Source organism: Aulostomus chinensis, chromosome 1 (genome assembly GCF_037954235.1).
Source record: "Aulostomus chinensis isolate RoL2024-O1b breed Wild chromosome 1, RoL_Achi_v1.0, whole genome shotgun sequence".
In the NCBI taxonomy this organism is placed as follows: domain Eukaryota; kingdom Metazoa; phylum Chordata; class Actinopteri; order Syngnathiformes; family Aulostomidae; genus Aulostomus; species Aulostomus chinensis.
The window spans coordinates 57,427,764-57,570,992 of NC_141320.1; the positions used below are offsets into that span (position 1 = coordinate 57,427,764).

Below are 143,229 nucleotides of genomic sequence, written 5' to 3' on the forward strand. Positions count from 1 at the left end.
CAGGAGGTCAAACAGTTTTGTGTTAGGGCCCTGTGGTGCATCGGCACAGAGGATCAGGATCCTGATTTTCCTTACTGCCGGGAGAAATAATGGGTGATCGCAGCGGTAAGCAACTCCGGATATATTGTCTTCACATTTTACAGTAACAAATTTACCACTAATTAAGTCTAACCCTGTATGAATTAATCACTTATTTGTTTACAGAAACCCCTACCGCACCTGAGTGCAAAAACAGGCTCAGTTTAAAGAGGAGACGACTGACCAGGGCGCATGGGTGTGTAACAGGGCGAAATCATCCATTGTGTATGTAAAACACCCACCAAGCAATTTAACACATTTAATTTAAAAAAATACAGACCCTGTGAGAAGAAGCCATGCACAGCTGAGAGAAAGGCAATGAGCCCCAGGCATGATGGGATGTAATTGCGTGCTTTTCAAGCAGTTTTTATCGACACCCTCAGACCTAACAAGTTTTTCTTATTTTCAGTTCATAGATCCTACTCCAGGATTCCTACATATCCATTGGCGGTCAATATGCTTGAAAGACTACCTATTTCCACACCTCACAACATTCTACCCTTGACACTGGAGGGCGCTACCGGGCCCTGGATTACACAACTGTCACCCACAGTGGTGGCACTGGCGGTGCTGGAAGACATTTGTCGGACCAGATCTACAGAAGACGATTTTAAAGATCTGGAGGAAATCTTTGCAACAGAGCTCGAACCAGCACAACTGGCAAGAGCCCCTGAACTTTTAAATGGAGGGCCTCACACCACACCGCCACCGCAATCTCAACAGGTAGTTGCCAGACCTGTACATGAACCTGAAGCCATTGCTTGTAGCAGTATTAACACTCCACACATTTCAGATGAGCAGGAGTTATATAGCCCATCAACATCCTCCAGTGGTTCATACCCCTTTGGAGAATACACATTATACATTATTAAATCACACTGCCTCATACAGATGGAGGGAAGGTCAGTGCTCCTAAAGCTGAGCCCTTGGGCACTGCCATGTTTCTCTTCACCCACACACTGATGTTTCAATCCAGTAATGTGTGTTTATGGAAGGTCATAGTTCCCTTTCACAAGAAACCACCCTTCCTCAACCTTCCCACACCTCCTTGCTCCCACTTCCTTGCTCACTACCACCTCTCCTCCTTGCCCCATCCCTTCTCCTCTCAGAACACCAGCCACACTGCAGGTCCATAAGGAGTAGCTAAGGCGTAGGTTAGTTATCTGCATGTCCAGGATGATGGTGTCAGGAGACTGGTGGTCTTGCTGTGGATGCACTGGTCCTCTGATCATTGCCGACAGAGAAGCCCCACCTGTGGCTCACGTAACGTTAGCTGTAAACAACAATCTTTCCAGTTAACCAGACTCTTATACAGAGGACCCTCTTCAGGAGGTTCGAGATTTAAAAACTCTTTTTCTCTTCCTGTAGTAACAGAATCATATTACAGAGCAACTACGATCATACACGACAGCGCTCCTGCTCTGAAACAGAAGTTAGATGACAAAATAAGGTCACTTGCCAGTGCCAGAGTTCCAGCCAAGAACCAGAGGAATAGGAAAGCATTGCCATCTTTTCACGCGCTCCTCCAGGCACTACAATTGCCAAAACAGCTCCCTTGTTTCACATTTCTGCCTATTTACACAAATATATTTGAGCTGCTGGAACCATAAAGTCACCTGGAGGTTTCAAGTTCCACATCAGCCTCCCATTTGTGATGGGGTTTTATATGCATGTCGACCAGCAGGTGGCAGAAAATGCAAAATACATGGTGTTCATCTGACCAGAGTGGAAACAACATATGTATTAGCTGTGTGTGTGTGTGTGTGTGTGTGTGTGTGTGTGTGTGTTCTACCTTGACGCCACCAACAGAAGGCACAACTCAGGGCCTCTTACAGTTCTACGATGGTCCAGAGAGAACCAGCAGGTCCCAGAGAGACGCTGGTGTGAGTCAACGTGCTCTAATCTGGACCCAACATCTCCATCTCTCAGGTGACACTGATTCATTCGTCCTCGTTTGAAAAAGATGAAGAAGGTTTAGCTGCGAGTGCTTTCTCAACATTGCATGGCTGAGAAGAAGAATATGGATGAGGCTGCCTCCAGCCGTGACAGCGCAGCTCGCCCTATCACAGCCGCAACCTTGAACAACCTTGGTGCTGGATCCTGGCTCTCCATTCGTATGGGTAAACAAGGCGATGCAGGCAGAATCCAAATGTCCCGCTGTGGCCATCACCGAGCATCTCACCCTGATAACGCTCTTAACATAATTAATCATGTTGCAAAATTAATCTCCTGCAGGTAAACGCTGAATACAACCATATCTCTTAACACCTGATGTCTGCAAACAAGCTTTTCAGAACATTTGGACAAAACGCCCCCGGAGCTTTTTCTTTTTGCCTTGAAGGCATTTCTGTGTTTCAATCGTGATTTCAGGCTCCGCTGGGTCAGGCAAGCATTAATCTTCATTTCTACACTTTGGGATTTGTTGTGACAGTCCCCTCTGATTCCACTCCTCTCATCCCCTCTCAAAAATGTAACTAGCAGCACAGCCAGCTGTAAACTTAATGGCAAAATCTAGGAGAGAAGGGAAAAAAAAAAAAAAGCCTGGGCAAAGAGCGTGTAAAGGCATGGGAGATGAGAGGTGGGAATTCCAAAGGGGCCTCTGACTCTTTGAATTAGAAAATGGATGAGACAAATATTCGCAACACTTAAGAGACTCATATAGCGCCGAGGCTGTTCTCCCTGTGGATTCATGGATAATTACATGCCCACTGGAGATGTAAAAAGCTTATATGAGAGGGAATGTAATGAATTGGGATATAAAAGAAGTCATCAAAAGGAATACTTAAAATGGGACCTACAGGAATCAAAAGATTTGCTGGGTAAAATCGACTGCAGCTTCTGAAGCAGCCCTCAGGTTGTAATGTTCTCACTTAAACTCTTTCTCTTATTTGGGATGATTTTGTGCATCAGTATTTTTAATCAGTTCTACGAGCTCACCAGGTGGGTGAGCACTCCGGAAACATGGCTGGAGGGGCTGCAGTAATATCGTGCATCCATTCAGCAGCCCCGTAGAGCTGCGAGGAGTCTTGTTCCTCCTCGAGAAGAAGAAGATTCTGGATTCTGACCTGAAAGGGAAAGAAAACAGAACACCAGCTGGACACTCAGAGCTACAGGTGTGAATGACCCTGAGATCAACCTTTGATGATGCAGAGAAATCACCAGCAGCTGGAGCGTTAGCAACTGCTAACGCTCCAGCTGCTGGTGTGTCAGCTAATCTCGTCTCCAAACTGGTCCAGCAGCAGCCAGGTCCCAAAAACTCCAACCCCCCAGAGAGATCCACCTCCAGCTCTGTAGCGTTGACTCCAACATTGATAGATTAGCAGAGGAGGCCCCTTAGGAGAGTCTGGGCTGCTACCACTACGAAACTACAACTACTAGTCATAGCAGTAGTAGTACTAAAACTAAAACTACTACTACTAGTGCTACAACTATAACGACTACTACTAATATTGCTACTAATGACAATCACCAGAGTGGATTATTCCCCCCCAGAGGAGGCTGGTGGGGCGACACCTCCCTCCCCCTGCTCCTCTCTCCTCCCCCTGCTCCTCTCTCCTCCTTCTCCTGCTTCTCCATGTCGAAACAAATCAGCAGTGATATCATGAGTCCACATGTTTCATTGTGTTGCCCACATGCTGGAATAAATGTGCTCCAATTTGTGTGTGTGAGTGAGTTTATAGGAGTCCTGGAGGTTGCCAGGTGTGTGTGTGTGTGTGTGTGTGTGTGTGTGTGCGCGCGCGCTATTGATGTATCGAGCTGTGGGACTCGGCCTGAGCTAAGTAACCAAATGGAGTCGTCATCAGTCTGAAGCCTCTCATCATCTACGTGGATAGAACAACAAGTTGTGTATTGATCACCAGCACTGGTCCCTGCTGGGGGGGTCACCGGGAGGAGGGGGGGGGGGGGGCTCCTGTTGACTCCCGCTGGCTCTCGCTGTCTCCTGCTGGCTCTCAGAGCTGTAAACACACTGTTGACACCTCACATGACCGTACGCGTCCTGTCCATGTCAGGACGCGTACGTGTCCACTCTTGTGTGCCAGCGGTATATGGCAGCTGTCAGTTAGCGTGTAGCGTCAGTATGACAGTGTTGTGTTTAATGTGCATCATGTATGGGTGGCTGAGGTGTGTGTGTGTGGTGCTGCTGCAGGCAGGTACCAGTCCAGGGCAGCACACTTAAGGAGACACACACATTTCCAAACCTTCCAGGGGAGCTTGTGAGAGAAAGTGGAATATTTATGAGTTATTATTGAACAAAAGAAACACATGTAGTATTGGTAATCATTGATCAGTTGAATGTAATGCTTAGACAGTGAACACCTGCCTCAGTGCAGCTGGGTTCTGGTCTCTGGATTCTGGTTCTCGGGCTCTGGGCTCTTGTCTCTGGTCTCTGGTCCTCGTGCTCTTGGCTCATGCTTCTTGTCTCTGCTCCTCAGGTTCTGGGCTCTGGTCTCTTGTCTGTGGGCTCAGGGCTCTGGTCTGTTGTCTCTGGGCTCTGGTCTCACATCCTCAGCCTCTGGGCTCTGATCCTCAGCCCCTGGGCTCTGTTCTGTTGTCTCTGGGCTCTGGTTTCACATCCTCAGGCTCTTGGCTCTGGTCCTCAGCCTCTAGGCTCTGGTTTCTTGTCTCTGATCCTCAGGCTCACATCCTCAGGCTCTGGGCTCTGGGCTCTAGTCCTCAGCCTCTGGGCTCTGATCTGTTGTCTTTGGGCTCAGATCCTCAGCCTCTGGGCTCTGATCCTCAGCCTCTGGGCTCTGGTCTGTTGTCTCTGGACTCTGGTCTCACATCCTCAGGCTCTGGGCTCTGGTCCTCAGCCCCTGGGCTCTGGTCTGTTGTCTCTGATCCTCAGGCTCACATCCTCAGGCTCTGGACTCTGGGCTCTGGTCCTTAGGCTCTGGGCTCTGGGCTCTGGTCCTCAGCCTCTGGGTTCTAGTCCTCAGCCTCTGGGCTCTGATCCTCAGCCCCTGGGCTCTGGTCCTCAGCCTCTGGGCTCTGGTCTCTGGTCTCTGATCCTCAGGCTCTAACTGCTGCAGGATAGAAGAATGCATATTTCAACACAGTTTAATTCCTAAAATCTCATGTTTATTTCTACTGAATCCAATTCATCCTCACTTTTTTTAAAAATGAGTAAAGCCTACATTTAAATTCGCAGTAAATTCATCTAAATTTTCTTAGCTGTTTTCTGTCCACTGTGAATAATAAAATGTCACATTCTGAACCCTACAGAGCAGTTTAGTCATGTATAACTACTTTTTCTGACTTGTTAGCGCAATGTTATCGATTGTACTTCAAATATTGAGCTGCAAGATGGCTGCCTGGACAGTACCGCTCCAGTTGTGTCTGGCGAGCCAAGCGCAGGACGAGTGACTAATCGGCAAAGTTGACCTCACCAGGCTCTCTTGGAAGATTATAATACAACCGTCGTATCTAACAGTGTACAGTTCAACTAAAGTATCACTGGAGAACTTTGACCTTGGTTTTGTTGACAGAACTATACTGTGAGGTTTGTAGTTTTCAAGCTTGGTGAGTATTAGTGGCCTACATCAAAGGCGTGGAGGTAAATCCTCCTGCTCGCTGGAGGGGCAGCTTCAGCGTCCTTGGAGATCTCCGGTACATCCGTCTTATCCCCCCCCCCCCTCTGCTGCAGCTTTGCACCTGTATGAAGATGTTGCATTCAGCACTGACAAGATGCATTCAGACTCCCATGCATCGCCTTCCCTCTCCCGCTCTCGTTTGAAATACTCATCGACAATGCGAATCGATATCCAATTACAAGCTGCACATTATGGCGCTGGGGCAGGAGAATGGGGAGAGGCCATCCCTTCCTCCTTAAACCAAGGGCTCAATAACAGCTTGGAGATTATTTCTTCACCCGTCATTTGCATGCTGCCCGGCCTTTCGCTCCATCTATTAGCATTTTTAGCCCTAAAGTCAGCGCTTTTCACAAGACAGAGATTTGTCTTGCTGCAGTCCATCACTCAGGCTGAGTGCCCTTCCATCTCCACACAAAGAGGTTCCTCACCTCAAAGAGGTAATAATATCTCCACTGAGGGGAGGTTTGCGTGGCGGGAGTTTAAAGTGCCGCTCTCCCGATCCGCTTGTTAAACACACGATTTGAATTTATGAGAACGAAGCGAATCACAACATGTCAGGATGATGAGGCAGGTCCGTGGCGAGAGAGCCTGCTGTGGATGTGTGTAGTAGTGAATGTGATTACAGTAGAGCGCTCCTCTGTGCCTCATCGCTAAGAAATCACTTCCACATCCACTGCTCTAATTAAACTGGTGGGAGGCAGCGACACCGGGCCACTAACTAGTTCCTAACGTGGGAGCCGGATGTGCTGGGAGCCTCATTCTTCGGGGCCAGGAAGCTGAGAGCAACCCGGCCCTCAGACTGTAGTCTCGGTTACGTCCATGACCCCACATGAGCATGCTGCTGTTGGTTCATGGGCACCACTGATATCAGGCAATAGAACTTTTTTAAATGCTCCTGTATTTATCAGTTAAAGTCCTTGTAGTTTTTGCGCTAAATTACTAGCAACTGACGGCTAACTCTTTTGCAAACACTCCGGATATCATCACCCACAGCAGTATCTGTTTCCAGCTAAAACAAACTAGAGCCCTTCTGGTTCAGTTCTCCTTCTCTGGGGCTCTGAGCACAACCAGCTCGCTCATTCACCGCAGCACCAAATTGGAAGTGTTAGGGTTTGATTTTCGCTCGAGTTGTCTGTAACTATCTTTTCTTTCCCAGCTTTTTTCAGTTTTCTGTGGACTTTTTTCCTCAGCAGACTTCCTGTTGACCACAGACAAGGACGCACTTGGGACATTCTTAGAGAGAAAGTGGAGGAAGAAGTGTGCCTCTTCATGCGAGACTTAAGAGTTAATCTACTCCCCACAATCTTCCTCACAAACCCTCCAACCATCCAGAGAAAGATGGATAAAATCCAAATGTGACTCACCACACAAACAGCAGGGACAGCAGAGGACAGAACACACTCGGCTGGTTTCCATGCGTTTGTACAGCAGAACCAGCAGCTCAAAGGGCTCGGCCAAGGTTCTGAATCTGGACACATCATCATGCTATGAATACTGACAACATCAGTGAAGTTCCTTTAAACATGCTGGTTAAGGGTGGGACAGTGGAGGAACGACCACCAACCAGAGATCATCTCTACTTCCACATTCAGCCTCCTCAGGGTTACAGCTTGTGGTCGGTCAGAGGTGGATCAGCAGCTAAATCTCATACAGAAACAACACAAGAAGAATTCCTAAATGGTTCCAATCCAGTGGTGCAGGTTCTTCAGCTCCTACCCTCTTGTGTGATGACTTGACCCCTCACTAATGTGCTCCACCCTCTATGACTGGAACTCCACAGGCAGGTCAGGACTCCTCAGACCTGGAACATGCAAGAACTGTAGACCACGACTCAAAAAAGTCATGTGAATGAGCCCTCACGTACTGTTTTAACTGTAATCACTTATCAATCATCCATCCATCCACAATTTTCTTCCAATTTTCCTGTTAAGGGTCACGGGGGGGCTGGAGCCTATCACAGCAGCCTTCAGGTGAGAGGCGGGGTTCATCCTGGACAGGTCACCAGTCCATCACAGGGCCAACACATAGAGACAGACAACCATTCACACTCACAGTCACACCTACGGTCAATTTAGAGTATCAATCAGCCTCGTCCCCTCTTGATGTCTTTGGACTGTGGGAGGAAGCTGGAGTACCAGAGAGAACCCACACAGGAACAGGGAGAACATGCAGACTCCACACAGAAAGATGCCCTTCTGGAGCCGGGGCTCGACCCCGGAACCTTCTTGCTGGGAGGCAACAGTACTAACCACTGCACTACCGTGCTGCAATCAATAAGCTTTAACCACAAATCTATTTTCATTCAGGTTAATAATTGTCTACGGTGCTTTCCGCCAGCAGAGAGTTTGTTTTAATGTTGTTTCTAATTCACTCTATTTGATTAGGGAGAAGATAAATTCAGGTCAGATGTCACCCTCAACAGCTATTATCACTTCGCTGAATGTGAGGAAAGCAAAACCATTCTCTGAGGCGGGCTGGCCCAAATCCCTGTCATGTTAATAAGACACACACGCGCACACACACACACACACACACACACACACACACACACACACAGGTGGGTTCTGGCCCCAAATCAGGCTCGCAGGTCAGCTTTGTTTTATTTGTTTATTACCGAACCAAGTCAGCAAGTCATGATGGTGCAACCGTCCCTAGTAAAGTTCGGCTCCTGGTTTGGTCTCCACATTCGGTTCAGTTAATCCCAGCGGTCATCCTGAGAAAACGATAGCTCACCGCAATGATGCTATGAGGGAGAAAAGCTCCGAAACTACTAAATACAGATTTCATATCAATATCAAAATCTTCCTCTGATTCTTGTGTGACAGTATTTTAAAACCATCCTCATTCAAGTGTTGATCAAAACAAGTTCTCTGTTCTGTTGATTTTTTTTTTTTTTTTTCCAGAATACTACCTCATTAGATTCCAGGCTTGTTCCCCTGCTAGCACAGCCTGCAGTACACACATGCACTTCTGCTACATAGAACATAACTTCACACAGGCTGAGAGGTGACAGAAGCTGAGCTGCAACTCCAGTGGTAGAGTTTTGGTGGGAAAAAACTCTTGTCCTGTCTGTTGTTCCTAGCAGCCTCCTGCCCCCTTGATCCTTTTCTTTCCTCGTTCCTTAAAATGTGTCTACCTGTGAAGTATTGTTGTTTCTGAACTTGAAGGTATCACTCTGATCCTGTGTAGTGGTGGAGTCACTCTTCCTGCCGAATAACTCCATACATATCACCAGTTGTTGGATTCTCTCAGTCAGGATTCAGAACTTAGAACAGTAGCTAACCAGTATGAGCCAGTGGTGAACTAGAAATGAGCGACGAGTGAACCAGTGTTAGCCAGGAGTGAACCAGCAGTGAGCCAGGAGTGAACCAGCAGTGAGCCAGGAGCTGACCAATAGTTCACCAATGGTGTACCTGTAGTGAGCCAAGAGTAAAGTGGTAGTGAACTGGTATTGAGCCAGTTGTAAACCGGTGATAAACCAGTAGTGAGCCAAGAGTGAAACAATAGTGAGATATGAGCGCACCTTTGGTGAACCAGTAATGCGCCAGTAGTAAACCAGTAGTGAACCAGTAGTGAGCCAGGAATGAGCCAGGAGTGAACCGGTAGTGAGCCAGGAGTGAACTGGTAGTGAGCCAGGAGTGAACTGGCTGTGAATCAGTAGTGAAATGGTATAAAGCCAATAGTAACCCAGGAGTTAACCAGTGATGAGCCAGCAGTAAACCAGGAGTAAACCAGTTGTGAGCTAGGAGTGCAAAGATGGTGAACCAGTCATGAGTCAGTAGTAAACCAGTAGTGAGCTAGGAGAGAACCAGTAGGGCTGCATGGCTCAGGGATAGTGTGGCTGTCTAGCAATCAAAGGGTCCTAAGTTCAATCCTTGACCACGGTGACCATCTCGAAATGTCCTTTAGCAAGATACTGAACCCATAATAGCTCCTGATGAGTAGGTTGGCGCCTTGCATGGCAGCCTTCACCATCAGTGTGTGAGTGTGTTTGTGTTAATGGGTGAATGAGATGACACTGAAAAGCACTTTGAGTGCCGCTAAGGTGGAAAAGCATATATAAATTGAGTCCATTTACCAGTAATGAGCCAGTAGTGAGCTAGGAGTGAGCCTGTAGTGAACCAGTTGTGAGCTAGGAGAGAACCAGTAATGAGCCAGTAGTGAGCTAGGAGAGAACCGGTAATGAGCCAGTAGTGAGCTAGGAGTGAACCAGTAATGAGCCAGTAGTGAGCTAGGAGTGAACCAGTAATGCACCAGTAGTGAACCAGCAGTGAGCTAGGAGAAAAACTGTAGTGAGCCAGTATTGAAACAGAAGTGAGCTAGGAGAGAACCAGTAATGAGCCAGTACTGAGCTAGGAGTGAACCAGTAGTGAACCAGTAATGAGCCAACAGTGAACCAGTAATGAGCCAGTAGTGAACCAGTAGTGAGCCAGTAGTGAACCAGTAATGAGCCAGTAATGAGCCAGTAGTGAACCAGTAGTGAACCAGTAGTGAGCCAGTAGTGAGCCAGTAGTGAACCAGTAATGAGCCAGTAGTGAACCAGTAATGAGCCAGTAGTGAACCAGTAGTGAGCCAGTGATGAACCAGTAGTGAGCTAGGAGAGAACCGGTAATGAGCCAGTAGTGAGCTAGGAGTGAACCAGTAGTGAACCAGTAGTGAGCTAGGAGTGAACCAGTAATGCACCAGTAGTGAACCAGCAGTGAGCTAGGAGAAAAACTGTAGTGAGCCAGTATTGTAACAGAAGTGAGCTAGGAGAGAACCAGTAATGAGCCAGTAGTGAGCTAGGAGTGAACCAGTACTGAGCCTGTATTGAACCATAGTGAGCTAGGAGAGAACCAGTAAGGGGCCAGTAGTGAACAAGTAGTGAGCTAGGAGTGAACCAGTAATGAGCCAGTATTGAACCAGTATGAGCTAGGAGTGAACCAGTAATGAGCCAGTAGTGAACCAGTAGTGAGCCAGTGATGAACCAGTAATGAGCCAGTAGTGAACCAGTAATGAGCCAGTGATGAACCAGTAATGAGCCAGTAGTGAACCAGTAGTGAGCCAGTAGTGAGCTAGGAGTGAACCAGTACTGAGCCTGTATTGAACCAGTAGTGAGCTAGGAGAGAACCAGTACTGAGCCAGTATTGAACCATAGTGAGCTAAGAGAGAACCAGTAATGAGCCAGTACTGAGCTAGGAGTGAACCAGTAGTGAACCAGTAATGAGCCAACAGTGAACCAGTAATGAGCCAGTAGTGAACCAGTAGTGAGCCAGTAGTGAACCAGTAATGAGCCAGTAATGAGCCAGTAGTGAACCAGTAGTGAACCAGTAGTGAGCCAGTAGTGAGCCAGTAGTGAACCAGTAATGAGCCAGTAGTGAACCAGTAATGAGCCAGTAGTGAACCAGTAGTGAGCCAGTGATGAACCAGTAATGAGCCAGTAGTGAACCAGTAGTGAACCAGTATGAGCCAGTAGTGAACCAGTAATGAGCCAGTAGTGAACCAGTAATGAGCCAGTAGTGAACCAGTAGTGAGCCAGGACTATCATGAACTATAATGTTGGAGCGGTGAGGCTGTGGCAGGAGGGTCTCAGTAGCGTCGGCCCTCCCTCACCATCCTCGGCTGCTCCAGTTGAGGTCTGGTTGTCCCGAGCAGCTGAGCTTTCCTGGATGAGTAAACTCTGGGGTACCCATAGGATCTTTAGCACCTTGGAAAGTGGAACATGGAGATGACTGTGATGCTACCTCAAACGTGTAAATATATTCAAATAAAACAGGTCCCTACAGCCATGCAGTACCTTTTTCCCTACTCAGCTGTACCCCCGTCATGTCACACGCCCCATCACTTTTACAAACACGTTATCATCATATTTCCTCCTGTGTACATCATCACAGCATGTCAGTACTGTTGTACTGCAATACCTTTAAGTACTCGGCAGCAGCGGTGATTAGAGCTCGCCGCGTGTATCCAAATCCTCCGCATATGAACGGAGGACCAGCACCATAAATCCTTTACTCTTGATTGAATAACTGTTAAAGGTCATCTTGGACCTGCGCTGAGCAGCAGAAGGCGTCGGAGACATTTTCCACATTTCCAATAAGTCACCACTGTCAATAGTGAAGGTACACAAGGTTCAGCCAGTCTTTGCTGAGGATTAAGCTGGGTACACTCGGCTGTGGACGGCTCCATCTATCAAGCACTAAAAGTGAAGCAGATATGCATTGGGTCATCCCTCTCCTTGTCACACCGTAGGAGCAGGCCAGCGTGCACATAAATCTTCACCCTGTTTGCCACAAAAAATTAGCTGGATGCTTTGCAACGATCGGCGAGCAACGGCGACATTTATAAGTTGATGATTATAGCTGCTACATCATCTGATTATGCACGTCAGCTGTTGCTCTCCTCCGTCCGCGCATTCCGGGGAAGCAAGTGTTTCCTCCTCCATTCAAAGAAAGCGCGCGCTCGTGTGTGTGTGTGTGTGTGTGTGTGTTTCTCCGCAACCATCCATCCCGTCTTCTTCACTCTGTATTGCTTTGTGCTTTGATGAGTTTGAAGTTGCTCATATTTTGCTCCAACGCTCTTTAGTCATCACCCGGGGACTTTTCGGACCTGCCTCACCACAGGGTGGGGGGGTTTTGTGTGTGTGTGTGTGTGTGTGTGTGTGTGTGTGTGTGTGTGTGTGTGTGTGTGTGGGAGGGGGGGGGGGTGTGTGAGTGATGTGGCAGTCGTTTGGTTCCCATCATCAAACCAGGAACCTTCTGACACAATAAAATACGATTCATACTCCGCGAGGTTGAAGTGCACCATTCAACGCAACAGACAACAAACTGGAAAGGCTCATAAATCCACTTTATGTTTATTGTTGTGGTCTTGTAGGATATCTCTCACACACACACACACACACACACACACACACACACCCCTCAAGGAGTATGTGGGGTAATAAAAGGGAATTCTGACTCCATCTGGATTATTTGTTAAAAATCACCGGGCGCTATGATAAAAACTACATTATCAACATTGTCAGGCAGCACTCGTCATGAGATCTTTGACTTAAACTTCTTCGTTAAAAAAAACAAACAAAAAAACAATGTTCGGTGACTTATTCGACATCCCATTACCTGGAGAAGCAGCGGCAGGATGTGAGGTGAGAGCAGCTGCCGTCCGCTCTGCCCAGCGGTGATGATAAATGGATGACACACATTAGTACCCCTGGCTTTTGTCGTATCTCTCCTGTCTCAGTGCATCCAGAAATAAACGCTGATGTGAGTGTGACGAGCGCTGCCGCTGCGCAGGTCGCGGGCTTCCGGTTCATGTTACACCTCATAATACCCTTAAATAATGACATTGTCGGTTAAAAAAGCGACACGGGCGACCAATCTTGACATGATTTGGCCATATTGTGCACGGCGAACCCCGTACTGACCTCCCTCTACGGCGCGCTGCCTCTGGCGTGATGGCTGACCTCATTATGGCTGCTCTCTTTGGTTTCTCGCAGCGGGTTGGCACTTCTCACGTCTCCCTCAGTCCATTCACAACTCCCTAAGTGGACAACAGGGTTACCTCTGTCTTTGTACTCCAGTAAGCTGCCACCTGCAGAGACGTGCACATTTCTCTCCCTTGGGAAAGAGCATCAGAGAGAGGGGCAGCTCACTGAGCCTGAGCTGTGAATTTGTTCATTTGCAGCAATTAAGCACAAACCTTTTCAACAACTTCATGGCTGTTTCTCCAGCAGAGGCTATTTTAATCTTGAAAGGACCATAAGAAAGCGTGTGTGCAAAGATTAGGCTTCCACAAAAACAGTTAAGAAGGACGTTGTTGCCTGATGTGTGTTTGACTGTAATGCCAAACCCTTTTATTAACGTTTGTTTCGCCGAGACGTGCTTGATTTCTGCAGCTGCCGAACAGAGAGTGAATTATTCATGTTGACGAAATGTCGTTTGGATGCAGCAGACGCTGAAGGTGAGATTGAGCCGCGTCCATGCAACGCAGAGCTTTGCTGTCATTCAGATGCAGCGGCAGCAGTCGGGGGGGATGGGGGGGGGGGGCTGATGTGAAAATGATTAATGTGCATCTGTGAAAGGTGCAATAGTACACCCGTGGGTGTTGATCACAGGCACAGTGCAGAGATATACGCCCAGGAAACTAATTCAACGACACCATGTATATATACGCCATTAAGACACAGCTGTGCAGTAACCAACATCTGGATTCAGCCACATGACGACTACACGCGCCGGTTTTCCAACCATGTGAGATGACAAGTCGACGAGCATCATCAGTCGGGTTAGTCGTCTTTATCCTGACTTCATCACCCTGAAATGTTTCCCTCCCGTCACCGCGACAGAAGCCGAGATTATGACACGTCGTGAGAAGCGGCAACAGCATCGGTAACCTTCAAACCTATCCTGGCTCAAGTCTGCTGGAGGAGGCCCACAGATTAATGCTGGATGACAAATTGGCTCCAGTTGAATCCATCTTATAATAGTTGCTCTAATAGCATATCAAGATTTCCCAATAATGTCAAGTAAATGTGGTCATCAGTAATCTGAATTGAATATTTGACCAGCGGAGGAACATTTACTCATCTGATATTAGATTTCTTTAGGGAACGGAGTCGTCTGATAAATAACATATTTGATCTTCCTCCTCCTCCTGCTGCTGCTGCTGCTGCTGCCTCTGCTCTCGTTCCTCCTCTTGTCTTCTTCTAACCTTTCTGCCTCTCAGTTCAAGGCCGTCTCATTTATCCCTGGAATCAACTGAAAGAAGAAATATACAAAACCCTTGATAATAAACTCCACTTTAAGTTTTGTAACAATTGCTTTTTCCACAGAGAAAATTCAACAGATGAGGCCAAATATCAGCACTTCCTTACTTCAATAACACACCTCATTATTTAGCGAACATGAATCTGGCAAGGATGGCTTACCTTGAAGCTATAAACCTTGCAGCTCTTGAAGAAATTATTTTTGGCCTCCAATCCTCCACATCCTGTGTTGATCTGCTGCCTACAGATTTCTTTCAGAGAGGTTTTAGCTGCTTGGCAACAGATATTTTGCAGATTGTCAATAGTTCACTGCCCTCTGGAGTTTTCCCCCAAAACCCTGAAAACAGCAGTTATCAAACTGCTCTTCTGAGAAAGCTAATCTGGATCCATCAGTGTTGAATAACTGCAGACCCACATCAAACCAGCCATACACAAGCTATAGTTTCGAGAAAGCTGTTTTCCTCTGTAATTGATTTCTTGGCAGAAAATACCTCCTAGTCTTTTAGCCTATTACCAGTACCAAGACTTGTCACAGTTTGGACAGGGATAACTCCTGTAATTTTCCCATTCCACTACTTTTTTTTTTTTTTTTTTTAGATGCAAGCAATGGTTTGGTCCCTCTGGTGTGGTCAAGAACTGGTTCCAATGCCCCCTTCCAGACAGAGACTAATTCATATTCATGGTGACTGTACATCAGTCAGCTCTATTTGGAGTCCCACAAGGATCTATGTTCTGACCTCTATTATTTAACTTGTTCAAGTTACCTGTAACTTCAATGTAAATCCAACAGTTTGTCACTTGCACACAGTTGTATAGTTACTGTTGAACAAATACAATTTTTATACAAATGCTGTATTGGTTCTCATGCATTCTTTGGACATGCTGCCTTAATAACAGCTGAAAAACAATTTAAAGAATTTAAAAGAGGAATTCTCAGAAAGAATGAGCATCATCAGGGTACTGTCTAATAAACCGACAATCTGCTTTATCAAGAATGTTGTGTTTTAAGAAGTGTGTATTTGTGAGGAATGTTAAAGTGTTGAAGATTTTAATCTTTTATTAATACAAATGTACTGCAGTATTTGACTCACACCAGGATTCTTCAGCTTTCGGTTCATTCTTTGCTGTTCAGCCCCTCAATGACTGTATTCCAGACTCTGAGAATATACTTAAATGTTATGCTGTGACACCTCTCATCCTTGGAAGGGCTCAATGGATTTAGAGGACTTTACCTGATACTGTCAGATAACCACTGCAGAAGAGGTGATCAACAGTGGACTGTACTAAAGCACATTTGTCTGCCCTGGGTGGGCTAAAACCACCAGCCTCTCAGTTAACAGCTGAGTACGCTGACCGACTGCACAACACAGACCCCATTTCATTGTTAGTTTTTACACCAAATTTAGTGTTGTGTTTCAACACTTATAACTGGACACCATAAAAACAAAAACAAAAAACAAACACAAGGCACTGCTGGGATTTGAACCCAGGATCATCTGTTTACTAGTCAGCCACTTTAACCAAGTAAGCCACAGCGCCAACAGCACCAAGCAAATTTTTCAAAACCGTGTTTGAAGGAAGACAGACATGCTATCAGTTTGATCAGTCAATGCTTTTGCCATAACTGCCGCAAAGGAAAATTCCTAATTTGCAACATGATTGCTTTATTGTCTCTGATCGAATGTGGTGGCTAAAATGGAAGCAATGTTAAGGGTTACAGAAGGACCGAACAGAGGAAAAGCAGGACAACTGGAATGGTAAAGCAGCAGGTGGAGCACCTCATTAACAATGGCCTATCTGAAATACACAGAAAGAGCACATATCCTCAAACCATTAGCCTTTTGTTCAACATACAAAAGTGGCAACAGACTGAAGCTAGCAAACCACCAACACAACAGGTGATTAGTAGTAGTCTGTTGGAATTCTAAGTAAAGACTGGCACCATCTCTGGGTGGGCTCAAACCACCAATCTCCCAGTTCACAGCCAAGCATGCTGACCAATTACACCATGCAGATGAAGAGTTCTCACTGGGATTTGAACCCAGGAGCTCTTGTTTACTCAACAGACACTGGGACCAGATCAATTCCTCTCCGAATTCTATCAGGTAATGAGGGAGTCATTGAGCCTGTCCTACAGCGCACCTTTAACTAGGTACCAAAGAAACTTAGATACCCCCTCCTGTAGAGAAGCGCTAATTTCACTGATTCCAAAAGAGGGACAGGATAAAATGATCATGGTAAGTTGCTTAATTTATCATCGTCCTCCGCTTATCCAGGTCTGGGTCACAAGGGCAACAGCCTCAGCAAGGAGGCCCACACCACCCCCTCCCCAGCCACGTTCACCAGCTATTCCGAGGGAATCCTAGGCCAGCCAAGAGATGTAATCCCTCCAGCATGTTCTGGGTCAGCCAGAGGCCTCCTCCCAGTGAAAATGCCTGAAAAACCTCCCGAGGGAGGTGTCCTCACCAGATGCTTGAACCACCTCAACTGACTCCTTTGGACATGGAGGAGCAGTGGCTCTACTCTGAGTCCCTCCCAGATGTCTGAGGTTCTCACCCTATCTCTAAGGGAGAGCCCAGCCACCCTGCAAAGTAAACTCATTTTGGCCACTTGTATTCATGTTCTTTCATTATTACCCAGAGCTCATGGCCATAGGTGAGAGTAAGAAGGTAGATTGACCGGTAAATCAAGAGCTTTGCCTTTTGGCTAAGCTCTTGATTTACCACAATGGACCGGTTTATCACTGCACCCTCAATTCACCTGTCAATCTCCCGCTCCATTCTACCCTCACTCTTGAACAAGATCCCAAGATACTTGAACTCCTCCACCTGAGGCAGGACCCCCCCCCCCCCCCCCATCACCCGACCCAGGGTGGGCAGTCCACCATTTTCCAAATGAGGGCCATGGCCTCAGACTTGGAGGTGCTGATTCTCATCCCAGTCGCTTCGCAGTCAGCTGTAAGCTGCCCCAGCAAGACCTGAGGGCCATTGTTTGATGGCGCTAAGAGGACTACGTCACTTGCAATAAGCAGAAATGACATCCTCTTGCCACCAAACTTGACCGTCTCCACCACCTGGCTGCGCCTGGTAATTCGGTCCATAAAACTTATGAACATAACCGGTGAAAAAGGGCAGCCTTGGTGGAGTACAACCCTCACTGGGAACAAGTCTGACTTACTGGCAGCAACACGAACCAAGCTCTCACTCCTTCAGTACAGAGACTTCCACCCCATACTCCCGGAGTACCCCCTCCCCCCAGGATGCCCCTGGGAACACAGTCATAAGCCTTCCACAAAGCACATGTGGACAGAATGGGCAAACTCCCATGCCCCTTCCAGCACCCGAGTGAGGGTAAAGTCCTGATCCACGGGATGCAAACCACATTGCTCCTCGATCTGAGGTTCGACTATCGACCTGACCACTCTCTCTCTCTAGTACCCTGGCGTAGACCTTAACAGGGAGGCTGAGAAGTGTGATCTTCTGATCATTGGAACACACCCTCTGGTCCCCTTTCTTAAAGATGGGTATCACCACTCTGGTCTGCCACTCCAAAGGCACTGCCCCCGATGTCCATGCAATGTTGCAGAGTTGTGTCAACCAAGACAGCCCTACAACATCCAGAACCTTGCAATACTCAGGGCGGATCTCATCTACCCACAGAGCTCTGCCGCCGCAGAGTTGTTTCACTTACTCGGCAACTTCTGCCCTACAGATTAGACGACCCCTACCTAAATCCTCCACCAGCTCTGTTTCATCCATGGAGTACATATTGGTGGTATTGAAGAGTTCCTCAGAGTATTCCTTCCACTGTCCAACTACCTCCCCAGTTGATGTTAGCAGCCTCCAAACACAACTGTAAACAGCATAAAATAGTTAACATCTTTCCCCCCCAGGCAACGGACGGTTTGCAAGAAACTTTTCTGAGCCGATCAATAGTCTTCCTCCATGGCTTCACTGTACCCATCCAACGTCCGAGTTTTTCCCTTCAGCGACAGCCATGGCTGCACACCGCTCAGCCTTCTGGGACCTGTCGGCTGCTTTCGGAGACCCACAGACCAGCTTTGTCCTGTAGGCCTCTGTCTTCAGACTGATGGCTCTACCGCCTTGACCGGCCACAGCAGCCTTGCGGCCACAGCTTGCCACCTCTACAATGGCAGAGCGGAACAGGGTCCATTCAGAATCAGTGTCCCCCCCTGCCCCCAGGATGCAGTTGAAGTTCTGCCAGAGGAGGATATTGAAGATCATCCTGACAGGTTCTTCCACCAGAAATTCCCTGCAGGCACTCGATGCTCACTTGGGCATACCAGATCTGCATGGCGTCTTCCCCTCCAACTCACCACCATATGGTGATCAGTTGACAGCTCAGCTCCTCTCTTCACCAGAGTGTCCAGAACATGTGACTGCAGTTCAGATGATACAACTAAAACAAACATGGTGTTCATTATAAACAAACTGCAACTCACACGGAAGTCCAATAACTGAACACCACTCAGGTACAGGTTGGGTTGGCCGTTCCTTCTAATCTCCTTAGGTCACTCAAACTCCTCCACCATGCTAAGGTGGCTTTTCAAGGAGGGGTGCTTAATTTAGACTTTGAAGGACTAAATTAGCTATTTACAGAACAGCCTCAGGAGAGAGAGAGAGAGTTTGGGGGGGCAGTATTAAAAGGGTGAGGGTTAATTATCTGCAGGCCCAATGATGGCTGATTTTGGTTTATTAATGTTAAATTGAACTGAGTTTGTGACTGCTTCTTTTTAATAAAGCACCAGATCCACTTTTCTATTGATCCGTAGCCTGACAGTGATGGGGGGGGGGGGGGGGGGGAGCTGAGATTCATTCATTCGTTCCACCACCAGGTCAGCTAACCTCCAGCTTTCTACTTATCTATTTTCCAAACTGAAGCAGGTTGATGGAGGAATAATCCAGAACAGGAACAAACAGCAATGAGAGAAGTGGATCCTGGACACACAACAACACACAGATTTCTGCACACAGCAACAAAGAAACATGTCTCTCTTCTGTGTGATGATGGAGGCAGCTGCAGCGAGCGGAGCATCTCAGCTGTGTGTGTGTTTGTGAGTGTGTGTGTGCCAATCAGAGAATATTGTGGGACACAGCTGCCCAAGCACAGGGAATTTCCCTCCTAAAAAAACAAAGCAAAACACCAGAGCACGTAGTATCTGTACCAAATACTTGTTTCATGCAATAACCAGGTGATCCCTAGAAGAAGTCTTCATGAAATTTAAGCTGAAACATGGTCTCTGTGGCACAATCGGTCATTCATCATCCCTTGGTGGTTTAACGCTCAATAGAATATGGATGAATAGAATGTGGTGTCTAAAGAAGAAGCAATGTTTAGGGTTACAGAAAATCAGGACAACTTGAATGTTAAAGGAAAAGGTGGACAATCTGAAAGACGTGAACCAAGCATGTATCGTCCAAATCCTCAAAGGATGATTATCCAAGAGCAGCAACAATCCAATGCCAGCAACTGTCCAGCAGAACAAATGACCAACTGTGGCTTGTCCTAAACACAAGTGAAAAGTATTCACCGTCCCTGGGTGGGCTCGAACCACCAGCCTCCCGGTTAACAGCCGAGCGCGCTGACCGATTGCGCCACAGAGACCCTGGAGCTGTCTTGTTTTTATGAGGACTTTTTTTTTCACTAAATTGAAAGTTTCCATTTATAACCAGACACTGAAAAAAAGGCACCACTGAGATTTCAACCCAGGATGTCCTGCTTTACGAGACAGGCACTTTGACCCACTAAGCCACAGCGCCAACAATGTGGTGCTTTTTTGCAAAACTGTGTTTGAGCTTTGGAAGGCAACGATGCTATTGGTTTCATCACTCTATGGCTGCGTCCAAAATTCCAAACTTCTACATTAATGAGTATGCAAAAACAGGATATGAGTTGGGTTTTTTTTTTTTGTGCATCTGAAACATTAGTATGTACTCAATAGTATGCGCTATCCATACTTATTCCAGACTGATGTACGGTGCAGCACGGTGGTGCAGTGGTTAGCACTGTCGCCTCACAGCAAGAGGGTTCCCAGTTTGTGTCCCAGCTTGGGAATGGTATCTTTCTGTGTGGAGTTTGCATGTTCTCTCTGTGTTTGCATGGCTTCCTCCCACAGTCCACAGACATGCAAACGGGGACTAGGCTAATTGGATACTTTAAATGGACTGTGAGTGTGAATGGTTGTCTGTCTATATGTCTTGGCCCTGTGATGAACTGGTGACCTGTCCAGGGTGAACATGGACTCAATTTTATCTAGTGCTTTTCTACCTTAGAGGCACTCAAAGGGCTTTACAGTGTCATCTCATTCACCCATTTACACACACACTCATACACACTCACACACTGATGGTGAAGGCTGCCATGCAAGGTGCCAACCTACTCATCGGGAGCAATTATGGGTTCAGTATCTTGCTCAAGGGTACTCTGACATGGTCACCTGGGGAAGTGAGGATCGAACCAGCAACCCTTCGGTTGCTAAATGGCCACTCTACCCCTGAGTGTCTGTGCTTCAAAGTCATGGTATGACACCTTTCATATTTGGAAAGGGTCACAATATGAAAGGCTTTTCCAGGATATAGTCACTTGTCATGTATCTTTAACAAAAGAGGTGAACAAGACTAGCAAGCTGAAAAGACTCTGCTCCACAGAGACTCTGTTTCTTCCCCCGTTGAATGAAAACTTTTTACACTAATTTTTTAAACAGGATCTCCTGTTCTCTTAACAGAAACTTTGACCAACTAAGCCACTGTGCCAAGAGCACACAATACATTTTTTAAACTGTGTATAGAACTGGCTTAGCATGTTAGGCGATGGCACTTCAGCAGTGACCAATGTATCCCACAACAACTCAGATAGGCACAGACTTTTATCAAAATAGATAGAAAATGGAGAGATAGAATATGGTGTTTAAAAGGGAAGCAAAGTTTAAGTTAAGAGAAGGACAGGACAGCTGGAATGGTGAAACAACTTTTGGAGTGCCTAATCATCCATCCATCCATCCATTTTCTTCCGCTATTCCCTATTCCTATTAAGGGTTGGGGGGAGGGGCTGGAGCCTATCCCTGCGGCTTTCGGGCGAGAGGCGGGGTTCACACTGGATGGGTTGCCAGTCCATCACAGGGCCAACACATAGAGACAGACAACCATTCACACTCACAGTCAGTTTAGAGTATCAATCAGCCTCGTCCCCAATTGCATGTCTTTGGATGGTGGGAAGAAGCCAGAGTACCAGAGAGAACCCACACAAGCACGGGGAGAACCTGCAGACTCCACACAGAAAGATCCTGGGTTGGAGCCAGGACTCGAACCCCGATCCTTCTTACTGTGAGGCAACAGTGCTGACCATTTCACCACCGTGCCTAATCAACAGTGGCCCATCCTAAATACATAGAAAGAAACCATATGATCCATATCCTTCAGTTACACAGACAAGTGGTGACACATCAAAGACAGCAACTCTCCAGAAGAACAGTCTGACAACTGTCCTGAATACACATAGATCTGTCGTCCGTGGGTGGGCTCGAACCACCAGCCTCTCGGTTAACAGCCGAGCGCGCTGACCGATTGCGCCACAGAGACCATGCTTCTTGCTGTATTCATGAAGAGTTTTGGCATTTAAATTCAGCGTGTAAGGGTTCAGCAGTGATGGCTAGAAAAAAAGAGAAAACAAAAAGGCACTGCTGGGATTTGAACCCAGGCTCTCCTGTTTACAAGACAGGCACTTTGACCAACTAAGCCACAGCGCCAATGGCTTTTAAAAAAAAACAAACTGTGTTTGAAACTTCCAGATTAGCAAGATAGGAGGTGACAGTTTAGTATATAGTGCTCCTGTCATTTAGTGACCAAAGTAGCCCACAACAACTCAAATACACTTTTATCAAAAGATGATATCAGATCGAGGACTACAAATACCAAAAGAAAAGCCTTTCATGTGATTAAAATGTCAAGAACTTTCCCTTCTCAAAAAAAATTCCCACACACTGATAATGAGACATTCTTACTTGTTAGTTATTCTGCCTTGTTACAACTGCAGTATCTGTACTGGACACTTGTTTCAGCCAAGTATTATCGTAGTTTACATTAAAAAAGTGTACTTCGTTGTGTATAAAAAAAATGGGAAAAAGAAGGAAACTTGTGTATAACAGAAGATGAGTGGGAGAACTTGCGTGCGCTCCATGAAAAACCTAAAGTTTCGCCTCACGGAGAGAGTTTTGATGACAAAACCTAATCTGGTTGTTCATTTCTCCTGTTCAGAAGAAATATTGCATCAAATGTTCCAAATTCTGGAGACCGAGTGGATCTTTGGAAGTGGAATATTGCCACACATTCTTGTCTTGTCATTAATAATTCCACGGAGATTCACAGAACCCATTTTCCAAAACGTGCGTCAGGATGACATTCAGTTCAAACTGCAAAACATACCTTTTGTTGCTCTGATATCTGAGAATGTTAACTTCAAGATGAAATATCTGTTTCCATTTGTAAGTGCAGCGGGCAAAGAAGCCATTACGAGAAGGTGGTTCACACCACACGGACCTGCAGTGGATGATTGGACCCACATTATTTATGATGTCTTTAAGATGGAGAGGCGCACTTTCTCGATTAAGACCGCAACAGGACAAGTTTTTGACAAGATGGGAACGATGGATCGAGTAACATGACGCCACTGCCAACATCGTTTGTTGAATAGGAATCGCAGTTTTCATCTTTGCTTTCTCTTTATTACATTCTTCCACATTGTTTTGGTTTTTTGAAAACCAACCTCAATGTTCAACTTGTATCTAAAAATACAATATTACCAGAAATGTAATCCACACTTTCTTCTACATGATCTAGCCTGGAATGACCCCCTTGAATTAAGTGTTATCTGTGATTCATGAACGGCTGGATTGGACGAGACTCGAATGTATTGTATTTATGGAACTTGTTTGAAAGGAAAAAAAAATGTTTTTCAGCTTGGGAATAAAGAAATGCTTCAATCAGTTCAAGGTCATTTCCACATAGTAGCCTTCCCCATTTTCACCAAGGTGAATTTACACTGTGTTTTCAAGGCTCTCTGCATGTCTATGCTTCAGGGTCACGCAGGAACACCTTTCATACTTGAAAAGGCTCGCTGTGTTTGGGACAGGACAGAGAAAAACAGGACAAGTGGAATGATAAAGAAGCAGGTGTACCATCTGATCAATGTTGGCCTATCAGAAATACAAAAGAGCGCATATCGTCCCCGGGTGGGATCAAACCATTATCCTTAACATCCAGAAGTGCTGGCAAATCGCGTAATGAAACCCTCGACGGATTCTATTTTCATATGAAAAGAAAAAAATGATATGTGAGTGCGTGTGTGGGAGAGAGAGAGAGAAAGAGAGAGAGAGAGCTTGGCAAGATGAAATTACCATGAGTTTAATCAATGAAAGGTTTTCTGATCACTTCTACAAAGGTTGATCTGTGAACATTTCAAGACAATGGAGGACAAACCTTCGATCTCGGCTCGAATCTCCAACTCAGTCTTGGCTGTTAAGCATTAAGGGCAGTGTGTATCCCAGGCTCTAAGGTGTCTGTGCTTCGAAGTAATGGCATGACACCTTTCATTTGAGAAAGGCTCACAATATGAAAGGTTTTTCATTGATTTAGTCACTTGTCAAGGTACTTCAACAGAACAAGCACTCAACAGTAGCCTGTTGCAAATACAAGTAAAGATCACTCATCATCCCAGGGTGGGTTTGAACCACCAGCCTCTGAGGTAAAAGCCAAGCGCAATGACCGGTTGCACCACAGAGACACTGCTTTTTCCCTCACATCATGAGGATTTTTTTACATTAATTTAGTGTGTAATGTTACGACACTTCTAATCAATGATTTAAAAAAAATGGCACTGCTGGATTTGAACCCAGCATCTCCTGTTTACATGACAGGCACTCTGACCAACTAAGCCACAGCACCAAGAATACACATCTTTTGTTTAAGCTGCGTTTAGAACTTAGCAGGTGAGGCAATGGTACTTCAGCATGGTGCCCCTGACATTTATGGACAAAATTAGTATCTTGACAAGTACAAATACAACTCAGATAGGCACAGACTTTTATCAAAATAGGTATGGATGGATAGAATTTGGTGGCTAAAAAGGAGTGAAAGGAGAGCAGGATAGCTGGAACGGTGCTACAGCAGGTGGAGTGTCGAATCAAATATGGCCTGTCCAGAATACAGATCCACCTTCAACCAATTATCCTTCTGTTAAACAGACAAGCGTGGTGAAAGACCAACACGAGCAACTTCACAGTAGAACGGAAGTAAAGACCACCAAACGCCCCTGGACAGCCTCTCACTTAACAGCCAAGCACAATGACTAATTGCGCCACAGCCACCATGAACAGCTTGCAGACTAGATTCAGTGTGTTAGCTTTACAAAATTTCAGCAAGACACATGAAAAAAAACAAAACAAGGCTGGAATTCCAATCCAGGATCTCCAGTTTACTCGACAAACACTTGAACCAACTAAGCCACGATAGCAACCGCATGTTAAATTTCTCATAAAACTGTCTTCTCCTGACATTTAGTGACTACTTTAGGAGTCCAAAACATCTCAGACAGACACAAAGTTTGACTGAAAATGACTTAAGATTGCGGGCCTCAAACACCAAAAAGAAAACCGACAAATTTGAGTGATTTGAATGAAAGAGAAGGAGTCTCGCATTATGTTTAAGATATTTTTAATCAGAAGACTGAAATAACTGTGCACAGAACAGCCTCCTACTGAGCTTCTACTGGGACTGATTTGATGAAAATTGACTGTAATGTACAACGAATCCTGACTGCTGGTTCAGTTTCACTGTCAGACCCGTTACGCGTGGAACCCCCAACGGCTTTTTGTTTTCATATGAAAGTAAAAACTTAACTTTTCATTTCAGTGAGTTAGGGTTTTTAGTGTAGGTTTTTGGGAGGGAAAATAACCAATTTGCAACATGATTGTTTTACTATCTCTGAAAGAATGTGGTGGCTAAAAACGAACCAATGTTTAGGGTTGTAGAAGGACAGAACAGAGAAAATCAGGACAACTGGAATGATCAAGCAAGGGTGGAGCACCTCATCAGCTCTGGCCATCTGAAATACATGGAGAAAATATGTCATCCCTGGGTGGTCTTGAAGGATTATGCTTCCAGTTAATGTCCAAGAGTGTTGACATATTGCTGGTAAGGACCCCTGATGGCCTTTTATGTTAATATGAGGAGAACAACTTGATTCTGAGTGTTGTGTTCAATGAGACACAGGTTTGTTCTGGTAACATTGCAGGATAATGGAGGCAGAAGCTGGGACCTCACCTTGAATCTCCATCCTATGATTTATGGGCGAGCACGCTGACTAATAGTACCACAGAGACCAAGAGTCACCCCACTTTTCATGAATAGTTCTGATGCTAAATACAGTGTTTTAAGTTTCACACTTATAACTTAACACCAAAAATAAATAAATAAATAAATAAGTAAGTAAAATAAAAAGGCACCGCTGGGATTTGAACCCAGGATCACCTGTTTACAAGACAGTTACTTTGACCAACTAAGCCACAGCGCCAAGACAGCTTCTGTATTTAAAAAAATATGTTTGGAACTTCTGGCCTAGCAAGTTCGGCAAGGCAACCTCAGCATATGGCGCTCCTGTCATTCATTGACCAAAGTGGCCCACAATCACTGAAATTGGCACAAACCTTCACCAAAAGACAATGAGGTGATAACAAACCCTGATAACAAATGTGCTAATAGCATGAACTTGGGCCTCATACTGAGAGAACTGCAGGAATTACCAAAGACATTTGTTAGGAACTAAATAAAGAAATTTACCAAACTGACTGAACAACAGAGCAGCGAAAGCAACGGGAAACCAAGATATGAGAAAAGGAATATGGCGGAGCGATGACTCATCTTTGATCAAATAAAATACCCCGACACCTTCCCTTCAGAATTCCATCATGGTAACAGGAAGTCATTTAGCCTTTCTCCATTGGAGCATGAGTTGAATCAGTTAAAATAAGGGATGAGGGAGTACACCATTATCTGTACCTGTATCTGTTGAAAGTGAGTTATTTGTTGAACCAGTTTTAGGAAATTAATAGGATTGATCAAAAGTGGCTGCATTTATGACAAGATTATTTTAAAGCCTCTTGTTTGAAAGCCAAACGCAATGACCGATTGCACCACAGAGACTGTGTTTCTCCCCCCATTTCATGAAGACTTCTGATGCTCATTTCATGTGTAAAGTTACAACACTTCTAATCAGTCAATGATAATAACAAAAATGCCCTGCTGCAATTTGAAACCAGGATCTCCTGTATACAAGATGGGCACTTAGACCAACTAAGCCACAGTGCCAAGAGTACCACAGAGACCCTGACTCATTCAATTCATGAATAGTTATTAAGTTAAATTCAATGTGTTTAGTTTCAACACTTTTAACTAGACACCAAAATTAATTTTAAAAAATCAGAAAAAGGCACTGCTGGGATTTGAACCCAGGATCTCCTGTTTACTAGACAGGCACTTTGACCAACTAAGCCACAGCGCCAAGACATACTTGCTCTTTGAAAAATATGTTTGGAACTTTTGGCCTATTAAGTCAGGCAATACAACCTCAGCATATGGCGCTCCTGTCATTCATTGACCAAAGTAGCCCACAATCACTGAAACTGGAACAAACCTTCACCAAAAGATGATTTAAGATTGTGGGTTTCAAATGCCAAAGGAAAACCTGCAAAGATTGAGTTTTTTGGTGAAGGTCACGGAACTACCCACCTATCAGCAAGACTTTTGATGATCTGAACCAGGGTTTCACATTGAGAGAACAGAGGAAATTAAGAAAATACATCAGTCAGGAATGGAAATTTGCAAATATAGAAAAATAACAATTAAGCCGAGGAAAGGATGGAAGTGAAGAATGGAACTGTGAAAATCATCATGGACTCCTGACTTGAAACTAAATCTTGAATTGGACAAAAGAAATACTAAGAGAAGACTGAATACAACTGCCATAAATCATATGACGACACAAGTCAAGGAGGATATTAAGGAGAACATGGACCAGAATTATAATGGCAAAATCTCTTCTGGTACTTCGGGATGCATGTGAATCTGTCCTTTAAGGCTAAAGAACCAAAAACAAGGAAAATTAGACACCAAAAAAATTCATATAAGAAGGCACTGCTGGGATTTGAACCCAGGATCTCCTGTTTACTAGACAGGCACTTTGACCAACTAAGCCACAGCGCCAAGACAGCTTCTGTATTTAAAAAAATATGTTTGGAACTTCTGGCCTAGCAAGTTCGGCAAGGCAACCTCAGCATATGGCGCTCCTGTCATTCATTGACCAAAGTGGCCCACAATCACTGAAATTGGCACAAACCTTCACCAAAAGACAATGAGGTGATAACAAACCCTGATAACAAATGTGCTAATAGCATGAACTTGGGCCTCATACTGAGAGAACTGCAGGAATTACCAAAGACATTTGTTAGGAACTAAATAAAGAAATTTACCAAACTGACTGAACAACAGAGCAGCGAAAGCAACGGGAAACCAAGATATGAGAAAAGGAATATGGCGGAGCGATGACTCATCTTTGATCAAATAAAATACCCCGACACCTTCCCTTCAGAATTCCATCATGGTAACAGGAGGTCATTTAGCCTTTCTCCATTGGAGCATGAGTTGAATCAGTTAAAATAAGGGATGAGGGAGTACACCATTATCTGTACCTGTATCTGTTGAAAGTGAGTTATTTGTTGAACCAGTTTTAGGAAATTAATAGGATTGATCAAAAGTGGCTGCATTTATGACAAGATTATTATAAAGCCTCTTGTTTGAAAGCCAAACGCAATGACCGATTGCACCACAGAGACTGTGTTTCTCCCCCCATTTCATGAAGACTTCTGATGCTCATTTCGTGTGTAAAGTTACAACACTTCTAATCAGTCAATGATAATAACAAAAATGCCCTGCTGCAATTTGAAACCAGGATCTCCTGTTTACGAGATGGGCACTTTGACCAACTAAGCCACAGTGCCAAGAGTACCACAGAGACCCTGACTCATTCAATTCATGAATAGTTATTAAGCTAAATTCAATGTGTTTAGTTTCAACACTTTTAACTAGACACCAAAATTAATTTTAAAAAATCAGAAAAAGGCACTGCTGGGATTTGAACCCAGGATCTCCTGTTTACTAGACAGGCACTTTGACCAACTAAGCCACAGCGCCAAGACATCCTTGCCCTTTGAAAAATATCTTTGGAACTTTTGGCCTATTAAGTCAGGCAATACAACCTCAGCATATGGCGCTCCTGTCATTCATTGACCAAAGTAGCCCACAATCACTGAAACTGGAACAAACCTTCACCAAAAGATGATTTAAGATTGTGGGTTTCAAATGCCAAAGGAAAACCTGCAAAGTTTGAGTTTTTTGGTGAAGGTCACGGAACTACCCACCTATCAGTAAGACTATTGATGATCTGAACCAGGGTTTCACATTGAGAGAACAGAGGAAATTAAGAAAATACATCAGTCAGGAATGGAAATTTGCAAATATAGAAAAATAACAATAAAGCCGAGGAAAGGATGGAAGTGAAGAATGGAACTGTGAAAATCATCATGGACTCCTGACTTGAAACTAAATCTTGAATTGGACAAAAGAAATACGAAGAGAAGACTGAATACAACTGCAATAAATCATATGACGACACAAGTCAAGGAGGATATTAAGGAGAACATGGACCAGAATTATAATGGCAAAATCTCTTCTGGTACTTCGGGATGCATGTGAATCTGTCCTTTAAGGCTAAAGAACCAAAAACAAGGAAAATTAGACACCAAAAAAATTCATATAAGAAGGCACTGCTGGGATTTGAACCCAGGATCTCCTGTTTACTAGACAGGCACTTTGACCAACTAAGCCACAGCGCCAAGACATCGTCTGTATTTAAAAAAATATGTTTGGAACTTCTGGCCTAGCAAGTTCGGCAAGGCAACCTCAGCATATGGCGCTCCTGTCATTCATTGACCAAAGTGGCCCACAATCACTGAAATTGGCACAAACCTTCACCAAAAGACAATGAGGTGATAACAAACCCTGATAACAAACGTGCTAATAGCATGAACTTGGGCCTCATACTGAGAGAACTGCAGGAATTACCAAAGACATTTGTTAGGAACTAAATAAAGAAATTTACCAAACTGACTGAACAACAGAGCAGCGAAAGCAACGGGAAGCCAAGATATGAGAAAAGGAATATGGCGGAGCGATGACTCATCTTTGATCAAATAAAATAACCAGACACCTTCCCTTCAGAATTCCATCATGGTAACAGGAAGTCATTTAGCCTTTCTCCATTGGAGCATGAGTTGAATCAGTTAAAATCAGGGATGGGTGAGTACACCATTATCTGTACCTGTATCTGTTGAAAGTGAGTTATTTGTTGAACCAGTTTTAGGAAATTAATAGGATTGATCAAAAGTGGCTGCATTTATGACAAGATTATTTTAAAGCCTCTTGTTTGAAAGCCAAACGCAATGACCGATTGCACCACAGAGACTGTGTTTCTCCCCCCATTTCATGAAGACTTCTGATGCTCATTTCGTGTGTAAAGTTACAACACTTCTAATCAGTCAATGATAATAACAAAAATGCCCTGCTGCAATTTGAAACCAGGATCTCCTGTTTACGAGATGGGCACTTTGACCAACTAAGCCACAGTGCCAAGAGTACCACAGAGACCCTGACTCATTCAATTCATGAATAGTTATTAAGCTAAATTCAATGTGTTTAGTTTCAACACTTTTAACTAGACACCAAAATTAATTTTAAAAAATCAGAAAAAGGCACTGCTGGGATTTGAACCCAGGATCTCCTGTTTACTAGACAGGCACTTTGACCAACTAAGCCACAGCGCCAAGACATCCTTGCCCTTTGAAAAATATCTTTGGAACTTTTGGCCTATTAAGTCAGGCAATACAACCTCAGCATATGGCGCTCCTGTCATTCATTGACCAAAGTAGCCCACAATCACTGAAACTGGAACAAACCTTCACCAAAAGATGATTTAAGATTGTGGGTTTCAAATGCCAAAGGAAAACCTGCAAAGTTTGAGTTTTTTGGTGAAGGTCACGGAACTACCCACCTATCAGTAAGACTATTGATGATCTGAACCAGGGTTTCACATTGAGAGAACAGAGGAAATTAAGAAAATACATCAGTCAGGAATGGAAATTTGCAAATATAGAAAAATAACAATAAAGCCGAGGAAAGGATGGAAGTGAAGAATGGAACTGTGAAAATCATCATGGACTCCTGACTTGAAACTAAATCTTGAATTGGACAAAAGAAATACGAAGAGAAGACTGAATACAACTGCAATAAATCATATGACGACACAAGTCAAGGAGGATATTAAGGAGAACATGGACCAGAATTATAATGGCAAAATCTCTTCTGGTACTTCGGGATGCATGTGAATCTGTCCTTTAAGGCTAAAGAACCAAAAACAAGGAAAATTAGACACCAAAAAAATTCATATAAGAAGGCACTGCTGGGATTTGAACCCAGGATCTCCTGTTTACTAGACAGGCACTTTGACCAACTAAGCCACAGCGCCAAGACATCTTCTGTATTTAAAAAAATATGTTTGGAACTTCTGGCCTAGCAAGTTCGGCAAGGCAACCTCAGCATATGGCGCTCCTGTCATTCATTGACCAAAGTGGCCCACAATCACTGAAATTGGCACAAACCTTCACCAAAAGACAATGAGGTGATAACAAACCCTGATAACAAACGTGCTAATAGCATGAACTTGGGCCTCATACTGAGAGAACTGCAGGAATTACCAAAGACATTTGTTAGGAACTAAATAAAGAAATTTACCAAACTGACTGAACAACAGAGCAGCGAAAGCAACGGGAAGCCAAGATATGAGAAAAGGAATATGGCGGAGCGATGACTCATCTTTGATCAAATAAAATAACCAGACACCTTCCCTTCAGAATTCCATCATGGTAACAGGAAGTCATTTAGCCTTTCTCCATTGGAGCATGAGTTGAATCAGTTAAAATCAGGGATGGGTGAGTACACCATTATCTGTACCTGTATCTGTTGAAAGTGAGTTATTTGTTGAACCAGTTTTAGGAAATTAATAGGATAGATCAAAAGTGGCTGCATTTATGACAAGATTATTTTAAAGCCTCTTGTTTGAAAGCCAAACGCAATGACCGATTGCACCACAGAGACTGTGTTTCTCCCCCCATTTCATGAAGACTTCTGATGCTCATTTCGTGTGTAAAGTTACAACACTTCTAATCAGTCAATGATAATAACAAAAATGCCCTGCTGCAATTTGAAACCAGGATCTCCTGTTTACGAGATGGGCACTTAGACCAACTAAGCCACAGTGCCAAGAGTACCACAGAGACCCTGACTCATTCAATTTATGAATAGTTATTAAGCTAAATTCAATGTGTTTAGTTTCAACACTTTGAACTAGACACCAAAAATAATTTTAAAAAATCAGAAAAAGGCACTGCTGGGATTTGAACCCAGGATCTCCTGTTTACTAGACAGGCACTTTGACCAACTAAGCCACAGCGCCAAGACATCCATGCTCTTTGAAAAATATCTTTGGAACTTTTGGCCTATTAAGTCAGGCAATACAACCTCAGCATATGGCGCTCCTGTCATTCATTGACCAAAGTAGCCCACAATCACTGAACCTGGAACAAACCTTCACCAAAAGATGATTTAAGATTGTGGGTTTCAAATGCCAAAGGAAAACCTGCAAAGTTTGAGTTTTTTGGTGATGGTCACGGAACTACCCACCTATCAGTAAGACTATTGATAGTCTGAACCAGGGTTTCACATTGAGAGAACAGAGGAAATTAAGAAAATACATCAGTCAGGAATGGAAATTTGCAAATATAGAAAAATAACAATAAAGCCGAGGAAAGGATGGAAGTGAAGAATGGAACTGTGAAAATTATCATGGACTCCTGACTTGAAACTAAATCTTGAATTGGACAAAAGAAATACTAAGAGAAGACTGAATACAACTGCCATAAATCATATGACGACACAAGTCAAGGAGGATATTAAGGAGAACATGGACCAGAATGATAATGGCAAAATCTCTTCTGGTACTTCGGGATGCATGTGAATCTGTCCTTTAAGGCTAAAGAACCAAAAACAAGGAAAATTAGACACCAAAAAAATTTATATAAGAAGGCACTGCTGGGATTTGAACCTAGGATCTCCTGTTTACTAGACAGGCACTTTGACCAACTAAGCCACAGCGCCAAGACATCTTCTGTATTTAAAAAAATATTTTTGGAACTTCTGGCCTAGCAAGTTCGGCAAGGCAACCTCAGGATATGGCGCTCCTGTCATTCATTGACCAAAGTGGCCCACAATCACTGAAATTGGCACAAACCTTCACCAAAAGACAATGAGGTGATAACAAACCCTGATAACAAACGTGCTAATAGCATGAACTTGGGCCTCATACTGAGAGAACTGCAGGAATTACCAAAGACATTTGTTAGGAACTAAATAAAGAAATTTACCAAACTGACTGAACAACAGAGCAGCGAAAGCAACGGGAAACCAAGATATGAGAAAAGGAATATGGCGGAGCGATGAGTAATCTTTGATCACATAAAATACCCCGACACCTTCCCTTCAGAATTCCATCATGGTAACAGGAAGTCATTTAGCCTTTCTCCATTGTAGCATGAGTTGAATCAGTTAAAATCAGGGATGGGTGAGTACACCATTATCTGTACCTATATCTGTTGAAAGTGAGTTATTTGTAGAACCAGTTTTAGGAAATTAATAGAGATTGATCAAAAGTGGCTGCATTTATGACAAGATTATTTTAAAGCCTCTTGTTGAAAAGCTGAACGCAATGACCGATTGCACCACAGAGACTGTGTTTCTCCCCCCATTTCATGAAGACTTCTTATGCTCATTTCGTGTGTAAAGTTACAACACTTCTAATCAGTCAATGATTTAAAACAAAAATGCCCCGCTGCAATTTGAAACCAGGATCTCCTGTATACAAGATGGGCACTTTGACCAACTAAGCCACAGTGCCAAGAGTACCACAGAGACCCTGACTCATTCAATTCATGAATAGTTATTAAGCTAAATTAGATGTGTTAACTTTCAAAACTTTTAACTAGACACCAAAATTAATTTTAAAAAATTAGAAAAAAGGCACTGCTGGGATTTGAACCCAGGATCTCCTGTTTACTAGACAGGAACTTTGACCAACTAAGCCACAGCGCCAAGACATCCTTGCTCTTTGAAAAATATCTTTTGAACTTTTGGCCTATTAAGTCGGGCAATAGAACCTAAGCATATGGCGCTCCTGTCATTCATTGACCAAAGTAGCCCACAATCACTGAAACTGGAACAAACATTCACCAAAAGATGATTTAAGATTGTGGGTTTCAAATGCCAAAGGAAAACCTGCAAAGGTTGAGTTTTTTGGTGAGGGATACGGAACTACCCACCTATCAGCAAGACTATTGATAGTCTGAACCAGGGTTTCACATTGAGAGAACAGAGGAAATTAAGAAAATACATCAGTCAGGAATGGAAATTTGCAAAGATAGAAAATCAACAATAATGCCAAGGAAAGGACTGAAGTGCTAATAGCATGAACTTGGGCCTCATACTGAGAGAACTGCAGGAATTACCAAAGACATTTGTTAGGAACTAAATAAAGAAATTTACCAAACTGACTGAACAACAGAGCAGCGAAAGCAACGGGAAACCAAGATATGAGAAAAGGAATATGGCGGAACGATGAGTAATCTTTGATCAAATCAAATACCCCGACACCTTCCCTTCAGAATTCCATCATGGTAACAGGAAGTCATTTAGCCTTTCTCCATTGGAGCATGAGTTGAATCAGTTAAATTCAGGGATGGGTGAGTACACCATTAGCTGTACCTGTATCTGTTGAAAGTGAGTTATTTGTTGAATCAGTTTTAGGAAATTAATAGGATTGATCAAAAGTGGCTGCATTTATGACAAGATTATTTTAAAGCCTCTTGTTTGAAAGCCGAACGCAATGACCGATTGCACCACAGAGACTGTGTTTCTCCCCCCATTTCATGAAGACTTCTGATTCTCATTTCGTGTGTAAAGTTACAACACTTCTAATCAGTCAATGATAATAACAAAAATGCCCTGCCGCAATTTGAAACCAGGATCTCCTGTTTACGAGATGGGAACTTAGACCAACTAAGCCACAGTGCCAAGAGTACCACAGAGACCCTGACTCATTCAATTCATGAATAGTTATTAAGCTAAATTCAATGTGTTAAGTTTCAACACTTTTAACTAGACACCAAAATCAATTTTAAAAAAATCAGAAAAAGGCACTGCTGGGATTTGAACCCAGGATCTCCTGTTTACGAGACAGGCACTTTGACCAACTAAGCCACAGCACCAAGACATCCTTGCTCTTTGAAAAATATCTTTGGAACTTTTGGCCTATTAAGTCAGGCAATACAACCTCAGCATATGGCGCTCCTGTCATTCATTGACCAAAGTAGCCCACAATCACTGAAACTGGAAAAAACCTTCACCAACAGATGATTTAAGATTGTGGGTTTCAAATGCCAAAGGAAAACCTGCAACGTTTGAGTTTTTTGGTGAAGGTCACGGAACTACCCACCTATCAGTAAGACTATTCATAGTCTGAACCAGGGTTTCACATTGAGAGAACAGAGAAAATTAAAAAATACTTCAGTGAGGAATGGAAATTTGCAAATATAGAAAAATAACAATAAAGCCGAGGAAAGGACTGAAGTGAAGAATGGAACTGTGAAAATCATCATGGACTCCTGACTTGAAACTAAATCTTGAATTGGACAAAAGAAATACTAAGAGAAGACTGAATACAACTGCCATAAATCATATGACGACACAAGTCAAGGAGGATATTAAGGAGAACATGGACCAGAATGATAATGGCAAAATCTCTTCTGGTACTTCGGGATGCATGTGAATCTGTCCTTTAAGGCTAAAGAACCAAAAAAGGCATATAGAGACACCAAAAAAAATTATATAAAAAGGCACTGCTGGGATTTGAACCCAGGATCTCCTGTTTACTAGACAGGCACTTTGACCAACTAAGCCACAGCGCCAAGACATCTTCTGTATTTAAAAAAATATGTTTGGAACTTCTGGCCTAGCAAGTTCGGCAAGGCAACCTCAGCATATGGCGCTCCTGTCATTCATTGACCAAAGTGGCCCACAATCACTGAAATTGGCACAAACCTTCACCAAAAGACAATGAGGTGATAACAAACCCTGATAACAAATGTGCCAATAGCATGAACTTGGGCCTCATACTGAGAGAACTGCAGGAATTTCCAAAGACATTTGTTAGGAACTAAATAAAGAAATTTACCAAACTGACTGAACAACAGAGCAGCGAAAGCAACGGGAAACCAAGATATGAGAAAAGGAATATGGCGGAGCGGTGACTCATCTTTGATCACATAAAATACCCCGACACCTTCCCTTCAGAATTCCATCATGGTAACAGGAAGTCATTTAGCCTTTCTGCATTGGAGCATGAGTTGAATCAGTTAAAATCAGGGATGGGTGAGTACACCATTATCTGTACCTGTATCTGTTGAAAGTGAGTTTTTTGTTGAATCAGTTTTAGGAAATTAATAGGATTGATCGAAAGTGGCTGCATTTATGACAAGATTATTTAAAAGCCTCTTGTTTGAAAGCCAAACGCAATGACCGATTGCACCACAGAGATTGTGTTTCTCCCCCCATTTCATGAAGACTTCTTATGCTCATTTCGTGTGTAAAGTTACAACACATCTAATCAGTCAATGATTTAAAAAAAAAAGGCACTGCTGGGATTTGAACCCAGGATCTCCTGTTTACTAGACAGGCACTTTGACCAACTAAGCCACAGCACCAAGAGTACACAGTAACTGTTTAAACTTTCTTTAGAACTTCTGGTCTACCAAATTAGGAAATGGAACTTCAGCATTGTGCTCCTGACATTTAGTGACCAAAGTATCCCACAACAACTCAGATGGGCACAGACTTTTATCAAAATAGATCGAATATGGATGGATAGAATGTGGTGTTTAAAAAGGAAGCAATGTTTGGGGTTATAGAAGGACAGGACAGCTGAAATGTTGAAACAACATTTGGAGTGCCTAATCAACAGTGGCCTCCCTGAAATACATAGAAAGACAATGTGTCTTCCACATCCGCAAACCATTATCCTTCTGTTACACCAGTGGTCCCCAACCTACGGCCTCCATATTTGACCCGGCCCCCTGAACAATACCTGAGACACATTTTGATTTTTTTTTTCATATATGTGCATTTGTATTTGATCATAAAATTTGGCTTTTGCAATCAAATATTCCTTAGCTATGAACTACTCTCATTATGAACTATACTGTACTATACTTAACTGAATACAAACCACATTGGAGGCTCTCACCAAGTCGTCACTTCAGATCCATCTACACGCAAAATGGAGGAATAAGAATGCCTCTCCAGATGAGAGGCTGTCTGAATCTATGGGGTGAAAGAAGGAACTGAGGACAACTCTCCACCTATGAGTGCCTGCATGGAGCTTCTACTCGCTGACAATCTGGAGATTTAATGCAAGGAGTTAAGGTTGCACCATACAAAGTTAATGGTTTATTCAATTCAATCACTGAAGGTGGCAGCTGAGAAAATCGTCATGGACTCCTTACTTGAAACTAAATCTTGATTTGGTCAAAAGAAATACTTAGAGAAGATTGAATACTACTGCCATAAATCATGGTATTTGAACCCAGGATCTCCTGTTTACTAGACAGGTACTTTGACCAACTAAGCCACAGCGCCAAGAGTTCTTCTGTATTTAAAAAAATATGTTTGGAAATTCTGGCCTAGAAAGTTCGGCAAGGCAACCTCAGCATATGGCGCTCCTGTCATTCATTGACCAAAGTGGCCCACAATCACTTAAATTGGCACAAACCTTCACCAAAAGACAATGAGATGCTAACAAACTCTGATAAAAAACGTGCTAATAGCATGAACTTGGGCCTCATACTGAGAGAACTGCAGGAATTACCAAAGACATTTGTTAGGAACTAAATAAAGAAATTTACCAAACTGACTGAACAACAGAGCAGCGAAAGCAACGGGAAACAATGATATGAGAAAAGGAATATGGCAGAGCGATGACTCATCATTGATCAAATAAACTACCCCGACACCTTCCCTTCAGAATTCCATCATGGTAACAGGAAGTCATTTAGCCTTTCTGCATTGGAGCATGAGTTGAATCAGTTAAATTCAGGGATGGGTGAGTACACCATTATCTGTACCTGTATCTGTTGAAAGTGAGTTATTTGTTGAACCAGTTTTAGGAAATTAATAGAGATTGATCAAAAGTGGCTGCATTTATGACAAGATTATTTTAAAGCCTCTTGTTTGAAAGCGAAACGCAATGACCGATTGCACCACAGAGACCGTGTTTCTCCCCCCATTTCATGAAGACTTCTTATGCTCATTTCGTGTGTAAAGTTACAACACTTCTAATCAGTCAATGATTTAAAACAAAAAAGGCACTGCTGGGATTTGAAACCAGGATCTCCTGTTTACGAGATGGGCACTTAGACCAACTAAGCCACAGTGCCAAGAGTACCACAGAGACCCTGACTCATTCAATTCATGAACAGTTATTAAGCTAAATTCAATGTGTTAAGTTTCAACACTTTTAACTAGACACCAAAATTAATTTTAAAAAATCAGAAAAAAAGCACTGCTGGGATTTGAACCCAGGATCTCCTGTTTACTAGACAGGCACTTTGACCAACTAAGCCACAGCGCCAAGACATCCTTGCTCTTTGAAAAATATCTTTGGAACTTTTGGCCTATTAAGTCAGGCAATACAACCTCAGCATATGGCGCTCCTGTCATTCATTGAACAAAGTAGCCCACAATCACTAAAACTGGAAGAAACCTTCACCAAAAGATGATTTAAGATTGTGGGTTTCAAATGCCAAAGGAAAACCTGCAAAGTTTGAGTTTTTTGGTGATGGTCACGGAACGACCCACCTATCAGCAAGACTATTGATAGTCTGAACCAGGGTTTCACATTGAGAGAACAGAGGAAATTAAGAAAATACATCAGTCAGGAATGGAAATTTGCAAATATAGAAAAATAACAATAAAGCCGAGGAAAGGATGAAGTGAAAAATGGAACTGTGAAAATCATCATGGACTCCTGACTTGAAACTAAATCTTGAATTGGACAAAAGAAATACTAAGAGAAGACTGAATACAACTGCCATAAATCATATGACGACACAAGTCAAGGAGGATATTAAGGAGAACATGAACCAGAATGATAATGGCAAAATCTCTTCTGGTACTTCGGGATGCATGTGAATCTGTCCTTTAAGGCTTAAGAACAAAAAAAGGGATAACGAGACACCCAAAAAAATTATATGAAAAGGCACTGCTGGGATTTGAACCCAGGATCTCCTGTTTACTAGACAGGCACTTTGACCAACTAAGCCACAGCACCAAGACATCTTTTGTAGTTAAAAAAATATGTTTGGAACTTCTGGCCTAGCAAGTTCGGCAAGGCAACCTCAGCATATGGCGCTCCTGTCATTCATTGACCAAAGTGGCCCACAATCACTGAAATTGGCGCAAACCTTCACCAAAAGACAATGAGGTGATAACAAACCCTGATAACAAATGTGCTAATAGCATGAACTTGGGCCTCATACTGAGAGAACTGCAGGAATTACCAAAGACATTTGTTAGGAACTAAATAAAGAAATTTACCAAACTGACTGAACAACAGAGCAGCGAAAGCATCGGGAAACCAAGATATGAGAAAAGGAATATGGCGGAGCGATGACTCATCTTTGATCAAATAAAATACTCCGACACCTTCCCTTCAGAATTCCATCATGGTAACAGGAAGTCATTTAGCCTTTCTGCATTGGAGCATGAGTTGAATCAGTTAAATTCAGGGATGGGTGAGTACACCATTAGCTGTACCTGTATCTGTTGAAAGTGAGTTTTTTTTTGAATCAGTTTGAGGAAATTAATAGGATTGATTAAAAGTGGCTGCATTTATGACAAGATTATTTAAAAGCCTCTTGTTTGAAAGCCAAACGCAATGACCGATTGCACCACAGAGACCGTGTTTCTCCCCCCATTTCATGAAGACTTCTTATGCTCATTTCGTGTGTAAAGTTACAACACTTCTAATCAGTCAATGATTTAAAACAAAAAAGGCACTGCTGGGATTTGAAACCAGGATCTCCTGTTTACGAGATGGGCACTTAGACCAACTAAGCCACAGTGCCAAGAGTACCACAGAGACCCTGACTCATTCAATTCATGAACAGTTATTAAGCTAAATTCAATGTGTTAAGTTTCAACACTTTTAACTAGACACCAAAATTAATTTTAAAAAATCAGAAAAAGGCACTGCTGGGATTTGAACCCAGGATCTCCTGTTTACTAGACAGGCACTTTGACCAACTAAGCCACAGCGCCAAGACAGCCTTGCTCTTTGAAAAATATCTTTGGAACTTTTGGCCTATTAAGTCAGGCAATACAACCTCAGCATATGGCGCTCCTGTCATTCATTGAACAAAGTAGCCCACAATCACTGAAACTGGAACAAACCTTCACCAAAAGATGATTTAAGATTGTGGGTTTCAAATGCCAAAGGAAAACCTGCAAAGTTTGAGTTTTTTGGTGATGGTCACGGAACTACCCACCTATCAGTAAGACTATTGATAGTCTGAACCAGGGTTTCACATTGAGAGAACAGAGGAAATTAAGAAAATACATCAGTCAGGAATGGAAATTTGCAAATATAGAAAAATAACAATAAAGCTGAGGAAAGGATGGAAGCGAAAAATGGAACTGTGAAAATCATCATGGACTCCTGACTTGAAACTAAATCTTGAATTGGACAAAAGAAATACTAAGAGAAGACTGAATACAACTGCCATAAATCATATGACGACACAAGTCAAGGAGGATATTAAGGAGAACATGGACCAGAATGATAATGGCAAAATCTCTTCTGGTACTTCGGGATGCATGTGAATCTTTCCTTTAAGGCTAAAGAACAAAAAAAGGGATAACGAGACACCCAAAAAAATTATATGAAAAGGCACTGCTGGGATTTGAACCCAGGATCTCCTGTTTACTAGACAGGCACTTTGACCAACTAAGCCACAGCGCCAAGACATCTTCTGTATTTAAAAAAATATGTTTGGAACTTCTGGCCTAGCAAGTTCGGCAAGGCAACCTCAGCATATGGCGCTCCTGTCATTCATTGACCAAAGTGGCCCACAATCACTGAAATTGGCACAAACCTTCACCAAAAGACAATGAGGTGATAACAAACCCTGATAACAAATGTGCTAATAGCATGAACTTGGGCCTCATACTGAGAGAACTGCAGGAATTACCAAAGACATTTGTTAGGAACTAAATAAAGAAATTTACCAAACTGACTGAACAACAGAGCAGCGAAAGCAACGGGAAACCAAGATATGAGAAAAGGAATATGGCGGAGCGATGACTCATCTTTGATCAAATAAAATACCCCGACACCTTCCCTTCAGAATTCCATCATGGTAACAGGAAGTCATTTAGCCTTTCTGCATTGGAGCATGAGTTGAATCAGTTAAATTCAGGGATGGGTGAGTACACCATTAGCTGTACCTGTATCTGTTGAAAGTGAGTTATTTGTTGAATCAGTTTTAGGAAATTAATAGGATTGATCAAAAGTGGCTGCATTTATGACAAGATTATTTTAAAGCCTCTTGTTTGAAAGCCAAACGCAATGACGGATTGCACCACAGAGACCGTGTTTCTCCCCCCATTTCATGAAGACTTCTTATGCTCATTTCGTGTGTAAAGTTACAACACTTCTAATCAGTCAATGATTAAAAAAAAAAGGCACTGCTGGGATTTGAACCCAGGATCTCCTGTTTACTAGACAGGTACTTTGACCAACTAAGCCACAGCACCAAGAGTACACAGTAACTGTTTCAACTTTGTTTAGAACTTCTGGTCTAGCAAATTAGGCAATGGCACTTCAGCGTTGTGCTCCTGACATTTAGTGACCAAAGTATCCCACAACAACTCAGATGGGCACAGATTTTTATCAAAATAGATCGAATATGGATGGATAGAATGTGGTGTTTAAAAAGGAAGCAATGTTTGGGGTTATAGAAGGACAGGACAGCTGAAATGTTGAAACAACATTTGGAGTGCCTAATCAACAGTGGCCTACCTGAAATACATAGAAAGACAATGTATCTTCCACATCCTCAAACCATTATCCTTCTGTTACACCAGTGGTCCCCAACCTACGGCCTCCATATTTGGCCCGGCCCCCTGAACAATACCTGAGACGCATTTTGATTTTTTTTTCATATATGTGCATTTGTATTTGATCATAAAATTTGGCTTTTTCAATCAAATATTCCTTAGCTATGAACTACTCTCATTATGAACTATACTGTACTATACTAAACTGAATACAAACCACATTGAAGACTCTCACCAAGTCGTCATTTCAGATACATCTACACGCAAAACGGAGGAATAAGAATGCCTCTCCAGATGAGAGGCTGTCTGAATCTATGGAGTGAAAGAAGGAACTGAGGACAACTCTCCCCCTATGATTGCCTGCATGGAGCATCTACTCGCTGACAATCTGGAGATTTAATGCAAGGAGTTAAGGTTGCACCTTACAAAGTTAATGGTTTATTCAATCCAATCACTGAAGGTGGCGGCTGAGAAAATCGTCATGGACTCCTTACTTGAAACTAAATCTTGAATTGGTCAAAAGAAATACTTAGAGAAGACTGAATACTACTGCCATAAATCATATGACGACACAAGTCAAGGAGGATATTAAGGTGAACATGGATCAGAATGATAATGGCAAAGTCTCTCCTGATTCTTTGGGATGCATGCAAAGTTTTTCTTTAAAGCTAATATGATATGCAGCTGTACTTATCAATGCATCTACATGAAACAAATCAGCCTATTAACACTGGAGGCCTGTCTAAAAGACAGAAAAACATGGATGACCCCTAATTTACTTTTATTCAATTCGGACAAAACTGAAGTTATTGTGCTTGGCCTGGGGGATGTATTGATAGGTAAAGCTTTGTGTCGTTTGCATAGGAGTGAAAATTAATCGAGTGTTTCCTAATCATGTGACCTTGAAGAAGCAGGTATAAGGTGAAGAGGACTGATCCAAGCACAGACCATTGTGGAACACCATACGTGACTACAGGGGTTTCTGAGGGGTTATCATTCATGAGTAACAACTGAGATCGACCTAGTAAATATGACCTAAACCAATTTAGTGCAGTTCCTTCAATGCCAATGACATGTTCCAGTCTCTGTAGAAGGATATGTTGATCAATGGTATCAAAAGCTGCACTGACATCTAATCAGACCGGCACATAGATGAGTCACGAGTGAAGACATTAGTCAGGAACTACATGAAGAAATTTACCAAACTGACTGAACAACAGAGCAGCGAAAGCAACGGGAAACCAAGATATGAGAAAAGGAATATGGCGGAGCGATGACTCATCTTTGATCACATAAAATACCCCGACACCTTCCATTCAGAATTCCATCATGGTAACAGGAAGTCATTTGGCCTTTCTGCATTGGAGCATGAGTTGAATCAGTTAAAATCGGGGATGGGTGAGTGCACCATTATCTGTACCTGTATCATTTGAAAGTGTGTTATTTCTTCAACCAGTTTTAGGAAATTAATAGGATAGATCAAAAGTGGCTGCATTTATGACAAGATTATTTTAAAGCCTCTTGTTTGAAAGCCAAACGCAATGACCGATTGCACCACAGAGACCGTGTTTCTCCCCCCATTTCATGAAGACTTCTGATGCTCATTTCGTGTGTAAAGTTACAACACTTCTAATCAGTCAATGATTTAAAACAAAAATGCCCCGCTGCAATTTGAAACCAGGATCTCCTGTATACGAGATGGGCACTTCGACCAACTAAGCCACAGTGCCAAGAGTACCACAGAGACCCTGACTCATTCAATTCATGAATAGTTATTAAGCTAAATTAGATGTGTTTAGTTTCAACACTTTTAACTAGACACCAAAATTAATTTTAAAAAATCAGAAAAAGGCACTGCTGGGATTTGAACCCAGGATCTCCTGTTTACTAGACAGGCACTTTGACCAACTAAGCCACAGCGCCAAGACATCCTTGCTCTTTGAAAAATATCTTTGGAACTTTTGGCCTATTAAGTCAGGCAATACAACCTCAGCATATGGCGCTCCTGTCATTCATTGAACAAAGTAGCCCACAATCACTGAAACTGGAACAAACCTTCACCAAAAGATGATTTAAGATTGTGGGTTTCAAATGCCAAAGGAAAACCTGCAAAGGTTGAGTTTTTTTGTTGAAGGAGACAGAGCTTCCCACCTATCAGCAAGACTATTGATGATCTGAACCAGGGTTTCACATTGAGAGAACAGAGGAAATTAAGAAAATACATCAGTCAGGAATTGAAATTTGCAAAGATAGAAAAATGACAATAAAGCCGAGGAAAGGACTGAAGTGAAGAATGGAATTGTGAAAATCATCATGGACTCCTGACTTGAAACTAAATCTTGAATTGGACAAAAGAAATACTAAGAGAAGACTGAATACAACTGCCATAAATCATATGACGACACAAGTCAAGGAGGATATTAAGGAGAACATGGACCAGAATGATAATGGCAAAATCTCTTCTGGTACTTCGGGATGCATGTGAATCTGTCCTTTAAGGCTAAAGAACCAAACAAGGCATATAGAGACACCAAAAAAAAATTATATAAAACGGCACTGCTGGGATTTGAACGCAGGATCTCCTGTTTACTAGACAGGCACTTTGACCAACTAAGCCACAGCGCAAAGAATTCTTCTGTATTTAAAAAAATATGTTTGGAACTTCTGGCCTAGCAAGTTCGGCAAGGCAACCTCAGCATATGGCGCTCCTGTCATTCATTGACCAAAGTGGCCCACAATCACTGAAATTGGCACAAACCTTCACCAAAAGACAATGAGATGCTAACAAACCCTGATTACAAACATGCTAATCGCATGAACTTGGGCCTCATACTGAGAGAACTGCAGGAATTACCAAAGACATTTGTTTGGAAGTAAATAAAGAAATTTACCAAACTGACTGAACAACAGAGCAGCGAAAGCAACGGGAAACCAAGATATGAGAAAAGGAATATGGCGGAGCGATGAGTCATCTTTGATCAAATAAAATACCCCGACACCTTCCCTTCAGAATTCCATCATGGTAACAGGAAGTCATTTTGCCTGTCTCCATTGGAGCATGAGTTGAAACGGTTAAAATCAGGGATGGGTGAGTACACCATTAGCTGTACCTGTATCTGTTGAAAGTGAGTTTTTTGTTGAATCAGTTTTAGGAAATTAATAGGATTGATCGAAAGTGGCTGCATTTATGACAAGATTATTTAAAAGCCTCTTGTTTGAAAGCCAAACGCAATGACGGATTGCACCACAGAGACCGTGTTTCTCCCCCCATTTCATGAAGACTTCTTATGCTCATTTCGTGTGTAAAGTTACAACACTTCTAATCAGTCAATGATTTAAAAAAAAAAGGCACTGCTGGGATTTGAACCCAGGATCTCCTGTTTACTAGACAGGTACTTTGACAAACTAAGCCACAGCGCCAAGAGTACACCATGTTGTTCAAACTTTGTTTAGAACTTCTGGCCTAGCAAATTAGGCAATGGCACTTCAGCGTTGTGCTCCTGAAATTAGTGACCAAAGTATCCCACAACAACTCAGATGGGCACAGACTTTTATCAAAATAGATCGAATATGGATGGATAGAATGTGGTGTTTAAAAAGGAAGCAATGTTTGGGGTTATAGAAGGATAGGACAGCTGAAATGTTGAAACAACATTTGGAGTGCCTAATCAACAGTGGCCTCCCTGAAATACATAGAAAGACAATGTATCTTCCACATCCTCAAACCATTATCCTTCTGTTACACCAGTGGTCCCCAACCTACGGCCTCCATATTTGGCCCGGCCCCCTGAACAATACCTGAGACGCATTTTGATTTTTTTTTTTCATATATGTGCATTTGTATTTGATCATAAAATTTGGCTTTTGCAATCAAATATTCCTTAGCTATGAACTACTCTCATTATGAACTATACTGTACTATACTAAACTGAATACAAACCACATTGGAGACTCTCACCAAGTCGTCATTTCAGATCCATCTACACGCAAAACGGAGGAATAAGAATGCCTCTCCAGATGAGAGGCTGTCTGAATCTATGGAGTGAAAGAAGGAACTGAGGACAACTCTCCACCTATGATTGCCTGCATGGAGCATCTACTCGCTGACAATCTGGAGATTTAATGCAAGGAGTTAAGGTTGCACCTTACAAAGTTAATGGTTTATTCAATCCAATCACTGAAGGTGGCGGCTGAGAAAATCGTCATGGACTCCTTACTTGAAACTAAATCTTGAATTGGTCAAAAGAAATACTTAGAGAAGATTGAATACTACTGCCATAAATCATATGACGACACAAGTCAAGGAGGATATTAAGGTGAACATGGATCAGAATGATAATGGAAAAGTCTTTCCTGATTCTTTGGGATGCATGCAAAGTTTTTCTTTAAAGTTAATATGATAAGCAGCTGTACTTATCAATGCATCTACATGAAACAAATCAGCCTATTAACACTGGAGGCCTGTCTAAAAGAAAGGAAAACATGGATGACCCCTAATTTCCTTTTATTCAATTCAGACAAAACTGAAGTTATTGTGCTTGGCCTGGGGGATGCATTTGATAAGTAAAGCTGTGTGTCGTTTGCATAGGAGTGAAAATTAATCGAGTGTTTCCTAATCATGTGACCTTGAAGAAGCAGGTATAAGGTGAAGAGGACTGGTCCAAGCACAGACCCTTGTGGAACACCATACGTGACGACAGGGGTTTCCGAGGGGTTATCAGACACCAAAAAAAATGATATAAGAAGGCACTGCTGGGATTTGAACCCAGGATCTCCTGTTTACGAGACAGGCACTTTGACCAACTAAGCCACAGCGCCAAGACATCCTTGCTCTTTGAAAAATATGTTTGGAACTTTTGGCCTATTAAGTCAGGCAATACAACCTCAGCATATGGCGCTCCTGTCATTCATTGACCAAAGTAGCCCACAATCACTGAAACTGGAACAAACATTCACCATAAGATGATTTAAGATTGTGGGTTTCAAATGCCAAAGGAAAACCTGCAACGTTTGAGTTTTTTGGTGAAGGACACGGAACTACCCACCTATCAGTAAGACTATTGATGATCTGAACCAGGGTTTCACATTGAGAGAACAGAGGAAATTAAGAAAATACATCAGTCAGGAATGGAAATTAGCAAAGATAGAAAAATAACAATAAACCCAAGGAAAGGACTGAAGAGAAGAATGGAAGTGTGAAAATCATCATGGACTCCTGACTTGAAACTAAATCTTGAATTGGAGAAAAGAAATACTTCGAGAAGACTGAATACAACTGCCATAAATCATATGACGACACAAGTCAAGGAGGATATTAAGGAGAACATGGACCAGAATGATAATGGCAAAATCTCTTCTGGTATTTCGGGATGCATGTGAATCTGTCCTTTAAGGCTAAAGAACCAAAAAAGGCATAACGAGACACCAAAAAAAATTACATAAAAAGGCACTGCTGGGATTTGAACCCAGGATCTCCTGTTTACTAGACAGGCACTTTGACCAACTAAGCCACAGCACCAAGACATCTTCTGTATTTAAAAAAAATATGTTTGGAACTTCTGGCCTAGCAAGTTCGGCAAGGCAACCTCAGCATATGGCGCTCCTGTCATTCATTGACCAAAGTGGCCCACAATCACTGAAATTGGCACAAACCTTCACCAAAAGACAATGAGATGCTAACAAACCCTGATTACAAACGTGCTAATAGCATGAACTTGGGCCTCATACTGAGAGAACTGCAGGAATTACCAAAGACATTTGTTTGGAACTAAATAAAGAAATTTACCAAACTGACTGAACAGCAGAGCAGCGATTGCCAAACTGAAGTTATTGTGCTTGGCCTGGGGGATATATTTGATAAGTATAGCTGTGTGTCGTCTGCATAGCAGTGAAAATTAATCGAGTGCCATTGTCTCTTCCTCAGGTGGCACCACTGCAACATAGCCCATCTTCTCCAGTTTCTGGATCTCCTGACAATAGACCTTGGCACGCTGTGGGTCTTTGGCGAGTCTCCTCTCAGTGCTGCGGAGACTTGGTAACACTGCTTCCATAGGAGCTCGAAGGGGAGTGTAATTAGATCGGCGAAGCAGCGGCGTGGCATAACTCTGGACCCCTTCCATGTCGACCCTGACAGTGGATGCCTGGAGCAGGTTCAAGGCTTGCTGATCTTGCTTCGATCTGGTCGCCTGTTTCTCGCTCATATAAGGCAGCGTATCAACTTGCCAAAGTCTTTCGACATTCTTGAAGAGCTCAGAGGTAGGTGAGATGGTTGACGTGAACAGGCATTGCTGTTGGGTTGCAGTAGCTTGGTCAACAGAGGTGGGACCTTGAAGTGCCCAGCCAAGTTTGGTGTGAACTGCGATGCGCCCCCCCAAAGGGCCTAACTGCACGGGTTCAGTGGGAGCCAGGAGATGTGGCATGTCTGATCCAATGAGCAGCAGAGGTTGCGCATGATCTACAGGAGGTAGAGGTAGGTGGCGAAGGTGTTTGTATTTCAGTTGGAGAGTCTTCACTGGATATGAATGCTCTGAGAGTCCCAGGTTGTCAGCGGTGAATGCACGATGTATGTGATATTTCTCTTCAGGTTTAGGAACGGAAGAAACATAGAAGGTGACTGAGGCACCATGAAGCTGTACCACGTCTTGATGAACTGTTCGAATGGTAAGGGTTTCAGACTGTGCTGTGAGGTTCAGGCGTTGCACTGCTTGTGGCAGAATGATACTTCGTTCCGAACCGTCGTCTAATACAGCGTAGGTTTCCAGTACTCTGTCTTGATTATGAAGTAGGACTTTCACAACTTTCAACATCACCTTTGGGGATCTATTTGGTCTATCCAAGTACACCTTTGCAGTCGGAGCGGTCACCATGAGCACGCTCTTCTGTGTTTGCTGAACTGCATCATGCAGTACTGTTAGGTGTTGTTCTTTACAGGTATTGCACGGTCATTTGAGGGTGCAAACCTCGGGCTTGTGAGATTGTCCACACTTCCAACACCGCTGTTCATCTGTTATCCATCTCACAACCTGGTTGGTATTCAGTTTCTTAAACTCTGTGCAGGCATTCAGGAAATGTTCTTTGTTGTCACAGTGTGGACAATATGGTTTGGGTTTGGAGGACTTTGGTGTCATAGACCGTCCTTTGGAGCTTTGGTCGCCAGTGGCAGTGAGTAGAAACGCTGTAGATTTTTCCTTTGATCTGTTGAAGGGATGTTGGTCTTTTCTTTGCGACTTGGGTGCTTCAAAGTTGTAGAGCGAAGCAGCTCGGCCTGCTATACGCTTAGCCTGAGATTTCATCTGTAACCAGGGACTCAAATCGGGTAAAGTGTAAGTTTGGTCGGTACCTGTCTTAAGGATACCTTGGTTCAGGCAGTACTCTACAAACCCGTCGCGATAATTTGGTGGCATCTTGCTCAGCAGTCGGTCGACATGAGATCCACATCTCAGTTCGTAGCCGTTCTGTCCCTCCAGAGTCCTAAGCATGCCTACCAGCGATTGGATGGATAGGGAAAAGGCATCAAAAGCTTCAGAGTCCCCAAATTTGAGGGCTGGGGTGTTCCGGATAGCACCTAGTTCACTTTGAACGAGCTGACGAGGTTGGCCATACTTTTACTGTAAAGCCTGGATAGCTGTTGTATATGGCTTTGGGTCGTCATGTACTCTTTGGCTAGCTGGAGCGCACTCTGTAGCTTCAAGTGTCCCAGGAGTACTTGATATTTGTACTGCTCGTTCAGGTGCAGATGGTTGTTCAGCAGGTTGTCGAGTGCCATCTTCAATAAGGCGAAGTCACTTTCTTTGCCACTCTCAAAGCAAGGAATCATAGGTTTGGGGATGCAAAAGGAGGTGGCGATGAACGGAGACACATCAGCTACCTGTAGTTGTTGTGGACCAGATGAAGGTAGGAATGAAGTGGGGCACATCATTGACTGCACAGGGTAAGTGAAGGCTGACCTGGAAGGCTGATGCTGCAGTGGATGAGCTGAATATGGGATAGGGGCCAGGTCGTAGTTCAAAGTTGCAGAGGCAGACTGCCAGGATACAGGAGGAAGAGAGGACTGTAGCGGTTGAGGGAAAGATGGATACTGCACAGAACATGGAGCAAGGGGGAGTGAAAGCAGAGCTGGCTGTAGTGCAGGAGGACTTGCCACCATTGCTGGAGGAGCAGCTGCAGTCACTGGAGGCTGTGCTAGGGCTGCAGGAGGTAAAGCCAGTCTCACTGGAGGCGGGGCTGAAGTTACAAGAGGTGGAGCTGTATGTAGCGTGTGAGGCGCGGTCACACTCACTGGCGGGGCTAGAAGTGTGAGGTGGAGCTGAATCTACTGGAGGCGCAGCTGTATGTACCACTGGAGGTGAAATCGCTGTGATTGGAGGAGATGTCACATTCACTGAAGGTGCAGCCGAGGGAGACACTGTCATTGGAGGCGGGGCTACGGTTTCTGGAGGTGGGGATACAGGATTATTTGCCTGGCTATGATCTGATGAGTGAGGTGGAGACTTGGCACCATTAGGGTCCTGAGTTTTCTCTTTGAGGATAGAAGTAACCATCTTGCTGATCTCTAGTTCCTTTGCTCTCTTATTTAGCTGTCGTTGCCTCTCTAGCTGTCTAGTTAATGATTCTTGTGTCCTAATGGCTTCATCTTGTAGCTGTTGAGCTTCTCTCGCTTGACTTTGAAGTCATTGACACTTATAGTCTAGTTGTTGATCCTCTTCTATGTGCTGTTTTAGTTCCACAAGCTCCATTTCCTTCACTCGTTCTTCAAGTTGGGCGTTTTCTAACTCTGATAGGATATTGAAGGAGAGTCTGCTCATGGATGATCGTGATGACCTTGTGGACCTGGAGTTGGAGCTCCGCTGAGAGGATCATGTGGTTTGGCTACGTGAACACTTGTCTGAATGAGCTTGCTGCGTGGTGTGGGTTTGTCCCATTGAAGGGAGGGTTGCAACCACATAGTCACTCAGGTGAGTTGGTGGGTGTCCATCACTCTGCGAAGCACGTGATGGTGCACACTCAGCTGGTGTATCTGCCAATTCCATACCTTGGTGGCTCAAAGGGCCATAAACAGGAGAAAGGGGGAATCTCCAAGTATTCTGGTTGAGAGAAGCAAGGTAAGGAGGTTGGTGTTCCTGTTAAAGAGCACGTAAGTGGCAGATATTCCTTTAACATGGTTTATTCTGCGGTCTGTAATCACAATACAGGAAAAAAAAACTAAGTATAAATGAAAATAATAAAGGACTGTATTAATAAGCACAATACTATATTATTCATAAACAGCACCTCACAGGAGGTTCGTGTATATAACTTATATGGATTAGCTTAGTTTATTCAAATAAGCATAAATTAACATCAGTCAACTCTCAGATAGAAAAAAAGTTATCACAGTGTCAGCATTTAAGTATAAAAGTAAAACGTAACGAAACTCACCTTCTGTCATTTACACTCAGAAATAAACCATGGAAATCAATGGACAGAGGGAAAAAAAAACACAACTAACTGCTGCCGGGCACGTATGAAAAGCGAGAACTCGCTGCTAATTAACGTATACGGCACGCGAGTGTGATGCGTTCAATAGCCTCAAGAAAACAATGGTGCATTCAAGAACGTAAGACATATGAAAACTTACCGATAAAACTTATAATTTGAAGTAAACTAATCAAATAAATGAACACAACATGTACTTTTGAACATATATATAAAACAATAAGGAATTGAGGAAGCCATGAAAGGATTGGAGTGGCAGAAACCTGAATACAAACCACATTGGAGGCTCTAACCCAGTCGTTACCTCAGATCCAGCTTCACGCAAAACTGAAGGAATACGAATGCCTCTCCAGATGAGAGGGTGTCTGAACCCATGCAGTGAAAGAAGGTATTGAGGACAACTCGCCGCCTATGATTGCCTGCATCGAGCATCTACTTGCTGACAATCTGGAGATTTAACTGGGAGAAGAGACCATGTCTCTCCTGTACTGGCTTCTCTGCATGGCTCCCTGTTAAATTCAGAATGGAATTCAAAATTCTTCTTCTAACGTACAAAGTCCTCAACAGTCAGGCACCTTCATGTCTGACAGTCCCCTATTATCCAGCTAGAACCCTTCACTCCCAGGATGCGGGGTTACTGGTGGTTCCGGGAGTTTCTAAAAGTAGACTGGGAGCCAGAGCCTTCAGCTATCAGGCTCCCCTCCTGTGGAACAGTCTCCCAGTTGCAGACACATTCTCTGCCTTTTAAGAGCAGACTTAAGACCTTCCTTTTTGATCAGGCTTATAGTTAGGGCTGCGTAGGCTGGCCCTTAAAAATGCTGCTAATCATACTCATATGTGTTACTAACTCGTCTTCTTCTCCAGAGCCTTCGGGCTCCCCGTATCCCAGGAGCAGGCTACAGACCTGAAGAGGCTCAAGCTGCCACCCGTAGCTCCACCTGCTCAAGTCCCTGTCTGTCCATCAGTCTCTTCCCTTCTCTCTCTCTCTTTATCTCTGTCGTTCTCTTTCTTTCTGTATATCTGTCTTCCTCCATGATCTGTCTTTGTTTCTGCCCCACTCTCCTGTTCTCTTTCCCCCCAACCGGTCAAAGCAGAAGGCCGTCCCCATTGAGCCTGGATCTGCTCGACATTCCTGCCTGTTAAAAGGAAGGTTTTCCGCTGTTGCAGGATGTGCTTGCTGATTGAGAATTGTTGGGTGGAGGTTCATTGAAGGAGTGTGGTACTGGACCTGCTCTACTTGGAAAGTGTCATGAGATAACTTTTGTTGGGATTTGGCGCTATACAAATAAAATTGACTTGACTTGACGAGATATCAAAGATATTTGACTTTTATCAAAATAGATATGGATGGATAGAATGTGGTTGCTAAAAATGAAGCAATGTTTAGGGTGAAAGAAGGATAGATCAGCTGGGACGGTGAAATGCCATACTGTATGAACACTGACCAATCCAAAATACATAGAAAGACAACAGAAGACATGCAGTTGGGTACTCGGCTAATTGAATACTCTAAATTGACCGTAGGTGTGACTGTGAATGGTCGTTTGTCTCTATGTGTTGGCCCTGTGATGGACTGGTGACCTGTCCAGGGTGAACCCCGCCTCTCGCCCGTAGCCAATGGGATAGGCTCCAGCCCCCCCCCCCCCCCTCTTTAACAGGAATAAGCGGAAGACAATGGATGGATGTTTAGAACTTCCAACTTAGTAAATTCAGTGTTGGCACTTCAGCATGCTGCTCCTGACATTTCGTGACCAAAGTATATCACAACATCTCAGATAGGCACAAACTTTTATCAGATTTGATAGAATATGGATAGATAGAATGTGGTGGCAATAAAAGAAGAAATGTTTAGGGTTGTAGAAGGACAGGACAGCTGGAATGGTGAAACAACATTTGGAGTCCCTAATCAATAGTGGCCTATCTGAAATACACAGAAAGAGAACATATCTTCCATATCCTCAAACCATAACCCTTATGTTATACGGACAAGTGTGGTGCCAAACCAATGCTAGCTATTCAAAGTATCTGTACTGGAACACTTGTTTCAGCCAAGTGTCTGGCTCATCCTTGTAAGTCTTCATGAACAGAGAAATGACCCGTAGTCTCTGTGCTGCAATCGGTCAGCATACGCGGCTGTAAACCGAGAGGGGCGTGGTTTAAAATCACACAGAGTTAATGAAATCTCTTGCCAATTTGTCACATGACTGACTTATATTTTCAGACAAAATATCATCGCTAAAGAGAAGCAATAGTAGAGAGTAACAGAACAGAGAAAGCCACAGCAACTGATATGATAAAGATGCAGGTCATTGGGTTGTTTTGGAGTTGGGATTGAAAGATTCTGACTGTGTAATAAATGCAGGGAGGTTTTTTTTTATGACCGTAATATTACTATTGCAAATTGGGAGGGAAAATTACCAATTTGCAACATGACTGATTTACTAGCTCTTAAAGAATGTGGTGGCTAAACAGGAAGCAATGTTTAGGGTTGTAGAAGGACAGAACAGAGAAAAACAGGACAACTGGAATGATAAATCAAGGGTGGAGCACCTCATCAGCTCTGGCCATCTGAAATACATGGGGCGAATGTGTTGTCCCTGGGTGGGCTTGAACCATTATGCTTCCAGTTAATGTCCAAGAGTGCCGACAGATTGCTGGATAGGACCCCGATGGCCTTTTATGTTAATGTGAGGAGAAAAACAATGATTCTGAGGGATTTTTTTTTTATGAGACACCAGTTTGTTCTGGTAACATTGCAGGATAATGGAGGCAGAAGCTGGGATCTCAGCTTGAATCTCCATCCTATGATTTAGGGGCGAGCACACTGACTAATAGTACCACAGAGAGCCTGAGTCATCCCACTTTTCATGAATAGTTCTTATGCTAAATTCAGTGTGTTAAGTTTCAACACTTATCACTAGACATTAAAAAAAATAAAATAAAAAATGAAGACACTGCTGTTATTGAACCCAGGATTTCCTGAATACTCGAGAGGCAATTTGATCAACTCAGCCACAGCACTAAAACACCTTTCCTAGTTAAAAATATGTTTGGTACTTACTCTCCGGGCAGAAGTCACTGAGGCAGTTAAGCAACTCCGAAATGGCAGAGCTCTGGGTGTGTTTGAGATCTGGCCTTGGAATCTCAAGGCTCTGGATGTTGTGGGGCTGTCTTGGTTGACACGTCTCACAACATTGCGTGGACATCGGGGGCGGTTTCTTTGGAGTAGCAGACCAGGGTGGTGGTCCCCATCTTTACGAAAGGGGACCAGAGGGTGTGTTCCCACTTTTGGGAGATCACACTCCTCAGCCTGCCTGGAAAGGTCTACGCCAGGGTACTGCAGAGGAGGGGCAGGGCGATAGTCGTACCTCAGATCGAGGGGGAGCAATATGGTTTTCGTCCCAGTCGTGGAACCGTGGATCAGCTCTTCTCCCTCACGAAGAGGCTGGAGGGGGCTGGAAGGGGTGACCATGTCCCCAGGGGCACACTGTGTGGGGTACTCGGGGAGTACAGGGTGGATGGCCCCATATGAAGGACCATCCAGTAATTCTACCGGCAGAGTGAAAGTCTGGTTCATGTTGCTGGCAGAAAGCCAGAGTTGTTCTCGATGAGGGTTGGACTCTTCCAAGGCTGCCCTTTCTCACCGGTTCTGTTCATTATTTTTATGGACAGAAGTCTTTGGCGCAGCTGGGTGGTGGATTGGATCAAGTGTGGTGGTGGGAGGATGCCGTCACTGCTTTTTGCGGATGATGTGGTCCTCTTAGCTCCATCACGCCACAATCTCCAGCTCTTGCTGGGGAAGTTCGCAGCCAAACGTGTGGTGGCTGGGATGAGAATCAGCACCTCCAATTCTGAGGCCATGGTCCTCAGAGAAGGAGGTGCTAGGTTTTAGTGCATACAAAAGGCACTGCTGGGATTCGAACCAAGGACCTCCTGTTTACTAGACAGGCACTTTGACCAACTAAGCCACAGCACCGACACAGTTTGGCTCTTTAAGAAATATGTTTGGAACTTTTGGCCTATTAAGTTAGGCTATACAGACTAAGCATATGGCGCTCCTGACATTTAGTGAACAAAGTATCCCACAACAACTCAGATGGGCACAGACTTTTATCAAAATAGATCGAATATGGATGGATAGAATGTGGTGTTTAAAAAGGAAGCAATGTTTGGGGTTATAGAAGGACAAGACAGCTGAAATGTTGAAACAACGTTTGGAGTGCCTAATCAACAGTGGCCTCCCTGAAATACATAGAAAGACAATGTATCTTCCTCATCCTCAAACCATTATCCTTCTGTTACACCAGTGGTCCCCAACCTACGGCCTCCATATTTGGCCCGGCCCCCTGAACAATACCTGAGACGCATTTTGATTTTTTTTTCATATATGTGTATTTGTATTTGATCATAAAATTTGGCTTTTGCAATCAAATATTCCTTAGCTATGAACTACTCTCATTATGAACTATACTGTACTATACTTAACTGAATACAAACCACATTGGAGACTCTCACCAAGTCGTCATTTCAGATCCATCTACAGGCAAAACGGAGGAATAAGAATGCCTCTCCAGATGAGAGGCTGTCTGAATCTATGGGGTGAAAGAAGGAACTGAGGACAACTCTCCACCTATGAGTGCCTGCATGGAGCATCTACTCGCTGACAATCTGGAGATTTAATGCAAGGAGTTAAGGTTGCACCTTACAAAGTTAATGGTTTATTCAATTCAATCACTGAAGGTGGCAGCTGAGAAAATCGTCATGGACTCCTTACTTGAAACTAAATCTTGAATTGGTCAAAAGAAATACTTAGAGAAGATTGAATACTACTGCCATAAATCGTGGTATTTGAACCCAGGATCTCCTGTTTACTAGACAGGCACTTTGACCAACTAAGCCACAGCGCCAAGAGTTCTTCTGTATTTAAAAAAATATGTTTGGAACTTCTGGCCTAGCAAGTTCGGCAAGGCAACCTCAGCATATGGCGCTCCTGTCATTCATTGACCAAAGTGGACCACAATCACTCAAATTGGCACAAACCTTCACCAAAAGACAATGAGATGCTAACAAACTCTGATAACAAACGTGCTAATAGCATGAACTTGGGCCTCATACTGACAGAACTGCAGGAATTACCAAAGACATTTGTTAGGAACTAAATAAAGAAATTTACCAAACTGACTGAACAACAGAGCAGCGAAAGCAACGGGAAACCAAGATATGAGAAAAGGAATATGGCGGAGCGATGACTAATCTCTGATCAAATAAAATAACCAGACACCTTCCCTTCAGAATTCCATCATGGTAACAGGAAGTCATTTAGCCTTTCTGCATTGGAGCATGAGTTGAATCAGTTAAATTCAGGGATGGGTGAGTACACCATTATCTGTACCTGTATCTGTTGAAAGTGAGTTATTTGTTGAATCAGTTTTAGGAAATTAATAGGATTGATCAAAAGTGGCTGCATTTATGACAAGATTATTATAAAGCCTCTTGTTTGAAAGCCAAACGCAATGACGGATTGCACCACAGAGACCGTGTTTCTCCCCCCATTTCATGAAGACTTCTTATGCTCATTTCGTGTGTAAAGTTACAACACTTCTAATCAGTCAATGATTTAAAACAAAAATGCCCTGCTGCAATTTGAAACCAGGATCTCCTGTTTACGAGATGGGAACTTAGACCAACTAAGCCACAGTGCCAAGAGTACCACAGAGACCCTGACACATTGAATTCATGAATAGTTATTAAGCTAAATTCAATGTGTCAAGTTTCAACACTTTTAACTAGACACCAAAATTAATTTTAAAAAATCAGAAAAAGGCACTGCTGGGATTTGAACCCAGGATCTCCTGTTTACTAGACAGGCACTTTGACCAACTAAGCCACAGCGCCAAGACATCCTTGCTCTTTGAAAAATATCTTTGGAACTTTTGGCCTATTAAGTCAGGCAATACAACCTCAGCATATGGCGCTCCTGTCATTCATTGACCAAAGTAGCCCACAATCACTGAAACTGGAACAAACCTTCACCAAAAGATGATTTAAGATTGTGGGTTTCAAATGCCAAAGGAAAACCTGCAAAGTTTGAGTTTTTGGTGACAGAGACCTGAACCAGGGTTTCACATTGAGAAAAAAGAGGAAATTAAGAAAATACATCAGTCAGGAACTAAGGAAATTCACAAATATATATATATATATAAATATATATATATATTTATATTTATAAAACAATAAGGAATTGAGGAAGCCATGAAAGGATTGGAGTGGCAGAAACCTGAATACAAACCACATTGGAGGCTCTAACCCAGTCGTTACCTCAGATCCAGCTTCACGCAAAACTGAAGGAATACGAATGCCTCTCCAGATGAGAGGGTGTCTGAACCCATGCAGTGAAAGCAGGAATTGAGGACAACTCGCCGCCTATGATTGCCTGCATCGAGCATCTACTTGCTGACAATCTGGAGATTTAACTGGGAGAAGAGACCAAGTCTCTCCTGTACCGGCTTCTCTGCATGGCTCCCTGTTAAATTCAGAATGGAATTCAAAATTCTTCTTCTAACATACAAAGTCCTCATTGGGCACCTTCATCCCTGACAGAGCTCCTAGTCCCCTATTATCCAGCTAGAACCCTTCGCTTACAGGATGCAGGGTTACTTGTGGTTCCTAGAGTTTCTAAAAGTAGACTGGGAGTCAGAGCCTTCAGCTATCAGGCTCCCCTCCCATGGAACCGTCTCCCAGTTTCAGTCCAGGATGCAGACACCTTCTCGACCTTTAAGAGCAGACTTAAGACCTTCCTTGTTGATCAGGCTTATAGTTGGGCTGCTTAGGCTGGCCCTTAGATCTGCTGCTATAGGCTCAGACTGCTGGGGGATCTCCCATGGTGCACTGGGCTTCTCTCTCCTCCTCTCTTTCCTCTCTGTCCTCTTTGTCCTCTGTCCTCCTGTATGTGTCATATATGAATCATACTCACATGTTTTACTTACTCTTCTTCTCCCCGCATCCCAAATCCTGGGTGCTGCTGGAGGAGGCTGTAGACATGAAGAGGCTCAAGCTGCCACCCGTAGCTCCACCTGCTCACATCCCTGTCTGTCCATCAGTCTCTCTCTCTGTATCTCTGTCCCTCTCTTTCCTTCTGTACATCTGCCTTCATCCATAATCTGTCCCTGTCTCTGCCCCCTCTCCTGCTCTCTTTCCCCCCAACCGGTCAAAGCAGAAGGCCGTCCCCATTGAGCCTGGATCTGCTCGAATTTCCTGTGTGTTAGAAGGAAGGTTTTCGTCGCTGCTGTTGCCTGATGTGCTTGCTGATGGAGAATTGTTGGTGTAGATTCATTGAAGGAATGTGGTACTGGACCTGCTCTACTTGGAAAGAGTCATGAGATAACTTTCGTTGTGATTTGGCGCAAAATAAATAAATTTGACTTGAGTTTTCAAGGGTGCAGGAGACCAGAGAACAAGAGGGAAAATAAAGAAGAAAAGGAATCAAATAAATGAGACCAATACAAAAGAGGTAAAAACAGTTAATATTTACACAACAGGAAAACTATGAGGGGAGGAAAAGCCAATTTATAGACTAAATAACAGCAGTCCAATAATTGAGTTGTTAAAATAGAAACACTTGGACCAAACTTATACACTATAATTTCAAAGAATTCTAAAAATATTTTGCATCACAGTTTCATATTCCCAAACACAATTTAACTAAGTAAAAATGGAATAATTCTTGAAGACAATTCAATAAACTGACTGAAAAGCAGAGCAGGGAAAGCAACATGAGTAAAGATAATAGAGAGGGAATCTGATGCAGCGATAACCAACACAGTCCCACGGGCTTTTGTGAGGGCATCAGGTTCTGATAGAGTAATTAAGAACGTGATGCCATCAAGAATATGAAAGAATTTACATGCTGTGGTCAAGACTCACTGTAAAGTTGGTCAATATGTCACATAAGAGTTTCATTCTTAATCCAGGCTCAATTTAGTTTGTAGGCTATTGTTGCAGCATATTCAGTCATTTCCATTGAGGGTAAGACATCACCTGAAGCGACTTTGGCCACAGCATGTCATGACCACATCAGGTATTCAACAGTAGCCTGTTATAAACGCAAGAGAATTCATCATCCCTGGGTGGGTTTGAAGCACCAGCCGACGGGGTTCCACGTGCGCTCAACGACCAACTGCACCATAGAGACTCTGCTATTGATGTCAAAAAGACTGTTTATGGTAATTTAGTGTGTAAAGTTCCCACACTTCTAATCAGTCAATGATTAAAGTAAAGGCACTGCTGGGATTTGAACCCAGGATCTCCTGTTTACGAGACAGGCACTTTGACCAACTAAGCCACAGCGCCGACACATTCACCGACACATAAGATGATTTAAGATTGTGGGTTTCAAATGCCAAAGGAAAACCTGCAAAGTTTGAGTTTTTTGGTGAAGGACACGGAACTACCCACCTATCAGCAAGACTATTGATAGTCTGAACCAGGGTTTCACATTGAGAGAACAGAGGAAATTAAGAAAATACATCAGTCAGGAATTAAAGGAAATTTGCAAAGATATAAAAAACTAAAGAATCCAGGAAGGGATTGAACTGGCAGAAACCAGAAAACAAACCACATTGGAGGCTCTCACCAAGTCGTCACTTCAGATCCATCGATATGCAAAATGGAGGAAAAAGATCGCCTCTCCAGATGCGAGGCTGTCTGAATCTATGGAGTGAAAGAAGGAACTGAGGACAACTCGCCACCTATGATTGCCTGCATGGAGCATCTACTCGCTGACAATCTGGAGATTTAATGCAAGGAGTTAAGGTTGCACCTTACAAAGTTAATGGTTTATTCAATCCAATCACTGAAGGTGGCGGCTGAGAAAATCGTCATGGACTCCTTACTTGAAACTAAATCTTGAATTGGTCAAAAGAAATACTTTGGGAAGATTGAATACTACTGCCATAAATCATGGTATTTGAAACCAGGATCTCCTATTTACTAGACAGGTACTTTGACCAACTAAGCCACAGCGCCAAGAGTACAAAGTATTTGTTTAAACTGTGTTTAGAACTTCTGGCCTAGCAAGTTAGGCAATGGCACTTCAGCATGGTGCTCCTGACATTTAGTGACCAAAGTATCCCACAACAACTCAGATGGGCACAGACTTTTATCAAAAAAGATCGAATATGGATGGATAGAATGTGGTGGCTAAAAAGAGGTCTGTTCCCAATTTGTCACATAATGGACTTATTGTTTCAGACAGAATATCGTAGCTAAAAGGAAGCAATGGTAGAGACTGACAGAACAGAGGGAGCCACGACAACTGGTATGATTGGGACAGAAAATAACCAATTTGCAACATGATTGTTTTACTATCTCTGAAAGAATGTGGTGGCTAAAAAGGAAACAATGTTTAGGGTTGTAGAAGGACAGAACAGAGAAAAAAAGGACAACTGGAATGATAAAGCAAGGATGGAGCACCTCATCAGCTCTGGCCATCTGAAATACGGGAAGCAAATATGTCGTCCCTGGGTGGGTTTGAAGGATTATGCTTCCAGTTAATGTCCAAGAGTGTTGACATATTGCTGGTAAGGACCCCTGATGGCCTTTTATGTTAATATGAGGAGAACAACTTGATTCTGAGTGTTGTGTTCAATGAGACACAGGTTTGTTCTGGTAACATTGCAGGATAATGGAGGCAGAAGCTGGGACCTCAGCTTGAATCTCCATCCTATGATTTAGGGGCGAGCATGCTGACTAATAGTACCACAGAGACCCAGAGTCACCCCACTTTTCATGAAAAGTTCTGATGCTAAATTCAGTGTATTAAGTGTCAACACTTATAACTCGACATAAAAAAATGAAAAATAAAATAAATAGGCACTGTTGGGATTTGAACCCGAGATCTCCTGTTTATTGTACAGGAATTTTGATCAACTAAGCCACAGCACCAAGACATCCTTACCATTTAAAAAATATGTTTGGTACTTTCTCTCCTAGGCAGAAGTCGCCAAGGCTGTTGAACAACTCCGGGGTTGTATGAGATCCGGCCTGGGTATCTTAAGGCTCTAGATGTTGTGGGGCTGTCTTGGTTGACACGTCTCTGCAACATTGTAAGGACATTGGGGCGGTGCCTTAGGAGTGGCAGACCAGTGTGGTGATCGCCATCTTTAAGAAAGGGGACCAGAGGGCGTGTTCCCACTTTTGGGGGATCACACTCCTCAGCCTCCCTGGAAAGGTCTATGCCAGGGTACTGGAGAGGAGGGTCAGGGCGATAGTCGAACCTCAGATCGAGGAGGAGCAATGTGGTTTTCATCCCAGCCATGGAACCGAGGATCAGCCCTTCTCCCTTGCAAGGGTGCTGGAGGGGGCATGGGAGTTTGCCCAACCAGTCCACATGTGTTTTCTTATGACTGTGTCACCAGGGGCACCCTGTGGGGGGTACTCTTGGAGTTTGGGGTGGATGACCACCACATTTTCTTTTGCTTATCCTATTAAGGATTGCAGAGGGGGACGGTGGAGCCTATTCCAGTGGCTTTCGGGAAACTTATACAATATGAATTAAAAGACATCCAAAATTATTTTGCATCACAGTGTCATACTCCCAACCACGATTTAAGTAAAAATGTGAAGAATTCTTAAAGAAAATTCAATAATCGACTGAAAAGCAGAGCAGGGAAAGCAACATGGAACCAAGATATCAGAGAGGGAATCTGATGCAGCGATAACCAACATAGTCCCACGGGCTTTTGTGATGGCATCAGGTTCTGATAGAGTAATTAAGAACGTGATGCCATCAAGAATATGAACAAATTTACATGCTGTGGTCAAGACTCACTGTAAAGTTGGTCTTTATGTCACATAAGAGTTTCGTTCTTAATACAGTTGCAATTCAGTTTGTTGGCTTTTGTTGCAGCATATTCAGTCATTTCCACAGAGGGTAACACATGACCACGTCACCTGAAGCAACTTTTGACAACAGAGTGTATTGCAAGTCATGACCACTACGGGTAACCAACAGTAGCCGATTGTGAATACAAGTAAAGGGCATTCATCATCCCTGGGTGGGCTTGAACCACCAACCTCTTAAATAACAGCCAAGTGCAAGGGCTGATTGTACCACAGAGACTCTGCTTCTGTTAATATTCCATCAAGACTTTTTATGCTAATTTATCATGTAAAGTTACAATGGGTCTAATCAGTAAATGATTAAAGAAGAAGGCACTGCTGGGATTTGAACCCAGGATCTCCTGTTTACTAAACAGGCACTTTGACCAACTAAGCCACAGCGCCAGGAGCAGCTGATAGTTTTTTAAACTTCTGTGTTTAGAACTTCTGGCTTAGTAAGTTAGGCAATGGCACTTCAGCATGGTGCTCCTGACATTTATGGACTAAATTAGTTACTTTACAAGTAACAATATCACACAACAACTCAGATGGGCACAGACTTTTATCAAAATAAAAAGAATATGGATAGATAGAATGTGATGGCTAAAAAGGAACCAATGTTAAGGATGAAAGAAGGATATAACAGCTGGGACGGTAAAACAACAGGTGGAATGCCGTTCGAACAGCGGCCTGTCCAAAATACATAGAAAAAAAATGTATCATATACATCCTCAAACAATTATCCTTCTGTTAAACATCCAAGTGTGGTGACAGACCAATGCTAGCAACTTTCCAGGAGAACTACTTATCAACTGTCCTGAATGCAAATAAAGAGCATTCATCATCCCTGGGTGGGTTCAAACCACCAGCCTCAAGTGTGCTGCCTGATTGCACCAATGAGACTTTGTGTCTAACCCTTTTTCCTGAAGATTTTTCAAACTAAATTCAGTGTGTTGGGTTTCAAAAGTTTCAGCAAGAAAAAAAAAGACATTTATTTCACACTGGCAACCGCGTCGCGAATCTGCCCATCCTTTTTGCAGCATGGTCTGAGGTTTCAGAATGACGCAGAGCAAAGTGGGGGTCAGTTTAAACCCGGTAATATTCCTTCTTTGAGAGTACGCTTATTGCCACCTCCGTTGCTATGTGAATCCAAGCCGTAAATGTGCCGGCTCAGTGTGAGGTGGGCAGACGTGTCAATGATGACGCGAACTCGCAAACATAACACTCGCTGGTTCTGCTGCATCAAACAACTCAGAGAATGTCGAAACCGATACTGCTGGCAGCTGGAATGTCAAACTGCTGTTTTGAAACTTACGGACTGTCATGGGGCTTACTGTTCTGACGCATCATCACACCACCAAGATGAGCACCTGGGGAGCCACGGAGATCAGGGAGCTGCTGACCATCACTGGCAAGAGGACCATGGATAACCACCTCACAGGACTGTGAAGGATGGCTTTTTGTATGAAATAGGTGGCTTGGTTGAAGTGACTATTGATGATGGAATGTCACCAGTAAGTTAAAAAAAGTTAAAAAAAAAAAAAGTACCACCATGTCTGTGACCATAACAGCAGCAGCGGCAGAAGGATGTTGTACTGAGACACTAAGAAGTTTGCCAGACTTTTACGGAGCTATGTATTCTCCTGACGTAAATGTTGTACGTCGCTGTTCACGCACAACTTCCTGCTGCATGTCACGTCACATGTTTAGTAAACAAGTGCTGGCTTTTTTGCGAAAGGGGAATATTACGCCCCCATTTCACACAGACAAGACAACAAATTCCTACCTCTACTTTGCCACATTCTCTGTTCAAAAAGGGCTCAAGGGAAATGTTTCTCCAGAATACAAGTAAAGAGCAATCTACATCCCTGGGTGGGTTTGAACCAGCCAAGTTAACAGCCGAGCCCATTGACCTATTGCACCACATAGACTGTAAATCTAAACTAAGATTTTTCACGAGAATTTAGTGTGAAAAGTTAAGACACTGATAATCAGTCAATGATCAAAAAAAACAGGCACTGCTGGGATTTGAACCCAGGATCTCCTGTTTACTAGACAGGCACTTTGACCAACTAAGCCACAGTGCCACAAGTGCACAACAGTTTTTTTTAAACTGTGTTTAGATCTTCCAGCTCAGCAAGTTAGGCAATGACGCTTCAGCATGGTGCTCCTGACATTTAGTGACCAAAGTATCCCATAACAAGTCAGATGGGCACAGACTTTTATCAAAATAGATCGAATATGGATGGATAGAATGTGGTGGCTAAAAAGGAACTAAAGTTTAAGGTTATAGAAGGACAGGACAGCTGCAATGAACGGTGGCCTAACTAAAACACATAGAAAGAGAACGCATCCTCCATGTCGTCAAACCATTATCCTTCTGTTAAACACTCAATTTTGGTGACAGACCAATGCTAGCAACTCAAAGTATCTCGACTGGAACACTTGTTTCCGCTGAGTATCCGGCTCATCCTATAAAGTCTAAATGAACATAAAGGCAACCTGTAGTTTTTGTGGCGCTATCAGTCAGTGAGCTTGGCTGTTAAAGGAGTGGTTATTGGTTCAAGCCCACCCAGAGAGGATGAATGGTCTTCACTAGTATTGCAGAGAGGATGCTGTTGACTATCCTTGTGAAAGTGAACGCCTTACAATTACTACATATGTTTTAGTCCCTCCAAACCGATATTCAAAGTCATCAAATCCAGGAATTGGACAAACTTACAAGCTACATCTTACAAGCGAAAAGACCTCAAATTGTTAATCAGCGTTTCAAATTAAAAAAAAGAGGAGGTGTGGCACCCCCTTGTTTAAAAGATAATTATGTCAAGCCCAACTAACACATTTGACATGTTTGTGTAATCCAGAATATTGCTAGGTGGAAGGAGATTGAGGAGGTGACATGAAAATATATCCAATTCAAGAACTGATTGGGAAAGGGTTTTATGAATAATTTAACTTAATTTGGGAAACCCGTGGATTGATTTGTCTTTTAGGCTGTGGAATAATGTAACATCCCAGAATAATTCAAAGACAGATAATGGAGAAAGACAGATATACAGAAGGAAAGAGAGGGATAGACATACAGAGGGAGAGAAAGGGAGGAGACTCATGGACAGACAGGGACGTGAGCAGGTGGAGCTACGGGTGGAAGCTTGAGCCTCTTCAGGTCTGCAGCCTCCTCCAGCAGCACCCGGGATCTGGGCAATAGGAGGGGATTGCAGTAATCCAGCCTGGAAGTGACAAAAGCGTGGTAGTTAAAGGACAGATCCGGATCAAAGATAATCCCTAGGTTCCTTACAGTAGTGCTGGAGGCCAGGGTGATGCCATCCAGGGTACCTATCTAATTAGATAGTGTGTCTCTCAGGTGTTTTGGGCCCAGCATAATAACTTCAGTTTTGTCAGAGTTTAATAAAAGGAAATTATGCGTCATCCATGTTTTTATTTCCTTCAGACAGGCCTCCAGTTTAGTCAGCTGATTTTTTTTCACGTTGATGCATTGATCAGTACAGCTGTGTATCATCTGCAATACATTGAGTGTTTCCTTATCATGTGACCTGCAGGAAGCAGATACAGAATGAAGAGGACTGGTCCAAGCACAGACCCTTGTGGAACACCATAACTGACTGTAGTGATTTCAAAGGGATTAGTGTTAGTGAGTAGGAACTGAGATCTACCGAGTAAATATGACCTGAACCAGTTTAGTGAAATCACAGATTCCTCCAAGGCAGAACCTGCATTGGAAAAACAACTGAAGGAGAACAAACAAAATTACCAAAATAATATTCTATTAAAAGTCTTCATGGACTCATACATTTTAAATATAAATGTTTATACTAGACACACAGTAACATCTTTCAGACTTGGATGAACTCAGTGTGTTTTTTAAGTATGTACAATACAACAGGTGATCAATAGTGGCCTGTTCTAAACACAGGCGTAGAACACTCGGCATCACTGAGTGGGCTTGGAACCTCAGCCACTAGGTGAAGAGCCAAGCGCTGACCGATTGCACCACAGAGACTCCTCTGCAGGTTTCACTTTATCAGGAGTTTTCATGCTAAATTTAGTTTGTTCGGTTTAAAAATTATAACAAGACAAAGAAAAAAAGGCACTGCAGTGATTTGAACTGAGGATCGCCTGATTACCTAACAGGCACTTTGCTCGATTAAGCCACAGCACCAAGACCAAAGAGGTTTTTTAAAACAGTAGGAAGACAGAAACGCTTGGGGTTTGCTCAATTAATGCTTTTGCCATCACTTCCATGAAAGAAATTGATGGATTTATTGTCTCTGATACAATGTAGTGGCAAAAGAGAAAGCACTATTTAGGCTTATAGAAGGACACAACAGAGAAAAACAGGACAACTGGAATGATAAAGCAGCAGGTGGGGCATCTCATCAACACTGGCCTATCTGAAATACTTGGAGCAAATATATCTTCCCTGGTGGGCTTGAACCATTATGCTATCATCCAAGAGTGCAAGGATTGCTCAATAGAACAACTGATGGCATTTTATTTTCACATGAAAGGAAACAAAGTTATTCTTATTGTGTTCAATGAGACACAGGTTCATCCTGGTAACACTGCAGGTCAATGGACGCAGAAGCGGAGATCTCAGCTTGAATGTCCATTCTCTGGGTTACAGGCGAGTACTGACCAGTAGTACCACAGAGAGTCATGACACCCTTTTATTTTCACGTGGAAAGACAAAGTTTTTCAGTCTTCGGATCATTGATGCAATGACTTTGCTGCCATAAAAGTCATGAGGACAAAGCAAAACCAATGCTGAGATCTAGCAGTATCTCTGTCTCACCGCTACCTCTTTGCTCTAAAGCCTATCAATGACGGTGTGTATTGCAGGTTTAGAATGTCTGTACTTCAAGCACACACACTCACACCTTTCATACTCGGAAAAAAGTGTGGTACTCAAGTATGTATGACACAACAGATCATCAACAGTCACTGGTCCTAGACACAAGGACAGAGTGTTCATCGACCCTGGGTGGGTTTTAAACACCAGCCTCTCGGTTACAGTGAAACATGCTGACTGATTGCTCCAGAGATGCTTCTTCAGCCCTCATTTTATTCAATTTCATGCTAAATTCAGTGTGTTAGGTTTCAACACAAGAAAAAAAAAAAAAAAAGGCACTGCTGGGATTTGAACCCAGGATCTCCTGTTTACTAGACAGGCACTTTGACCAACTAAGCCACAGCGCCAACTGTCTTTCTGTCTTCTTAGGCGCAATCATTTTGAGCCTAAGAAGACAGAAACGCTACAGGTTTGATCAATCAATGTATTTTCCATAACTTCCACAAAAGAAATTTCCCAATTTTCAACTTGATAGATTTATTCTCTCTGAAAGAATGTGGTGGCTAAAAAGGAAGCAATATTTAGGGTTATAGAAGGACAGAACAGAGAAAAACAGGACAACCGAAATGATAAAGAAGCAGGTGGACCATCTCATCAATGTTGGCCTGTCTGAAATACAAAAAAAGAGAACATGTCATTCCTGGGTGGGCTTGAACAATGATGCTTCCAGGTAACATCCAGTGGTAACAGACCAATCGTGAGATAAAGTAGGAACTCCCCCCTATAAGAGGTGATCAACCGTGGACTGTCATAAACATGAGTAAAGATTATTCATCGTCCCTGGGTGGGCTCGAACCACCAGCCTCTCGGTTAACAGCCGAGCGCGCTGACCGATTGCGCCACAGAGACTCTTGGTTAAGGTAATGTTCATGAAAACTGATTTTCCGAAATGAGTAGGATCCCTGGCAGAAATGTGAACATGGTACTGCAGCTCTGACGAGGCCAAGTAACTAATGAGTAATGAGCGTTATCATGCTTTTTTTTCAAGGAGGGAAAGTTCTTGTTGGTTGTTTGTGTCCCACAACATTTCCGATAGGCAGGCGGCATGTCAGTCACACACACACAGACACACACACACACACACACACACACACACACACACACACACACGCACACGCACACAAGTTTGGATTGAAAGGCCTCATCAGAGTCCGATCGTCTGATAAATTTGGTGAGGTTATTTTATAAGAGCAGGTCAGATAGGACAAGGCCTTGCAACCAATCTCTTGTGGACTCTGGGAACACATCAGACACCACACATCCGACCTGACTTCATCAGGGAGCCAATTGGATGAAGCCAAAATTAGAGTAATATGACACCATTTCTGGTTGTACTCGAGATTCTGGCAACAGCACCCTGAATCATGGAGTGTGAGGACACCGAGGATCAGGGAGCAGAGTATCTGTAATCAAGTCTGAACAAATCGCAGGCATGAATCGCATACTCCTACTTCTCAGGTTCCTTTTGTACCTCAACCATTCAGAGTACATGATCGAGTGTGAGGCTGATGAACCTTTGTAAGGACTTTTAGCATCAATGCAATGGGCCCCTAATGTTTCTTTCATCAGTTTTGAATCCTCATTTCTTCTGGGAATGGGAGTTGGTTATTTCTTCTGCAACCACGTTTTGTCCGATTAAAATCACCAAATAACTCAACAAAACACAACAAGGCAAACATATGGAGCCCAGTGACGGTGGTGCTGGTGAAAGAACAGTAGCCATGCTGGCGTTCAGTACATATCGCCAAAGCTTTTTTGTATTCTCTCAGAATTCAGAGGCGTGTGAGCGGTTGTTGTTGCCAGGATGATGCAAAATGTTGCTGCTGCTGAAGGCATCCTCCCTCCATCCAGAGGGGTCAATCACAATCCAGAGGAAGAGAGAAAAAGCTCCGTTCAATCTTTCCCACTAAATTACCTTGGCAGATATCAAACAGAGTCCTTCACTCCTGCTGAATGATAATTGCAGCTGGCTGCCAGGACCAATACTCTGTGGGTCATCTGCAGAGAAGCTGAAGGAATTATCACCGGCTCTCTCCTCTCCTCTATTCCCACTCTCTCCTTTTACAGACGTTTCCTGGGAGGCTGCTTGGCAATAACAGAACACCCTTTAGTTGAAGGGAATGTCACTCACAGGTGAGGTGAGCACACCATCAGTGGCTTCGTATTTATCATCTCACAGTCCAGCGATTCATCCCCGATATACAGTGGTTAGAAAAACAGCCGTCTCACTGTCACAACCTTTGTAGACCTCCTCAAAGAGCCCCATCCTCTAATTTCTCCACAACTTCGAGATGAACCATTTGATGAGGATGTGAGGCATTTTTTTTCTCTCTTGCTATTTCAATTGATTTCTACTCAGTTGACGCGATACTTAACGTGAGATTCAGAAGAACTCAACGGCGGTTTGAAACCCTTGTGTTACATTCAGAGGGAGACCGTCACTGTGCTAGGTTGTCAATCGGTAAATCAATCTTTATGTATAGAGCACCAAATCACAACAAAAGCCATCTCAGGTCTAGAACCTCACTCTTTAATTCAAATGAAAGGTACCCAACATTCCCCCATGAGCAAGCACGAAGCGACGATGGCGAGAAATAACTCCCTTTTAACAGGAAGAAACCAGCCAGGCTCAGAGTGGGCAGCCATCTGCCTCGACCGGTTGGGGTTGAGAGGGAGAAGGAGAGAGATGGGGGTGAGGGAGGAGAGAGAAACACAGGGCCAGAGTGAGTGAGTCGTTGGTCCAGGACAGGAAGCGATCATCCCAGCATCTACAGCCCCAACGTCTACAACCCCAGGTGAGCTGCAGAGCGAGAGAGCACTGACAACTCTGGGGAAGAGGTTTACGTACATGGATGATTGATACATGAGGATGTTGTGGCTGAAGATGGATATAAACAGAGGGGAGGAGAAAGCTCAGTGCATCATGGGAGTCTTAGTCTATAGCATCATAAACTAGGAGCTGGTCCAGAATCAGCCTGATGAGCCCCAACTATAAGCTTCATCAAAAAGGAAGGTTTTAAGCCTACTCTTAAATGTAGAGAGGGTGTCTGCCCCCTGGACTCAAACTGGAAGACGGTTCTACAGGAGTGGAGCCTGATAACTCAAGGTTCTGCCTCCCATTCTACTTTTAGAAACACTGGGAGCCAAAAGTAAACCTGCATGGTGGGAGCGTAGCACTCTGGTCGGTTCATATGGAACTATGAGCTCTTTCAGAAATGATGGAGCCTGACCATGAAGATCCTTCAAATTGAGGAGAATGATTTTAAACTCTATCCTGGATTTTACTGGAAGCCAGTGCAGCGAAGGTAAGACGGGTGATAGGTCTCTCTTCCTAGTTCCTGTCAACACATGTGCAGCTGCATTCTGGAGCAGCTGTGGAGTCTTTAACCACTTGTTAGTGCAATCTGAGAATAAAGAGTTACAATAGTCCAGCCTAGAAGGAACAAATGCATGGACTAGCTGTGTGTTGTGGTATATGATAATGATCATGTTAAACCACAACCCTCTAAAGGAAGTCCAGGTCCTTCAGGTCACACTGAACACATGTAAGAGAAAAATAACTCTGTCTCAGCGCTTTGCTCAGAATGACCTCCACATTCATCCATGCAGACTCCTTCACCAGCAAAGCTCAGTACCAGAATCAACCCTTCACCCACAACTGCTCCAATATAAGCCCCTCCTCCCGACTTGTCACCATCAGTCACTGCAGTGCTCCTGAAGCTGTCCACAACCTGCCTAGCTTTATGCTAATAAGGCTAAAATACAACTTTTAGGCACTTTTTGCCAACAGAATGGCCACTGAGTCTCTGATCACATGATCAAACATCCATTGTGCTGTGTTATTGTGTTTTAGAGATTCTTGACCCATAACAAAACACTGTTGGCAGAGGTACCCGAGGGTACCCCAACAAGGACCCTGCACGCTTCAGGTCCAAAAGTTCAAAAAACATTTCAGGGTGGGGGGAATAGAAAGTTTACAACTCAATCTGATGCTCGACATGGGTCCAGCTCTGCTTTTTCTCTCTCTTCTCTCCCTCAAACACACACGCACACAATACAACAGAGCACTAATGAGACACATACACACCCTGAAGCCACCTTGTCATCTTTACTACTGTACTGCACTCATATTAACACAGTTCTAGAGAAGACCTTCATCCTTCGCTTCCTCCAGACTTCCAGCAGTCACTGGAGTGTTTCACTACCAGGTTAACGCTTTAGAACTGGGACCTCACGCAGGCCAAGAAGGACACGCCACATGACGACTTCATTGAACAACAGATGAGTCTCATCAAGAGAGACGTCACGCCAAGCTGCTGCTTGGGATTGATTGATGCGACAGCGCTGCTATGAGGAAACAGACCAACACTGATATCAAGTAGCAACTCACCAACAGTAGAGATAATCTAACACAAATAAAAAGCCTTACTCATCCCTGGGTGGGCTTGAACCACCTGCCTCCCGGTTAACAGCCAAGCACGCTAACCAATAGAACCGCAGAGAATACAAGTCACCCCACATTTCTTGAAGATTTTCTAGGCTACATTCTGTGTGTTCAGGTTTAACACTTTTATCCAGACACTGAAAAAAAAAAAGTACCGCGAGGATTTGAACCCAGGATCTCCTGCTTCCTAGATGGGTACTTCGACCAACTAAACCACGGTGCCTAAGAACACAGCCAACATTTTTCAAATCTCTGTTTTAGTTTAGGAAGACAGAAACTCTGCAGTGATATAGCAAGGAATAATTTAGAGTCTCCAGTTAAGCATTAGCATGTTTCTGGTCCATGGGCCTGGTCCACACAGGAGGACCCCATCCAGCTGGCAGGTTTGGCCCTGAACCATTGCAACTTCAGTTAACAGTGCTGGAGGTGTTATGACACAAGTCCTAACCCAACATAAATTGTTCCTGCTCCTGAAGGAAGCATCACTCGTTCCACAGGCAGATATTACAAAGCAGTGCAAACAAAATTGTCTTGGTTCTTCTGGTCACAAAATTTGGATTTTGATAAAAAATATACATGGCAAAATTTAGAGTTAACTTGTGTTCCCAACCCAAAATATGCAGCGGTGTTTCTTCTTTACAATCCCATCACATGGCCTGAGGCAACAGGCCAGATTCAGCCCCTCCATCAGGTGCATTGGCACTAATCACACACACTTAGGTAAACACAGAGCAGATCACATGATGCCACTACTGAGGCCCTTGGTAACCGGGACAAATGAGTTATTAAGACCCATCCCAACCAGGCCCTTGTCCACTCAGCCTCATCACGAGTGCCGCTCCATTACGACTCATATCCACAAACATTGGAGGATCATTGTTAAGGGGGGGGGCGGTGTAAAAGCTTTGGGACACCCACAGAAACGTGAAGATGTCATCACCATGGTTACATCTAGCATGTGTAGCTGCTTTTAGCCAAACATCTTTTAAATCTTAGTCCTTCACCTGATGAGAGGGCCGTAACTGCAAAACATCCACGGAACCACCAGCACAGCCTCACTGTGAAGTATAGGCTGATTTATTGATGATGTTCAAGAGCATTTGGGGACAAAATAATAGTTTTACCATTACCACACATTCCATGATTAAAGCACCATGAGATAAATATGTGTTGTGTTCCTATTAATGAGCACAACTCATATTTCACAACGTAGCAAGTTGGTACTTGAAGTGTAATGATGCTACCTCTATTCCTGGTGTGGTGGATTTGGCATTGACGTCCACTCCCCTAACCCTAACCCTAACCCCTAACCCTAACCCTAAACCCTAACCCTAACCCTAACCCCAAGAATGCAAAGAGGCCACCATTAGACCACTCATTATTCAGGTGAGACATCACTCAAACCAATCAGAGAGACTGGTGTCATTCACCTTTAAACCCCAGGTTGCTCAACACCATTGACCAAAGACCAGCCTCTTCCTCTTGGTCTATGGAGCACATAGCAACCATTAACTTGGGATGTAACATGTTTGGGAAGTAACTTAACAACTGTGAAGGATACGAGGAGGAAGGTAGACCTGAATGCAGAGTGATGTGGAGTCAAAGAACTAAATAAACAGAAACCAAACTCACAGTGACCAAAAGACCAGGAGTAAACCAGCAGGGGGGGGGCAACAAGTGCGGAGGACAACCAGTGTTATGCAGCATAATAAAAGATCTGACAATGACTGAAACACAAATTCAAACTAAAATACTAATGACACAACCAGAAACAGATGGAGAACATGGGGGCAGGGGAGGAGGAGCAACGGGAGCAGGGCTAATGACCTGACCAGACACAGGTGAGACAAAAAGCCGATATAAAAGTGAGAAACACAGACACAGGAGGGAAGTGATAACAAAATAAAACCATCCATCCATCCATTTTCTTCCACTTATCCTGCTAAACACTGCACCACCGTGCCGCCAAAATAAAACCGTTAAGAGGAATCAGAACTAACTAAGGATAATATATGTTCTGCACTATCACCAGGACTGTTGATCTGCTCTTGTTCTGCCATGTTTGCACTGCAAATGCTACGTCACCTCAATCTGTTGATGACACAGCCACCTTGAATCTGGTACTATAATGTGCCTGTGCACCTGGATGCACCACAGCACCACCTAAAGCTGCTATCCACTCTCACATGTATCCACAGTGGGACTTGCACAAGCCTGTTTACAGTTGTACAGTCCATGTATATGTCTTATATGTATAAGTACATGTCCTCATGTCTTTGCAGAGCCTATGTACAGTTATGTCAGTATTAGTCCTATAGTAAGTATAGCAGTGTAAATATGTGTCTATGTATATTTTTCTATTTATATGTGCACATCCCAAGGAGCAGTGTTGCATCTCATTGTACCTGGTATAAGGACAATAAAGGCATTCTATTCTATTCTTTTCTATTCTATTCTATTCTATAATGCTCAAAACCAAAACCACTTAATTACAAACTAAAGGGTCTCCAAAACTAAGAGAGGGTACCTTAACCCAATACGGTCCTGAAGACATGGTGACACTCTAAATGTTTCATTTTTCCTCGCTGAGTTTTTATGTGAGATCTCCAAACACCCAATATGGTTGTGAGGAGGTATTTCTAGTCTGACTCTGAGCCGTGCCCTCCAGAGAGGAACGTGGATGGACGTGAAGCTAAGGGAGCAAAGAGATGGAGGCACATTTCCACAGTGACAGGGACCAGTGGTTACCAGAGGCCCCTGAGAACCTCACAGTGCTGGCCGGAGCTGCCGCCCATGTCATCCGTCTTGATTTGTCTGCACTCACCTTCCAGATTTCACTTTCCACATATTTAGCCAACTTTACATTGAGCTGACAGGATGAAAAGGGACCCTCATTTCAAGCCCGTAATAGGAAGAGAGACCCTCGCTGAATGGCTGAGTCCAGCATCCAGCAGCAGCCCATTCGCCCAGGCCTGAAACCACACGTCTGTGCCTGTTACACATACAATCTATACCCATCAGCTGTCTACCCAGCGGTCCATAGAGAGCTTAGGATCACCTTGTGACATGTAAATGAGGGTCCCTTCGGTGTCACTAGGCTGGAAGCGCTAAATGAGCCTTATGATTTTCCATCAGTGCTGATTGTGACGGCCCCCAACGAATGTCAGGGCCTCAGACAGAGCCGGTCCTTCCCCCCTCTGTCCCCTACTTTTTGTTGGCTGTTTGTAAACTCCAATAAATATTTTTAACATTTTTGAAGTGATAACTCTCTCTGCTAGATAGGTGAACAACGCAACATTATGTGTTGTAGTTGTTTTAACTGGAAACGCATCTGTTAGTATGGGTTCACACCAGCACTCCCCTACGGGACAGTGGATGAAACGAGGGTCTCCCACCCTGATGTCGCAGGTATATGAGTGATAGCAAAGGTCTAAAGGTGCGCATCTGTGTTTATGACGGATATACTCACCTTTGTTCATAGATGGATGACAAAGAGGAACTTAGATGAAGAAAGACAACAACTGAGAGCCCAGACACTGATCCGAGATCACACCAGGGGGGCGGTGCAGGTGGTCTACACTGAAAAACAGATTAATAACATATTATACACAACTTGTCACCCAAAAGCCCAAAACATATTGCGGATAGTAATTGATAGAAATATGTTTCTGCCTGAGCCAATAGCTCTTCAGAGCTAACAGGTTTTTGTTTAATGAGTGCAGTGAAACTCAACTGCTGCACATGCTAAATGACGGCTGAGTCTCAATACTTCACAATCATCTCCAGCTGGAAACAGATGTCCAGCGTCATCTGCAGGCCCGTCATTTATTCTGTGCATTGCAAAAATGGATGACTCTTCGAGAGCTTTTAAGCAGGCTGCCCGAACCCGTCTGGCACACGAGCGGCATAATGACAAGCTTCCTTCTCTCTCAGTAATTCTGTGGGCGGATCATTTCAGCCCAACTGATAGTCATCATTCAGCAGCCTGCTTTGCATTTATCATAGACCTTCAGTCTTTTGCCACTCTGGGATATTTACCCTTGACTTGCTCAATCCTCCTCATTACCCCACCATAACGCACAGATTCCCTTATTCACAGCTCAACCTGCTAAAACTTAAACTTCATTTAATGTAACTGTCTCTTAAATTTCAATGACAGTTATGTTTTGGAATGTCGCTGTGCGTGCCGTGTTTGTAGTTTTCTATCATGGACCAGTTTACTGCCTACATGTGTCTTTGTATGTGCAGTACTTTAATACTTAAAAACTAGTTTTGAGAGGAGTCCATTCATCCATCCATCCTTCGATCACCGATACTGTATATATCCAGTTCAGGGTCATGGGGGGTGGAGCCTATCCTAGATGTCATTAGGTGACAGGCAAGGTTCCATAGACAATAGGCTTCTTCTGCTGCTGCCCCTTACCTACTCTCTCTCTCTCTCTCTCTCTCTCTCTCTCTCTCTCTGTCTGTCTTTCTCTATGTCTTTCTCTCTCTCTCACACACACACACACACACACGGACCACCACCACCACTACCACCATTTCTCCCAGTAATCCTGGATTGTGCCATCCTTTCACTCTCAGTTCCAGCATGGGGATTTTCTGTCCTCCAGGAGACCAGATAGCAACATGTGGTCCCCAGGTTCTGAGAGTACCACATCTGGGAACTAGGATTTTCTGCTGAGGTCTACCCCTTGAGATTGTAGTCCTTAAGGCTAACTGTAGTTTGTCAGCAGCAGGACCATGTCCTAGCTAACAGTTGTCTTCAGCCAATATCTAGTTCAGTGTCTAGTAAGGATCAAGATGTCACTTGGGGAGGTGTTCCAGGTGCTTTCAGCTGGGAGGACAACTTGGGTAAGAAACAGGATCGGGTGGAAGGACTATATCTCCAGGCTGGCCTGGGAGGGCCTCTGGACCATCCAGTCACAGCTGGACCATGAGACTAGGAAAAGAGAAGTTCCGGGTTGCTGTTGGAACCTCCAGGACCTGAATCAACTCCCTTAATATTCCAGGCTTGAATGGCCCAGAGTGACCACACATTATAACATATGACATGAAAACCTGGCCCCCTGAATTCTCCAGGGACTCCAATAGTACTTCTGTGACCATATATAGCTTGCAAGTAAGTGAGCAGGAGTCATTTAGGTATGCAAATGTAGCAGAACCCCTTCATCCTCTAATTGATGGGTATTTTCACATTCACTTAAATACTCCAAACTACAACTGCTGTCATTACATTGTTAGAAAGAGAGCTTTGCAGGCACTCTGGATAACAAATCACTACCTTTCAAGCGTCTGCGAAAACTGATCTGACTGGCTGATATACAATTAAACTCTATTACCAACTCCAGAGGGCTTTAACAAACTCACCTCTCACTGCACAGGATGCGATGAAAGTGCCCAAACACTCTTAGGGAGCTGTTTGCTATGTCAAGGCTAAAATGCTACACTGGTACTATATGTACCATATACTGTTCTTGTGTATATACAGTATAGCCTAAGGTTTAAAGGTGAGGTTTATTGGGGAAAATAATGACCACCCCTTCTGAGTCTCTACATAATCCTGACAGAAACATTTTCCCAGACAAGGGAAGCTTTGTCACATGATATTAAAAGGTTGGTGAATTATGGCACCATCGATAGCTGAACAAATAAGCCAACAAACACTGTCCCTTCAGATCACCTGAGCCGTAGAAGTACATCTGCTCCTGATCCAATCGATTTGATTTCTAATTAGTTTGAAAAATCTCAGTGCAACACCTTACTAAAGCCGTTCGCATCTGACCAGCATCAGGTGGCAACACTGATCCCCTCTGTTCACTCAAGTATGTTCCACTGAGCTGATGCGAACAAACCGGGCCGAGCTGGTTGTCAATAATACATGGAGGTAGCGGATGAGTAAAGTAGGCCACAGAAACCTCATCCCCTGCTCCTTTCTCTCTAAATTTAAACACTCTTGATGATCTTGAATTCAAAAGCCGAGCGCACCTCAGTCCCTGCTGGGGAGAGCATCTTAGAGTGAGACCCTCTATGTCACTGTTTGCCTTTCATCCCTGCTTCCCCAAGGCCCTGCCACTCTCTTTCACTCCCAACTATTGATCTTTAAATATTTATCCTGCAAACATCCACACAGCCTGACCCATATTCCAATTATGAGTGAAATATTCACCTTTTTTGTTAAATAATTGATGACTGCATCCATGTTTCAACACCTTTGTGAACCTTTTGGTGGGGGCACCAACCAGGTTGTTTGAACACGCTTTATTGGCGTGATCAGGCTGGAGGCATCGGCACTTACTCAATGGGGACAAAACAAAGTGAGTGTTTTAATTGGGCCCTTAGCTGAGGGGTGGGGGGCAGGAGGAAGAGTTGACAGTGTGAGCGATGGTGCCCAGAGGTTAGCGTGGTGAACTCCAGCATGCTGAGAGTTTGTATTTTGAGGCGGCTAAGACAGTGTAGTAATAGGAGGGGGGAGATGTGGGTGGGGATGGGGATGACCCTTGCCCCCACCTCTGTAGCTGAAGTCACATGGATCCACCACATGTGTCAGCAGCTAATTAAGACTTGTTAATTCCTCTTGAGCTACACAGTCCCAGCAGACGTGTCAGGTTGTGGTTCCAGGATCAATAGAAGTGTTGGAGCTTTGACTGTAAAATTGAATCTGCCTCTTGGATCAAATCCCTTCTCTTGAGAAATCTGATGAGATTTTGCCTCAACATTATAATGGTGGGAGGGAGGGGGAGAACCAGGCAGCTTTGCTAACGTAGGCTAACGGTAGCAACACCCTCTGCCTCATTTAAACTCTCAAAGGATCTTGATTACACATGTGGACTCAACAAAGAGATGTATCATAGAAGTGTTATAATAATCCCACTGGTTCTTACTACTCGTCACAAAAGCAAACAGAAGGCTATAAAAAAAAAACATACTCGTGAAGTTCAGTCTGTACAGCTGAGGTAGATCTCGGGATGGTCTATGATGCGACAAAACAGAATACGAAGAGCTGAGACTCCAAAGACTGGACTTAGCTGGTGGTGGAGGCAACTTGGGGGGACCAAGCACTTCCAAAAGAGGTACAGCATGAAGGGGATTGTGCTCCAAATAGAGATAGACCCATGTGCTATACAACTATGCTGTGCTACATTTATTGTGTTAGCAATTATGGTTCACATTCCACCCACTCTAAATATGGTTTAGTCTGCCTACATCAGAGACTAAGCCTTTATTTGTTCATTACAGCCACTATTTGATGATCTGCTATTCATAATTAACTGCAAACACAGTCATAATACCACAAGTCAAGTGGAAATGTTTGAACAAGGAAGCAGCATTATGAGTTATTATTGCCAATATAACAACATTGAGAAATTCAAACAGCCGTTGAACACAGCGATATAGAGAGACGTATTGTATAATAAGGAGCAACTCAACCTGTTTACCTTGAGGCAGCTTCTAGTCGGGTCGAGAAGAGTGAAGGGAGGAGTTCGCCCTGACCTACCTCACCTGCATATTACCTCTTCTTTATGGGCCCTTGTAGAGTCACTGGAGTGTGAACAACACACTCCATTATCGGGTCTGTGCTTGGCTGCATACCGCTTCACTATTATGTGCCTTACATTGATATAAGCGGGGGGGGGGGGTAGTCAAGTGCTGTGTTTTACTGATCAGTCCAAAATAGCGGGTTGTTTTAATGCTCCTCAGCCACTTCCTGGTCTGAAGTTCAACATGTAAATACAAAAAAAACATATAAGATGTGTGTGTGTGTGGGGGGGGTGATGAAGGGAAAGTTTAGAGACACTCTACCTCTAAACTTTAACATGTCCTCTTAAATTTTAACAGTAGACAGAAATAACTGTTCATAAAAAAATTAATTGATGCAAAAAACAAATATAGGGTATATATATATATATAGTTTCTGTATATGTGTTTTGATAAAATAAATATACATATAAACACATAGATAGATAGATAGATAGATAGATAGATAGATAGATAGAGCAGAGACAAAATTTAAATGGCCATTTTGACTCTACATTGACAGCTAACGTTCGCTAATGTAGCATCAGCTGGCTCGCTATTAGGGTTTAAAAATGTACACACTATACGTACATGATCATGGCTATGCTAACGTTAGACTTGTTGACTGTTGTAACCGCTGTTACCACAACGTATCAGACACACAGTCAAACATTCATATTCATTCCCTTATATAATCGGCTAAGTCATTTTTTCAAGTTTTTCGGACGACACAAAAAAACTGGTGACAAGACATAAGGAGTTGATTAAAGCAAAACAAAAATTGTCAACAAATGACTTAGGCAATTATTTTAAGAAAGTGAAGATATTGATTATAACATGGTGGCCAGGGTGTGTGCCAGGCAGGTTAATCAGGTGACTGGCAGCACCAACCAACTGAGAGATGATTGACGACTTGCTTGAGAAATGTCCCATACAGACCTCAATCCTGGGGAGAGCATGTGTGAGGCACCCTGGGAGGAGAGGAGCTCCCTGGGGTGAGATGTACCTCTTTCTCTCCTGACATGAAGTATAGAAACTGCCCTCAGAGCGTTCACGTGGTAACCTTGAAAGGTAATGGACTGCAGTGTGAAGCAACTGTAGCAACTTTAGAGCAACTGAAGCAACGCCAATCTGTCATTAAACCCACCTAAAATTCTATTAAAAATTGAATAAATGTGTACAAATTCTTTTATTTATTTGCGTTCCCATGTAATTGTTCATTATCCATCTTAGATTACAGAGGTGTCGTGATCAGCAGAGTGCGTCTTCAAGATATCTCCAACTTTGATGAAGCTCAGTGGAGCGAAAGGTGAGACAGCATGAGGTAAGGTGACCATCATGGAAGGGAATATCATAAAAACAAAAAGAATGATGTTGTTAGTCTAAGAACTCGAGGCAGACATTTTCTTTATTGCTTACTTGATGACCTTTATATGTAGTGACGGGATGGACACAATATGATAACCTCCATAGCAACATCCTCTATGGCAACATCATCCATAGCGACAATACGCCTATGTGTGGTGTCACTATGGATGATGTTGGCTGATGGAATGATGGAGTGACAGAATGACACAATGATAGAGCGACATAGTGATGTAGTGACCAAATGACAGAGTGATGGAACGTTAATGTGATTGAGTGACACATGCTGGAGTGGCAGAATGACAGAGTGAGAAGTGATGGAGTATCAGAATGACAGACTGATGGCGTAACAGAATGACAAAGTGATGGAGTAACACAGGACAGTGATGGAGTGACCGAGCAATTGAGTGATGGACTGTCAGAGTGGTAGTGTCAGAGTGACGGAGTGACAGAGTGATAGTGTCAGAGTGGTGGAGTGACAGTGATGGAGTGACAGAGTGATAGTGTCAGAGTGGTGGAGTGACAGTGATGGAGTGACAGAGTGATAGTGTCAGAGTGATGGAGTAACAATGATGGAGTAGAGTGATAGTGCTAGAGTGATGGAGTGATGGAACTCCCCAAACACAGACTCCTGCCTGCTGCTCTGTGGTCCTCCAGGGCTTCACTGGGCAGCACCAAAGCCCCAGTGCCCTCACAATCTTGGGTTCAACATATTTCAATAATTACAACCATGATTACGAGTGGAACTCTCATGATTTTTAATAAAGACTTCCATCTTTTCTGAAAGTTGTAACCCTTAAAACCACTGAGTGATTTCCTCTGATGAATGAACCACCACTTAGAACATAACAGATCAGTCAGGAGAACCTTCCTCCATAGATCAGTCAGGAGAACCCTGCTACACAGATCAGTCAGGAAAACCTTCCTCCATAGATCAGTCAGGGGAACCCTCCTCCCACACCACTCAACAGATAGGAGTGTCCCGCGATGTAGACCACCTAGCCCCTGGTCATGGCGGGTGCAGCAGAACCCCTTCAATGACCTACCGGTTCCATTAAAGCCTTTATTTGACTGCAGGCCCCCACTGAATCATGGCCGCACTGTCCCTGGTGCAGGGGAAGAGTCCATAGTTGAGGGGAGCAACATTTGCTGCAGCTGGAGAGCCACTGACACCAACACTCACTGGGCAGCAGCCTCATAAATCCTCCCCTTGGAAGGCTCATACACATCTAGAACAATTCCAACCGTAACAGACCTGTATGAACCTCCTGGTCGCAGGATTTATGACAGGATACCTTAAAAAAAATGTAGAAAACCTTCTGTCTACACTCCATATCCCTTAACTGCATTTACATAAACACAGACTCAGTACATGCGCAAGTGTCACACTTGCTGTGACTGTAACCAATAGTGCAGGAACCAATGTCATGGTAGTAGAAGTGCAGACTGTCACTAATACTTCCATAAGAACAGTTGGTCAGGAAGAGGTCAGGGTTCTGGTTCTGCTCTGGTTCAGTATGTGTTCTCCACTTCAGCAGTCTGTGAACCAGTCTATGTTCAGCTGGACCTGCCACCTGTCACCTGTCACTAATGATTCACTGTCCTCTGGTCATATATTACTACAGCCACTGTCACCCAAGTGGCAGGTGGCAGTCCATTGTATTTGACCTTTGTTGAGGGAAGAACTTATCAGAGGTTCTCCTCCTTTGTCTTCTCCTGGGATGTTTGATTCACTACTAATATTTCTGTTCACTTAAGAGTCTTTTACATGATGGATCAGCGTTTCCCTTATTTATGTACCTTTTATGTATATTTGTGTGTGTGTGTGTGTGTGTTTGTGTGTGTGTGTGTGTGTGTGACAGCTTTTGCATGCATCATGTATGCATACACATCTATCATTTTCTCAGTAATTCGATGAGCGTCAGGTGGAACAGGTCCCGTGCCACAGCGCTGACCCACAGACCCATGGAAGGCAGGTCAGTTCTCAGCATATTCATCTCTTTGTCAGAGTTCTGATCCGTCAGCTGCTAATTGGCTATCCTGGGCCTTCCATCAAACATGGCCGCCAGTTAACAGCAATCAGGACGTCACATTAGTGAAGTCAAGGGCAGGACTCATTTAAATTAATGAGGAGTTCACAGTCAGCTGACCCAACACACCTGGGGGGGGGGGGGGGGTTGATGGTGAACAGACACCCAGCAGAAAAGGTTGAGGGAGATGATGAAAAAGAAGGGCCTCTCGCCAGGCGGTGACAGGATATAAAGACAAGGAGGAGGAGGTTGAGCTCCACTCTGACCTTTCCATCATCCTCCCATCGCACTCACTCACACACACACACACACACACACACACACACACACACACACACACACTCCACAATTGGCAATTATCAGATGTGCTGACTTGGTGAGTCGTGGTGAAGCTGTCAGTCACAGCAGACCTCTTGTTAACTGGCTCCACTCTCCTCTCCACTCGCCATGTTCATCAAAGTTGGATCATGAAAGACAATTACCAGTTTCTGTGTTACTAGCTGCTCTAGGGTGTGTGTGTGGGGGGGGGGGGAGGGCAGGGGGCATCCAACCTTCATAGTACCTCTGGAAGCTGGAGGACATGGAGAAGCCAATGTCACTGTCATGAATGTTTGAGTGGACACAGATAGTGACAGAGATGTAAGAACTGGCACAGGTCTACTTATAAAGTGGACAGGTCCAGCTCCGGGTAGACACAGGTCTAGGTCTAGAGTAGAAAGGTCAGACTCTAGAGCAGACACAGGTCTAGAGCAGGCCAGGTCTAGCTCCAGATCAGACACAGGTCCAGAGTAGGAATGGGTGTAGTTCCAGAGCAGACAGTTTTACTTTCAGAACAGTCACAGGTCTAGGTCTAGAACAGAAACCAGTCTACTTCTAGAGCAGGCAAGTGGTAGCTCTAGAGCAGACACAGGTCTAGAGCAGGCAGGGGTCCAGTCCTTGTACAGACACAGTTCTAGTTCCAGAGCAGACACAGGTCTTGCTGTAGGGCAGACACCGGTCTAGGCCTAGAGAGAGAGAGTTCAGGCTCCAGAGCAGACACAGGTCTAGAGCAGGCCAGGTCTAGTTCCAGGGCACTCACAGGTCTCATTCTAGAGCAGACTCAGGTCAAGCTTCAGGGCAAACACAGGTCGAGAGTAAGAACGGGTCTAGTTCCAAAGCATGCATAGGCTTAGCTCTAAAGCAGACACAGGTTTAGCTCGAGAGCAGACATAGGTCTCGTTGTAGAGCAGACACAGTTCTTGTGCTGGTCTGGTCTGTTGGTCGGTCAGTCTGCGAGTGACGCTGGTGGTCTCCAACATCAGTCAAACAGCTGGACCCATCAACCATCCTCCAGACTCTCACTGGTTCTGCACTGGCATCAAACACGAGTCTCATTCACACCAAACTGGTTTGAAAAGTGACACCAGAGCAAAAACTCAACGGGGCTGATTAATGAGCTGGTAAAGCTGGTACATGAGGGCGTGAACAGCTTTGAATCAATTCACGAAACCACGTGACCTCTCAACTGGACTGTCACACTTAATCACAATTCATTCTTAAAACCTGTCATGAGATGTTTAAAGTTTTCTTCAAAGTGGCTCCTCTTTGTGTCCAGAGTCCTCAGAACTGACTATGAAGTTTAATTCTCTCTTAATGCGTCTGTGTGTGAAAGGCTACTAGATATCGCTATGACAGCTGTCTTGTCAATTCAAACCTGTAATCCATCATGGGGGACTGTCGGCGTTCACCGGCGCAGCGTCCTTGTTACTTTGAGCCAATCACTTTGGTAACTCACTGCAGGTCTCAGGTCAAGTGGTGTTTGGATTGCAAATAGCCGAGAAGCAACAACAGAGTTGACTGTGACATTGCTGCTGCAAGAAAATAGTAAATGCAAATGACCCAGCAGTCGAATAAACATTTATTCTCTCTTCTCTCCAAAGAGTGGTTTACACGAGTAAATATCATGAATCTGTAATGCTCTGCACTCACGTCCTTCCAGCTCATGCTTCAGCACCATGTCTCTCAAACAGGATGTTTATATGCAGCTAATTTGCATGAATTATTTGGGGTTTTTTGCAGGTCATTTCATGCCTAGATTATATTTTCAGGAGCATGAAAAGGAAATGTTTGTATACCTTCAAAACTTTCGCGCTGGGTGAATGCTAATGTGATTCATGAGCTTCGGCACTATCTGTTCTTATGCAGCGAACTTGGTTGAGGTAAAAGGAAAATCATAAACTCTTTATGTGTCATAATTTTCAGCTTTTTACCTGTAATAGCTGAGCCATCTTATATAATCACATCTCTGGTGAGAACTGAGACAGAGACTGTCGCCTTTAAAAACCACTGGAACCATTTTGTGCAAAGCCGCATGACGTGTCAAGAGAAAGCCATTAAATTCTGTGGTAGATCTGGATCAGAGGGAAACTGTAATCATCACTTAAATCCCCTGTCATGAAATATTCCACGACACCTGAATATGTCAATATTTGTTACACAGGTTGAACTGCTGGACACACTTCAGTGTTGGTGACCTGGAGACTTGAAGTGAGTGTGCTGACCAGCCCAGGGTTGAGTGATGTCACAGATTTGCCCTTAGAACCTCCCTCTAACAGGATTTTCATCAATCTGACAATTGAAACTTTCATCTATAAATCTGGTGGGGGAAAAAAAAGCCTTTCAGCATCAAAGTCTGCATGATCTTTCTACCGAAGCGCAATTATTCAACTTTTACTTTTCCAGGACATTCTCAGGAAATATTATATTGACCTTTATGAAAGAACTGAACTATTTTGAATGGATTTGTGTATAACAGAAGAGTGGGCTGCTGGCCTTGGCAGCAGTCTCCTCTCTCTTTATGACGTGTGCCTAACAGTTATATGGTTCCCACTGTTCTTCTTCGTCTTCTTCAGCTGCCTGGAAAAACTCAACAACTAAAAACAACCAGTGTTAAAATGCATCATCATCATAACGGATGGTTGAGGTGACTTTCCTGTGTTGACTGGCGGTAATATTGACCAATCCAGTCAGATCTGGATCAGGCCAGTTCATCTAACCCACTAGACCTCCTCTTTAACAGGGTACAGTGTGTAAATATGTACCTCCATCTCTTGAAGCCCTAAAGTTGTCCACCAGGGCTCTATACTCAGTCCCACTCCCTTTTCTGTCTTTATCAATTGAATTTCTCCTACTCAGAGATGTGACATTCATTTATTTGCTGATGATACAGTCTTGTATGCCACTGGTCCAGCTTTTACTAGCACAGCACTTCAGTGGTTTGTTCGGGAGTTCCATTCAACATGGAACCACTCTGGAACAAGTTCAGTTTATTCATAGATAACTGGATAGAAGATGGTCTTCCTGGGGCAGCACGGTGGTGCAGTGGTTAGTAATGTCACCTCACAGAAAGAAGGTTCTGGGTTCAAGCCCCAGCTCCATCACAGGATCTTTCTGTGTGAGTCTCCATGTTCTCCCTGTTCCTGCGTGGGTTCTCCCCGGTACTCCAGCTTCCTCCCAAATTCCAAAGACATCAAGAGGGGACGAGGCTGATTGATACTCTAAATTGACCGTAGGTGAATGGTTGTCTGTCTATATGTGTTGGCCCTGCGATGGACTGGTGACCCGTCCAAAGTGAACCCCGCCTCTCACCCAAAGTCTGCTGGGATAGGCTCCACCTGCCCCCACTACCCTTAACAGGATAAGCGGTAAAAAAAGGGTGGATGGATGGATGGATGGATGGAAGGAAGGAAGGAAGGAAGGATTGTCTTCCTCTCATGTCAGCATGTTAGAGACTGAGGTCCAAGTGAAACCTGGTTCCTCCCTCGTTTACTGCCAAAATCCGTGATTCACTAAATGACTGTACGTCCCTCGTTTTATTGTGGTGATACAGTTTATCCATTTGCTGGAAACACAAAAGCTGGACACAATTCATCATTCTAACCATTTAGATTTGAATGGCCCTGCCATATCTATAAAACTCTTCTCTGTTATACAGCCACTACTTGGTGTCCTGGTCAATATTCTTCTTCCTAAATCAGAATAAATGCCATTACATCCAACTCATATTCGGGCTTTTGTCAACACGGTCTGGTTCTGCAACTGTAGGGATGTACTGATTCATATTTGGTATCGGTATGTGCCTAATACTGGATCAAATCCCTGGATAGAGTATTCCATCCATCCATCCATTTTCTTCCGCTTATCCTTTTCAGGGTCACGGGAGGGCTGGAGCCTATCCCAACAGCTTTCACGCGAGACAAACAACCATTCACACTCACAGTCACGCCTACGGTCAATTTAGAGTCTGGATTAACCTGGTCCCCTCTTGATGTCTTTGGACTGTGGGAGGAAGCTGGAGTACCAGAGAGAACCCACACAGGAACAGGGAGAGCATGGAGACTCACCCAGAAAGATCCTGTGCTGGAGGCGGGGCTCAAACCTGGAACCTTCTTGCTGTGAGGTGACAGTGCTGACCACTGCTCCACCGTGCCACACTGGACAGGATATTGTAACTTCATATCCAGTGATTTGAGCCAGTATCAGTATGTATGGCATATGTGTGTATGGCTCCGCTGGTGTAGCCCAGGAATGTTGCCAAAGACACCAGTTCATAGTATTCGGCAATACTGCAAATACAAGGGCTATCATCAGTGGGTCATTGACTTATTCAACATCAGATTTATCTCTTTCAGTCATAGACATTTATCTAAATGAACATCTTCCAGATTAAGGAAGTAATCTCTCTAACCCAAAACACATTTACAGCATGAAACAGGAGTTTGTATTCACAAGAACATTGGCGGACCACAGAACACGGTGATCTTCCACAACTTAAGTCCGAACAAAAGAAACCGAAACAGTCATTACAGTAACAGTAAAAATTCAACAACACTGATGTTCCCGTGAGGCTTTGAGCAGGCATGATAATCCAAGCCCCGCCCACTTCACACTCTGCCCACACAGAAATTAGCGTAGCATCGTCAGCTGAGATATGGAAGATAGTGAGATTTTCTCTCGAATGCATTTCTGTCAAAAAGTCAATGTATATTTACATTTACATCCATTGTCATCTCCTTATTCCTGTTAAGGGTCGCGGGGGGCTGGAGCCGATCCAAGTGTCTACGAGAGGAGAGAGCGAGAGGTGGGGTTCACCCTGGACAGGTCGCCAGTCCATCACAGGGCCAACACATAGAGACAGACAACCATTCACACTCACATTCACACCTACAGTCAATTTAGAGTATCAATCAGCCTCGTCCAGAGAGAGTACCAGAGAGAACCCACGCAGGCACGGGGAGAACATGCAGACTCCACACAGGAAGATCCCGGGCCCAAGCTGGGACTTGAACCCAGAACCTTCTTGCTGTGACGCGACAGTGCTGACCACTGCACCACCGTGCCTCCCCTAGCTATACATATCATACGATGATTGAAGTCACTGCAGGAAAAACAAAAGAGTAGTTGGAGGGGAGGTTACGTTTCTTAGTTTTAAAATCAGATTTTTGAGTTCTTATCGTAGAAATTTACTATGTCTATCCACCTGCCCATCAGGAGTAATAGTCCCCGGTAACCCGTACTGATTAGTACCGTTGCGGCTTGTTATTTGCATGGTGGCTTTTTTTATTTGCGTAGTGGTGTTTGCATGGCGGTGAGCTCGGACTGTAGATGTCTGCTTCCAGCCCTAGCGCTGTGATCACATGCATTTTTATACTGAATCAGATTCCAACTTTGATTCAGACTCAAGGTCCAGAGAGCAACATCAAACGAAATACAATAAATAGATTAAACACACTTGAAAGGCCACAAATATTATGATTACCGTCATTTTGGACTCGACACTCAGCATGGTGTTAGTACTAGTGTCAGTATTTGTACTTTAATGCTCATAGTACACTGAAGGTCATTGCTTCAGTAGCTGGTAGATGTTATCATTGGTAGCTAGTTTATTACTATTGTTGGTATTGTTTGTTGTGTCTTAACTCATGTCTTCCGTCCCTCTGTCTTTCTCTCTCTCTCCCACCGTCTTGTTCACATCCTTGCCTGTCTGTCATTCTCTCTCCCTCTTTTCTCTTTTTCTTTCCCTCTCTTTTGTCTCTCTCTCTCTCTCTCTCTCTCTCTCTCTCTCTCTCTCTCCCTCTCCCTCCATCACTCCAGGTCAAAGCAGATGCCCGTCCCCACAGAGCCTGGATCTGCTCCACGTTCCTGCCTGTCATCTCTGCTGTCACAGATATGCTTGTTCATGGAGAATATGAGGAGTGGAGACGCACGCACGCACACACACACACACACACACACACACACACACACACACACACACACACACACACACGGGTAACGGTGAAGCGCTGTGATGTCCTGGATTGACTGGAGAACCCAACTTGAGAATGTGGGGTTCTGAACAGTGTTTCTTGTGTTCTGATGTTAGCAGTGGTGCTTCAGTGTCTCCCTCGACACTTTCGGACTCACATGTGTGTATGAGACTAAGGTTGAAACATAATCTGCTAATCTGAGAAGAAGAACTGGGTGTGGTACTAAGATACACACAGGAAAGTATGCAGTGTTTTAAGACTGTTAGTGGGGCTCATTGATGGGATTTGTTCATCTAGATTAGCTTACATTTGATAAAATTAGGGTTCCAGTCCTGGCTCCAGCACAGGATCTTTCTGTGTGAGTCTGCATGTTCTCCCTGTTCCTGTGTGGGTTCTCTCTGGTACTCCAGCTTCCTCCCACAGTCCAAAGACATCAAGAGAGGACGAGGCTGATTGATACTCTAAATTGACCGTAGGTGTGACTGTGAGTGTGAATGGTTGTCTGTCTCTATGTGTTGGTCCTGTGATGGACTGGTGACCTGTCCAGGGTGAACCTCGCCTCTCAGCCCTCCACGACCCTTAAAAGGAATAAGCGGAAGACCATGGATGGATGGATTAGATTAAATTAGATTAGATTAGATTAGATTAGATTAGATTTCAGCGTTCGGTGCATGTTTGACTGCACCACCCAGCAGCTACCATCCAGCGTCCATGTCTGACTGGAGGAGAGGAAGAGAGCAGGGAGACAAAGAGGGTCACTGTAAGCCCCCATTTGCTGCCTAGACCCAAATGTCTGCTCCCTTTACCTCCCTGACAGCTTTGGCTGGTCAGGTGAGGCGCCATACTTTTTCATTTTTTCATGTTTTTTTTTACTCGCATGTCCTCCCCGTGGGTCTGGGATGGTGAATGATGTGAAGACATTGTGCGGAACGTTAATTACACTGGTACATGCCGGCAAATTCTGGTGTGGGATGTCAGGTTTTACGACAATAAATTACCAACATCCTTGTCAGGTAGAACCTCCTTTCCTTTTTTTTTAATATTACTGTTAATTCTTCACACAGGAAGTCCGTTAGGTTCCTGGCTCGGAGCTGTAATACAGTGCCCCTCTTTAGCTGGTCCAAGCAGGAGGATGTTGATGATGATGAGCTAAGAGAGGACATGTTCTAGTCCTCTCTGGCGTGTTCTGTTAGGTCCTGTTGGGGCCTAATGGAGCCTCTTCACGGTTAGAAAGTAGGCCTGATGGTGTGAAGGTAACAGGAGCTAAAAAGTCCTGTAGAGAGGAGGAAAGGTGTTAGATAGCACTGTGAAAACAGCATCACAGCCCAGCGTGCTCACGCACACACACACACACACACACACACACAAACACACACACACAGGCGCCACCACTGACTGAATATAAAAATAATAATAATAACATCAGAGACAATCAGCTTCAGCACAATGTTGCTGTCAAGCTAATGAACAAAGTGAGAATTTGCATGCAAACCAGTGCGCATGATTGTACATGTGTACGCACGCGCACACGCCCACGCACGCACACAAATGTCGCTTGCTCTTGAGGAGATTATATTAGCCACCTGTTGCTGCCTGGCTTTTTGACAGCACCTCACAATGAAATGGCGTCTCATATAAACTCTGCAATCATGTCATCTGGCCCCTGAAAAGAAGGCAGAATTAGAGAGATTATTTGAAAAGATCAATCACACAGTCTGTTGCTGTTTTTACTCGGCTCCTGTCTCGGAGTGGCTGTCAGCTCTTTTAGACGCTGAATCAAAGTAACTGATCAAACAACAGATGCCAGAGAATGTTAATTTGTGCTTGTTTCATTGATAATCATCATCCTGGCAGCAGATAAACAAAGCATTTGTAGCGTGGCAGACGTGACAGAGGCACCAGGTCCTGGTTTATGAAGGTTCTTCAGAGAGCTGCCGAGGGACAGCTGCAGTACAGCTCTGACTCACAGCTTATTATTCCTGCTGGGCCAATACACAACCCACTCAGCTGGCGTCCCAGTGGGACTAATTTACCGCTGCGTCGTTTACACGCCCGGCTCCTCCCAGACGCCACAGCAGTTGGCTCCAAACAGCTCGTGGCGGAGGCGTCTGTGCGCTCTGCCGCTGCGCCGGCCACATCGATGATTGATTGGTGAAGTAATTGATTATGATTCATGTATTTGTCCGCTACGTTTCAGGCCGGGTGTCTCTTCCACGGCTGGCAGATCATTTGTTAACATTAGAGTCCGAATCACAGTAAAGTTACTTGGAATTCTAAGCAGGTGCAGTATTCACTTGTCAGCTGGTTGTGTGTGTGTGTGTGTGTGTGTGTGTGTGTGTGTGTGTGTGTGTGTGTGTTTATGTATATAATAATATACAATATATATATGTAAATTTATATAGAGAGGTGGTGGAGGAAGAGGAGGGTGGAGAAGGAGGGGTGGAGGAGGGAGAAGGAAGAGAAAGGGAAGGGGAAAGAGGGGATGATGGAAGGTGGAGGAGGGAGGGAGCAGGGGTAGAGGTCAGGAGGATGGTGGGGGGGGTGGAGGGAAGGGGCGGAGGTAGTGTAGAGAAGCTACACCATCTCACACACCTCTCTCCTGGACGAACTTCATGCTATTGGCATCACACATACACCCCTTGACTGGTTTAAGCCATTCAAATCGCATCCCCTCCCAGTCACCATGGGTGTCCCTCAGGGTTCTGCCCTAGGGCCCCGGTTTTTCATCACCTACATACTATCCCTCGCTTCGGAAATACCACATTCCTTTCCACTGCCACGCAAATGACAACCCAAACCTGACGCCAACCTCCCACCTTCATCCTAACTGTTTCCATAACATACAGTCCTGTTCCACCTGCAGTTTCCTCAAGTTAAACAATGATAAAACAGAACAGTTACTAGTCAGCACTAAATCCACTCTATCCAAAGCCCACAGTTTCACCCATTGACAATTCCTCCGCCTCCCCATCACCAGATCACCTCGCTGCCTCTGCTTGCACCCTCAGAACTTCTCTCTGTCTGATCCCGTGTGTGCAATCACGTCAGTCAGAAGCAACAGGTGAGTGACGACTGTTCCATTATCAAGGCAAACAGTCGTGTTTGAGTCCAACTCTTCAGATGGAGCCAGAGAGATAAATTCAGCGTTGCAGCCATTATTAATACACACACACACACACACACACACACACACACACACACACCACTGTCCCCACGTCAGAAATGCTTCTCTCTCACAGAGGGCAACAAGAGCAGTACATAATACACTAGAGTACTGCTAAGTAACTCCTAATGTAGGACAATGTCTGTCGGTCTCTGACGCAACGATCCACCGAGAACTGAAAGACTGATGTGTTCTAAAGTCCCTGTCACTCTGATGCTCCTGCTAGACCCTCCTCCTCCTCCTCCTCCTCCTCTCAATCACCTCATGCGCTTCTGCTACAGACAACCACAGCCCAGAGACGATGACAAGGAGAGATGTCATGACGATGTTGCGATGACGTCAGGATGCTGTCATTCAGAGGTCTTCCCAGGGCAGGTGGACAGACAGAGGAAGACGAGGTCGATGAGACGTTTTCCAGATCATCCCGGTTCTGGTCCTGGTCCTGAGCTCAGTGGTAAAGGTCCTGAAGACATAGAGCACTTCATGATTCAAGGCGGTGAAACGTGTTTGATGCCTCGAACGTGAGATGATTTCTTATGTGTCCAAAACTGATTAAAACAGGGTTGAAACATTTGAGTAGCATTTAAAAAAATTGCAACTGAAGCTGACTAACATGCTACTACTAAAATACGAATAATAACATACTAGTACTAACATAATACTCACGTACTTATACAAACATGCTAATATTAACATACTTACACTAGCATATTCATACTAACATTAAATGTAATATGTTTTTACTAACATACTAACCGTTAAATGCTAATACTAACATGTTAATACTAATGTACCTAGAGTAACATACGTACACTAATATACTAATACTAGCATGCTCATACTGACATACTAATATGAACCTGCTAGTACTAACATGCTACTACTAACAGACTAATACAATGATACTACTACTTACATACAATTACTAACATACAAGTGCTAATATACTAACACTATGATTCTAATACGAAAATACTAGTACCAACATGCTAATACTAACATATTAATATTCTAATAGGAACATACTTATACTAACATATTAACACTAATATGTTAATACTTAAATACCAATACAAACATACTAATACTAACATACTCATCCTAACATCCTAATACTAATGTGCTAATATTAACATTCTAATTGTAACATATTTATACTAACATGCTACTCTTAACATACTTACACCAACATATTCATACTAACATGCTAACAGTAAAATGCTTATATTAAACTGTAAAAACTAACATGTTAATCCTAACCTACCAATAGTAATATACATACACCAACATACTAATACTGGCATACTCATACTAACATACTAATACTAACATACTAGTACTTCCATACTAATACTGATACTAATACCAACATGCTAATACCAACATACTAACATTCTACTACTAAATAACATACTTATACTAAGATACAATACTCACATGCTAATACTAACATACTAACAATAAGATGCTAATACTAACATGTTCATATTTACATACTAATACTAATATACTCCTACTAACATCCTAATACTAACACTCTAATACTTAAATTCTAATACTACCATATGAACATACTAGTACAAAAATGCTATATAATATTAACATACTAACAGTAACACTAACATACAAATACTAACATTCTAATACGAACAAACCTCATGCGTGTGGCCCAGTGTTTGTTTGTGGTGTCAAGCTGAGCGCTTCACATTTAAATGAAGATGACTTCCCTCTTCCTATCTGAATAACAGCAATTATAATTTGTTTTTCTTCCTTTGTTCTGATGCAGCGTTATGAAACGCTGCAGTTTGACCTTTCTGTAACTTTTACAAGGTTTTACTTGTCAGAGCCTTGAAAACCGACAAGGATTAAGATCAGTAACGAGTGAGTTGCTGACAATTTCAAGTGATCATTTTCTGCCAGCGTGGTAAAGACAGAAACTATTTCAGCATTTATAGCTTTGAAGATGCTTGTGCTAGTCAGTAGATGTTACACAAGACCCACTCTGGACCATTTAGTTCAACAATGCTTTATTGGAATGAAACAAACCGACAATCAGACAGACAGTAAGACGTTTACTCTGGTCTTGTCCATGTTTGACAGGACTACATCTCTTCTGAAGCTGAGTGCCATGAGAGGGCCCTGCTACCCAGCAGCAGGACAACAGCCTATGAGGGAGGGGGACCATGATTCAATTTGTACGTCCAAGACAGACCCTTTACATTTTGTGAGTAACCCAATTTTGGCTGCGTCTGCTGGGGCCGATGAAAACACTGCTCCCTGCCCTGCTGCCACACAGCCAGCCACCATAAATCATCTGTGCTGTTTCATCTGGCGGAGGGGCAGCAGGGCAAAATATCATCCGCCACTGACCTCCACGTCCTCCACACTTTCCATCAGCCAGAGACACACTCCCTCCTCCCTTTCCTCAGTGAGATGGAGCACTACTGCACACTCACACACTCACACACATTTATGCAGCACCGCCTGGAAATGACTCTGACACAGGCCTCTTCCTGTTTTTGAATAGTTGTGCTGCAAAGAGTTGGAGTCACATGTAGTGGTGGTGTTCATCAGTTGTGTGTAACTGTCTCATGTAACAGTCTTGGAACAGTCGTGAAATGGTGGTGTGTAACAGTCATGTGTAGTGATTGTGTTTGGTAGTCATGTATATCAGTTGTGTGTAGCGGTTGTCTGTAACAGCTGTGTGTCGTGGTTATGTTTATTGGTTGTGTGTAACATCATGTGTAACAGTCGTATGTAACAGTCGTGTGTAACAGTCATGTGTAGTGATTGTGTGTAGTAGTCGTCATGTGTAACAGTTTTGTGTAACAGTTGTCCATAGCGGTTGCATGTAGCGGTTGTCTGTAATGGCTGTGTGTGGTGGTTATGTTTATTGTTTGTGTGTAACATCATATGTAACAGTTGTGTGTAACAGTCATGTGTAGTGATCGTGTGTAGTAGTAGTCATGTGTAACAGTTGTGTGTAGCGGGTGTCTGTTATGGCTGTGTGTGGTGGTTATGTTTATTGTTTGTGTGTAACATCATATGTAACAGTTGTGTGTAACAGTCATGTGTAGTGATCGTGTGTAGTAGTAGTCATGTGTAACAGTTTTGTGTAGCGGGTGTCTGTAATGGCTGTGTGTGGTGGTTATATTTATTGGTCGTGTGTAACATCAAATGTAATAGTTGTGTGTAACAGGCAAGTGTCGTGATTGTGTGTAGTAGTAGGCATGTGTAACAGTTTTGTGTAACAGTTGTGTGTAGCAGTTGTCCGTAATGGCAGTGTGTGGTGGTTACATTTATTGATTGTGTGTAACATCGTGTGTAATAGTACACTAAGGGGTGAGTGTAGCACGCTTTTTTAACAGTCGTGTGTCACGGCTGTGTGTAACAATTGTGTGTAACAGTCATGTGCAACATCCAAGTGTAATGGTCATGTGTGATGGTTGTGTGCAGTGGCCTTATAGAGCATTTATGTGTGAAGTTTGTGGTTAGTGGTCGTCTGGAACAGTCATGCAACAACCGTGTTTAACAGTGTGTGTAACGGTCATGTGTGGCGTTCATGTGTAACAGTCGTGTGACAGTTGAACCTTTTGGTCTGCGAACTGAGCTGAAAGCTCTGTTCAGGTTTTCGTTCTGTCGTCATTGTCATCATCATTCTGGAGCTGAGTCACCTAATTCAGCACATTTTCTACTCACCGCTCACAACTTTGGTGCAAACAAACATTGTATATGCAAATGATGAAGTAACAGAGTATTTATATCCTGGAAGGATGAAACTGGAGCACCTGCTTCCTGTGATTGCTCTACTGTGTCCTCATCAGCGTATCTGCATCAACTCTAGGCGTCTCGTGGATATCGGTGGGCCTCCTGGTACTGTTGTAGGTTAGTTAGGGTTAGTTATCCCAACTACAACAAGTGTCCTGCTGCAGCATCTCCTTCCTCTTCCTCCCTGTCAATCTCTCGGCTCTCAGCTACGCATGTCAACATGTTAAACGAGCGTCTTCAGCTGGATGTTGTGAGGAAGCGTAAGCAAAGCGAGCTTAGCAGCTGCTTCCCCCTTCTGCCTCCAGCTCACCGTGCCAGCGTCGGGGCCGGGCGCGCTCTCTCCTGCTGGATGGTCCATTACACACAAATGAAGCCTGTACAGCTGAATGGACCAAAGTCCAATTTTAGTACAGCAAATTGTAAGCAACATATTTCTCCAATTGGAGTCACACAATTGAATGTTCCCCCCTTCATCATCCTCTGTCTTCCCCTCCTGCTGCTGTTTCCATGACGAACACGTCCAGGAACCAGCCAGTAGGATGGTAGCGCAGCACGTGTGAGTGTGTCCTGCTTGCTGACGGAAGGAGCTATGTTCACACCTGACCCAGCGAGCTTTCCTACCCGTTGTGGTTCTGGTGTTACATTGGTGTTCATTTCCTCCTGAAGGTCGGCTGGTTCTTGTTACTGTGCTAGTTACTCCAGGCAGTTGTTAGTTAAATGCAGCTCCTGTATTCTCGTCTCTAGTTGCTGTTAACAGGGATCGAGCTGCTCGCCGCTCTCAACCCCCTGCTGAGGAGAAACCTCACCGTTGCTCTTGGCTATGTAGACATCCATTAGCAGTAGAAATTGAGCCTTTAATTCCTTTGAAGTTCCCAGTTGGTAACTGAAGATAGTTGGTGAACCTGCATGTCTCCAAGTCAACGTGTCCTCTGACGGACTCGTTTTTGAAGAAAAGTATTGTACTTTTTTTAAATAGGTTTTTGTTGTAGTGTTTGTGAAAGTTTACTCCTGCTAACACAATAAACCTTCAGAGGATTTTATGGCTCTCACACACACACACACGTAGACTCACTGTCCTCACCTCACCTTCAGACTATTGGACAGCTTCCTCTTCTGTTCCAGCACTGATGTCACAGGTGCTGCGGCAAAGCATCATGGGACTGAGGTTTTAAATCTCCTTACCCAAATCTGCATGTAGATGCGCGTGTGTGTAGGTGTGTGGGTGTGTGTGTTCGTGCGATTCTGTGGATGTGTGGGTGGGTGGGGTGCAGCCAGTACTTGCATCTTAACTCTTGTTTGTACTGCTTCTGCTGCAGCTGGTCAAAGCTTGTTTTCTGCAGCGTTTCCAACCCCCTAATGCGTCCCCCCCAGCACACTGGTGCACGGCGAGCCCCCGTCTCTGCCCACCCCCATTTGGTGAGCTAGCGTGTCACTCTGACGATCGATATGCCGGGTAATGGCTGCCTGGAGAGGGGTGCGCTTGAATGACAGTTCTGGGACCAAGGTTGAGTGATGGAACGCTGTTGCCAGCTTAATTAACTTGCAGTCAAGTCTCCAGTATTCACATCCAGCCACCCCCACCACCACCCCACCCCACCCCACCGCCATGCTGCCTGCATCGCTCCTCACCTCCACCCCATTACCCAAAGCATAAACAACATGCCAATTAAAGAGGTGCCGGCACTTTTGGGCTGCTTCGCTTGCACACCAGTCGACAAATAAATATTCATCTCTTCTTCGCTGGATCATATATTATGGATCAAACAATTCCGCTAATGAAAGAACGTGTTCCATAAAAAGAATTCCATGGTTAAATTATGGAGGTGCTTTGCAAATGTCACAGGGGCTTCTATGGAGACATCCACTCCACCTCAGTAACTGCAGATTACTATTAAAGATTTCAATTTTCCTCCTGTCACTTCAGGTTTAAGTCAAAAGCTAATTTGCTTGGCTTGTTGTGAAGGAGATCAATAGATTGAGTAGTGAGAGGAGATGTATGGAGGGGCAGTTTACTGAGTACAGGATGCCTAGAGTCTGGAAGTGAGTGTCAGCTCCGACACGGGTCTTGTTTTCTCTTACGAAGTACAAAAGAAATTCACAAAGGCCGAAGCACTCGGAGGATTCCGCCTCGCTGGCACAACCCAAACTGTTTACAGATGCAATTCGATGTTTGAGAAGTTTCGAGTGCTGGATTGCAGCTATCGATTGTGTCAGACTCCAGCAGCCGCTGCAGTGCTGCAGCTCCAGGAGTCGGCGTGCCCAGCGCCAGCGCCAGCACCCGCGTCAGAGGAGAGGGCCGAGCTGCTGCAGTCGCACGGCACTGCTGCTGCTCACCAGTAGCAGGACTACAGGTGACAGGTGACTGACAGGAGGGTTGGGCTGTCACATGACATGATAAAAACTACCATCAAGGTTCGTGCAGAAGAAGTGCATTTTGTCCCCCTGACATGAGGCTCAACTGAATATTCTAGATACATGGCAGTATTGTGATATGAAGTGTGTACTCTAGATTCATAGTAGTACTGTGATCCTTCCACCTCATTCTTTTCCTGTATTAACAGCACTAGTATTATGACACTGACCCTTTGATGTACATGAATACTGAGAAGCTTCTCATTAAAGGTTCAGATGTTCTCTGATGTTCTCCTCGTCAAGATCACTGACAAGTTACTGCAAGTACTATGTTTTCTCTTGTACTACAGGTATTATTTCCTGATTTAAAAGGTATTTTTTTATTTCAATATTTTACCAATCACTCTGCGCTATTAAATAAATCCAACACATCAACATTTCAATCCTCATCCTGGCGTGTGTGTGTGTGTGTGTGTGTGTGTGTGTGTGTGTGTGTGTGTGTGTGTGTGTGTGTGTGTGCGCAGTGCAGTGTAAGACCACATCATAAATCTGACATGGACTTTTTGGGGTGTTTTTTTTAAGAACAGAAAAAATGAAAAAAAAGTGAAGGATATTAGCGAACGAGACGGCTGACAGAAGGATTAAAGGATCAAAGCAGAAACATCAGAATCATTTTTGGAAGAAAGAAGAGCAGCAGAGAGCCAGTATGGCAGCAGGAAACAAAGACGCCTGGTTGAAATATACCATCGTTAAAAAAAACAAAAAACTAAAACTTGTCGATTTTATACAACAGTCGGAGAAGAGCAACTCTCCCCATCCTTTATAAAGAACAAAGAGTCAGATCAAAGCGACACAGACATCACATTTACACAGCCAATAGTCAAGCCTCCCAGCTTTCTTTTTTCTCTTTTTTTAGAAAATACTGTGATATTTTATTAAAAAACGTTGCAGAAAAAGTTTATACAGGTGTCCAGCCAGAAATATCTCTATTATCACTTAAGGCAAAACCTCAAACAAATATAAGACCAACTGAGGATTTTTAAACTCTACATTAAAACCCTTGTTATCTTCTCCAGTTCAGGGACCAAATGGCAAGAATATATCTTTTTTTTTCCTTCATATATATATTTATATATATATATATATATATAATTTACAAATGTAGCTTAAAATCCCCTGGATGTACTTCCAATTTTTTTTGTAATAGGATGCAAAACAAAAGGAGTTAATGATTACTTTAGTTGTCATTTTATAATAATATTATTAATATTTACACTCATTCACTTGCTTTTGTAACCCAAAATATATCACAAGCCTGGCACAATACTTTACATATTGCTAGCATATGACATTTTGAAATAACATAGAACATATATTTCTTTACAAAGATACTCAACTAATATTGATACAAAAGAATCTTCACGGCCGTCTTTAATTCTAAATGATACATTGCTGGTCACATTGTAGCTGCTGAGACTGTAGAACAGAAAAGAAGCCCACCGAGAGGAGGGAGGGGGCAGGGTTGGGGGGTGGAGTAAAGCTCTTCCTGGACATGCTGCGACTCCAGAGTGGGAACAAAACAACGCACAATACAGGAGTGTGTATGACGGCCAGCAGACACACAATGTGCAACTCTCCAGGATGAGATTGTGTTCGCATTTTGGTCAAATAGAAAAGTAATGAAACACGGGTGATACTGGCAAAAACGCACGTTCCCATATATTTACACACCTGGAAAGAAAATACAAGCTGGAAAAAACAAAAGGATCTCAGCCAAAAGAAAGACTTTTAGAGGGAGCCTTTTAAGTACCTCCGTCTTTTTTCTTTTTTTACTTCGAAATGCCTTTTTCTCTTCTTCTTTTTTTTTTTTAACAAAGTCTTAATAAATACATTTCAGGCTGGGGTGTAGAATTCTGTGCCCAAGTCAGGAGTCTCATACATGGAGGATAATGGATGTTCCACACGTTCCGTGTTCACTCAGCAGAACATCTTCCACCATGATGTGTATCAGGAGTATTAACAGTTGTCCCTCGGCTGACGTATTACTGTAGTGACATTCACTCGTAGACTGATACTGTGTGTACTTTTCCAGAAGGCATGGTAGCAAAATAACCTCTGCTGAGACGTCAGTCAGTTACTTCGATGTGCCTCTGTGAAGGTGGTGGCTCCGCCCCCTCCCGGCGGAGCTATACCCGTGTGGTGGAGTGGCCGTGGGGCAGGTTGGTACTGTTCTGGCTGCCACCGAAAGTGTTGAAGTTGTGCAGTGGCTGCATGCCAGCCAGCGAGTTGGGGATCATGGTGATGGTGCTGGGGGTCATCAGAGGAATGTCATCAGGCGACCGGCGCAGGGTGAGCGTGTAGTCGGGGGGGCAGGTGAGGCGCAGCGTGTCATGGGTCTGTAGCGTATCACACTCGTGGTGGTGCTCTTGCTCCAGCTGCTGCTGCTTCATCTGCAGGGACATCAGCTCCTCGCTCTGAAGGTGGGCCACGTCGTTGGCCGTGGACGGTGTGTTGCTGGGGGCAGAGTTGCGTTGGGGGGTGAGGACGCGGCGGCTGGATTCGTGCCGTCGTTTGTCTTTTTTGTAGTACAGGGCGGCGAAGGCCAAGATGTTTAAGAAGAGGAGGGAGGCTCCCACAGCAATGGTGACGCTCAGCTCGGTGGAATAGTCCCGCTTGGTCTCAATGACCACGGTGGACTCATCGGTGAGATCGCCACTTCGCTGCTGGTCAGTGGTCTGCTTGGTGTTGGCTGATGGGACTCCCGGGTGGCGAGTGGTGGAGGGCCAGTTATTCTTACCAGGGAAGCGCTTGGTGTAGGGGTAAGGGGTGGTGTCCTGTGGGGGTATTTTGGTGGTGGTGGACACATACTGGAAAAATTCGTTAATGTTGTGGAGATGTGGGACCAGTTCCAGCCAGAAGGCCACCTTGGTGGCGCGGTAGTGGTCTCGCACACGAGGCTTGAGGCCGATATGAAGGTAGAGCTGGTCTTTGGGGTTGTACTTGGTCCAGGCTACCTCCTCGAAGCGGTTAGGCTTGGTGTGGATGAACTTGGTATCCTGTGGGACCGGCTGGTTCGGGTCTCTGCAAAAAAAAAAAAATCACAAAGAACAAGATGAATTTGTGTCTTTGTCGCCATGTAAACATGAACACATGAACATGGTGCTGGAGAAAGCAGCAGCTGTCCATCATGTTCTCTCAGCAGTGATTCACTCAAGTCAGAGCCATCTACATCTCCTCTGTTCCACGCTAATGCAGCTCAAGGTGACTCAGTCTGAACGCTCCAGCTGACTAAATGCTGCGCTTCCTCTCAGCTCTAATGACACGTTTCGGCTTTGTTGTCACATTTCCTTCATACTCCATCTTGCTGTTATTTTTCTGTCGTTTGGAAAAGAGCCGCCTCTTCGACAGAGAGATTTCATTAAGTTTGCAGAGGTCAGAGGGAGTGAAGGCTAGACGACAACCTTGAAGCTGTGTGAGAGTGTTGTTGGGGGGGGGGCAGTGTCGGAGGGAGGGGGCGGTATATGAATACTGAAGAGCAAGGACTCACCTCTGAACTCCCCCCTCAGCAGGAGAGACAATAGGAGTGTGTGTGTGTGTGTGAGAGAGAGAGAGAGAGAGAAAGAGACAGAGACAGAGACAGAGACAGAGAGAGACCTGCCTGGTGCTCCACATCTATGTGCATCACTGTGTGATACATGGGTACATCAGCACTAAAAAACATGATAAGTATATAATTATAAGTAGTATAAATGTGTAATGTTAGACTTAAGACTTTTGTGGTTCACTGCTTTCCAAACAGGAATGAAGTAATTCACTTAATGATGTGACCATTTCATTTTCATGGTAAGTAGCCACTGGAATCGGAGCAAGAAATATGTCACTTGACTTCCTGTCCCTGTGGTACAGGACGTATCACTTGTCTTTACAAATCAAGACTGTCTTGCTATGATGAGCTGATAGGAAGTAAGTTTACACACTTAACACACTGTTATTTTCCCAAGTCTGGGTTTTGTTTGTTTGTTTGTTTGTTTGTTTGTTTGTTTGTTTGAATTTGGGCGGCATAGATCCAGTGGTCCTGAAATACTGAACGTCGCCTCTGGCTGGAGGGGAAAAGAACCCTTCTGATGGACCAGAGCTGGAACGTGTGACAGAGGCTCTGTAAAGCTCTAGCACCTGAATACGCCACACCCATGTAGGAGAGGAGGTCTTCACTCTCAAAGCAGCGACTGTGTTGAGTCTGGCGCCCCCTCTGGGGAAAAGCAAGATTCTGGTTCTGTTTTGACGTCGTTCCCATGGACCTGAGCTTTGTGCTGTGTCTACTGTGCTAGTTACCATGATAACTGGTCTGCCCTCCAGCTGGTGGCTACATATGGAAGGCTACATAAGGCAGTGCTAGCATGTGGCAGGCTTTCACTTAAGGCCTGTCATCTCACCGCTAACATATGCTACTACAATATGCCAGTGCTGTGCAAGGGAATGAGCCGGGCTCCAGCACCGGCACCGCTGGAGGCCTCCCTGCTCACTCGACTGCACAAGACATGCTTTGCCTTCATATGTTTCCATCAGGCTCCAATCTGTTGATGCTAACTGGGAGTTGTGCTGCCATCGGTGGTTACAATGAAACCATAGCGCAGTCCGTGGAGGAGAGGCTCTCTCAAATGTACTTATTCTCACATGATGACTGCTGCAGGACTTCTGCAGTGTCTCACACTCTAAATTCTTTTCAGACACACTGCTCCACAAATTCATTCTTCCAGTATAGTTTAATGAAATAAAGACCAAGTGCAGGACAAGCTTCCAAAGACCAAAACTGCTTGTCTTCTATTTATAATTTCAGAAAAAAAAAAAGCCCCATCTGGATTGTGTTCAATAGGACCAGGACGTGTGATGGGGTAAGCTGGTACAATAGCAGGTCTGTAGGCCACAAACACATGTACTCACACACACACACACACACACACACACACACGCACACTGCACGCACGCACGCACACACACACAGGTGCTGATGAGGGGAAGGAGCCTGAGATCAAGAGATTGTCCCTGATGACATCCAACCACAGTGGGGATCTAAAGCCTTGCCTGTCAGCACCAATCCTCCTGACAGATGTACTCTGTGTGTGTGAGTATAGCTGTGACTGTACAAGTGTGTATTTATTGAAGGAGTACACAATATGGGTATGTTCCTGAGAAAACTGTTGAACATCTAGGGGTCCTAATTAAGTGGTCTGTGGCACCAGCTGATGATCCAGACCTCTGAGGGGGTCCCATGGTGTTATTCCAAAGACCTCTAAACAGATCACTAAGGGGCTCCTATGGTGGGCTCCCCTAAACCTCTAGTGGTATGGTGGACTGAAGGGGTCAGACCAGACCAGCTGTCCTTCCTTCTACCTCGTGCATCAGTGGGTACCCATGACCCAGTTCCCTACAATCCCACTTTGGACCACATTTAGTAGGATGTGATCATTCCAGACCAGGAGGACCCCCAGAGATCCAGCCAGAGATGGTTGTGTGCCACACACACCTGACCCAACACCTGGACCAGAATATAAACAGTCAAATGGAGACTTTGCAGGTATTCTGATCTTAGAGTACACCTTAAGGCGAAGGTTACTTTATTTGTACCCGTAGGTAGATTGGTTGTGGAGAACCCCACAAAAACATTATCAAAGTCCCTTAACATGGTAATAAAATGTTTGATGCTAAAGTGCACAAGGTTCTGTCTATCAGAGCAAATATGTAGACCAGGAAGTATAAAACCAATGAATCAGTACAGATCGCATATAAAATCTAAAGTAAATACCTTTTTAGGTTAAGAAAGGATAAAATACACTTAGGGCCGCCAATAAATAATTGAATAAATAGATAGTATGTGCGGAAGGGGTACAACTTGTTAAGTATAGTTACGGCTGCTCGAACAAAGCTGCGTCTGTACCTCTTTGTTCTGCCCCGAGGGACTAGATACCTCCATCCAGAGGGAAGAAGAAGCTGAACATTCCTGTCAAGGGGTGTGAAACATCATTTAAAATGGCGTCAGCTATTCCCTGTAAAGGGATGCTGGGTAAAGCTGAGACTCACCAGTCGACAGGACCATTTAACGATCTGTTTCAAGGATTTTTTGTTTTTGTTTTTAAAAGACTTATGACAGAACCGTTGGCTCAATGTGAAAGTATGACAATTTCCTCAAACAATGCCAATTGACCCTTGTTACAAATCGCCTCACAGTTTCGACTCAATTATAATCCCTAGGTTTTTATCATTCTGCACCTACTCAATGGTCTGACCTTTTATCACAATGACTTCATTTACATAATTCTTCCTCCTGTAGTCAATGAACATATCTTTAGTTTTAGATCTGTTAACTAGGAGGTTAGACTCATCACACCACCGTACAATCCGATGATGATGGGGTTGTGGGTGGTCTCATTGTCACGGAGCAGATGGACAATCACTGAGTCATCTGCATATTTATTGACCGTACTAATCACAATATGAAGTACTACTCAAGTTTTCAACTGTACATCACTCAAAGCATGTTGGTCCAGTAACAAACTCACCTTGTTATTAGCAAGACACACTTGGATGTACCAAGATGACAGAAATGATTTCAGGAACATGACAGAACATTCCAGAAGACTCAAACCCACCAAAGCAGCTTCAGGGAAGTACTGGGGAAGTTATTGGTACTTGTCAACGATTACTGCAGTATAACCAGGGTGACCTGGACTAAGACTGTTCATCTTTTCAGATAAAACTTGAGATAGATATTCCAGTGAAGGTGATGTGAGTATTTTCACGAGTATGTTCGAAGGATGTGTTTCCAACTAGGGTCTTGGTTTTATACTTCTGCAGCTGGAGTGGAAAAGTTTTAGTGTATTAAAACATTCTAACGTTTTTCTTATGTTTCAGACTTGTCTCCAAGGCAACTGTGGAGTCAAGTAGATGTGTTCCCCTCTAGATATTCATTTCTACAGTCAGCAAGAACATGGTGTGGGACTAGCTGCTCATTACGGTCTCAGTCCCAGGGAAACACACACACTTACGCTTCACTAGGACAAGGCTGCTGCTGACGCAGCATCTCTAATCTGAAGGTGTGTGAAAACAAAAACCTTATTCAAATAGAAACAGGCAGCAAATCCAGCTGCGCTGCAGCAGCAGGAGGCTTTGACTGGTCTGATTAACCTCCACTTGAACTCTTGACAAAGCTTTGTTGATACCCTTCTCAGAGGCTATCTTTGGAGCACTCCCACTCTCTGCTGGCCTGGACGCCACCTGGGATTAAGAAACATGCTAAACATGCTAAACCGAGACGCGAGTGTCAGCTTCCATTAGAGGGTTACACGCGTGTACACGGTTACTGAGGGTGAAACTGTAGGGGACTAGGCTGATGAAGTCAGCTGACCACAGCTCAATCATCAAATGTAAGAACTCACAATACAACCTGTTTTTCAGCTACGACGCTTGGAGGCTCTCAGCTCGGTTCTAATCAAGACAGATCTATAATCAATAATGGCAATGTTGATGAACGTTGATGAGGATGAGGAAAGACTAGGCACACACACACACACACACACAAACACACACACACACACACACAGCTGTTCTCTAAACTGGAACAGTGTCATTAGGACTGGATGCTAACATCTGGATCATTGCTTAAGACTGTGATGGTGCAGGTCTTCTGTCCATACTGCTGGGGGCTTGGCAACAGACCCCCCCCCCCCCCCACCAAGACCACCACCACCACCAATCCCCGATACACAAACAGAGATGTAGCAGACTCAGCACCATTGGCTGTTATTGTTTCTTTCACGATCACAGCTGATAATCCCGGCTCAGCTCCAGCCCACCATTTCCCTCCCAGACACAAAGAACTGGTTTGACATAAAGCAGCAACTCCAAAACAGAAATGAGGCTAGTGACAAAAAGTAGAGTGAGACAAACATGACAAGCATGGCTGCTTCAGTTGGCCTGCCACTAAAGGGTCACAGTCAGGGTTGGTTTATTGTCTAGTGACCCCTGGCCAACACCAGGCCCCGCCCACCAGGATAAAAGGCTTATAATTGCCTGTTTTCACTCTGCAGCACATGAGGCTTCAGCGATTTCCATCCGTAGGTGTTACACTTCTACGGCTGTATGATGCTACATATAATCAGCTTTAGCTTCGGGCTGAAAAATCATCTACATCTCAACTCTTCATCCTGCTGTGAAAAGGTTTTACCCTCAGTTTGGTTTTTTGTTTCGCTGAAACAAGGACGTCCAGACCACCGTCTCTGGGTTCCTCTTGTGCCTTCACCTCTTGACTAAAAGGAGACCAACTTTGGAGGTTTGAGTCATGTGACTGAGCAGACAAATGAGAAAAAAACACATATGAAGAGGATATAAACTCACCCTGTCTTAGCGAAGTTGGTCCAGTAGGTCATGACCACGGCGCTCAGCATCACGTCATTCTTGGAGAAGTTGCAGTTGAAGAGGTCAGTCGGGCCGATCATGGGGATCCCGAAAACGTAGGGAACCTCATCGCCATGGGCCGAGTCAGCCCAGCTGGGCTTCATGTCGCTCTGACAATGGTGGTAAAAAGCATAAAAATAAGTGGGCGAGCCATACTGGGCGTGGAGATCCGCTGTGGCAACCGCCGGCGCCACCCACTGGTGGTCAGTGAAGAGAGCCACCAAGGTCTTGCGCCGGGTCTCTGGGTTCTCCTTGTCAGCCCAGTCTGTGTACATGAATTTGATGGTTTCCCGCAGTGTGTCCTTCCCCTCAGGGTAGCCATACAGGTGGTCCACAAAGTCTGACACCGCAAAGTCAAAGTCATTGGCAGACACACCGTCCTCACTGTCCACAATACCATCAACAAACTTGAAGCCCTCCCCTTGGTTGACCCCGAGCATGATGTCATAGTTGAGGAACTCCCCTTGCTCCATGAGGATCTGCGGGTCATCCGGGATCACGTCTCCATCGATGACAGGCCCAAAAGCAATGTGGTACTTGGCGGGAGTGATGTACTGCTCAATGAGCTCCTTGTAGTTCTTGTTCTGCAGACACTCCACCAGGTCAATGGTGTCCAGCATGTTGCAGCCCACCTTCTCAGCCAAAGCCCGCGTGTACTTGGCAGGCTGGTAGTTGACCGCCCAGCTGGATAGAGCCGTACCACTCTGGATGATGGCCTTCTGGAACAAATCTGAGAGTGGAGCTGGCATTAGTCAAACACACACAGACACACGGATGTGCGCGCACACATACACACACACACACTGCAAATTGATGTTTTTGACGCCTCGATCATTGTTTGTTTAACCTGAGCATCCACTGCCTTCTTGTTGAGTTTAGCTGTCATCGTCTTTTGCAAGGGTGTGTAACAGGGGGACTAACCCTGCGAGGGTGTGTTACTGGTGGACTGGGTCTGCCAAGGTGTGTAACTCGGGGGGGACCTGGGTCAGGCCTTCTCCAAATCCTGCTTCACAGTTGCCATTTAGCAAGTGGGTCTCCATCAACTTGAGAGCTGCAGTTGTGTGTACTTACTCTCACACTGCTATAAATACTAACGAAGATGCGGTGACTCAAGCAGGCCTGGAAAAGAGGTTTTGAGCACACAGCAGACATTCCCCTCAAGGCCTGGCTCTGCTGCTGCTGTCAGCTACTTTCCATACACACATTGGCAGTAGCTGATGGTCTTAACTGCACGTGTTTCTGCTTCCCACCATCACTGCAGGAGGACATGCGTCTACCTGCTCATCCTCCTGAAAGAGGAACTGATGAAACAGAGCTAATCAGTGCAACCCTGGAGCAGCTCGGCCTCAGGCTGTCTCCTCGGTACACCCGACGGACTTCCACCAACAGGATGAAAGCTGAAATTTGTGGGAAGGTGCATTTTTCACAAAGCCTGTATTTGTTGCATGCAGAGAGGAAAGAGGCCTGGGAGCTGCTGCAGCACTTTCTCAGCTCCAGTCCTCCGAAGCCTCCGTCCTCTGGCGCATGCTTTCTTCTTCGTCTGCTCTATTAATGTAACGTCTTTGAAACAGTTCAGTTTTCATTTGGGAAGCCGAGGGCTCAGTGAGCGTCTCCAAGAACAACCATAGAGTCTTTGCTTTAATAATGCATCCAAGGCAAGATGTAAATACAGAACGATAATGGGCATGTGTGTTCTCCACACACACACACACACACACACACACACACACACACACACACACACACACACAGGTAGTCGGCTTGTTGTCCCCTGCAGTCCTCCAGTCCTCCAGTCCATCTTCCTGCAGCAGTGTGTTTTAGTTCTCTTTAATATACACCTAGAATGCTTCTTGTCGTCCTTCCAAAAACTCGGGGAAAATATGACGGGCAGAATGCTTTTAAGGAAATAAAGGAAGTGTGAGAGCGGCTGCTGTACAGAGCGGATGGAACATGATGACTAATGCTTCAGAACATGAGCTGGGACGCTTTGATTCTGTCATGAGATTTTACTCAGCAGTCTTACATTTCTCCAAACTAACAACCCGCGGTTTGATTCAGTGTGACATTTTCAGGAATCAGAAGAAGTGATGCTTTCACTGGAGTTACAGTTAGCGGAGGCGTTATCGCCACCGTGCCGATGTTACGTCTCCTCTTCCACATGTGTTCGGTCCTCTCTGAGAGTGCACATACCTTCAGAGTAATGTGAGAGGGTGAGCAGGCTGACACAGGATGCTCCGGCCCCTGAGCCAAAAATGGTCACTCTCTTTGGGTCTCCTTTGAAGGCCTGGATGTTCTCTTTGATCCACCGGAGAGCCTGGATCTGGTCCAGCAGCCCATAGTTGCCCTTGGCTGCCTGGTCCCCTGTGCTCAGGAAGCCTGGAATGATACAAACAAGCAGAGATGTCAGCACTGATGAGTCTGATGACCATGATCTCACTCTAATTATCCGCCTCCACGTGGGTGGCTTAAAGAAGGGGAGATCAGAGCTCTCATCTCCTCCTCTGGCTGGACTCAGCCACAGCAGGGAGTCTCTTATCTACAGAGCAGGTTTCTCTCTCTTTTCGCTGAACACAATACAACCAGCAGTGATTGAACCTCCTTTATGGGTGTGTGTGTGTGTGTGTGTGTGGGTGTGTGTGTGTGTGGGGGGGGGGGGTTCTCAGACTTCAGACAGCCCCTGAGCAGTGACTTGGGCTCTCCGAAGTGATCAGGGCAGGTTGTTGGTAATGACCTCTAGTGTAGATAAGCCAGCTCCACATTACTACGACTACGCTAACATCGTTAGCATGTTTGTTAGCATGACCACACATTGCCTGCTGGACAGCTTCACCACACTCCCCAGTGTCTTGCAGTGTCTGTTTATACTTGTGAACTATACTACTACTGCTACCACTAGTACTACCACCATGAGTAATAACTCCATCACCGGTCATACTACTACCACCACTACTACTAAAAAATCTCCCACTTGTACTACTGTGACCATCACCACTAGAACTTCCACCACTAGTACACTACTACTACCACTAGTAGTGATTATTTGTGATAGCTGTATCAGGCAATTTGGGTGTGTAATTTCCCAATTTCCCGGAAGGGATTAATAAAGGATTACTCCCTCTGTCTCCCTCTCTCTAATCCCACTATCACTAGTACTTCTGCTACCACTAGTGCTAATACTACCACGAGAACCACTACAACCACTTGTATTACTTGTGCCATTACTACCACTAGTACTATTTCTACAACCCCTATCACTATTACTAAGACTACAACCACTACTACACTCACTACTGCTACTTTACATATTGGGTCTGGTAACATAATCAACTCATCATCGTCAAGAGTCTGATATAAACACTTGTTGTCTTGCCGTGTTACATCATCACCAAGCTCCACCCCCCTTGTCCAGGTCAGACCAGCCCCGCCTCACAGCTGGACCAGGGCAAGGTCTTGAGCAGATGAATGCAGCAATCCCCATAATTCAACTTTGCACTTCCCTTTCTCTCCCCACACCATGGATGCTAGCACTCTTTTGCTCCTCACTGGTTAATTTCAATGCTACTGAATAAATAAATTAAGCTAACGGTGGCGTCAGATGTTCTCCAGCCTGAAATGATCAGGAACTATGTGACTGTGTTACAGCTGCAGTGTGATTGATTTGTTCTTTATTGATGCAAATGGAGCAACAGGATTTGGGGTCAATGGTGCAAATAAATCAGTTGATTCCGAATCAAAATGTGACCCAAAATCTTGACATTAAATGGAATCGTGAGGTTTCAGAGACATCACCTATAACGGAAAGAACCAAGTGTCTCTCAGGGAATCAACTTCATTCTTCATTTCAGCATGAAAGATCTTTGGAAATGTCAACAGTGATAGATCGAACATGCTGAGGGCCTAAGTGGAGGCCCGAGCCCGGCCTCGGAGCTGGACCAGTACCAGTCCAGCATCAGACCAGTCCTCCTGGCTCCCAGCTCATTCAGTCTCACCTAAAACTTGTTGACAAATGAGCAAATGCTCTTAAACCCATTAGGCTGTCTGTGAGCGCTGCTGCTGGGCTAACTGGTCTTTGTTGGCTACAGGAGATTGGCGGCTCAGCCTGGCAGCACCAGTGTGTCCCTGCCAGCTGACCCAGCCAGTGTAAATGACAAATAGGATGAGGACCGCTGGGTAAGAAAGGAGCAAAGAGAGGAGCAGTGGCCTGTGGCTCCTTGATACAGAGCAGATCCAGTTTGTCATGGTGAGGTGCAGGCGATGATAGGAGGGGGGGGGGGGGGATTACTAGGCAGCAGCCTTCTTCACCCTGTAGAATGACCGCAGGCCCTGGATTTCCTCTCTCCACCCCACCTTTCCCCTCCCTCCTCCTCTCCACTCTCCCTACCTCCTCTCATCCCTCAAAGGAGGCGAGGAGACGCATGCCTACCAGGCACTCCCCGGGATGTGTGCAGATTAGTCACAGCCTCATCTCAAAGCCGCGTGTCCTGGAAATAGACTGCAGTGTTACCGAGCCTTCATCTGGAGAGATGAAGTACAGCCTTCTCCAGGGCTCATGGATGTTCTTGGGATAAAGCACACCTGTACAGGTGGAATCCTCCCCTGTCTACTGCTATTAGAGATAATCTGATACTTCCACAGTGCCCCCTCAACTGAACCGGCCCGGATTATTGATCTGATATGAATACGCACTCCTGAACCGACTCACCTAATCCTCCAGAGAGACGACTGGCCCGGGTTGCTCCTGACGACCACGCTGGTGTCTTACACAGAGGCAGAGTGTGTGTGCGTGTGCGTGTGAGCGCGCGCGCGAACCAGACACCTCCGTGAGGACACGAGCGGCCCAGTGGCCATTAAAAGTATCTTTCCAGTGAGCAAGTTAGTGATGGTGAAGAGGGTCCTGCAGAGCCTTTCAACATTAGAGCTCAGACGTCTTCAAGACCACCAATCACACGCTCCCTTCATACGTGTGCGCGTGCACAGGCACACGCATCCTTTTCATCATGTACGTTGAACACAAACCATGACCTGGAACTTTTCGTCAGTTACTACACTTCTGGGTATCAGCTCTGTACTTCAAATCACCTTTTTATCTATTTACTGAAAAAAACTGTGAGAAAGCTCTTGTTTCCCGAGAAGTATACACACCCACACACACTTTCTCTTTGAACACACACTTAAGTAGTTTGCAGGAACTGCTCCCCTGCTGTTCACCTGTAAGCCACACCCTCTGGGACCTGATCAGGTCCTATTTGTCTGATGTAATAACCACCAGTTACTACTGCTGATGACCTCACTTCCTCCTAGCGAGGGCACATCCATGCTCTCTCCTCACCTGCAGGATAAACTCACATGGACAAAGTGAACAAGTCAATTAAATGTTGGCATTTCGGAGACAACAGAGATTTCCTCCTGACAGCAGCGATGTGTTTGCTGAGTCCATCCGGAGCAGCTGCAGCAGCTTAATCTGCAGCAAACATCAGAGTGGAAATATGAAATGACCTGAAAAGTCCTGGAAATATCATCAGAGTTTTATCTAAATGCCACAGCATGTTATTGTGCTGGGTTTAATGTTAAAAAGTAGCACCGTGAGATGACAGCACGACAGCAGCGTGACCGACACCAATGACACAACCTGAAATGGCGCTCGGCCGCTGCAGCCAGACGGTGACCTGGCGGAGGGCCGAGAGCTTGAGCCGCGAGCGCAAAATGTTCACGGGCCAGAGACCCAAATGAGTCACCGCACGGGCTCGTTCAGCTCCGTCAGAGTCTGGTTTTTGATGTGGAATTCCTTCGGAGCAGTCAAGGACAAAAGGAAAGAGAGCTGACACTTGATCAGTAAAGACGGATCCTCCCTGATCTAGCGACCCTTCGGGAGACCAGACGGTTTACCTTTAACGTTGGCTGCCAGCTGCACATCACCACTTAATTACCAGAGAGAACATACAGTACCGCCGGGCCTCTGAGGGACTGGACTGGATCCCTCCCACATGAAGACGCTGAGGGCAAGTGGGCCTCCTGAGATTTATCCTCAGCGACATCCTGAAATTGGCTGTAAAATCAGAATCGCTGAGAAACACAAAGCTGTAATGGGAAACTTAACGGGACACTTTTGTCAACATGACAGCCAACAAGAAACAAAGCCATGACACATTTTCATGGTTTAGAGCACTGATGACAAAATAATTTGGACCTAAAAGCCCAAACAAATGTTCAGTGAGTACACAGTCACAGTCAGTGACAAATTGATATTAAATGCAGCTGCTAAATGCTGTGATTTACTGGAGCTGCACTTAGTGGAACAGGTGTTTGTCAGCACACAACCAGTGTAATAATTATATTTAGTCTCCACGGATGATGATGTGGATCCAGAAGGGAGGGAGGAACGGGAAGCCGGCACTCTTACATGACATTAATAATAGTTTTCGTTGTATTCCAGTGTTCCTAACTTGGATCCTAGTCTCACATGGCGGCTGAATGATGAACATGGAGAAGCATGATGGGATCAGTTCAATAACCTGTAGGACGCAGCACCAGCATGACTTCCTCTACCATCATGTATGTGAGAAAAAGAGTTCTACCTGGCTGATCTACCCTCTCTGTCACTGAATCTGAGATACAAGCTTTTATCTTTCCTCGCATTGATTATTGATTCCTCTCGTATCAGCCAAGCTATAGAGGCTTTAAATAGCCTGGAAGCCATGCACGTCTCTGGCTTATTCCCCCGGTACACTCCCTCCCAGCCATTCATATCTGGATGGAGCCCAGCTAGAGTTCCACAGGGAGGGGGGAAAAAAAATCATTAACCACATGCAAGCAGGTTTAAAAGTGAAGCTTTCTGCTCCTGTAGAAGCCTTGAATTTATTTTCAGAACAACAGGATTTATAAGCGACAAGTAGAGCGTTAGCCATCGTTAGCATTCAAATGTTTCCTGCAGTCAACACCGTCAGCCACTCTAACAGCAACCTGGCTCCAGAAACACAATGTCCCTTATATTATTGATGGGTATGTTTCTTGATATAACACTTTCAAGTCAGCTAGCAGCAAAATATTGTATTTATAAACCATGCTGGGTCAGAATTATCCCTTGCAATGCTTTATAGGGTGAGTAGTTCCTTAAATCATAATGTAATATATATTTCTTGTTATCTTTTTGAGTGGAATTGAATAATTTATGGTCATGAATCATCCGCTTGTTTGGTGGGCTTTTCGACCACGTCAGTGGGGAAAATTTACTTCCAAAACTATTAAAAGGCTGGTAAAAAGGCGGGCAGTAACTATTGACCTATATTAGAACTCGATCAGGGACCATCAACTATATGAACTCAAACAAGGTAATACATGTCTTGCTTGCTTTTATACCCCTTTCGCACTGCACCAAAAACTCGGGTGAACACGGGTTTTTCGGCACTCTGAAAGTGTCTACTCGGCATTTCGACCTGCCTCGAGTGTTTAGCGGCTCGGCTCGCCTGCAGTGTGAAAAAGGCAACCCGCGTCGTCTCAGGTTTCACGCGACCTTCCTGTCGCATCCTGATTTTGTCACTGTGCCTGTAGCTTCTTCGGCTCCCATGCAGACTCGTCAAAAACTCCATCCTCCTTCGCTGCATTAGCGCTCAGACATTTTCCAATCTGCGCAAAGTTTGTACGCTTTGCTAAAGAGACATCATTGCAATGCACGCAACGACAACGCTAACGTTCGACTCGCCGACATTCATGTTGTTGTTTGTTTGCATCTCAGTGTTCCGCCGCACGATTATGTGAAATGATGACGTTGTCAGTGCAATGACACACAGGCACGCAGCCATCGCAGTGGGAGTTCAGACCCGGGTCTTCTGGAAGCTTGAATGCGCCCTTATGCGAGCAAATGTGGGTCCACAAACCCGCGTTGACATGCGTTTTTCAGTGTAAAAAGTGTAGTATTGAGTTTCATTGTGCCAAAATTCTATACATAAGTAGTATTCTCATTGCTATGTGTAATGATGGACTGCATGGTACAGAGATTCAGCTTCTTCGAGGTGAGTTTATAGAGTGAATGTTCTTGCTGCTCTCAGCACCATTGCTAGATGACAGGAGGACAGAAAGTTGAGTGGCAGCAGGTAAACTGATGGCAGCTAAAATCCCCGCATTTTCATGAGCAACAGGACAAGCCTCCATGAGCACATGTGCTAAGATGAACCTTCAGACACAGCCTGGCTCTCGCTCGCAGTTACACTGTTGTGTTCCTGCTAAAACACACCGGTATGCAATACCAGCCCTTCATTTTACTGTTTGCTGACTTTTCTTGTGTAATGGCACTTCTCTCAAGCTGTCAGTACTCTCTGAACTGCATTACCCAGCAGAGACACTAATCATGATGTCAACTTGCGAAAACATGTATGCACTGCTACACACTCGCTTGCTCTGATCCCTGACACAAACACATTCATACATCTCTCCCTTGCACGCCACACAGGTTATAAATACACGACACACAGCCTTCTTCTCCTTAGAGTGGTGCTAACGTTAGTACCACTCCAAGGAGAGGTTTTAATGTTTGCTTCCAGCCCCTGGGAGGACTAGCGCTAATGTATGACTGGTGCTAACATTAGCTTCCAGGTTCTGGCAGGGCAAGTGCTAATGTAGCACTAGTGCTCATGTACTGTCCTACTCTAGATAGGAATGGTGCTAACGTTATCTTCCAGCTCCTCATGTAATGTATTCATGAAACAGATTTATATGTCACCAAAAGTTGTGCTGACGTTAGCTTGCTTCTACACGTAGGAGTGGTGCTGGTGGTAGCTTTGTGCTTCAGGTAGTGGTGATGCTGATGTTAACTTCCTACTATAGGTAGGATTGTTGCTAATGTAAGCTTCCTCGTCCAAATAGAAATGGTGCCAATGTCAGCTTCCTGGTACAGGTAGGAGTGATGCTAACGATAGCTTCCTGCCACAGGTTGTGATGGTGCTGATGTTAGCTTCCTGCCACAAGTAGGAGTGGTGCTAATGTTAGATTTCTGCTACAGGCAGGAGTGACGCTAAGGTTAGGTTCCTGCCACAGGTAGGAGTGGTGCTAATGTTAAGTTCCTGCTACAGTTGGGAGTGATGCTGACATTTACTTCCTGCTCCAGGCAGGAGTGATGCTAACGTGTGCTCTCTGCACCAGGCAGGACCAGTGCGAATGTAGGGCTGGTGCTATTGTTACTGCCTGCTGTAGGTGGCAGTGGTTGTAACAGACACAGTAAAAGTCCGATCCATCCTTACATACATTTTCTTCTGCTTCTCCTGTTCAGTGTCACGGAGGGGGGGGGGGGGGGCTGGAGCCTATCCCAGCGGCTTTCAGGTGAGAGGCGGGGTTCATCCAGGACAGGTCGCCAGTCCATCAGAGGACCAACACAGAGACAGACAACCATTCACTCTCACAGCCACACCTACAGTCAATTTAGAGTATCAATCAGCCTCGTCCCCTCTTGATGTCTTTGGACTGTGGGAAGAAGCTGGAGTACCAGAGAGAACCCACGCAGGAACAGGGAGAACATGGAGACTCCACACAGAAAGATCCTGTGATGGAGCCGGGACTGGAACCCGGAACCTTCTTGCGGCGAGGCCACAGTGCTGACCACTGCATCACCATACCGCCTCACAGTAAAGGTATCAAAACACAATGTACACTGTACATGAGTAGACACCCACAATCACGGCAGTTTAAATATTATAATATGTGTTTATAAATTTGAACAGACATAGACAAGTGGGTGGCACTCTAAGTTTGGGTGGGTGTGTTGTGAGCGTCAGTGATATTTCCAGTTATGTTAAAATTTAGAATGTAAGCACACATATGTGAAGTATTTGAACTATTCTTTTCCATTTCGTGCACTGCAAAGTTCAACCTACCTCACAGGCGTAATAATACCACATATTAAAACAACAGAGAGTCAACGCCTACATGCCGCAGCGTTAGAATACTTTGGTAATGCACTGCATTTATTCCTTCATCCAAGCCCCCAACAGCCATTATGGCGGAGCTGGCTTCACTAGCAAATTGCACTCAAGAACACTGTGACACGAGGAGGAGCCACAGATCAAACTACCACCTGCTCTGTTCACCCGTCCTTCTGAAAGACTGTGACAAGTACTTGCAACAAAGGTGGTCCATGAAAACCTGCAAACTGAATGTGACATCAAAAAATGAGTAGTGACACCGGGGAACTGAGACGAGACCGTGATCTTTCACATGACATTAGTGAGCGTTAGAAGAACGTGTAGGCGGTTCAATTTAACAGAAGAGGCTCTGGTCACGGAGATGGTCGCCGGAAAAATGTGAGAAGCACCAGAGAGGAGTCAGTCTCCCCTCAACACACGCGCGCGCGCGCACACACATTATCGGCAAGCTGATCAATTAAACATCAGATGAAAATCGCTTTATCAAAGCACTGCTTTACTGCTTCAATTGCTAGTGTGCAGAAAGCTAGAGCTCCTGTGCGTGTGTGTTTAAGTGTGTGCTATAGAGGCACATATAGAGCACCTGTGGCCGATAGCATGCTGCTGATGTGCTGGTGGCCAGCGAGGGGAATGAACCGGGGCAACGTTGCAGGCAGGGGGTCACTCCTGGGTGACTATTTCAGCTGGTACACAAATAAACCTGTATACTACTAGCAGCAGTCATGACACAATTGGCTGGTAAGTTAGTCTGGTCTTGTTGAAGAGTGAGCTGATAGTCAACTTTAATAATTTAGTTTTACATTGACCTTTGCATGAGCTAGCATTCCATATTGATGCCTTAACTCTTTCTCTGCCAGCGCTTTATTTTGAAGCTTCCAGCCCTCGGCAGCATTTTTGATCTGATCCACTAATCTGTCCAGACCCCCGAGTGTTTTCTTCTATGAATATGCAAACAGGGAATATATCAAAAGACAGAACACACACACAAACACACACACAGATATTACTGCGTTTGTGGGACCCCATCATCGACAGTCATTCATTCATAGTCCTAGACCGTTGCCTCTCACCTCAACACTGTATTCTAGCTGCTGTCATTTCTGTAAACACTTCAGTGTTGGTTATTTTCATGGAGAAAACATCCCCGAAAAACAACCTGGGAAATGCTTTTTTTTTTTTTTCCATTCTCGAGCAGAAAATGGATTTCCTGTTTATTCTTTGATGACCTCAACCAACCAAGCAACAAAACAAATAAACACACAAACAATCAAACAAACATCCCAGGCCATGGTTGGAGAAGCAATTGGCCCACCCCCAGTTTTGCTGCAGGTCACATGGATTTCCATCTATATATAGCCTACATTCTGCTACCAGACAGCAGAGCCTCACCAGGTGAAAACTCCATGCCTCCATCTACTGATGACATCATCGTCAAGTCACTTTCTCATTGGTTGAGACTATTAACCTGATCACCTATGTAGAATTACCAGAGAAAAGGGGGATGTATGGGTCGGACTACACAATGATTTTTTTTGTCCTTCCTTTTGTCACCATGTCACACCCTAATATGAAAATCTGTCAGCTCTACACGCGGGATCCCTAACCAGTCTTTGCCACAAATTCATCTAGGGTCGTTGTGACCATCCGCAGGTACGTGGGTGGTCGGGAAGGTGGATGGAGTGCCAATCATGGCTAACACAGCAGAAGCGCTGCATGTGATTCTCGCAGTCCTGTGCCCAGGAAAAAAAACAGACAGAAAAGCAAGATTGTGGACCCATGTAAGGAAGAGAACAATATCTATCAATAACGTTCATGAATAGTAGCCAAATTAGCCTCGCTAGATAACGTTGCATATGTACGTTGACAAGTTAGCTAGCTCTGTTACATGAAAACAGAAGGACCTCATATTAGATTAAGATACAAAGGTGTGTAAGGGGCATTATGGCTCGCACGTAGTGTGGCCACGACCGAAAGTTTGCTGGTTCGATCCTCACCTTGTCAAAGTATCCTTGACCAAAATAATGAGCCCCTAATTACTCCTGAAGGCCCTGCAATGGACTGGCAACCCATCCAGGGTGAACCCTGCCTCTCGCCTAGAGTAAGCCAGGATAGGCTACCCTGCTACCCTTCACGGATAAGCGGTATAGAAAATGGATGGATGGATGGACAAAGGTGTGTATTAATATCAGGTATGTATTGATACTAGTTGTGTGTCATGGCGCATCTTGGAGGAATTATGGATTTTGTCACACTACGAGAGTGTTTGACGTCCATAAATGGACCTGATGCCGAAATTGGATTGAAACTGTGTGATTTGATCAGGCCTTAAACCTTGCTGCTAGCTCATGTCGCTCACATACTGGTCACTGCTACATAGCGTGGCTAGCTTACAGTCGCTAAGGGTACTGTAGGCCCAGTGTGTTCAGTGTGTCACTCAGTTTAGATGCAACCTAGCAAAGTGAAGTCATCCCAACGTGTACTACTGGGAGCCATCTTAAATTCAGAGCTTAGTCTGCCATTTTGTTTGTGGGATAATCTGTTTTTTTCCTTGCTGTATGCACCTAGACTTCTCAAATCCGTGTCAGTGAGCTGCGCGTCCCTCCACCTGTCAGGTGGGACATATCAGCAGGCTGATAAAACAGCGGGATGATAGACAGTTGAGTCTTGACTGGTCACAATAAAAAAAAAAGGTGTCGGAGAGAGCTGAGACTGCTAAGGAAGAAGATGAAGGACGAGTCACAACACGTACACGGGAGAGAAATTATGTATCAGATATGTTAAACAAGAGTTAATCATGTTTAATCAGAGAGAGTTTGACAAGAGCAGCGCTGACTAGACGCGTCGGCATTAGAGGCTTAGAGTAGTCTCCAAGGGCCACGATGCTGAAAAAAGAAATTCGAGAAGGATTAATGTTACAAACGATCATGTAATAAAGAGATGAAAAAGGGGAAGCCACAAGTGGATACTACATATGTGTGCGCTTTGATTTCGCAACTCCTCTGATGCCATTGGCGCGCTGACTACAGCAGAGACCAATCAATAACCACAGGCTGGGTAAACAAAACCAGACCAGGACCACCGCATTTGGAAAAAGGTCTGTGACCCACTACCTCACCGGGGTCGTCCCTGTAACTGGGACTTGCGTGGGTAAACGTTGATGGCGTCTGGTAATCTGGAGCCAGGTTCTCTGACGGAGCAGGGTGCTAACGTGCTCGCTAGCACAAATTGGAACACGCCAGTGAACAAAGCTTTTGAGTTTAGATGCAAAGTCTTAAACCTGTGATTGGAACTCAGTGTTGCTCTCGTTAAAATGGCGCGGTTACATCCACAAATCTGTTTTAATTGTTTCAAAAGATTAAAATAAAACTAACTACTGTTAAAAAAAAAAAGAGCAGAATTTAAACGTGGCTGAGAATTGTTTGGCCCATTTGTGTGTGCGTGTGCGTGTGTGTGCGTGTGTGTGTGTGTGTGTGTGTGTAAGTAAGAATGAGATGACCCTCTCTCGCACTCTGAGTGCTGCTAAAGTAGGAAGGTGCTACAGCCCGTTTATTGTTGTGCGTCTGAATCTGAATGCTCCTCCTCCCTCTGTCTTTCTCTCTCGGTCTTGTCCACATCCCCGTCTATGTCACTCTGTCTTTGTCTCTGTCCTTCCCTTTTCTGTCTTTCTTTTCTCCGTCATTGGCCCTCTTTTTTCCTCTCTTCTCAATCTTGGCCGTGTCCCTCTTTTCTGTCTCTTCTGTCTTTGTCTCCGTCCCTCTTTTCTGTCTCTTCTCTGTCTTTGTCCCTCCCTTTTCTGTTTGTCTCTTCTTCATCTTTGTCCCTGTTCCTCTCTTTTCTGTCTCTGTCCCATGTGAATCATGTGATGTGTGAGAGACTCAAGAGCTTATAATGATCCGTGTCCCCGACAGTGGGATGGACTCTGAAGATCCTGAGCAACCCCCCCCCCCCCCTACATGGGCAAAGGGAAGGTCAGCCACATGAAGGGGAAAGCCCCAGATATTCCCTCGGCTGTGGAGAAGTGCGATTCGTTCCACACGCATGGAGCCGCGGCGCTCCCCCAGTCATCCACCAGCGTATGTTCATTACATTCCGCAGAGCTAATTAGAATCTATTTGACATCCGGGGGGAGACATTTGCACAGCTTGCAGAACCGCACAAACAATTCACAGGCACAAGCAGCCGAGCAGACTGCAGGCAGCAGAACTAGGGGCTAGGGGGGGTGGGGGCTGCTGGTGAAACGTGGCCAGTGGAGCCTTCTCACTCCTCAGCTGTACTCTGGTCCGAAGCCCCCTGACTAACGGACTCTTCTAATATGTAAGCAGCCCTGACAGCTCATATTTTCCTCTCTTCTGTCTGCTCTTCTCACACACACCTTCTCTCACACACATATTCACACACACACACACGTTCACAAACACACGTGCTGATAGCTGAGGCAGCAGGAGGGGTTAGAGGTTGTGCAAAATCCAATTCATTCAATATTTCAAGGCTAATAATTTTGACCTTGAGACTCCAATGTGAATTAACCGGAGTATAATAGATGTGAGTACAAGGGTGGGGGCCCGCTGGATGGGGTCCTGTTTTAAAGTTATTAAAATATTAAAGTGCAATATGGTGGAGCACATTTGATCAGATTCAGTTTCTTTCTTTCTACGGTACAAGAAAATAACTGCATTGCATAAATCATATCGCATAAATACGTAAATATTCTCACATATGTGTTGATTGAAAGGTATTTTCAGTTTAAGACCCTCACTTCGGTTCATCTCGTATCTGCTTTGGTTTCACTGAAGGTTCCGATCAGGGGCAGAGCTACGGGGTGGCTGTGGCCTTCCCTGGCAGTGCTCCGGCCACCCCCACGGCTGGGGAATCATTTGTTAAAACACGGCTCTCACGCGGAACATTGGCTCCACCTAACTGCCATTTCCGCACGGACGCATTTAGTTGTAGGACACAACTTGATGGGAGCAGAGAGTTGTGGAAGTGGCGTAGGAGAAAATAGACAGTGGCTGCTATGGAACCTGGTACCTGCGCCAGCGCTCACCAACATTTTAGGTATCTACTTATTGCCACCCCTATGTGAGTGATGGTCTCACCCTGGCCACCCCAATGAAAAATTTCTGGCTCCGATGTCTTCAACAAGCAGCTCTTCAGTCCTGTTCGATTTTTTCTTCTAACTTTAAACAACAACATTGGTAACAAGTCACCCTTCATCTTTTAATTTTCCCCTTCAAAGCTCATCATTTCCTTTAATCATAAATATTATTTTTTTATTCTAAAAAGGTTAAAAAGTTCAGAATTCATCTGGACATTCAGGGATTTCAACAAGGCTGATGAGTCCCGGTGACTTAAGGTATCACTTCTAAGGATCCAGATGAATCCCCTTGACCAAGGAGCCTCCAGGTCCTGAGGGCTGCGACTTCTCGAATGTTTGTCACTTCACGACCGTCAGCAGAGCTGTCAGACTGCGACCATGTGTCAGTCCGAGTCAGGGCCACTTCCTTCCTTCCTTTCTCTTCCTCCTCCTCTCCTTCATCTCCATCTGTGACGGCAGGCCCAGGGCAGGACTGCTGCTGCTCCGACACCCACGCCATTAAAGCCTTATCATCACAGCAGCGCCACGTGACACAGGCTGTTAGCAGGCTGACAGGCCTGATGGAGAAGATCTGACAAAGCTCCTGCTAAATATCCAGCGGCGATGGATCAAATGGGCGTCCACGTGTCCGCCTGCCAGAGGAGAATAACCAGGCCTGTGGGGTGTGTTTGCCTCCACAGCGCTCCGTCTTTTCTCTGCCTTCTCCCTGCTCAGCCCCCTCCCTCCATCTTGGGGATGAGTGAAGCAGGGATGTCAGCCCACTCTTAGTTTTCCAAATTGCTCCCGAAAGCCAGCCAGCCATGGCGGACCTGCACTCAACAGAGGACGGAGGGAGGACAGCGAGACGGACCGGCTTCCACAATGGAGCGTGTAGATGTTTGAGCGCACGGCGGCCCCCGGGCAGCAGGAGTCGCTTAGTCAGAGCCGTGGACGGGAGCCAAGCGCCAGGACGCCGTGCAAGGACGAGGGTACTGCCGTGCCATTAATAGTGTGTGTCATGAAGACGACGCCTGGACCAAGTCACAGAAAGATCCATAGTACTACGGGACACCATGAAGGCTCCCTTCCTCTATGCTGCTAGAGGAGAGAAGATGGGAATCTTCTCTCTCTTCTTTTCATCTGCCTTATGTGTCTTCCTTGTTTCTTATTCTCTTCATCCTCAGTCCTCTATTTTCCTCTGAGAAGAATTAGACATTTATCTGCTGTAACGTCTATATTCAGTTACACAAGCACATCAAATATCGTCTGCTTCCTTTACTGTCTTTTTATTTCTCCTATTTGCTCTTTTCTTCTCTCACATCTCAATTTATCCCTTTTCTATCATCTCTCCTTCATTCTCCTGTTCATTTCCTCATTAACCGCCTCCCTCCTTTATTGTCTTTGATGTTCCTGGCTTTAATGTCTTTTTTGCTTCTTCTTTGTACTTTTCTCTTCACCAACTGACCTGTCAGTTAAATGGTAATTTGAACATTAATGCATCTAAATGATATATGCGATCGTTTCTTGGCGGTGCTCACATTTCTTTAGTGACCACCCCACATGTAAGCACACACACACACACACAGAGTATGTAGAGAGAGTGAGATAACACTCAACACATTTCTTGTTTGGGGAAACAACTGAGAGTAAAGATGAAAATAGGTGGAAATGCAGTGAAGAGTCAAGCTGGTAGCGGAGCCTAACAAGCGCTGGGCTGTGACCCCAGCTGCGCTCAGCGCCTCCTGGACTCCTCCGCCAGGAATGGCCCACGTATTGCAGGGGTGTGTGATGTGTGACAGAGCTGTCACAGGTTTCAAGTCTGTGTGCGGCAAATCTACAGACTGTGGCGAGGAGGACAGGTGGGACAGAGGGAGTATGCGGGGGCTGTACTTTAGGGGGACGAGGACTTGGGAGAGGGGATCTCCATCAGAGTGACAGCTCATCTCGGTGGGGGACAGCTGGGTGACAGTGATGGAGGGGGAGTAGCGCCAACACACACTCCCACCACATCCTTACTTCTACTCTTTACAGACTCTCTACACTCCTGAAAATCTGGGACTGTGTACACAGTGGTGCAGTACACACATGTACACACACACACACACACAAACTCACACACCCTCTACAGCACCGAACACTGGACACACACCACTGCTTAGGCTAGATCTGGGTCAGAAGGCATTAAATCCTCTTGTTCATCAGCTGCCCTAAAACACACACACACACACACAAATACACACAATAAAGTCACCTCACCACACACCATCTGTCCTCTAAAAGCCGGGCTATCAAATCCATCAGGCTGGAGCAGGTCAGGCCTCCACAGAGCCGCCAGATGCATGAGAAGCAGACGGCTAGCCCTCTGCTAGAAGCTAGCCCTCTGCTATCGGTTAGCCCTCCACTAGCAGCTAGCCTGAGGAAGACTGAAGACCGTGCACTGCCCCCCCCCCCCAAACATGACCATGTAGAGTAGAGAACCTATTTATCACCTAAAATGTTGTCTTCCTTTCTAGTCCAGGAAGGCATCTCATCAACAATGATCCCCAGCCCAAATTACACCACAAAAGAACAAAGGTCTCCTTTAACAGTTTAGAAGACAAAAGGAAGTTGGTTAAGTGTTTGCTTTATAATAAAATTAGAGGTGCGTGGGGGGGGGGGGTGTTCGATGCTGTTTGGGCATCTCTTTGGAGACGAGGGGGTCAGTACTAAGTCGTCAACTTAGTAGTCAACGTGAGGGACTGTCCTTAAGAAGGTCACCACTGAGTGAAGCAGACGAACCTGAGTGTGAGAGTCTTCATTACACCTGTCAGAGCTCATTCCAACATCCAGTTAAGGACAAGAAGTAAATAAATAAAAGCACCTGAAGTGAAGGTAACATTTCTTTTAATTAATCATTGCGGAACTCGACTGCTGCTGTCGGTGAGCAGGGAGTGAATATACATGTTAGGAACAGCTCTTGTCTTGCGGGGCTGATGGAAGATGAGTGTGGTCTTGTGTGTGTGGAAGTTAAACGTGTCTCCCGAGTTAATCCCAGCCCGTCTAAGCTCCGTGTTGTGACCTGTGGTCAGCCAGAGGCGTGGCTACATCCAGAACTGCCGCCACTTCTAACTGCTGGCTTCTGCTCCTCCATGTGTTCTATGAATGATAGTAGTCAAGTAACCAGTCATGTAACAGTATAACAGTACCCCCCCCCCTTTTTTTCCAGGCTGGTAGGCTTGATTATCGTGGGTGAAACATTTCCATTCTTGGTCAAACTGAGTGAGTTAGGCCAGCTGATGACGTGACCATAAAAAGAAGAAAGAGAGAGAGAGAGGAAGAAAGGTTCTCTGTGGAATAAGAAAATTACCAGGATTTTCAGATCCCAGCACAGCATAGCTGGACCTCTTTCCGTCTCTATCTACTGTCAAGCTCACTTGTTATGATGCTCATTCAAAAATCAATCGAGGAAGATGAGAAGTCTGAACCACCAGCCTGCTGTTAACCGGCTCTGCCGTTTAACACCTCCCGGAGCGTGTGGTGTTCCACAGGTGACAGCTTTATGTGGCCGCTTAGCGCTCCCATTCCGTCTAATAAATCAATTAAACATCAGCCTGACTCCTGAGGCCACAGCAGGGTGTTATCTTTACATCACCTCTACCGCTGCGCCAAGTCAACAGGCTCACAAGTCAGCAAGCACAATCAATCGTCTGCAACCGTGGAAGCTGCTGCTCATCTCACACATCCTCCAACAAACAGCAAATTAGCAGCAAACACAATGACAATACACTTCTCACAATAATATCACATATACTACAACATACATGCTATTGCTATAAATATATAAGATAATTAAAATGCCAATGAACTTGATGATTCCTGTGATAAGAGGGTGTGCTTTTTTACATTAGAAAAAAAAACTATGCTAAGATCTATTTTACTGCCTTCTGTTTATTTTAACTTCTGCCCGCATGGTACTTGTAAAATGTTCGGAAGCTTACAATTACACTGATGTCAGTCCAGTCCAGAGTGAATATCTCCCTCTCGGAAAATTTGGAACCTCAGGGATATTGGTCCCTGCAACCAAGAGCCACTGTCCCGCCTGGAGCTTATGACAACACAAATGGACATGGAGGGTCAAGATGTAGCCAGCAGACAGCCAAAAGCACCATTAGTCACTTCTAGATGGGCCTAAAACTCTTAACAGGGTTATACTGAATCCTAATGGTGTCTGTGGCCGAATGGGCTCACCCCAGTCTACTGGGCTGACTCTGGTCCACACGGCTGACTCTGGCCTACTGGGCTGGTCAACTTTGCTGACTCCAGTCTACTGAGCTGACTCTGGCCTACTGGGCTGATTCTGGTCTACTGGGCTGACTCCAGTCTACTGGGCTGACTGTGGCCTACTGCGCTGACTCTGGTCTACTGCGCTGACTCTGGTCCACTGGGCTGACTCTGGCCTACTGGGCTGACTCCAGTCTACTGGGCTGACTCTGGCCTACTGGGCTGAATCTGGTCCACTGGGCTGACTCTGGCCTACTGGGCTGATTCTGGTCTAATGGGCTGACTCCAGTCTACTGGGCTGACTGTGGCCTACTGCGCTGACTCTGGTCTACTGCGCTGACTCTGGTCCACTGGGCTGACTCTGGCCTACTGGGCTGACTCCAGTCTACTGGGCTGACTCTGGCCTACTGGGCTGAATCTGGTCCACTGGGCTGACTCTGGCCTACTGGGCTGAATCTGGTCTACTGGGCTGACTCTGGCCTACTGTGCTGACTCTGGTCAACTGGGCTGACTCTGGCCTACTGGGCTTACACTGGTCTACTGGGCTGACTCTGGTCCACTAGGCTGACTCCAGTCTACCAGGCTGACTCTGGCCTACTAGGCTGACTCTGGTCAACTGGTCTACTGGGCTGTCTGTGGTCTACTTGGCTGACTCTGGTTTAGATTATGGTCTTGATACCTGGAGCTTCTCTCTTCAGTGATTTCTCTAGCACGACCAGGCCTCCTCTTATATGTTATTGTAATGACATAATGTAGTACATCAAGTAGAGTAACAGTTATAGTAGTATGAAGACAAAGTAAACATAACATGTATTTGCAGTACATAATTAACTTAATGAGAACACCAAAGATTGATCAAATACAATATATCACAGGATTTTTTTTCCAGTGGAAGGCCCCAGGGAGCTTAGCTCTTTTAGTATCAGTAATCTGGTACATCCCACTCCCAGTAGGAATCAGGAAGCTCTCAGTGTTTGCATCCACCCACCAGAGGCTGATGGGAGGCTCTTTGCTCTACATCCTCCTGTTGGTGTTAGAGCTAGGCCAAAACCACATGCTGCCTCCATCACACATTTGCAAACCAGAGATCCTTAATAGCCAAGACATGCTAACTTCATCCCCAAAAACTACAATCTCTCAGACCTCGAGGCCAACCCTTAGCCCCTGGTGCTCAGGTGCTCAGGTCCAAGGGTTATTGCGAGCCGTACCAGATCCAAATATGTTTCTGTGTCTTCAGGAGAGAGAAAAGCATGTAGATGTCTTAAGGTCAGGACTCTCATCAAAGATCAGACCATGTGGAGTCCAGTTTCTACTGTTTCTTTCTATGGTCCAATGTCAAACATGGCCACCTCCTTGCCAATCCTAGCCCTCACAGCAACCCTTCTCCATCAGGAGGAAGACATCAAAGTGAAAAAAGCAAATTGTCATTCTGTTGCCATTAGATTCTGAATCCACGAGGGAGATGCTTGAACCCCTGAGGTTACTATCAACAGGAGTATAACTGTAGTATATCCAGGTTTGGGGCAGCTACAGTAACAGCAACGGTACTGTGAATTCTATCTTTTATACGGAAAAACAATGTAATTAAACCAAAGTCCAAACTTCTGACTGTAATGCAAAAGGAGAATATTTAACTCATTAGATTCAAATGAAAGATGTGAGTTTGAAATGGACCCTCCCAACATTAGACTGCATTAGTTTCGGACCTAATTAATGCGCATTAATCTCTGTCAGAATAACACGTTGTTGTAATAAAAGAAACCGCTGCTGCACAATCACAGACACATGAGAGGAGAAGTCGTAGGAACATGACAAAACCAGCTGTCTTTTGCAAATATACGTCTGTATTTGACATATAAATGTGTATAAATGTAACTAATTAGCGTGTGTGCTGATGCTTTAAGGTTATGCATGTAGGTGCATGTAGAAGGAACAAGGCCCTTCCACTTGAGAGAGTGCCTTACATGAGTGGAGGAGAGCTCACATTCATTAGGATTCCGATGGGTTAATTAGGGAGAGAACCAGCAGCCGCCGCTGCCGCCTCCACGTTTGTGTCTTCCTACATCAAAGCAGCGCTGGCCCGCTAGGTGGTCGGCCATCTCACTCTTCTCTTTCTCTGCCCTCAGGTTGTTGAGCGACATCGCTCTTTAATCAGCTTTGCATCTGGGGAACAGTCTTGCCCCACAGATATCATGCAAATGAGCCTACGTCTCTTTGGTGGAGGTCTGTTGCTTTCTGGTGGTCCGCAGCTCTGCAGTCAGCACTGGAATACAGAAGGCTGGATTTCTGCAGATCTAAGCAAAGGCAGCCATGCTTCCTCAGCAGTCCCACAGGAACAGAAAGTTTACCTCTTAACCCTTGATTCAGTTCCGCCAAGACTGGAGAAGTGTATGTGTAGGCCAGTCTGGCTCACAGAACATGCTACTGCTGGCCTCAGTCAGCACCGCTGTTTTCATAAATACTTGCTGAAGCCCAGTTTTACATGCTGTAATCCATGAGATGGCACTGGAATCCCCTTCAGAATGCAAAACACAAGATATCAGCAATTGACACCACTCTAAAGATGATTTTACTGCCTGACATTACAAATATCCATGTTTATTCTCAATTTACAAACTAGTTTTACCAGTCAGAGATCAAATACATCTTAGCTGAGACATCAGTACAACATCACCATCATGTCCTTTCACTTGGTTCACTCCTCTAACCTTGGTTCTGGCCAATCAGATTCTCTCTATGATTAAAATCCTTGGCAAACCGGATATGCACACGTGTAATTGTGCGGTTAATCTCTCCTGATGCCGTACATATCATCCACCCAGACTCCAGATTCTGATCCCAGGTCCAACCCATGACCAGGTCCACATCAAAACACAGGGACAAGACTGACCTTTCGCACCTATTCTCACCTCAGTACAGAAACCTAGGGGAGGAAGAAGGCCAAACACCAGGAAGTGGTAGAACAGCATCAGAGGGTCCTGGATTGGCCCTAGAATTCTTTTGGCTCCTGGTGACTAAAGGGTCAAACATTGAAACCCAGTGGACCCCATCCCCCCCCCCCCCCACAACCAGCTGGCAACCCATTCTAGTTCAGGGACAGCAGGACTCATATAGGAGCTGTGGATTCTGGTGGTGTACCATGCTGCTTAGTCCAGTCTCAGACACATTAATCACCCACTCTTGGGTGTTTGTAGAGTCTCTTTAACAGGGACGTCTGTGATGGTTGGGACTGGATTGAGGTCACTCCAGGACTACTAACTATTCTGGTCTGGAGTTTGACAAAGTGGTCCATGAAGACTCATCAGTGCCAGCAGAACCCAGATTCCAGGCCTCAGCCCTCCAGTTGTTATGAGCATGTTCATCTTCATGACTCTCGGGTGGAACTCGTAATGGTCCATGAGGAGTCTTCTCCTGCTTTCAGGAATATGTTATTTCCCCAGGACAATGGCGACTTTTAACCACGTCCAGCCACAGAACCAGGCCCTTTTCTTTCAGGTCTTTCCTAGGGGTGACGGGCCCTGGGGTGCCTTCTGGACAGATGAGCTGATGTCCTTATTCTTCAGGAAGAACTCTGTTAGTAAGATCTGTCCCTCACCGCTAAGCTATGATATTCTGTCACCGTGAATTTGGGGAGTTGCTTTTCCTCAAGATGACCTTAAATCTAAAAAGATGTGGCTTCTCTGGTCTGTTCCTGTGTGCAGGAAGGCTTTGCACTTCTGTTTTTTTAAGGTGCTCTTTCCCTCCTGCACCTTGCTGTGCTGAGGCCTTACGCCGGCTTCTGATGTTAGCAACAGTTGTTTTTGGCAGCACAGTTCTGATCCCTGTAGTCGGCCACTCTGGTGCTACAGGGAGGCTCTGGGCCACTCCCGGTTATGGGAAGTATATGTATATTAACATTTGCTGGTTGATCATTTAATCCCTGAAGCCTGCAGATAAGGAAACGTCAGGACTCTGCTCTCCTGGAGAGACTTGGCTCCTCAGCACGTGTCAGGAAGGGCTGTCTTTGTTCTGCTAGCTGTCTGCAGGAGTTGAATGAAATACATGGAGCCGCCTGCTCTTCAGCCATAACACAGAGCGAGTGTGATTTCAAACCTCACAATGACAACTTTGTATTTCCAGACACCTTTGAGTCTTTGGGAACAAAGCTGTCAGACTGTCATCTCTCTTCACTGCTGTTTACAGTTTCATATTAGCGCGCTTACCTCACTTGTCACTCTGATTCCGGGGCCTGGGCTGGGTGACATCTTCAAGTGCACAATCGAATATGCTTTGAAAACAAAATGCTAATGTGATATTAGCGGTGATGTCTAGATAATGGCTAAATGATGACACAAAAATGAAATAGTCAAGATAAAGGTGCAACACAAGGGAAACAAAATCAAAGCACTTCTGAGCTGCTTAGTGTCACTTTAACACATTTAAATATCAATGATAGCAGTTATTAATATTTATTCAATATATTATCAAGAGAGAGTAAAACAAAGGCAGAGCTGTTACATGATTCACCGCCGGAGTCCCGTAAGGTGACAGCATTACTGTGGTTCTTTCACTTTTCTAATGTCCTGGATGCAAAATTACTTGTCAATGAGCTATGGACCGCCATCTAAGACCCAATCTGAGATGGGCCCTGTCAGTTTTTCAGTTGTAATTGAATTATTCAGTTTCCCTTGATTTCTTTTTTTCAACAACATGGTTTAAAAGACAGGAACATGAATAAAAAGAGAATGACCAGAAATTACAAAAACAATTTCTTCTGTGTAAGTTTAAACAGCTTGAAATAAAGTTCAGTTCTGCGTCAATTCAGCAACACACACACACACACACACGCGCGCGCGTGCCTCGACCCTCTGACTCACTGTTGTCACAGATTACATGCTAACGCCTCAATCTTCGCTGTCATTGAGCCTCCAGCTCTGATTGGCTTGTTTTGGAGATATTTTATGGTGTTTTGTTTTGTCACAGCATCCATTTGGAGGAGCTTTCATGATCCCCCAGACCTGCTGCGCTGCTTTTCAAATCAGCCTAAATGAGCCTGCCATCTCGCCAACTGTCACTGCCGAAGACCCGTCTGCAGCATGCAATTATCTTGACTCTCGCTCGCTGCTAACAGTGTTAACTCAGAAGAAAGTCTATCACATCAACACATTCTGGGAGGAAACAGGGGTTGTGTGTGTGTGTGTGTGTGGTGGGGGGGGGGGGCAGTGTCTGCTTCTCATTGGAGGAAAATGAGGTTGACAACAACACCAGCCCCCCCCCCACACACACACACACACACACACACACATACGCACACTTTAGCAGCCATTATTAGCTACAGCCGTGCACGTGTTCAGGATGTTTGTGTCTCTCCAGGACAAATCAATGGCAGCAGTTTTTTTCTCTTCCATCTGTTCCGTCCTGTAGCTGACAGGAGCTAGCAGCGCTAGCGCAGCACGCAGGAAGACGCACTTGATCTGAACTATCTGAGAACTCAAGTACATCAACACTTTTATATTCTGAGGTAATAAGAGACACAGATGAACTCTTTTACCACCAGCCGTCTAAGACACCCAGAATACAGTAACAACTGAAGACATCACAGGAAAGATCAAAGCCTCTTTTCATTCAAAAGCATTTCCTCCTCATTGGTTTCTCCTTGATCAACACATTTGGTCACCGTGATTGTTAATCGTCAAACACGTTCATGCTTGAAAAAAGCTCATCATCCTTAGAGCGACTGGTACGTTTTCATCCCTCTCTCCATCTCTCTCCTTCCTTTCTCTTCTCCTTTACAGAGTTAGATGGACATTTGCTGGCACCACTTGAAGACAGAAGGTGATTCATCAACACACTCAGGTGGCTGTTAGCGCATGTTTCATCATTCGCTTGCTACCTTCATGCGTGGGTGACTTCACTGATGATGTCAGGCAGCAGAGGGGGGGGGGGGGAACACATGAAATCAACACGGATCTCCGTGTGTGACCTTTCAACGCCAGGTCTGCTGAGAAAACTTGCGCCGCAATGATAGTAGAAGAAACTTTCCATCAAGATTGTCGAGGTTTCCCTCTACTGCAAAGGAGGCCGCCAGTTTTTAGAAGAACAAATCAATGGAAGCACACACACGCACACACACACACACACACACACACACACACACACACATGCTAGTGATGGTGGAGGAAGAGCAGAGACAGAAAGTGGACACACAGAGCACCATTTGTCATGTTAATGACTGTTTTGCCAAAGCGGCAGATGACGACCACCCCCACCAACGCCGCCACCCCCCCACCCCCATGGTGAGGAAGAGCATGTTAGCTGGGTGTTTCTTCCTCTTTGTTCTTGTGGCAGTTCTGACTGCAGCCGTCAGCCTTTCTGTGTCACGTCACGAGACATCACCTCTGAATCATGGACACAGAGCAGATCTATTCCTCTGACCGCGGCCATGAGATGCTCTCTTTTTCTCGGTGTCCCTCGCTCACGTGCTGTTGCCACTCCACCACTGGGAGGGAGGAGAAGACGTTTGGGAGTGGTAATGACCTCCTCCCAGCCATCGCCGTCCTTGCACAGTCATGAAGAAGAGGAGGAGGAAGAGGAGGCTGAGCGCCTGCCCTCCAGCTACTGAAGTGGCCTCCAACACACCAAGAATAGAACAGAAATGATAATAATAAAGTTACAGGATACTTCACATAATCCAGTGAATAGGATGCTTCAACAAGAGCATCACAGTGTTCCAGCACCCACCCCTAGTGTAACCATGACAACCACACTGAGCTCCACTCCAGCCCCTGATGTGCTAAAGAGAATCTTTGACAATGAAACTTCTTCTCTTGTCCTCCAGAAACGGACCTGAATAAAGTTTTGTAAAGGAAGCCAAGGAACGTGGCGAAGACAAGAACCCCCTGCTTCGGCTGCACGCTGGGTCATCAACGATCAGGGAATCCAGTACGTGATGGAACAGGTCAGCTGGTGAGGTATAAAAGACAGTGAGCATAGCTGAGCTGCTTCCCTCCATCACGAGTCCCCTCACGTCCACCCACGGTGGGCGGGGGGAGGGTGGAGATTGCCATGTGCCTTTGACAGATACCAGAGCAGTGGAACCACGCTCACCCTCCCTCACCCTCCCTCACCCTCATGTGGCAGCTTCCTGAGGCCAGATGGCTCTCTGTTATCCAAGAGGTCTCCTCCTGCCCCCCCCCCCCCACTGGTACCATAATCGGGGCGCCCTGATGACCAAAACGAGCTAAAGCGCCAGAGAGAGGAGAACCTGGACCCAGGACAGGGCGGTGCTGCTTTCTCTGCGGTGCATGCTGCTGAAGGATCAGAACAATGCTGACACGTGGTCCACCTGCAGACCAGGACTCTAATCACAGACTGTCTCTAAATCTATCTCCAGGCCCAGAGATTCATGTTCTGGATGTTTTCAGGGCAAAGACTCACTCAACACCACTGACTTCTCCATGGATAAGTGTTGATTTAGAGCGCTGTTCTCACACACCTCTGAACACAGGCTCTCACTCACCTCACTAGCACACACTCAACACGTGTTCGTTCTGTTTTTTAGTTTTTGCAAACAACAAGGAAGAGTGAGCACGGAGGTGGGACGCAGCTGCCATGTGCTGAGGCCACCTGAGGCGACCACACACTTAGTCTGGAACAACATATCCCAGAATACCTTTGGATGTTTTAGAAACAGCAGTATTAGGGGCCAGATACGGGTCCATGTCTGCGTTATATTTAAAGTATTTACACCTCGGGCCTCTATTCTGGGACAACGCTGTGTGTGAGTTGTGATGTGGAACAGCCTCTCTCTAACTGATGCAGCAGTCAGTGTGTGTGTGTGTGTGTGTGTGTGTGTGTGTGTGTGTGTGTGTGTGTGTGTGTGTGTGTGTGTGTGTGTGTGCGTGTGTGTGTGTGTCAGTAGTAACACTGAGTGAATCACTACATACATGTCGCTGAGGTTTGGTGGTTTGTAGACGTTTCAGACTGTTGCCTCTGTAACCGTTGATATACAATATATCCGATGTTTGGCTGAAATCTGCTGTAGCTCACTAGTACCACTTGGCTCAGAGAGGAACCTTGAGCCCCCCCCTCCACACACACACACACACACACACACACACACACACACACACACACTGCTCATTGCCCATGATCCTTCTGTTTCACTGTTCTTGTTCCAAGGTGGAGAATCAACCCCACGTCTCAGCATGGAACTCAGCTACTGAAGAACACTGATCTGTTCGTAGTACCAGTCATACGGAGTACTACAGATACACCTGCATCAAAGTAGTACTGGTACTAGCAGCCCGGCTCATGAACAGCCAAGGGACCTGACCCCTACTCTCTGAGCTCCACATCTGTGTCTGTGTTTACTCTCCATCTTCTATATTGTCATCTTTTCTCTCTCCATTCTTCTCTTCCGTCCTCCTCCTTGTTTCTATCTGTGTCATCTCTCCATTTCTCTTCTCCACTCCACACTGCACACTTTTCCAGAACACCTTTTCCCCCCGGCTCTCCACCGACTAAATATAGTGACTGGTGCAGACAGCCCGGCCTTGTAACAAATGGTAAGCAGAGCAAAGAGGAGAGGACACACACACACACACACACACACACACACACACACACACACACACACACACACACACACACACAGTCACCAGAAGAAACCGGCATTTTACGTCTGTGCAAGTTAGGTGTCAGCAAAGTTTCCTGTCCAGAGGGAGACAAAGGTCGGAATACTTTCAGGATGCTCTCTCTCTCTCTCTCTCTCTCTCTCTCTCTCTCTCACACAGTGAACAACAATGATGAACCTACGAATTCATGTGCTGCCATTTTATTACAACATAAATAAAGTCTACATGAATATCAGGTCTTCCCTGAGCTGAGGAGACCCACATCCATCAGTAGCTACGCTAATATGAAAGTGGCCTGATACTCAGGCACCTCATTACTCTGACCAGACGAGCCAGAGTTAGCAAGAATTGGTGAGAGCTAGCATGAACTTGTTGGTTAGTGTGAGCTGGTAAGTATTGGATGTGAGCGCTAGCATTAACTGGTCAGCATGAGCTGGCGAGAGCTAGCATTAACTGGTCAGTAAGCATGACCAGGCAAATTAGCACGAACTAGTGAGAGCTAGCATTACCTGGTCAGTAAAAGTGAGCTAGCATGAACTTGATGGTTAGCATCAGCTGGTCAGTATTAGCTTGTGAGAGCTAGCATTAAGTGGTCAGCATGAGCTAATGAGAGCCAACAGTAACTGGTCAATTAGCATGAACTGAGCTAAACAGCTGTAATATAAACAATGAACTATGGACTCTCAAGATAGTCTTGTTGTTTTTGTTGTTGTTGTTGTTTCACATGTATTTAAGCAGCCCCCTCCATCCTTTGACAGAGACTGGTGTCATTTCTGGGTCACAAGGTGCTCAACAACAGTAGCCATCATTTTTTCCTCTGCAGGTGTAACAGTTGTCCAGGCCTCCAAAGCTTCAATCTACCTGTGCAGCTCAAGATGCATCACTGATACAATGAGTTTTTCCCAAAGGACCCCCATCCACATCCCCAGCCCACCCACACCCCACTATTCCTGGGGGGTCTTCAGAATAGCTTCTATAAACTTCATTCAGTCTACCTGCTAACTTCAACCCACCATTTCCACCACTGTTGTTCTCATCCTGAGTTACAGAGGTTAATATTTATGTCACATTCAAAGAGTTCCACCCTATCTAACGCTGACCTGAATCGCTTTACAAGAATTCTAATTCAAGGGCTGGAGCTGGGCTCATAGAATAGCAACAATAACAACATTTTCCTCTGCTCCCTGTGCCTTCTTCTTCGTCTTCGTCGTCCTCCGCTTCATCCGGTGGGTCCGGGGGCAACAGTCTCAGCAAGGAAGCCCAGACTGCCCTCTCCCCAGCCACTTCAACCAGCTCTTCTGGGAGGATCCCGAGGCGTTCCCAGGCCAGCCGAGAGATATAATCCCTCCACCGTGTCCTGGGTCGGCCTCGAGGCCTCCTCCCAGTTGGACATGCCTGGAAAACCTCCTGAGGGAGGCGCCCAGGAGGCGTCCTCACCAGATGCCCGAACCACCTCAACAGCTCCCTGTGCCGAACATTTTTATTCTACGACTTCAGACTTGGAAAATCCGTCTCCAATCAAGAACCCTTGGTATCAGCCTCTTGGGTTTGTTTCCAGGCCAGTGTGGAGATTAGATTTGGAATTAGCAAATTAGGGGATTGGATGTGGAAGTAGCCAGTTGGAAGATTAGACTTGGAATTAGCATGTTTGGAGATTAGATGTAGAGCTAGCCAGTGAGGAGATTAGACAGGGAATAAGCATGTTTGGATATTACACCTGGAACTAGGTGATGTGGAGATTAGACGTGGAAGAAACCAGTGTCAAGATTACATTTGGAATTAGCAAATGTGTTGATTCGATGTGGAATTAGCCAGTCTAGAGATAAGAAATGAAATAAATCAATGTGGAAATAAGATTTGAAATGAGCCGATATCAGGATTAGATTTGAAATTAGCCAGTTTGGAGAGTAAATATGGAATTAGCCACTGTGGACATTAGATATGAAATCAAGCAGTGTCGAGATCAGATGTGGAGTTTGCAAATTTTGGATTAGATGCTGGATTAGCCAGTTTGGGGATTAGATGTAGAACTAGCCAGTGTCTAGATCAGATGTAGAACTAGCCAGTGTCTAGATTAGATGTAGAACTAGCCAGTGTCTAGATTAGATGTAGAACTAGCCAGTGTCTAGATTAGATGTGGAACTAGCCAGTGTCTAGATTAGATGTAGAACTAGCCAGTGTCTAGATTAGATGTAGAACTAGCCAGTGTCTAGATTAGATGTGGAACTAGCCAGTTATTTGACTCGGAATTAGTCAGTGTGGAGATGGGGTTTGAAATAAACCAATGTCAGGATTAGATTTGGGATTAGCCAGTGTGGATGTAAAACATGAAACTGGCCAGTGTTCAGATTAGATTTGGAATGAGTCAGCGTGGAGATTGGATTTGGAAATAGCCATTGTAGACATTACAAACAAAATTAGTCAGTGTGGACATTACAAACAAAATTAGTCAGTGTGGACATTACAAACAAAATTAGCCAGTGTGGAGATTAGACATGGAAGTAGCCAGTGTTGGGATTAGACGTGGAACTAGACAGTGTGGAAATTAGATGTGGAATTAGCCAAAGCTCCATTCTGAGAAGGGTAAAAACTCCATTTCCACAGCTGAGTGGGGGAGTGAATCATATCTCCAGGGGGATTTCAATATAAAAGTGGCTCAAACTCAAAACTCTTCCCCTGAAAGTGTTTGATGTTATCAGCCTCCTCTCAGACATTTTCTTGGCCAACAGACATTCTGAAGCCAAACACTGATGTCAAAGGCAAGATAAACGATCCCAGAGTGAGCTCAAGACTACTTTCATCTTACAGATGGTGTAGAAGCAACACGGTGGTGTCGGTAGCAGTCGGGATCACAACAGATCAATGCAGCAGCACTCACATCCGAGGCTGCTGCAGGTCTGGCGACACGTGACACGCTAACAAGTCATTTGCAATTTCTAGTCATGTGATCCGGGGTCAATCATACAACCTTTTGAGATTAAGAGACTCATCATGAATGCAGAGAAATGCAAAGCATCGCCTCCCACCTCTACATGCTCTCCAGTGACAGTGTGTGTATGTGTGTGTGTGTGTGTGTGTGTGTGTGTGTGTGTGTGTGTGTGTGTGTGTGTGTGTGAGTGGATTAAACCTCCGTATACTGTAATTGTTCTGTTATGATATGTATAACAGAGTGGCATGTGTAATTCCAGTTTAATTAAAGGCAGCAAATATTCAACCATGTAATCGAAGAGAGCTTAAGGATGTTTCTGCTGCACACACACACACACACACACACACACACACACACACACACACACACACACACACACCTAAAACCTTAATAACATATTCCCTTCACACAGCAGGTCAGCAGGACGGAGTCAATCGAAGCTCCCCCTTGTGGACTCACCTAGAACTCCAAGTCGGTAGTTGATGGTGATGACGATGACGTTCCCGTAGCTGGCCAGGATGCTGCCATCAATCATGTTCCCCGTTCCCTCCATGTAGGAACCCCCATGGATGTAGACCATGACAGGCTTCAGGCCGTTCTCATCGTGGATGTCTGCAGAGACCGGGAGAGGTTGAACGTGTCACTTCCTATAAAACTAAAGATTAACCCCCGATCGGCGTCACCATGGACGTGGCTGGTTTGGTTCATAATCAATAATAACAGTAACAGCAGTGATAATGGGGAACATTTTTGGCCATTTGTGAGGAGCATCCATTATAAGTCACTTACTGCACAACTATAAAGTTTCATTTGATGTATTACACTTTAATTAAATGTATTGTTGTATTATTAAAGGTAAACAAAGTAAATAATGCTTGATCTTTGTCAACCAGTCAAAGTTTAATAGAATTTGTATCAGATTCTGGGTTCTTTCAATAGAGCATTTAATAACTGTCTTTCTCCTGTTTTTCGGGGGGACACTTCTCTGACACTGGCGCCCCCCCTGGTGGAAACCAGCCACTACAGTGACATGAAGCAACTCACACTGTGCATTCAAATCAAGACCTGGTTCCTGTGAATAAGAGGTCTGTCCTTCTGAGGTGGGGGCAAACAAACACCAACCAGATCAACACACCAAGTTCTTCAGCAGGTGCGGGTCATCGTGACATCATCACCTCAACATCATGAGTCTGACCTAGAGTCACTTAACTTGCTGCAGCACTGGTTGCTAAGAGTAACGGCTGGAGCCTTCCAGCAGGCTGCTCACACCTGCCTCCTTCCTCTCCTCTTCTTTCCTCTTTCCTTCCTCGTCTCACCTTTTCCCTCCTCGTCCTTCCTCCTCTCAACTCTCCTTTCTCCTCCTCCCTCTCTCCTGCCTCCTCTCCTCTTCTGGCCTCTTGTCTCCTCTCTCCTTTCCTGTCCCCTCCATTCTTCTTCTTCTTACCATCCTTTCTCCTCCATCCACTGTCCTCTTTTTGCCTCCCCCTCCTCGCAACTTCTCTCTCCTTCCTCTCAATTCCTCTCCTCTCCTCTCTCCTTTCCATCTTCCTTCCTCTCCTCTCTCCTCCTCCCTCCTCCTCCCTCCCACCACTTTGTCTAGCTGAAATGAAGTCCTGTGATTGGTGGATTAAAAAAGCAAAGATGGAGGGAGAGCGAAATCCCTCCACCTCATCCACCTTCACATCAAGTCCTACAATATAGCCCAGTGACTGTGCTGCTGCCCTCCCAGCGCCCAGCGGCCTCAACATCAGCCGAACCCCTCTGCTACTTCTGGCACCGCTGACAAAAAAGACGCCATCACAAGTCAGGGAGGAAATGAAAATATCAAAGCCAGAGCAGTTCTATGTGCTATAAATTTTCATTCTTCAATACCTGACAGTCAAGATATGACTCCTCCCCCTCCATGACTCCTCCCACACGTGACCCCTCCCTCACGACCCTTCCCACTCCAGACACAACTGGAGTCAAAGGGTATCTCTGTTCTAGCACACACATCACATAAGGTGCTAGCTAGCTGCTCGCTCTGGTATCAGCGCCCACATCGCACAAGGTGCTAGGTGCTAGTGCCCACGTCACACATGGTGCTAGCTTGCTGCTCGCTCTGGTGCTAGCACCCATGTCATATGGTGCTAGCTAGCTGCTCGCTCAGATGCTAGCACTTACGTCACATATGGTGCTAGCACTCACATCACACAAGGTGCTAGTTAGCTGCTTGCTCTGGTGCTAGCGCCCACGTCACACACTGTGCTAGCTTGCTGCTCGCTCTGGTGCTTGTGCCCATGTTATTTGACACTAGCTAGCTGCTCGCTCTGGTGCTAACACCAATGTCACATATAGTGCTCGTATCCACGTCAAACATGTGTGGACGTGATACATCCAGTGGGAGCAGCAGAGTTAACCTAATGATGTCACATCAGGACTAACAACTGAGTATATCTGAGCTTCTCTGGGTCAGCTCCATGTCTGAACTACAGTGTGGAAGGCCAGGATCTGTTATTAGCACGAGGCTACTCCAGAGTGGGGGGTCTGGTCCAGGGTTTCAGGGGCTGGGGCTCATGTGTCTCTGGTGCCTCTGGTTTCCCTGGTGTCTCTGGTGTGTCTGATGCCTCTGGTGTCTCTGGTTTCTCTGGTGTCTCTGGTGCCTCTAGTGTCTCTGATTTCTTGAGTGACTCTGGTGTCTCTGGTGCCTGTAGAGTCTCTGGTCTCTGGTGACTCTAGTGTCTCTGACTTCTCTAGTGACTCTGGTGTCTCTAGTGCCTCTAGCGTCTCTGGTGCCTCTAGAGTCTCTGGTGACTCTAGTGTCTCTGACTTCTCTAGTGACTCTGGTGTCTCTAGTGCCTCTAGCGTCTCTGGTGCCTCTAGAGTCTCTGGTGACTCTTGTGTCTCTGGTGCTTCTAGTATTTTTGGTGTCTCTGGTGCCTCTCATGTCTCTAGTGTCTCTGGTGCTTCTAGTGTCTAGGCTACTCCAGAGTGGGGGGTCTGGTCCAGTGTTTCAGGGGGTGGGGCTCATGTGTCTCTGTTGCCTCTGGTTTCCCTGGTGTCTCTGGTGTGTCTGATGTCTCTGATGCCTCTGGTGCCTCTTGTGTCTCTGGTGTCTCCACTGTCTGGTGACTCTAGCATCCCTGGCGTCTCTAGTGTCTCTGGTGCCTCTAGCATCTCTTGCATCTATAGTGTCTCTGGTGCTTCTAGTATCTTTGGTGTCTCTGGTGCCTCTAGTGTCTAGGCAACTCCAGAGTGGGGGGTCTGGTCCAGGGTTTCAGGTGCTGGGGCTCATGTGTCTCTGGTGCCTCTGGTTTCCCTGGTGTCTCTGGTGTGTCTGATGTCTCTGATGCCTCTGGTGTCTCTGGTCTCTGATGCCTCTAGAGTTTCCGGTGCCTCTTGTGTCTCTGGTGCCTCTAGTGTCCCTGGTGTGTCTTGTATCTCTGGTGCCTCTAGTATCTTTCGTGTCTCTGGTACTTCTTGTGTCTCTGGTACTACTAGTGTCTGGGCTACTCCAGAGTGGGTGGTCTGGTCCAGGGTTTCAGTGGCTGGGGTTCATGTGTCTCTGGTTTCCCTGGTGTCTCTTTTGTGTCTGTTTTCTCTGATGCCTCTGGTGCATCTAGTGTGTCTGATTTCTCTAGTGACTCTGGTGACTCTGATGCCTCTAGTATCTTTCGTGTCTCTGGTGCTTCTCGTGTCTCTGGTGCCTCTCGCGTCTCTGGTGCCTCTAGAGTCTCTGGTGTCTCTTGTGTCTCTGGTGTTTCTTGTGTTTCTGGTTTCTCTAGTATCTTTCGTGTCTCTGGTGATTCCAGTGTCTCTAGTGTCTCTGGTGCCTCTAGAGTCTCTGGTGTCTCTTGTGTCTCTGGTGTTTCTTGTGACTCTGGTGCCTCTAGTATCTTTCGTGTCTCTGGAGCTTCTAGTGTCTCTGGTGTCTCTGGTGCCTCTAGCGTCTCTGGTGCCTCTAGAGTCTCTGGTGTCTCTTGTGTCTCTGGTGTTTCTTGTATCTCTGGTGCCTCTAGTATCTTTCGTGTCTCTGGTACTTCTTGTGTCTCTGGTACTACTAGTGTCTGGGCTACTCCAGAGAGGGTGGTCTGGTCCAGGGTTTCAGTGGCTGGGGTTCATGCGTCTCTGGGTTCCCTGGTGTCTCTTTTGTGTCTGTTTTCTCTGATGCCTCTGGTGCATCTAGTGTGTCTGATTTCTCTAGTGACTCTGGTGACTCTGATGCCTCGAGTATCTTTCGTGTCTCTGGTGCTTCTCGTGTCTCTGGTGCCTCTCGCGTCTCTGGTGCCTCTAGAGTCTCTGGTGTCTCTTGTGTCTCTGGTGTTTCTTGTGTTTCTGGTTCCTCTAGTATCTTTCGTGTCTCTGGTGATTCCAGTGTCTCTAGTGTCTCTGGTGCCTCTAGAGTCTCTGGTGTCTCTTGTGTCTCTGGTGTTTCTTGTGACTCTGGTGCCTCTAGTATCTTTCGTGTCTCTGGAGCTTCTAGTGTCTCTGGTGTCTCTGGTGCCTCTAGCGTCTCTGGTGCCTCTAGAGTCTCTGGTGTCTCTTGTGTCTCTGGTGTTTCTTGTGTCTCTGGTGCCTCTAGTATCTTTCATGTCTCTGGTGCTTCTAGTGTCTCTGGTGTCTCTGGTGCCTCGAGAGTCTCTGGTGTTACTTGTGCCTCTGGTGTCTCTAGTATCTTTCGTGTCTCTGGTGCTTCTCGTGTCTCTAGTGTCTCTGGTGCCTCTAGTGTCTAGGCAACTCCAGAGTGGGGGGTCTGGTCCAGGGTTTCAGGTGCTGGGGCTCATGTGTCTCTGGTGCCTCTGGTTTCCCTGGTGTCTCTGGTGTGTCTGATGTCTCTGATGCCTCTGGTGTCTCTGGTCTCTGATGCCTCTAGAGTTTCCGGTGCCTCTAGTGTCTCTGGTGCCTCTAGTGTCCCTGGTGTGTCTTGTGTCTCTGGTGCCTCTAGTATCTTTCGCGTCTCTGGTACTTCTTGTGTCTCTGGTACTACTAGTGTCTGGGCTACTCCAGAGTGGGTGGTCTGGTCCAGGGTTTCAGTGGCTGGGGTTCATGCGTCTCTGGTTTCCCTGGTGTCTCTTTTGTGTCTGTTTTCTCTGATGCCTCTGGTGTATCTAGTGTGTCTGATTTCTCTAGTGACTCTGGTGACTCTGATGCCTCTAGTATCTTTCGTGTCTCTGGTGCTTCTCATGTCTCTGGTGCCTCTCGCGTCTCTGGTGCCTCTAGAGTCTCTGGTGTCTCTTGTGTCTCTGGTGTTTCTTGTGTTTCTGGTTCCTCTAGTATCTTTCGTGTCTCTGGTGATTCTAGTGTCTCTGGTGTCTCTGGTGCCTCTAGAGTCTCTGGTGTCTCTTGTGTCTCTGGTGTTTCTTGTGACTCTGGTGCCTCTAGTATCTTTCTTGTCTCTGGAGCTTCTAGTGTCTCTGGTGCCTCTAGCGTCTCTGGTGCCTCTAGCGTCTCTGGTGCCTCTAGAGTCTCTGGTGTCTCTTGTGTCTTTGGTGTTTCTTGTGTCTCTGGTGCCTCTAGTATCTTTCATGTCTCTGGTGCTTCTAGTGTCTCTGGTGTCTCTGGTGCCTCGAGAGTCTCTGGTGTTACTTGTGTCTCTGGTGTCTCTAGTATCTTTCGTGTCTCTGGTGCTTCTCGTGTCTCTAGTGTCTCTGGTGCTTCTTGTGTCTGGGCTACTCCAGAGTGGGGGGTCTGGTCCAGGATTTCAGTGGCTGGGGCTCATGTGTCTCTGGTTTCCCTGGTGTCTCTTTTGTGTCCGTTGTCTCTGATGTCTCCAGAGTCTCTGTTTTATCTAGTGTCTCTGGTGCCTCTGGTGTCTCTGGTGTCTCTGTTGCCTCTGGTGCCTCTAGTGTCTCTGGTGCCTCTAGTATCTCTGATGCCTCTAGTGTATCTTGCATCTAGTATCTTTGGTGTCTCTGGTGCCTCGAGCATCTCTGGTGTCTCTGGTGCCTCTAGCGTCTCTGGCGTCTCTAGTGCCTCTGGTGCCTCTAGTATTTTTGGTGTCTCTGGTGCCTCTAGTGTCTCTAGTGCCTCTGGTGCCTCTAGTAT

At 44.9% G+C, this 143,229-nt stretch overlaps 1 protein-coding gene and 32 non-coding genes across 34 annotated transcripts in view; all 33 read right to left on the reverse strand.

Moving 5' to 3' along the window:
- Positions 1-19,966: 19,966 nt before the first annotated feature.
- trnan-guu (transfer RNA asparagine (anticodon GUU)) lies at positions 19,967-20,040 on the reverse strand. Its single transcript has one exon. It is a non-coding gene; the product is annotated as a tRNA-Asn (tRNA).
- A 2,066-nt stretch (positions 20,041-22,106) lies between these two features.
- On the reverse strand, positions 22,107-22,180 carry trnat-ugu (transfer RNA threonine (anticodon UGU)). Its single transcript has one exon. It is a non-coding gene; the product is annotated as a tRNA-Thr (tRNA).
- Positions 22,181-25,927: 3,747 nt separating this feature from the next.
- trnat-ugu (transfer RNA threonine (anticodon UGU)) lies at positions 25,928-26,001 on the reverse strand. The gene has a single exon. It is a non-coding gene; the product is annotated as a tRNA-Thr (tRNA).
- A 913-nt stretch (positions 26,002-26,914) lies between these two features.
- trnat-agu (transfer RNA threonine (anticodon AGU)) lies at positions 26,915-26,988 on the reverse strand. Its single transcript has one exon. It is a non-coding gene; the product is annotated as a tRNA-Thr (tRNA).
- A 627-nt stretch (positions 26,989-27,615) lies between these two features.
- trnat-agu (transfer RNA threonine (anticodon AGU)) lies at positions 27,616-27,689 on the reverse strand. The gene has a single exon. It is a non-coding gene; the product is annotated as a tRNA-Thr (tRNA).
- A 913-nt stretch (positions 27,690-28,602) lies between these two features.
- Positions 28,603-28,676, reverse strand: trnat-agu (transfer RNA threonine (anticodon AGU)). Its single transcript has one exon. It is a non-coding gene; the product is annotated as a tRNA-Thr (tRNA).
- A 627-nt stretch (positions 28,677-29,303) lies between these two features.
- trnat-agu (transfer RNA threonine (anticodon AGU)) lies at positions 29,304-29,377 on the reverse strand. Its single transcript has one exon. It is a non-coding gene; the product is annotated as a tRNA-Thr (tRNA).
- Positions 29,378-30,290: 913 nt separating this feature from the next.
- On the reverse strand, positions 30,291-30,364 carry trnat-agu (transfer RNA threonine (anticodon AGU)). The gene has a single exon. It is a non-coding gene; the product is annotated as a tRNA-Thr (tRNA).
- A 627-nt stretch (positions 30,365-30,991) lies between these two features.
- trnat-agu (transfer RNA threonine (anticodon AGU)) lies at positions 30,992-31,065 on the reverse strand. The gene has a single exon. It is a non-coding gene; the product is annotated as a tRNA-Thr (tRNA).
- Positions 31,066-31,978: 913 nt separating this feature from the next.
- Positions 31,979-32,052, reverse strand: trnat-agu (transfer RNA threonine (anticodon AGU)). Its single transcript has one exon. It is a non-coding gene; the product is annotated as a tRNA-Thr (tRNA).
- Positions 32,053-32,679: 627 nt separating this feature from the next.
- Positions 32,680-32,753, reverse strand: trnat-agu (transfer RNA threonine (anticodon AGU)). Its single transcript has one exon. It is a non-coding gene; the product is annotated as a tRNA-Thr (tRNA).
- A 916-nt stretch (positions 32,754-33,669) lies between these two features.
- Positions 33,670-33,743, reverse strand: trnat-agu (transfer RNA threonine (anticodon AGU)). Its single transcript has one exon. It is a non-coding gene; the product is annotated as a tRNA-Thr (tRNA).
- A 1,098-nt stretch (positions 33,744-34,841) lies between these two features.
- trnat-cgu (transfer RNA threonine (anticodon CGU)) lies at positions 34,842-34,915 on the reverse strand. Its single transcript has one exon. It is a non-coding gene; the product is annotated as a tRNA-Thr (tRNA).
- A 625-nt stretch (positions 34,916-35,540) lies between these two features.
- Positions 35,541-35,614, reverse strand: trnat-agu (transfer RNA threonine (anticodon AGU)). Its single transcript has one exon. It is a non-coding gene; the product is annotated as a tRNA-Thr (tRNA).
- Positions 35,615-36,335: 721 nt separating this feature from the next.
- trnat-agu (transfer RNA threonine (anticodon AGU)) lies at positions 36,336-36,409 on the reverse strand. The gene has a single exon. It is a non-coding gene; the product is annotated as a tRNA-Thr (tRNA).
- A 1,848-nt stretch (positions 36,410-38,257) lies between these two features.
- trnat-agu (transfer RNA threonine (anticodon AGU)) lies at positions 38,258-38,331 on the reverse strand. The gene has a single exon. It is a non-coding gene; the product is annotated as a tRNA-Thr (tRNA).
- A 625-nt stretch (positions 38,332-38,956) lies between these two features.
- On the reverse strand, positions 38,957-39,030 carry trnat-agu (transfer RNA threonine (anticodon AGU)). The gene has a single exon. It is a non-coding gene; the product is annotated as a tRNA-Thr (tRNA).
- A 915-nt stretch (positions 39,031-39,945) lies between these two features.
- On the reverse strand, positions 39,946-40,019 carry trnat-agu (transfer RNA threonine (anticodon AGU)). The gene has a single exon. It is a non-coding gene; the product is annotated as a tRNA-Thr (tRNA).
- Positions 40,020-40,645: 626 nt separating this feature from the next.
- Positions 40,646-40,719, reverse strand: trnat-agu (transfer RNA threonine (anticodon AGU)). The gene has a single exon. It is a non-coding gene; the product is annotated as a tRNA-Thr (tRNA).
- A 720-nt stretch (positions 40,720-41,439) lies between these two features.
- Positions 41,440-41,513, reverse strand: trnat-agu (transfer RNA threonine (anticodon AGU)). Its single transcript has one exon. It is a non-coding gene; the product is annotated as a tRNA-Thr (tRNA).
- Positions 41,514-43,665: 2,152 nt separating this feature from the next.
- Positions 43,666-43,739, reverse strand: trnat-agu (transfer RNA threonine (anticodon AGU)). The gene has a single exon. It is a non-coding gene; the product is annotated as a tRNA-Thr (tRNA).
- A 628-nt stretch (positions 43,740-44,367) lies between these two features.
- Positions 44,368-44,441, reverse strand: trnat-agu (transfer RNA threonine (anticodon AGU)). Its single transcript has one exon. It is a non-coding gene; the product is annotated as a tRNA-Thr (tRNA).
- Positions 44,442-45,162: 721 nt separating this feature from the next.
- trnat-agu (transfer RNA threonine (anticodon AGU)) lies at positions 45,163-45,236 on the reverse strand. The gene has a single exon. It is a non-coding gene; the product is annotated as a tRNA-Thr (tRNA).
- Positions 45,237-46,560: 1,324 nt separating this feature from the next.
- On the reverse strand, positions 46,561-46,634 carry trnat-cgu (transfer RNA threonine (anticodon CGU)). Its single transcript has one exon. It is a non-coding gene; the product is annotated as a tRNA-Thr (tRNA).
- A 626-nt stretch (positions 46,635-47,260) lies between these two features.
- Positions 47,261-47,334, reverse strand: trnat-agu (transfer RNA threonine (anticodon AGU)). The gene has a single exon. It is a non-coding gene; the product is annotated as a tRNA-Thr (tRNA).
- A 7,858-nt stretch (positions 47,335-55,192) lies between these two features.
- Positions 55,193-55,266, reverse strand: trnat-agu (transfer RNA threonine (anticodon AGU)). Its single transcript has one exon. It is a non-coding gene; the product is annotated as a tRNA-Thr (tRNA).
- Positions 55,267-57,111: 1,845 nt separating this feature from the next.
- On the reverse strand, positions 57,112-57,185 carry trnat-agu (transfer RNA threonine (anticodon AGU)). Its single transcript has one exon. It is a non-coding gene; the product is annotated as a tRNA-Thr (tRNA).
- A 2,380-nt stretch (positions 57,186-59,565) lies between these two features.
- Positions 59,566-59,639, reverse strand: trnat-cgu (transfer RNA threonine (anticodon CGU)). The gene has a single exon. It is a non-coding gene; the product is annotated as a tRNA-Thr (tRNA).
- Positions 59,640-62,499: 2,860 nt separating this feature from the next.
- Positions 62,500-62,573, reverse strand: trnat-agu (transfer RNA threonine (anticodon AGU)). Its single transcript has one exon. It is a non-coding gene; the product is annotated as a tRNA-Thr (tRNA).
- Positions 62,574-64,181: 1,608 nt separating this feature from the next.
- trnat-agu (transfer RNA threonine (anticodon AGU)) lies at positions 64,182-64,255 on the reverse strand. The gene has a single exon. It is a non-coding gene; the product is annotated as a tRNA-Thr (tRNA).
- A 3,056-nt stretch (positions 64,256-67,311) lies between these two features.
- Positions 67,312-67,385, reverse strand: trnat-agu (transfer RNA threonine (anticodon AGU)). The gene has a single exon. It is a non-coding gene; the product is annotated as a tRNA-Thr (tRNA).
- A 428-nt stretch (positions 67,386-67,813) lies between these two features.
- On the reverse strand, positions 67,814-67,887 carry trnan-guu (transfer RNA asparagine (anticodon GUU)). The gene has a single exon. It is a non-coding gene; the product is annotated as a tRNA-Asn (tRNA).
- A 30,600-nt stretch (positions 67,888-98,487) lies between these two features.
- Positions 98,488-143,229, reverse strand: part of nlgn4xa (neuroligin 4 X-linked a) — a 71,575-nt gene continuing 26,833 nt past the window's right edge. Inside the window, exons 4-7 of one of the 2 annotated variants that reach the window (XM_086211678.1) lie at positions 137,665-137,817; positions 108,607-108,792; positions 106,357-107,146; positions 98,488-101,046 (exon numbers count right to left, since the gene is read on the reverse strand). In XM_086211678.1, coding sequence (XP_086067804.1) covers positions 100,152-101,046; positions 106,357-107,146; positions 108,607-108,792; positions 137,665-137,817 — 2,024 coding nt within the window. In that variant the 3' untranslated portion in view covers positions 98,488-100,151. The remainder of the gene's footprint in view (positions 101,047-106,356; positions 107,147-108,606; positions 108,793-137,664; positions 137,818-143,229) is intronic. The other variant, XM_086211760.1, reaches the window with a different exon arrangement.